The following is a 144,179-nucleotide window of genomic DNA, read 5'->3' as shown; positions in this document are numbered from 1 at the left end:
TATAAAGTTACATAATAAAAATTGCCAAATCCTTCACTTAGGAATTTTGAGAAAAATTATGAAATTTTTTTTTACTCGAATAAATGAAAATAAAATATATATACAATTGAGATCATGTATAAATATTATTTTTTGAAACAAGGATATGGAAATTTAATTGAAAGTAGCAAATAAATATAAAATAGGTAAATTTCGGAACACAACACTATGTTTTTGAGAATTAAAATTTTTATGAATGTTTTAAAAACAAAATGAATACAGCCATATAGAGAGCTTTTATAAGTAGATGTTACCATATCTTCTTTTTTTTTTTTTTTAGAAAAGTACTTATATTGGGTGATTCTCCAAAAAGTCTTAACAATATCATAGCCAAACATAACATCACAAGATTGACTTGATATAAAAAATTATTATTTTTAAAACATTTCCAATGCATATAAAAAAGGTAATTCGTTTACGATTTCCTAAAATTTTTAAATTACCTAAAAGTCACACTCTTGGGCTTAATCTAAACTTTTCCTAAAACACATTTAAAATTTTTACAACAATTCGAAAATTAAAGGTGCATTTGTAAAATAGTAATTTTTTGATTCAATTTAGTTATTTTTCTGACTCAGGAAATGTTTCTATTATTTTAGGGGGGGAAAAAAATTGAGAATTTATTCCCACCACTCTGTTGGGGTATCAGTTTTTGCTGTCATTCTCCTGTACGTATTTGAAAACATTTTTTAAAATCTTATGTATATTATAATGAGTAATAATGCGATCATTCCAATAGAACTTTCTGAAGCTGCCTTGCAAAAATGTCACTCTCCTGGCACTTTCTGAGCTAGAAGATTGACGCAACTGTCAGCATCGTTAAAATGAGTTCCTTTTATTTTTCTCTTGTTAAATGCTTTTTAAAGAGTAAGCATAATCATTTTTTAGAGCACTTTTAGTTTTTAAGAATTTGCTATTTGAAAATGGTAAGTTTTTGGAGAATCACCCAGTTATGACTAAACCTAAAGTGATAAAATTTGATACATAGATGCTTTTCTTGTTTTGTGAAAAGTTAGGAATTTCCATTTTCAAATGGTACAGAACTGTTCTTAATAAGAACATTAGCTATAGTTATAATCTTAATTATTCACCAGATATAACATTTTCCGTTACATACATTTCTCCCTGTAACTGTTACAGAATCATACACTTAGTATTTCTAATTATCTGTTACAAAATACTAAACAATTTCCTAGCTTGCTTTGATTTTGCTTGACATTCAACAAATAATCGATGGTTAGAAAAAGCAATTTACAAAAAAAAAAAGAAACAGACTGAAAAGTAAGGTTTACAGTCTTGTTCTAAGGAAACTCTATATTTTTTGGTCATGAAGATTTAAAATTAAGTTTGTGATGAAAAAACTGGAAAATAATGCTTTCTGAAGCATACCAGACTATTCTAACAAAAACAATTGCACAAGCACTAGTTGATTTTGTCGTCAGACTGTGCCACTTTGCTTGCAATTTGTGGCAATTTTGAAAGAAAAATTGTTCGATAGAATCACCATCTGTTGACGAACTTTCTTACTAATTTTGAAACTTGAGAAGAAAAAAAACTAATTTCCTAAACAGAAAGCAGCATACCATACACTCCTATTTTTTTTTTTTAAATTTTCTTTAATAGATTTGTTAAAACTTCAATCATTTTTGTACAAGCTGTCTTTTAGTAATGTTTAAACAGTTGTGTTTCAGCTTCTATTCTGTACGAAAGTGTAAGTAATTCAACCAATGAAATGTCAATAAAGGGTTAAGAGATACCTAACACAAGAAACCATTCAGCAAAAAATTTTGATGTGTGAAAAGTCAAAGTCTGCATCATGTAACAGTTCCCTTTTGCTTTGTAACAGCTGTAACATATGACTGTTATAACCTATCCCCATTATTCATAGATAAACTTAAAGTTATTCACAGGTGGGACAGAAAATCAACTACAAGATATATTTGCAAGGATGCTGGATAACAGAGGCAAGAATTAAGTAGTGATATATAATGTACAGTACTCCTATATTTTGCATTCCAGCATCCATGTATATGCCACATGAAATTTTTTTCACAAATACATTAATGCAATTTATTTGAACAATCATAGAGATGTCCAATCCAACGTCACTTGACAATATCTCACATTGACTTAACTACACTTGTACATTATTTGATTGCCAATAGCAACAATACAGAGAGTTAAAATTGCATTGTTGCCATTAGCAACCAGAAGACATAAATAGTTGAAGAATCGCTGAGGGACGTTCAGTCTCATAAGTTGGATATCTCTATAGTGCAGATCACATGGTTAAATAAATACTACAAATGATAATCTGACGGTAAAATAATTATTACACAAAATTTATTATTACTCATGCCTACAGTGCAAATATTTAATGACCAGCATTAGAAATTATAAAAAAATCAGTATGCATGATTATGTGTTGGTTCATTAGAAATTTAACTGTATATTTGCACATCACTTAAAACCATTTTCCTGCTTCATAATAACATCACATTTATTAGTTTATTTTGAATCAAAATTGCAGCTATTACCCACATTAAATTCAGAAAAATAAATATTAATTGCAATAACCATGAATTAATATCAAAATACAAAGAACCTAACATAGTAAAAATGATCAAATGCTCTCAAATAAGGTGGTTTGGGACATGTATTTCGATATAGCGATAAAAATTCTGTGCAAAAATAACTTTCCAAACACTAGAAGTGAAAAAGACCTAGAACAAGATGATTAGATAGAGTAGAGAAGTGGTTAAAGGACTTGGAAGTTAATAGATGGAAAAATATTGCATCGAACAGATCTAGATTGGGTAAACTGACTGAGACGGCCTTGGCCGGTAATTGGCTTTAGCGTCTAAGAAGAACATTAATTGAATATATTTTTTAGAAGAAAATTAATTGCATTATATTTTTTAGATGAAGATTAATTGCAATATATTTTGCTGCCTGCATCAAACTCTAGTTTGCAATTTGTCAGCAACTGATTCCGAAATATAAGAGTTCACTTATGTGGGGCATTTTTTTTTCTTTCTTCAATGTATAATAATATTTTTATTTTTTTTGAACATGGTGCCTTCTTTTCTTAAAATCACATTTTGTATATTAAAGTTAAATAAATAATTCTATAATAAACCTCAAATATGAAAAAAAAACTAAGACATGTCGCAGAAGTGCTACACTGAATTATTCCATTACACCCTGACATTTATCATACCATTCCAACTTAATGAATTTGCTGTTGTTCTATTACTGAACAACATGTGTACAATTACACTATTGAATATATCTACTGTGAATGTGTTGGTGGTCCCACGGACCAGTGATTATTATTCCATAGTGGTTCAAGGGAGTTAATATTTAATTACATTGAAATTTTTATATTTCGAAAGAAATATACAACATATAGGACAAAAAATTTATACTCTCCATTGGTGACTGAATATTTAAAGTCGGCAAAGTAAGTTTCATCTTTGAAAAATGTTGCCTAAAATCAAAATATTTATCCTTTCCAAATGTATCCCAATAGTGTTTATGTGAAAAATATCTGGATGCAACTTCTATAAGCCTTTGATGACTCAAAATTTGCTTCAACAATTTACTCAGAATTTCCGCATATGGACCCTACTCTAATATATTTCACCTGAAACATGAACCCCTAACAAATGATATTGTAGTGCCCAAAAGTACTGGTATACAAACAGGAAGGGATAGAAGTATAGGTCTATTTCTGATATTTCACTTATTTGAATGATTTATAATAATATTTGGATTATATTGGAGTCAGTGAAACCTTTTTTAAATACATATTATTTTGCAAATAATATGCAAACAAAATTCTAATTTTTTTTTTTTTTTTTTGGTCATCAAAACCTCTTTGACACTACATAACCAGGAATATCAGGACAAAAAAGCTAAACTCCAGGAGAAAAAATTTAAGAGGAAAACTACAAAACCCTACATTTGTTAACTTTTGAAATGTACTTATATTTTTCATAAAAATAGTGGAGAGCAAAATTTTAGTCTAGCTAGTACCTTTAGAACTGAAATTTCACATCCCATAAATAAGATTTAAAATTTTTTTTTCAAACTCTGTATGAGTTACCTGAATTGGTAAATTTATTTAATCTTGTGATTTGTTAATAATCATTATCAATCAGCTAATGATGTCATTGTGCCCCATTTTAATCACATTAAGCAGTGGCTGCTGAACTTCATTCATGAAATGATGCTAAAACTTACAACAATATGTTAGTATATTCAGAGTCAACTTTGAATTGAATGCATAATTATTACTAAAGAAACATAAATTGAAACAGTAGTGAGGTATAATTAAAAAAATTTTTTTGAAGGCCTTTCAGTAAAAAATGTATCACATCCATTCGTAAAATGGTACAGAGCTGTTCTCAATGGGAACATTAATCATCACAAGTATATTTAATTATTCAAACTCTTGAGACAAATTTATTCATAGCTAGGAAATAGTAGTAATATAATGCATGGTAATCTATGTATTATAAACAGAATACAACTTACAAAAGTGCTTTTTCTGAAGTCATTTATAAGTAATTGTTTTACACATTTCAGGGCAAAAATCTGAAATGAATAACAAAAATCATAAATGAAGAGCTGACAAGATAAACATCTTTAGAGACAGTTTTGAAAAAATTGAAGAAATTTCTCACACAAAGATCTTATTAGTCTTATAATTTGACTTAACAATGTCACGTCACATATTTTGGTACATTTGAAAATAAATAAATGAATGATTTCACCAAGTGTTGAAGTGTATGTTAAAAATAAACTCTAAATAAATTGCAAATATATATACATATCTGAGGCGCAAGTAAAAATAAATCAATAAATTAAATGTTATTAGAAATATAATAGATACAATATTTTTCTTAAATTCATATACTAACTTTTGAAATAAAAAATAATTAATGAATATTGTATTATATTATACAGTAAAATTGTATTATACATCACTTTTAAATACTTATAACCATAAATACAACACATCATGATTCTTATATAAAATTATCAAGAAAATTAAATTTTTATATTATTTTAAATAGGTTAAAATGTAAAACTAAAATTGGGATCTACACAGAATAAGACGTTAAATTAAGAAGAAAGAAAAAAAATAAAATAAAAAAGAGGGAGCTGAAAAGTGAATCAAGTTAAAATTATTTTGTTAAACAGCAAATTTATTAATATTTTTGTATAAATGCTGCTCCATGGGGCAAAAATATCAAATCTAATATATCAAATAATTTGCAGCAAGCATTATAAAATTTTAACAAAAAGATTGATTTATAACCATTACTAATAGATGAGCAGGTTTAAAAAATGCTCAATTTATCTTGGAATAATGGAATGTTAGTAAGTCTGAATTTTATAATTACCTTATAAAGGTGTATAAATAACAAAAAAGTTCACATAAACCTTAACTTAATTGACAGACTACAAAAAACAAAAATTAATTATTGAATGATTCCCAATTAGCCAGGAAGAAAAATCGAAGTTACCATCACCTATCTTCAATCAACCAATGGATTTAAAGTAGATTTAAAAAAAAAAAAAGTGGGCTTTAATCAGAAAATCTACGAAGCATAACAAAAATTTGAAAAAAGGTGGAAAAAAAGATAAAATGATAAATAAAAAGGTGAAAAAAAAAAAAGAAGTAAAATGATAAAAAAAATAACAGAAAATGATGGATACGAGAAAGGAACTCATGTCTGAAACCTTAAAATATTTTGATGGACTTTATATTGGAGTTGGAATAATAAAAATGGACTTAATATTAAAAACAAAATAATTCATAAGTTTATAACACTTGAAATTGACTAATTCACATAGAAAAGTGTATTGTAGGTTTAAGTGTAAAGAAAACAGCTTACCTCGTGTGACAATATATGAGAATTCTTCCTGTTTCATACATTTAAGGAACTTATATATAGGTTCATCACACAGAAAAATATTAAATAAAAATCAAAAAAATGCATAAAGATCTTTCATGTACAAGAAATAAAAGAAAGAGAGAATTAAATTAATAACTTTTATTGAAAAGTGTACAAGAAAGAATTAAAGCGATAAAAAAAAATTAACATACTATATTGGATATAGACGTGTGCACCATTCTGAAAGCTTTTGTTTCACAAACAATTACTTATTATGGATATATTTTCATTTATTAGAAGGTTACTTAATTATCATCATGGGTCTTTATTATACAGGGGTCTGTCTGGGTTTTTCTGAGAGGTAACCATTTTGTGAAAATTTAGACATAATTTGTGAAAAATTAAATTAAGAAATCAGCACAAAAATATGAATTTATAGTTTCTTACATGGAAAAAAAAATTTTTTTAAAGAAAAAGTTTTTTGTGATTTCCTAAAGTTGAATTTTTAAAGGTACGGCTAAACGGTAGTAAATTAGGTGTGGACAGACCCCTGTTATAGGACATCAGGGACTGGGTATTATTCAAACGTACGACACGATGGGAACTGTAGGTGTAGGTTTTTCGGAGGACAGGGAGCAGATATTTTTTAAAAATAGATTAAGTTAGAGGACATAACATGTATCATTTTATTAGTTTTACAAGGTTTGAAATAAAGGAAACTTAATAACTGGTCCAAAGGACAGGTAATTCAAAGGTATGATACAACTGCACACATTTTTGCTAGTCTACTTAGGTGTCTCTATTATTTTTTTTTTTTTTTAAAAAGTTAATAAATTAAACTTGTATGAAAATTTACAATACAGAGAATGTGTAATGTTACAGTTAAGATAAAATATGCTATCATGTGACAAGAACGAGAAACCGAAAATCAAAACACACCATTCCCTTATATCTATTGGTGGCCTGGGGAGCTACTTATAATTATTTTATCAACATACATATCAAATATATATATAAATAAAAAAAAGTTTTAAAAAATTAAAAGAGTAAAGGGAGGTAGGTAGCTCATCACAATGAAAGCTAAGCATTTTAAAAGAAATTTGGATGTCATTCAGTTGTCTTAAGAAATAGTATTTGTAGCAGAAATATCAGTACAAAAATGTGATAAAAATTAGAAAAAAAATAAATTACAAGACTTAAAAAAAATAGTATGCAATATATATGAATAAAAATTGAAATCCAAATAATTTCTCAATAAACTGTTCCTAAGCCAAAGTTACCATCAGTTCCTTATCGAAAAAAATATTCACAATTTATTTTATAACATACCTTCAGTTCATTTATTCTTACCTACATAAAAAAAAAATTGCATACAATATTTTGTGAGACAAGAATAAATGCAAAAATTACTTTGTTCAATGGTGAAAGAAGTTTTTATAATTAAACCCATAACTATATTTATAAACTTTACAACATAAGCATTATTCGAAATTTTTATCACATTAATCAGTTTAAGATTTTAAAACGTCTATTAAAAGTTTTGCAGCATTCGTCACATTTGCCGGTAGATCGACATCTTCTTTACATTTCAACAGAAACTGCTGAACATTTAAAGTCTTAAAAGAAGATAAGGCAATCTTATTGGATACAGACAGAGTTCCGATACCGACTAAGGCTCGATACAAAGCTTCCGAGTCGACTAATATGTACAAAACTTCACTGACATCTCTACAATAATGTTCCACATTAAGAGGCTTTCCATTATATCCTGCAATTGCATAGTTCATTAACAACGATGCACAAGCTTTCTGAATATTCTTGTCATTAGACAGTAGCACTTCTTTAACAGTTGTGCAGATTTTATCTTGAAAATTCATCACAACTTCTTCTCCTTCTTCAGAATCAAACAAATTGCAGAATATTTTGATAACCAGCAGTTTATTAACAGATTTATTTGTGCTTCGTATTATTTGCAGTAGATGATTGATGAACGTCTGACCACTGACGACCTTCAAACGAATGACCTTGCACCTGACGGCAAGACGAAGCAAATCCAAAGCTGGAAAAAGATATTCATCACTCCAAGTCAAGATGACATCTAAAGACTGCAATTGTTCTTTGGAAACATCATCAGGCAATTTGGTCAATAAGGCAAGATTTTCAATGTCTGACGACTGAACAAACTGTTCCTTAGGAACAACAGAACTGAATTCAAGTAACTTCGCTTTTAACCCATTTGCATTTATATTTGTATACAGAAAATACTCCTTTACTGGGAAGTAATCATTTTGAACAGTATTTAGTTCTGAAGCGGTCAGTTTGAATATGTAATCGGCTATTTCACTGGTATGACTTATAGCCAAGGAATGCTCAGCCACAAATTTCTGCGCTACATCCCAAGGGTCTTCTCCTTTGCGGTAAATAACTTTGAAAAACTGACCTTTAACCTCAATTAAAAATTCTATATTGTCATTGTTGCAATCCCCGCCATTATCCAACGGAGGATCTTTATTGAACAATTCGGCCGGAATCTCGTCACCCGGCTTGCCGTCGACGGTCGGAAGAGGCGAATCGGATCGTTTTTCTTCGACGTAGGTAAACTCTGTATAATCTAGAGGTGTTTTACCTATAATATAAACACTTCCATCACTGCAACCGACGGCTAAATCTCCATTCGTTAAGCACGTCACGGACCACAAAGTTTTTGATGTAATTGCAATAGCTTGGACACAGTGTCCCTTTTCCCATATTTTTAAAATCTGATCTTCACCACATGTTGCAAAATCAACTCCATTATTGAAAATAGTAATACTGTAGATATAGTTAGAAGAGCCATTATAAATATTTAAGCACTCTCCATTTAAATTCCACATCCGTATGGAGCCGTCATTGCTACAGGAAAGAAAATTCATGTTTGACATGATAGCAAGTCCACGAACACAATCTTCATGGCCATAGAGAACTTTCTGACAAGTACCTGAATGCCATATACGAATGGTACGATCAGCTGATCCCGTCAATACAATATTTTGACAAGGCAAAACTTCGGTAGCCCAAACTGCTTGGTCATGACCTTCTAATATATTAGTACACTGTTGACCAGTCCACAAGCGAGCTGTTTTGTCCCACGAACCACTGACAAAAAATCCAAAATTCCCCGCTGACAATGAACAAACTGTACTTGAATGCCCAAACAATCGTAATACAGGCTCACTGGAATTAAAAGTAAATCCATATATTTTCGAATCATTACTTCCAGCTAATATCAAACCATCAGGATAATCAGAACTAGAAGGAAGTATACATAAACTAGCAATAAAGTTTGTAGCTCCAACTAAGGTGCACTCTTTCTTGAAAGAATTCTCCCCATCTGAAGTCCAAACTTTAACTAATGAATCACGGGAACCGGTAATAATACCACTATCGGAAAAAGCTGCGGCTTTAACTACTCGTACGTCACAGTCATGCGCTTTATAAGCATATTTAATAGAATATTTATATTGCTGCATCTCTGAAGTATCCATACCTAAGAAAATATTACAACACAATTAGAAGAAAGAGGATATTAAATAAACAACAACAATAAGTACGAATCACAAACTTGACGAAAGATATGATTGACTGATATTCATTCTTCATTCCAAAAATGATTATTCATGAAACTGAACGAAGAGCTTTAACCTAACTCTCTTCAATTAAAAAATTGGCTGAATAGTAAGGTTGGATTAAATCATATTTGAGGTACTTCAATTCTCTTTTTCTTTTTTAAAGAAATTTTTTGCAATTTTCAAAATTTTTTTCCCCTGAGTGGAACACTCAGTCGAATTCAATGACCTATGAAACTAACAGGACAAGGGACCGCTCTCATTGAATAAAATAACGTAGATGCGAGTTCAAAGAAATAAATGTGAAAATGTGAACTAGATAAGGTTCACACGCACCGGTTACACTGGTCTGCCGCACTGACCGTTCCAATATTAAAACTGGTTACACCAGTGCACTGCACTGATCGTTCCAATATTCAAATCAGTGTCACCAGTTACGCACGAAGTGCTCCAGGTTTCTGGTTAGGTTTAGTCAGTTCGTATGACGTCATTACCCTAATTTGTTTACAAACTTCATTATACTGCTGTTGAGGTCGTCATAATTTTGCTGTATTTTTGAATGGATTTTATTATAAATTTGTTATAAAAACTTGTTTTATCATTAAAAATAAATGTTCTTGTAGTAAGTTGAAGTATAATAATTATTATTGGAAATGTATTCTGTAGATGAATCGTCTTGATGCTGTTTATAGCAATGGATATCATTCATAAACGTTTTATTTCTGATATTAGCATGTTTTTGTTTTCAAGACTAAGAATTCATCTGAATTTTGATACGTGTGGTGATTAAATTTACTTGATAGATTCACATCAAAAGAATTTAGACTTGTGATTTTCTATAAACATATCGTTTTGTAAATCAAACAACTATCCAAAGCATCGTTAAATTTGTAATAGTGATAGAACTTTAAAATCAGTAGAAGATTTATTGCTTCATATGCATTCATAAACATTTTCGTCCAACGTATATTGTTTTTAAAATAAACAAATCCAATCAATATTTGATTGTTAAATACATTTCTTTTGCGTTATAAATTTTTCTTATATCCTTTTTATATTCCATAACAGACCTGGAACGATGAATATTATCCTAGCTTAATAACAAATTATGCTTTTAGTTTTTACTGTATTATACATCATATGAGTTTCATTATAGGGGCTGACCTAAGTTGTTAAACTAGGCCTTCAATGTATTATGCTTATAATTTGTATTGTATGTATTTCTTTTTATAATATTAAATCATTTCTGATAAGCACAACGTAGTATACTACGTTGTGCTTATCAGAAATGATTTAGGATAGATTTCCATATCAGGATAGATTTCCATATCATCACTATAGTGATGATATGGAAATCTATCCTGATCTGTACCTCCTTCAGCACACGTGCAAATCAATGTCTTACATTAATAACAGATGATATAGTTTGTGTAAAAGGATCTTAAATAGAGCCCAACGACAAAGGTCGTTCAGTGGCCTGTGTTATTAGAACTAGGCTTTTAATGCCAAAGGTTTTTAACATTTATATTTCTTTCATAATTTTTAACTAAAATAAATTCTGAAAATCACAATATAATTAACATTCTAGCATTATATTATGACATGATAATTTTGAACAATATGAAGATTTTATATGTTATTGGTAAATTTTTAATTTAAGCTTTGATTCTGTTTAAAATTTAAAAAAAAATCAACTTCTATGGATAGGTGGACTAATGTAAACAATAACAAGTGTCCTTAAACCGGAAGAAATTTAGAAAATTTCCGGTGTATCCCTCCGCATATGTTATGACTACGAGGCGATGTGTGAACAAGCCAATTATTCTATGCAGTTTTGTTATTGTAATTTGGTCTCAAATCTAAACATAATTGTACCATTCATAAGAGCTTTCAGAAATGTATTGATTCTCAGAGGTCGTAAGGCCAAAAAAAATTTTGGAAAGTTAATATCTCATTGTGAATAATTCTTAAGGTTTGCCATGTTTTGTATTTTATCCCTTATTTGGCTACATTTGAATAAAATGTCCCCAAAAATATCTTTTTAAGTTAGCCTAATTAGAAAATATTCTAATGATTATAATATTAATATGATAATGCTGAAGTTTAAAGGCTGAAAGAAAGAACTCGGTACATGTGAAATACTGCAAAAGATATGATGCAATAATATGATGGCGCGTTTTCTCAATCTGCGGCGTAAAAATATATCGGAAGCAGTAACCCGGAAGTCTGGAAAGAGCAATTTTACCACTAGCGCCGCCTCCCTTAGCTTTACACGATCACCCATCCATTTACATTTCTTATTAGTTCATTACTTTTTGTTTCAAGATTTCTATTTCTTAATGATAATTATTTTTTAATTCAAGGTATTTATTACGTGATTCTTGATCTATATGTAATATAAATATTTATTTTTTATAACACTAACTTGAAAATTTCTGAAACACTTAGTAATAACTGTAGTTTTATTTACGTTTTTTTTTTTTTTTTAATTATACTACTAAATCTAACTTTTGGCAAAATTTTTTAAAAAAAGACTGAAAAAAGTGAATTATTGACTAGCCTGTGTCATCTTAAACTTTCGGATTAATATTTGAACTTATTTTAAAAGTTTGATTTAAAACATTTCTGACAAATACAACTTAATAGTTATGACAGGGAGATTTAACTTTATGTGAAACATCTTTGTATACACCATTATTTCACACTAATTGCAAATAATAGTTAAGTTTATCTGAAACGCATTTTAAACTTAATGGCAAAGGTTGCTGTCACTATGTGTAATTATATTACTACAAACTTAAATATTTCTGTCCAACATAGAAATTTTTTTATTACAATAATATCTGTAGATTACAATATTAGTGAATTTCTTATTTTTGTATGTAAACAAATAAAAATGCTTTAATCTTTATCATTAGTTCATCTCTTGTTTTGTTGCAGCATTTTTGTTTCTTAATTTTTAAAAAAAATTTAAGTTTTATATATATATTTTACAATAAAATGATATTGTTGTGTAAAACATTTTTTTTTACTTAAATACAATAATTGTATAGTTGTGATGGAATACTAAAGCTCCCACTTGTAGCAAAATTATAATAATATATTTCTCTCTTTTTAACACAAACTCATTTCAGGTAAGTATGTTATCTATTTATAAATATTTCTCCTATGTGGCACCATGAACTAGTGTATTTCTATATATATTAGCAACACTGTTTAGTGTTTCAAAGTAAATTTTAAACAGCATAAGTGCTTCACAGTAGAATTCAAGAAAAGTGGCTTGACAACTATTTTCTTTCTATTGCTAATACTATTAATGCTTAATGCTAAAATAGAATTTCAAATAACTGGTAAAATAAAAAAAAAAATTTGAAAAAAAAAAAAAAAGAATTCAACAAGTAGCTTTTCATACAGAAATGTTAACTATATAAAAACCTGTAGCGCCTACATCGCCAAGATACCACAGCACCACCACATACCAGGCAGTGGATGCTCAGACATTGAACCGAATGTCCTTTTTTTTCTCCTTCTCGTAATTAATCAAATTTTTTTGTCCATGTGCTATTTGTAAATTAATAAAAATATTTGGCACTAAGCTTTACAGTTGTTATGCATTAAGTATTTATTTAGAGTCATCTTGTAATTTTATAGAAATAAACACCATAAATAAAATATGGTTTTATAATATGTAATTAAGTTTGGTAAAGTTTGATAATTTTATCATAATACCTTAGAGCAGAGATCGCCAAAGTGGTCTATATAGACCCCCAAGGGTCTATTTAACAAAAGCAGGGGCCGAATGGGGGTCGATCCGAATCGGAAGGGTCAATTGTGGGTCGAAAAAAGAAACAGTTCTCAATACGCAAATCACACATACCTAATTAAGTATGTAAAATTTGTGATTTTTTTTTATAATTGACTCAATATCAGTTTCTTTATAAAACATAAATTAATAAACGTATATCTATTGGGGTGAAACAAGTATGTACGTACCACCGCACAGTGGCACGAACTCAGCGCAGTTTATAAGTCATATGCATATGTGCGCTTGTCCAAATGTCACGTGTGACGAGCATTGACGTTACAAATGCAAATATCATACGCAGTTTCAACTATCTTTGCAAACTGTGTTGAATATTTGCAGTGTCATTATTAAAACTTTTATAGTTTTGGATAATTAGTTATTGTTTCGATAAAACCATTCGTTTGGTTTAGATATCAATTTTAATTATCAATGCACAAAAAAGAAGGTAAGCATTAATGATATGGATTAGTACAGCCGCGACAAAACTATAGCACACTTTGTATTTTTTTATGAAAATTACAAAATTGACCAATTTTGACGAAAATTAAAATTGACCAATTTTGAACCCAAAGCGAGCCTTACAAAAAAAACACCAGGCCCACCCATCTTATTGATCAAGAAGCAGTAAATCTTTAGTTACTTTACTTATTATATCTACTTATGCATAATTGCTTATTATTTAATAATAAGGTATTTAAATTTCAATATTAATATATTTTTCATAAAACTATTGTTCCATAATGTACTATTACTTTAATAAATGTTTAAAATTATAAAATAAATGTACAAACACAGTATCTAATAGAGTTTTATTTTAATTAACAGAAAATTACTTTTGCGGGGGTCGATGAAGATTTCGAAAAATTATATAGGGGTCGATAATCAAAAGAGTTTGACGACCCCTGCCTTAGAGCATGGCCTAAAATTAATTTATTCACTTAAACTCGCTTTTCAGTTAAGTATTTTTTATTAATTGTGTGTGGGTAATTTTGAAAATCAGAATTTTCAGAAAATCGTTATCTTGTGAATGGGAAAATTGAAGTGAAATATATAAATACTATATATTTTGGTTTTATTATCCAGTATTAGGAGGGATTTTTTTTACCATACAATAATCTAATTTTTCCAGAGTTTTTTCCTCTGTGTTAACTATTTTGTTGCAATTGTGATCAAAGTACTTTCGACTGGGGCAACAGCTAAAAGGTGAAAAAAATTTGGTTAATATATTTTTTAAAACTAATTATGCTGTTAGGATTGGAGGTGGGTTTGAAGTATTAAAATATTTAAATACTGTTGTGCTCTGCATTCGACTTGATTACCATTAAAGTTTATATATTTGTGGTGATATTTATTAACATCTTGTTTTAACTGTAACTGTGCTTGATTTTCAATTGTTTTACTATTTATGTTTATAATTATGTAGTCCTCAGCGGCTAGCCTAATTTTGCTAATTAAAGCTTTATTAAGTTATTATGTCTGCCTAAATTGATTATCACAACAATTTAATTAGCAAAATTATATTCTGATAAATGTGAGTACTGGTATTCATCGTCATGGAAAATTTTCTGAAACCGGAACGTTTCGACTTCGACCCCACGTGTGCTAACGCTGAAAATAAGTGGCTACATTGGAAGAAAACTTTCGAAAACTTTTTGTCAAAGGTGCCTAATCTTGTTGAAGATAATAAACTCCCACTCCTAATTAATTATGTATCTGCAAATGTTTTCCAATCAATAAGTGAAGCCGCCAGCTACTCGGCCGCTATCTATGCTTTGGATGCACTCTACGTAGTAAAGAGGAATGAAATTTTCGCTCGTCATTGCTTGGCCTCAAGAAACCAACTATCTAATGAAACTGTTAACGAATTTCTTCAAGTTTTAAAGCAACTAAGTAAAAACTGTAACTTCACACAAGTCTCGGCTGAAACTTATAAAAATGAGTATATACGTGATGCTTTCATTAGAGGGTTGCGGAATACCCGCATTAGAGAGCGTCTGCTCGAAAATACAACAATCACTTTAGACAATGCAGTCAACCAAGCCCGTGCTCTTGAACTGGCTGAAGCTCATTCTGCTTCATATCTCACTAACTCACAACCTATGCCTTCTGCTGCACTAGACTGTACTGATGATGCTTTTGAAAAAGAAACCCTTGCAGCAATTCCTCGTGGATCATGTTTTTTCTGTGGTAATACTGATAATCATATACGAAGTAACTGTCCGGCTAGAAACAGTGTTTGTCATTCGTGTGGAAAAAAAGGTCACTATCAACGTGTGTGTAGAGCGAAAACTCGGCATAAAATAAATACTACTGCCTCTGCTCATCTAATTGCTTCTGTGTCGCCAGCCCCTGGTTGTCTCCAAAAATCCCTCACATTTGTTACAGTAAATAGTGTAAAATTGGTTGCTCTAATAGACACTGGGAGTTCACTCAGTTTCTTAAACTATAAACATGTTGAGAAATGCAATCTTCAACTGAAGTCATACTCTGGTACTATCACTATGGCCAACTCTGCTGTTACCTCAAGTGTGGTTGGGCGTGCAACTGTAACTCTTGACCTTCTAGATCACAAGTATGAACAGATTGAAGTACTGGTTATGAAGAATTTATGTGCTGACTTTCTGATTGGTCATGACATTCTTAAACTCCATTCCTCCTTAGTCATCAATTTTGATGGCAGCAAGTCGCCCCTCCAAATTTGCTCATTAGCTGTTGCTAAAATTCAACCTGTATCATTGTTTTCTAACCTGACGCCTGATTGCAAACCAGTGCAAACTAAGTCAAGACGTCTCCCTCTAGAAGATCAAGGGTTTATTACCTCAGAGATACAAAAACTCATTGAAGAAGAGGTCATCGAGCCCAGCAACTCTCCTTGGAGAGCACAAGCTTTTGTGGTGAAAGGTGAAAACAAAAAATCTAGGATGGTCATCGATTACTCTCAAACAATCAACAGATTTACAATGTTAGATGCTTATCCTCTACCTAAAATTGAGGAACTCATATCTAAGGTTGCTACCTACCAAGTGTTTAGTAAAATAGACTTAAGAAATGCATATCATCAGCTCCCGATTTTGGATTCTGAAAAACACATGACTGCTTTTGAGGCAGACAGAAAGCTTTTTCAGTTTAAACGTGTCCCTTTTGGAGTTACCAATGGTGTGGCATGCTTTCAAAGAACAATTGATAAAATTGTACAAGAAGAAGGTCTTACAGATACCTACCCTTACTTAGATGATGTGACTGTTTGTGGTACAAACCAACAGGAACATGATGAAAATCTTGCAAGGTTCAAATCTGCTGCAATCAAGTTTAATCTTACACTAAATGAAGAAAAATGTAACTACTCTTCTCAATCTATATCCCTACTTGGTTACATAATTGAGAATAAAAATATTAAACCTGATCCAGAACGTCTGAAGCCACTCTTAAGTCTACCTGTCCCTAAAGATACTGCTTCATTGCAACGTGCTCTGGGAATGTTCGCCCATCATGGAAGGTGGATCCCTTCTTTCTCAAAAAAAATTCGTCCCCTCTTGGCTTGCAACTCTTTCCCTTTATCTCAGGAAGCTACCACAGCCTTCCAGTCAGTAAAAGATGATGTAGCCAATGCATCTCTTGCTGCAATAGAAAATGACATTCCATTTCGTGTAGAAACTGATGCTTCTGACTTTGCCATTGGGGCAACATTGAGCCAAGCTGGTCGCCCTATAGCCTTTTTCTCACGTACCCTAAATCAATCAGAGCAAAGACATTCATCTATTGAAAAAGAAGCATATGCCATAGTGGAATCTCTGAAGTATTGGCGGCATTACCTTATAGGGAGACACTTTGAGGTGTTTACCGACCAACGCTCAGTCTCTTTTATGTTTAATCAACAACACAATAGCAAAATAAAAAATGAGAAGATACTGCGATGGCGTCTTGAGCTTGCCTGCTTCAAATTTGATATTGTCTACCGCCCAGGAAGCAAGAATTCGACTGCTGATGCTTTGTCCAGAGTGTCCGCATCTATTGTCCCTCAGGTTTCTGACCTTAAAGACCTCCACTTTTCTCTTTGTCACCCAGGTGTTACCAGAATGTTCCACTGGATCCGTTCTAAAAATTTACCTTACTCAATCACTGATGTGAGAGCTACTGTCAACAATTGCCACATCTGCAGAGAACTGAAACCAAAATTTATCAAAAACTCTGGAGTCCTCATCAAAGCAACCTCAGCGTTTGAAAGACTCAACTTAGATTTTAAAGGCCCCTTACCATCCTCTTCTAAACATCGATTTCTTTTGACAATTGTTGATGAATACTCCAGATTCCCATTTGCTTTTTCGTGCTCCGATATCTCAACTTCAACTGTCATCTCCTGTTTGCAGACTCTCTTCTATCTTTTTGGAATGCCTGCATATATCCACTCAGACAGGGGCACTTCTTTCATGTCTCACGAACTAAAATCATACCTGACAGCTCAAGGAATTGCTACCAGCCGAACAACAGCCTATAATCCAGCGGGTAATGGCCAGGTCGAGAGATACAATGGCATAATTTGGAAAACTATTGAGCTGGCTCTTAAATCTGAAGGGCTTCCAACAAATCAATGGCAAGCCATGCTACAACCTGCTCTCCACTCGATTAGATCATTACTATGTACTGCCACTAATGAGACCCCTCATGAAAGAATGTTTGCACATCCGAGACGCTCCCACACTGGCTGCTCTCTACCTACATGGCTCACCATTCCTGGCCCAATTCTAATGAAAAACCACAATCGTAGTAATAAGTATCAGCCCATGGTTCAAGAAGTGGAGCTGTTGGAGGCTAATCCGGGATATGCTCATGTCAGGTTACCTGACGGCAGGGAAACTACTGTTAATGTCCGTCACCTGGCTCCTAGAGGGTTACTTCCTGAAAAGGCCCTTGATGCAGATATGCTAGCAACCCCTCTACTAAAAACCCCACTTGCTGACAGCTCCCACGAGGCTACTGATGATCAACTTTTGGAATCCTCACTTGATGAGACCTGTTCTTCGGAAAACACTGACTCATTTTTGAGACCAAAACAGGAAGAGACTTTGCCTCCTACTACATCCAGAATACGAAGACCACCTGCTTATCTTTCAGACTTTGTTACTGACTGATTCAAGTCACTCCCTGAACTCTTAAAATAGCTCGGGGTGAATGTGGTGATATTTATTAACATCTTGTTTTAACTGTAACTGTGCTTGATTTTCAATTGTTTTACTATTTATGTTTATAATTATGTAGTCCTCAGCGGCTAGCCTAATTTTGCTAATTAAAGCTTTATTAAGTTATTATGTCTGCCTAAATTGATTATCACAACAATATTGTACAAGATGATTTTGAAAGGTGACTTAGCTTCTCGCCAAAGGTGGCTAGTATAAAAATATCTTACAATATGTTCACTAATAAAAATTACCTAACTTCTTTTTTTTATTTTTATAAATGCTTAAATTGCAGCTAAGAAAAAAAATCTCACAACTGGATTTTGATCTTTTTAGTCTTATCTAACACATGGTTATTTTCAATTTCTGTTAGAGGAACTGAGGAAGTTTCACTTTAAAATTTCTTCATGTAAACAAATTAGCCTTTGTGAAAAATTTCACTAAAAAAAATATATTTATTACACAGTTGAAGTCAATTTGCTCATAAACATTGCACCATATACCATCTCTATCAAAATAGAAGCTGTGTTAATTTTTCTAAATTCTAGCAATCAAATTTTAAACTTATTTTGACTGTTAGTCATTGACATTTAAGCTTACAATGAGAGACATTTCAAAGATGCCATCTCATGTATTTGAAATGCTATCAAATTTACATTTTAAAAGATCTTATTATATTAAGATAAAGTTGCTCTCTTGAGAAAATTCAGTATAAAAGTAAGTTTATTATATATTTAAAGTCAATTAATTACGCTATTTACATGAAGAATGAAGCTTAAAGCAAGCTAAATATTTTTTTTTTTAAATTTAAAAAATCAAAACTCACTCTGGGCAAAGGGGGAAAAGAATAGTGTATAACGATTAATTTTTCAAAAATATGATTTCCAAAATATTTCGAAGAAAAACAATAAAAATTTTACTAAGCAGATTTTTATTTTTCTCTTTAATTTTGTAAAATATTTAAATATAAAACTTACTGAGATGATGGATGCATTTTAAAATAAACATTTAAATAGGAAAAATATGCAATAAGAAACAGAAACTAATATATACGATAGAAGTTTTACTTTCTATCAACTAAATTTGAAAAATAAATAAGATAAACTGAAACTAATCATGATATTTTGCTTTATTATATAAAACAGCTTTAAAAGTCTAGAAATATATATTCTTTAACAAGTAATGCAAAAATAGAATGGTCAAGAAATAAATATAATAGAACAAAAAATGAATTTGTTATTACTAATATATTTTTCTCAAAGATTCCGAAAGAGGAGAGCGTCTGCTTCTGGTTGCTAATGGCAACCAGAACTGGACCTAACCGCACCGATCGTTCCTAAATTACGGTGCGAACCATAGAGTTGAACTATGGTGCGAACTGAGGTCACGTGACTAGTTCGCTTTCGTGTAACCAGTGTCACCGGTGAGAATATTGGAACGCGACCGTAATTTACCGTGAAAAATTCGAAAATCATGATCTTGTTTTCATTGTTGTTGTTATAAATCGAGCATGCTATCAGCGAGCCTCATGTTATATTTGTTTATCTTGTACAGTTGCACTTTGGTAATTCTTCTGGCAACTTCTATTTCTTGTATATTCTGAGTTTATTTTTTCTAATCGTTCTTTTTATTTTTATTTCTAAGTTCATATTAAATACTATTTAAAATAGCTGTCACCTTTATTTTGCTAATATTTACAACAGGTTATGGGCTGTTAGCAACGTTTTACTGCGTGGATAGCTGTTTTTGATGACGTGTATGAACTTTCGTATGCCAAATCGTGAGTAGTACTTCGTTTTTCATTAACGTTAGTGTTGAAGTGATTGCTCATTTTTGTGGATTAACAGGTTGGCGATGGATGGAAAGAATTTTATATAGTGCACGAAGTTGGAAGGTGCGTCCAACTGGACTGACTGGAAATTAGAAATCAACTCTTTATTCGTCCTAAATGATTGTGTTGGAATTCTGGATGGTTCAGTTGTAGAACCGTCGGTACCTGTGAAAGACGCCAGTGTCGAGACAGTCAACGAATACAACAAAGCGCTCGTATCCTACACAAAGACGAATGCGAAAGCAGCAATAATTATTCGATCAAATGTATCGGCGGATATTTTAAATCTAATTCGTATGCATGGTAACTCTGCACGGGAAATATGGAAGGAGTTGCTGAATAACTTCGGCAAAGTGTCGAGTGTAAAATTGGATACTCTCCTTCAACAATTTTTCACTTTCAAAATAGAGAAGGATGAAGACGTAATGAAATCTCTCGCACGTTTGCGTGCACTATGGGTCGACTTGCAACGGGAACAGGAGGCGAGCGGCGAAGGGAAGTTGCCTCAAAATCTGCTCATGCCGCGCATATTATCGATTCTTCCGGATGACGAATACAGAGAGTTCAAGTCACAATGGGACTCAATACAAAAAGCTGAAAAGTCACCCGAGAGACTCATGGAACAAATAAAGATGCGCCTTCAAAGACAAAGTGTATACATGAAAGAAGACGCTACAACAGCTTCTGTAACAAGCGGTGCAAGGCATGGTTCAAACGGAGAGAAGAAATCTCAAGCTTCAACAGTTACATGCATGAAACTTAGTAAGGCCAATGACGGCGTGAAAAGCTTCCGTGGCAACTGTTTTCGGTGCAATAAGCCAGGGCACATGGGAAAATTTTGTCCTGATTTTCCAGACAAGCCGAAGATGTCAGGTAATAAAACCGAAACTTTTCTTACTCATTGTAGTGCATTTATTTGCCAGGATTATAGTAGCCGAAATGTGTGGCTCAAAGACGATGGAGCTACAGCACACATCACAAATTCAGCCGAATATTTCAAGACGTATCGTCATTTTGACAAGCCAGTGGAAATCGTAGTTGGTAACAAACAGACATTACCAGCTTATGGCTGCGGAGAAATTGACATGTGCGCAACTGTTGGAACCCTGCAAAAGTCTATTGAGCTCAGTGATGTATTATATGCACCAGACATCAGCAAACATTTACTATCAGCGTCAAAGGCTATGAAACGAGGAATCTCAAACTTCGGAGATTCAGATGACATGGTTTGTCGTTTCTTTCGTAAAGAAAACCCGGAAAATATGCTTTTAGAAGCTCCATGTTCATCAGGGGGTCTCTTTGAATTACGTGCAAAACCGGTCAAGCCAGAAGGAGGTTCTGCTGCTTCAGCTTACCTAGTCGACGATGGCGTAACAACATCTTTCCCAGATACAACAATGATGACAACGACAAAGTTGCCACTTTCAGTTTGGCACAGAAGACTCGGGCACCAGGGAGTACAGTATGTGAAACAGTACTTGCGCCAAAATGGTATAGACTTCACTGATGATGGACTATTTTGTGAACCTTGCAGGTACGGTAAACAGTGCCGACGGACCTTCAAATCAAAACGATTTAAAACGAAGGAGTCAGGTGAAATCATACATGCAGATTTACTCGAATCGCCAGTTTTATCAAGAGGTGGAAAGAAGTACATGCTAGTGATCAAAGATGATTATTCCAAGTTTCGGAGTGTAGAATTTCTGAGACATAAATATGAAGCTGTAGATAAGATTAAATCGTTTCTTGCTCGGGCTAATAAGGACGGCATAAATGTGAAAGAAGTGGTTACAGACGGCGGTCGTGAGTTCGACAATGCTAAGATGACAAAACTGACTGATGATGAAGGCATCAAGTTAAGAATCACTATGCCGTACACGCTAGAACAAAATTGTGCAGTTGAAAGAGAAAATCGCACAATAATGGACTCAGTTCGTACTATGCTCAAGGATACAGGCCTACCACAGTTTTTATGGGCAGAAGCAGCATCGACGGCTGTTCACATTCTTAATCGAACTGGACCAAGTAAAATCACTGGAAAATCTCCATTCGAAGTATGGTTCGGACGCAAGCCAAAAATCGACAAGCTTCGAATTTTCGGATCAACTGCTTTTGTACATGTACAGTCCGCAAAAAAAAAAAAAAGATATCACCCTGAATAACTTTTGTTCTAATGATCGGATTTTCACGATCTAAGTGTCAATCTTAATGGTTCCCGGGGGTGACCTCAAATATGCTAATTAATTAGTGCTAACTATTAGTTAAGTTACGAAATCAGACACAAAAACGTACTTTCTCTGAATAAACATGTATTTTTTTTTACATATTTGGAATCCTGACCCTTAAAATAGGGGGGGTAGACAAAATTTCGAAAAAAATGGGTTGTAAATTAGGTCGCAATAGGGATTTATATATCTGGCGATGGTTTAAAAATATGCCAAATTACCTCGCCATAGAAGGGGAAATAATTTATAACAACCATAAAGAAACCGAATGAATGACAAGATGGGAAAAGATAGTGCTTCTCGTTGCTAAGCAACCAACAGAATTTTTCACGTTGCTTTCTGGGCTTTTTTTTTTTTTTTTTTTTTTTAAATCTCCTTTAAAAAGGAAATTTAAATAAATTAAGAAATTATTTTTGATTCTCCAAGATTATAGAATCTTTGAATTTTTATCTGACATTATTTATTTTTGTAAAGCTGTTTTAATGTAATTTGTATGACAGTTTTGAATTAAAACCAAATTTTCATAAGTTATCATAAATTTATGAAGAGTTGTAGGGTTAAATGCTTTTGCCCCGCACTTCGAGTTTCTTAGGAAAAGAAAAAAAAGTGATCAAGCAAAGGTGGACCTGAAAAAAGATAGCTATTCTGATGCATAATCGCAAAATTTTATAGAAATCACGGTATTTATTTTCGATAAAATTGTAAAACTTAATAAATGTTATAAGGCATTTTAAAAGCATTTTGATATATATATATATATATATATATATATATATATATATATATATATATATATATATATATATATATATATATATATAATATATATATATATATATATATATATATATCATAATAAATAAAAACAAAAAAAACACGAAGAAAATTACGAAAAATAATAAGTTTTATTTATTGCGCATAAGCTGCAAGTAAATAGAACTCATAAAATAAGTAAATAAGTTCAAAATGTAGAAAAAACTTGGGAAAAATTACGGAACAATAAAAAAGGGGGGAAGATAAATAATAATAAAAAATAAAACAGCAAGAAACCGGAAAAAAAATTCTAAAAATATCCGGAAAATAAAAGATATAATCTTTTCATCAGCTTACACGATTATATCAGCAAAAAAATAGTACTTTCTATTATTGTATCAATATAGCCAAAGTAAAATATATCAATGCAATAGTTTGAGAAGCACTCAAAAAAATTTTACAAAAAAATTACAAACATAATGGAACACAATAAGTAAAAATATCAAGCGAAATCAGAAAATTAAGTATAAAGAAAAAACAGAATAAAACATGAAACGAAATCTATAAAGCGAGCTGCGAATTCAAATGAACTTATTACATGAACGTGAAATTTTTAAAGAATTATTTAAAATATTTTCGAAAAAGATTGCCACATTACAAAATATGAAACCAAAAGCGGAAATTGAGCTAAAAGCTTAAATAGAGGGGTTTTGTATTAAAGTGCGTTCTTACTGCAGTGTTTTGGTTATACCTATTTTATATAATGTGATTATAATGCTTTTTGAATTTATTATTCTGTTTTTATCGGAGAAAATAGTAACTTCGTTAAATCATGAAAATTCTTGGAATTAGACATGAAAAGTTATGAATTTGAAAATCTAAAATGTAACAGATACCCTGTATTAAGGAAAATAAAATATTTCATTTGAAATCTATTTTTTTATTCAACATTATTTCATTTTATGCTTTACAGAATATTAAAACGGTGCGGAGATCAAGGAGGTATGTAAATAGGAAAATATATTAAAATCCATATCTTAAGTTCAGAACCTTTTTTCATGGCACTTGTTAACCAAAATGCTGTAATGATATTGTCAGCATTTCAATTAAAAGAACTAATTCGTTCTGTTTAAAACTATCTCTATCACACGACTTTTTTTTTCCGAATGTCGCATACCTCCCTTAACTATATCCGTACTTCTTCAACTACGATTAAAATAAAACTTTATTTTAAGGAGCAAGTCAAGAATTTGCACTTCTTAATATTTGCAAATGATATTAAGTAAACTTAGTTTGCAGTAAAAAGATTTGATGTTATTTACACACTCCTTTCGTTAGTTCTTTAAAAAACATGATTGAACGAAAATTAGGTTTATAATACCCTTAATTAAACAAGAGTAACAATTGTTACAGTTTTTACAATAATTTTTCAACTCTGACACTCTTTTCATGAGATAACTTCTTTTGCCAACGATTTTGTCCCTTTATTTGTTAGTTGAAACCAGCTTACGCATTCTTGTAATTTTTACATTTTATCTTTGAAATTTCAATCTCGAAGGACATGCATGAAGTGACGCCTAGTCCAAAGAATCTAAGTTAAATAGTTGTAAGGCCGATTATTACGAAAACAATTAACTACTCTGGTTTAATGAAACAATTACAGTAAAACTTGGGTAAGTTGACCACTTCATGTGCATTGTTTCAGTGGCCAACGTAGACAAGTGGTCAACTTATAGAAGAGGTGGGACATTGTTTACTTTTTCGTTTCCTACATGTTGCTATACATCAAAATTTTTTTTTTTACCTGACTTAAAAATTTGATTTAGCAAATGGCCAAATGAATATCTCAAGAAATGTGTTTAAACCTAAACGAACTTCAATTTGTTACACAGAAATAATTTTAATATTTAACTAACTTTTAAAAAAAAATTATTTTGTTAGTTATGTATGTGAAGTGTTTAATAAAAATAATTTCTTAAAATATCAGAACACGAAAACATTGAAAACTTTAACAAAACAAAATTATTTTAACACTTTAAAATTTATTCTGTTATTACTACGCATACAAGCCTATTTGCTCACTATTGCAACTGGAAGAGCATCTTTTCATCTAACACACCTGTTTTCAATGAATGAATGAAAGAAATGGTCAAAAGCTGACTCCCTACAGTTTCCCCAGATGGTCAACTCACAAAAAGGTTTAGATTAGCTTTTTACACTATTTCACCAAACAAGTGAAATATTAACATACATTGCGAAATGACAGAAAATTTTCTGAATTTTTTTTTCTGGTCAATTTATGAGGGTTTTAGAATAGAATTTCATAATACTCCTAGACAAAATTAACTTATTTCAGTGGTCAACATACAAGATAGACAGGTGGTCAAGTTACAAAGGTTTTGCTTCTTTATTATGTAGGAAAATTTCCGTTCTTGATAATTGAGGTCAACTTATTCAGGTGTAAAACTTACAAGTGTGGTCAACTTGGCAGGTTTCACTGTATAAATAAATCATTAATATTCTTGTTTTTTTATTACGAAATATTAGGAGAAATTTGTATACATAATTTCTTCAAAACGTGTGTTAAAACTATGATTATAAGTTATTTAAGAAGAAAAAAGTCAAATGGAGTAAAAGAACAATTTTTGAGATGATGATTCTAAAAATAGCACATTTTTCAAATCTTTTTGCAATTTTTTATTTTAGTAGTTGTTTAACAAAACAAGGCATATCGAACATTTTCCTGATATAGCAATATTTTTTTGAACTGTGCAAAAGTTGAGAAATTATACAAACAACTTTTAAAGAAAATATTTTCAACTTTTTAAGACAAAAGGGTAACTTAAAAGGGTTAGCGCACAAGATTAACTTTGAATGTTGAATTAAAATTGCATGCCCATAGTTTTTTGTTCATTTAAAAAACAAAACAATCTGTTAAATTTTTCCCCTGTGCGCACATACGTATTTACTTTTCATTACTCGAATAAATAAGAAGTAATAAAAAAAATAAAATTAATAATTTATCTTCATTTTTCGTAAACAATAGTATTTTTAGTAAATAGTCAGCTGTTCTGCTTCGAATGATATTGAGTGTGATCAGTAGAATATTTTTAATTTCTTAACAAGATTTAATTCTCAGATAGCTGGCAATAATTTTAAGTTTTCTTTCAATAAGAACTTAGCAATAATTTAAAAAGTAATTTTATTTTAAAGAAAAACATAAATTAAAGTACTTAAACAATTGATTAGTATATTATTGGAAAAAAATATACATAATAGAATTTAAAAAAAAATTGCATTAAAATTCAATAAAAAAGTTAGAAAAATAATTCTGCGAAACACGCATAGACAGGTAATTTACAAATTTATTTTAAGATTAAGGCGATATATAAGATGTAAAGAAGTTTTAAAAAACTCTACTCTAAACTCAGCTGCACGACAGCCCATGGAGGGCCAAGGCCTACTATGCCCATCTCAGTTTTCTGGACCTAGGGCTCTGGAGTGCAGGAGCAGATGTTCCGGTCAGGTGGTCAGCCGAACGCGGAACCCCCAGTGTTTAGTTCCCAATCATGCTTGGTACTTATTTATCGACCCACTGAAGGGATGAAAGGCTGAGTCAGCCTTGCCCGGCCCGAGGAACGACAGGGCGAAGCGCTACCGCTCAGCCACCGGGGGAAGTTTTAAGATGACTAAAAATGTTGACTACGCATTCGTATTAATAATTATAAAATATATATTCAAGAAATTGATAAATATATTACATCTATGCATACGTGTGTATATTATTGAAATTGTATCAGTTATTGAAAAAGAAAATCAAAAATTAAAAAATAATCACATTAAGTAAGCACAATCTGGTGCATAATCATATTCTATCAGAAGCACGCCTTTATAAAACTAGACATTCGTTGAATAAAGTGTTTTTTATTCAAAATGTTTTATTCATAATTTCTTTACTAAATTACAAATACATTATTAAATGACTAAAAAGAAACATCGTATTTTATAGTTTGAAAGAAATAAAAATAAAAAGATTAGCAAACGATTATTAGCGAAAAAAATATGAATGAAATTTTACACTACGCGCGCGAAGTCAAGTTCCTCGCAAGTTTATCACATTTTAATATTAATCGCTCCATTTAATCATTTTTTTATTGTCGCCAAATTATTTTTTTAAAAATAATTAATTTTAATTTTTTTCAGCTTCTAATAAATAAAAACAGTTGAAACTTTAGATTTTTCTATTGAAAAATATGTTGATTATTATGGTATAAAAAAATTCATACCTTATAATTCAAAATTTTTTCATCCTCAATTTAATTAAATAATAAAAAATAATTAATAATTATTAAAAATTATTTTTTTCATGAAATTATCTTTGGGTAAATGAGTTTTATGAGTGGGTGCAATTTTTTTTGAATTGCTTCATTAGTTTTGAAAATATGACTGAAAACGCAAAAAGCGAAATTAACATTAAGGGGTACGAACTTTGGATCGCTCTCCTGACCAAACTATGGGGACCACATTTCCCAGATTGCGGCTACCCCCTATATTTTGAAAGTTAGGAATCCAAATATGTAAAAAAAAAAATACATGTTTATTCAGAGAAAGTACGTTTTTGTGTCAGATTTCGTAACTTAATTAATAGTTAGCACTAATTAATTAGCATATTTGAGGTCACCCCCGGGAACCATTAAGATTGACACTTAGATCGTGAAAATCCGATCATTATAACAAAAGTTATTCAGGGTGATATTTTTTTTTTTTTGCTAACTGTACCAGATGTCAACAGAAGTAAACTGGACGACAAGGCTGTAAAGGGATATTTGGTTGGATATTGTGATTGTGATGGCTATCGTGTTTTCGTACCATCAAAGAATGACACATTCAAGAGCGCTAATGTAGTGTTCAACGAGCAGCAGATAGGTCCCACTTCCCTGTCTTCAGAAACGACTTCTAGTGCCAGTGCTGGTATGCAGTTTAAAATTTCGGGCAGTTCCGACGGTACTGACATGCAGGAGGAGGAGGATCTTTGCAATGCAGAAGAGGAACCATCACAGATACCGATGCATGGATTGCGTGACCGATCAACTATACGCCGCCCACCCAGATTTAACGACTATGAAGTCTACAGCAGCATCCTGAACTTGACAGAACCCCAATCATATGCAGAAGCTATGAAGTCTTCGATGCATGTCAACTGGAAACGGGCCATGGACGAAGAGATGGCTTCGCAAAACAAGCACGGTGGAAACTTGTTGATCCACCTAAAGGAAGGAAGATTCTCGCAAATCGCTGGGTTTACAAAGTGAAGACTAATCCAGACGGCTCTATCGAAAGATTTAAGGCTCGATTAGTCGCGAAAGGATATACGCACACGAAAGATATCGACTACGGGGAGACTTTTAATCCAGTTTGTCGCTACGACACTATTCGAGCTCTAATTGCAACAGCAGCTAAGGAGAAATTAAAATTATTTCAAATTGACGAGGAGACAGCTTTCCTTTATGGTGATTTGACTGAGGATATATACCTGTATCAACCCGAAGGATATGATGACGGAAGCGGACGTGTATGCAAGATGCTCCTACCTTTGTACGGTCTTAAGCAAGCTGGTCGATGTTGGAATGTCAAGTTTACGGACGTGCTAAAGAAGCATGGTATGACCCAAAGCAAATCTGACCACTGCCTGTTCACTCGTAAAGATTCGGGACACAAGATGCTGATGGCGATTTATGTCGATGATGGTATTGTCGCTGTACAAGACGAAGCATCATTCCTGACCTTTATGAACGAACTCAAGCAACATTTTAACCTTAGAGTGACAACGTTAAATTGTTTTCTTGGTCTACAAGTTGAACAGTTGAAGGATGGCTCAATCTTCTTGCACCAAGAAGCATTTACTAAAAAGATGCTAGAGCGTTTTGGGGATGCTACCAAAACATCACGCATTCCGGTGAAGAAGGCAAATCTGGAGGTTGAATATGAACTTCCGAATGCTGATGGGATGATAAAGATCAAGGAGGCAAATCCTCTTAGCAGTCACATTCCATATAGATCAGCAGTAGGTAGCTTGCTTTATTTAGCGATGGGAACCTGACCTGACATTGCTTATGTAGTGAGTTTAGTATCTCGTCAATTGGACAACCCCACAGAAACTGATTGGGAAATTGTGCAGACAACATTCAGCTACCTTCGTACTACCGTTGCACATGGCATTGTATATAGCAGTACAGATGATAGAAGCCTTATGTTGTTTAGTGATGCAGATAACAACAGTTGCGCGGAAACTCGGAGATCTCGCACAGGTGTGATATCTTTCTACGGTGGAGGTGCAATTACTTGGAAAAGTAAGTTGCAGGAGGCTATATCTAATTCAACAACAGAAGCAGAGTTCATGGCAGCAGCGGATGCGACGAAAGACCTGATATGGTTAAAGCGCCTGTTTACCGAGATAGCCAATGACGTCTCATTACCAATCTTCCAGATTGATAATCAAAGTACCATCAAGTACATCAAAAATCCGATGTTTCACGCTCGCACTAAGCACATCGATCAAAGATACAAGTTTGTCCAAGATGAGTTTTCGAAAGGACATTTTGAACTAGGCTACGTCAGAAGTGATGAGCAGCGAGCTGACATTCTGACGAAGGCACTTCCAGCACCTCAGTTTCATGCTCAAAAGACATTACTTGGTGTGAAAGCAGTTCTTTGAGTGACAATATTGACTACTGACTGTTTTCATACTCGAAGGAGGCTGTTATAAATCGAGCATGCTGTCAGCGAGCCTCACGTTATATTTGTTTATCTTGTAGAGTTGCACTTTGGTAATCTGGCAACTTCTATTTCTTGTATATTCTAAGTTTATTTTTTCTAATCGTTCTTTTTCTTTTTATTTCTAAGTTAAATACTATTTAAAATAGCTGTCACCTTTATTTTGCTAATATTTACAACACATATCTAAGCGAGCATCTGTGAAATTTTAACTTGCCGATTAGCTTCTCCTAATTAGCGATCGAAATGGGCTACAGGTGGCGAAAACAGAACTCTTTACCTATGGCAACAAATCCCATATTTTCACTATTAACGTGTGTAGCGCATTTCCTTATTAGCACCTACTGCGTTGCGATCGCGTATAGGCGACTGAACTTAACTTAATCGTAAGCGCGACAGTTACGATCAGTAACTGTCTCTGTCATTCACCAGAAGAATCCTAACCGCCATTGTAGAATGACGCACTGCTCTTGTTTTCATATTTTCCCTTTTTATACTTAATAAATGTCAAATAAATACTAATTAAATGTAAACTCAATCTATTCATCTCCTGAACACTGTGGCATCAGCCAGATTAACTGTAACTGTGTACTAACTGTTTAGTTTTAGTTTCAGTTTGCTTTTATGTTTAGTTTCAGTTTGTGTTGTAACAAATCTGATACAAATCTGAATAATACATAACAACACAAACACAACCAACCACCACAGTGGTGACAGCCGGACGTTCAAATATTAAGGAGATTATATTTCAAATGGAATAACTAATTTCGCTTTGGATATCGGATGTTTCATAAAAACGGTACTGTGGCTTTTCAATTTTTGTTTCTTAATTTCTGTCGGAATGCATACTGTATATTAATTTAATTTAATTACATATATATATTATTACATTTTAATATGCAGTCAAATAACGCTGAAAATACTCACGTAGATAAGGTTGCACTTAAATTACCCCCCTTTTGGCCTACAAATATTAAACTTTGGTTTTTGCAAGTTGAAAGTGCATTTACTTTATCCAACATAACCAAGGATGAAACTAAATACTCAAGTCTTATTGCACATATCGATGCAGAAACGTTATCTCATGTATCAGATTTGTTATTTTCACCCCCCTGCGACTAATAAATATGATACTTTTAAAGAACGTCTTATCACCGAATTTTCGGATTCTGAAAATAAGCGCATTCGAAAACTACTTTCAGAACTTCAATTAGGTGACCAAAAACCCTCTCTTCTCCTACGACAAATGCGAGAAGTTGCTACCGATTCAGTAACTGAGGATTTTCTTAAAACAATATGGCTACAACGTTTACCCCCCAATGTGCAATCTATTTTATCAATTTTAACTGATCAAACGTTGGTCAAATTGGCTTTACTAGCTGATAAAATACTTGAAACTTCCCCCATCCAGCAAATAAATTCAATTAAACAAAATGAAACTGAAACCGATCAAAAAAATAATTCATTTGTTGCTCTTCAAAAACAAATATCAGAGCTCAGCTTACAAGTAGCGAAAATGTCTATGCAGCAATACCGCCGCCGATCAAATTCTCGTGATCGTTCAAACTAAAAAACAAGAAATAAATCAGCAGAACGTTCACTTTGTTTTTATCATTTTCGTTTTGGAAAAGATGCGGTGAAATGTAAACAGCATTGTTCTTTTAATTCGGGAAACGAATAAGTGCCACGTGTCATCTCTTTTGCCTGCAGATTCCGTGGCTAATAAAATAGGCAACAGATTATTCATTTATGATAAAAATACAAACTTAAATTTTTTTATAGATTCTGGAAGCGCATGTTGCATTCTGCCTATTTCTAACAGTAAAAATAAATATACGCCTAGCAGCATAATGCTATATGCCGCGAATAATTCACCCATTAAAACTTACGGAACAAAACATTTAAAATTATCATTTAACCTCCGTCGCTCATTTGGCTGGGATTTCATTCTCGCGGACGTCACCTCGCCAATAATTGGCGCTGATTTTTTAACGCATTATGCATTACTTGTTGATCTGAAAAATAAACGTCTCATTGATTCTAACACTTCTTTAAAGTCGAGCGGCTATTTTGCTAATTCTTCTCAGTGGTCAGTGAAAACTATATCTAATAATATGCCTTTTCAAAATTTATTACAAGAATTCTCGGATATTACGAACCCCTCACAAGAAAGAAAATCTATTAAACATTCTACCGTTCATCGCATTGAAACAGCAGGTTCACCTGTACATTGTAGGCCACGTCGCTTACATCCGAAAGTTTTCGAAGCAGTTAAGCGCGAATTTTCAACAATGTGCGAAAAAGGTATATGCCGTCCCTCAAAAAGTCCCTGGTCTTCTCCGTTACACGCTGTTATTAAAAATTTGAATATAAGACCAGTCGGAGATTATCGACTCTTAAATTCAAAAACCGTCCCGGATAGATATGGCATTCCATATTTACACGATTTCGCACATGCTCTCTATGGAAAATCAATATTTTCTAAATTAGATATCGTCAGAGCATACTATCATATTCCAGTTAATGACGCTGATATTCCTAAAACCGCGATAGCCACCCCTTTCGGCTTATTCGAGTTTCCTTTTCTAAATTTCGGACTCTGTAATGCTGCCCAGACATTTCAACGTTTTACGGATGAAATATTTCGAGATCTACCTTTCTGCTGTTGGTACTTAGATGATATTTTAGTCTTTAGCAATTCAGAACAAGAACATATTCAACATCTTACTGAAGTTTTTAAAAGGCTCAGAAATTACGGTCTCACATTAAATGTATCAAAATGCATACTTGGGGTACCTGAAATTTCTTTTCTAGGGCATTCAGTAAACGATAAAGGTGTCACTCCTCTTACTGAACGCTTCGAAGTAATCGACCGGTTTCAAAAGCCGACTGCGATCAAAGAACTTAAGCGATTTTTAGGCTTATTAAATTTTTTATCGCAGGCATCTACCTAACGCGGCAGCAATTCAAAAACCTTTACATGATCTATTAAAAGGTAGCCCAGCTCGAAACAAAATCATCAAATGAACCTCAAACGCTACCGAAGCTTTCGATAACTGTAAGGCGTTACTTCGAAATTCAAAGCTTCTTGCCCACCCTTCCCCAGATGCTAACCTCGTCTTGCACGTCGATGCTTCAGATTTTGCCGTTGGTGGGGCATTGCACCAACTGATAGGTGACGATTTGCAACCTCTCGGATTTTTCTCCAAAAAACTTACTCCTAGGGAAATGTGTTACAGCGCTTATGATCGGGAATTGCTCGCGGTATATTTGTCAATTAAACATTTTAGACATATGCTTGAAGCACATTTATTCACTATATACACTGATCATAAACCCTTAACGTATGCCTTCCGACAGAAATGGGACAAATATTCGCCACGTCAACACCGTCACCTTGATTTCATCAGTCAGTTCAGCACCGACATCCGTTATATTAAAGGCGCAGATAATATATCTGCTGATATGTTATCTCGAGTTGAAACAATTCGTACACCTACTGCAGTGGACTATGACGAAATAGCCGATTTGCAACGTGGTGATCCTGAACTAAAACTAATTTTGAATACAAACTCGTCACTAAAACTACAAGAAGTTGTAATTCCTGGCTCCTCCAAGAAACTTTTTTGTGACACAAAATCTCAAATCACTCGTCCATATATTCCACAATCGCATCGTCGTACAATTTTCAGTACTTTTCACAAATTGTCAATCCGTGGAACTCGAGCTACATCAAAACTGATCCGTTCCAAATTTGTGTGGCCTTCCATCAACAAAGACTGTGTGAAGTGGACTCGAGAATGTCTTGCCTGTCAGCTATCTAAAATCAACAAACATGCTCGAAGTCGGGTTGAATCAATACCCATTCCTTCAAAAAGATTCGATCATGTACATTTGGATCTCATTGGACCGCTTCCGCAATCTAGAGGATTCCAATATTGTCTCACGTGCATAGACCGTTATACACGTTGGCCAGAAGTTATTCCTGTCACTGACATGTCAGCAACGACTATAGCATCAGTGTTTTTCACAGGCTGGATTTCCCGTTTTGGCATACCAACCTACATCACGACTGATAGAGGAGCAAATTTTGAATCCTCATTGTTCCACAGCCTGACGAAATTGCTTGGAATTGAGCGTTGCCGAACAACAAGTTTTCACCCGCAAAGCAATGGCCTGATAGAAAATTTTCATCGGCCACTCAAAGCAGCTTTGAAGTGCCATGCAACAACAGATTGGACAGATGTTCTACCAGTGGTTCTCCTCGGTTTGCGATCCACAGTTAAGGAAAGCATCCAAGCAACCCCAGCTGAACTAGTTTATGGTGAGACATTACGCTTACCAGGTGATTTCTTGATTCCCACTACAAAGGATGATCATCCACAAGAATTTGTCTGTAAATTAAGACGTCTATTTCAAGACTTAAGACCTCGACCGACGTCACACCATGAAAATCGTCGAATTTTCATACATCCCGAACTTAGAAATTGTTCACACGTATTCGTCCGAAGGGACTCTGTTCGAAAACCTCTACAACCTCCGTATGACGGACCATTTAAAGTCATACGAAAAAGTGAAAAACATTTCACCATCATGATACGTGAAAAAGAACAGACAATTTCTATTGACCGTCTCCAACCAGCATTTGGACTATTTCAATCCGAACCAAACACGATCCAAACTTTTCCCTCAAAAGAACCGAATCTACCAAAAGATTCTCCGGACAAACCTGCACAACGGACTAGATCAGGCCGCAGAGTTACCTTCCCCGATCGTTACGTATCAGTACCTTAGAGGAATCAGTACCCTGATACTGGCGGGGGAGTATGCGGTGACTGAACTTAACTTAATCGTAACCACGACAGTTACGATCAGTAACTGTCTCTGTCATTCACCAGAAGAATCCTAACCGCCATTGTAGAATGACGCACTGCTCTTGTTTTCATATTTTCCCTTTTTATACTTAATAATTAAATGTAAACTCAATCTAGTCATCTCCTGAACACAACCAACCACCACACTTATCAGTTGTGTACCATATTTTCCCTTTTCTTTATATTTTTCGTTTTCCTCATATTCTTCGTTTTCTTTATATTTTCTTTGTATTTTTCGTTTAATTCTCACAAATATTTTTAAAAATTTCCAGCATAAGGGTAACATAAGCGTTTAAAATTTACAAATTCTTGTTAATTTTTGTTGTTGTCATAATTATAATATAATAAAATAAGGGCGTCACATAAGGAGTGACACTTTAAGAATTTCTTTTGTGAATGTTTGCAGTGCGTAATTGAATAAGAAGTGTTTTCATAGTATAATACGTGCATCACATTTTTCGAAAATATTTTTTCCAAAATATTCAAATTTTACATCACACATACTGATATAAGGAGAATAAGTAGGTACTTCACGTATTTTTTTAAAATTTTTCCACCGCATTTTTCAATTAAAATTTGTTTCTGGTAAAAATACGGTACTATATTTTTCAGAAATGCTTATAAATATCTAGAAGTATTTATAGACAATCGGATTTATTCTGAAATAGACCAATTTCTGATAAGATATATTATTATCATACGGCTGAGAAACTTTTAAAATATTTTACAATTATTTTGTTGCGTGTGATTTATTTGAAATAAGTTTAATGTAAAAAAATATGTGAAATATATTTTTTGGAATTTCGCATAAATGCCTACAAATACTCATTGAAATTTTTTTGCGATACCTTTTTTTTATTTTTTCGTATACTTTTTCCTCTCTCTATCTCTTTCTCATTTTTTAAAATATTTTTATTCTTTTTTTTATTTTTTATTCATTGCACGTGAAGTGTAGATCACTTACATAAAGATAGAAAATTTATATATTTAAGATAGTTACATAAAGATAGTTTTTTAAATAATTGCACCATGTTGTACGTTTAAAAGTAGATTTACATTAAAAGGTGGGTGTCGTATTTTTTTGGAAACACACAACAAGTATGTTAAGAAATATAGTATGAGGATCATTTTCGAAATGAAGAGGTATTTTGAAAACATTTTCTCAAAAAGAGAAGTATTCGAATTAAAAATATTCCCTAAAATTACTTTTTGCTAATTTATGTAGAGAAATAAAGCTATTAGTAGAATGAAATGTTCCTGCGTAGCAAATAACTGAATCATAGAAATACTGAACCATGGATGGAATGTAAACAGCTTCCTACGACCGGAAGAAAAAGTTCCAGTGTATTTATCCGCTTACGAAGCGATGTGTGAACAGGCTTAATATTCTACTAAGTTTTATTATTGTAATTCGTGATTAAATTTACGCTTAATTTTACCATTCATGAGAGATTCCTGTTATTTACAAATTATAACTGCTTGTGAGCCTAAAACAAATTGAAGAAAATTAATATCGCACCATAAATAAAGTTTGCCATGTTTTGATCCCTTACTTGGCAATAGTTGTGCAAAGTTTTATATTTTTTGGGTTGCATCATGGCATGCTTACTAAGTCTTCTGAATTCATTTGTAATTTGTTTCGTTGAAATTTAAATTGAAAAAACGCGTTATATTGCGATCACTATTAGTATGATAATATTATTTGGAGCGTTTTTTTCAAGTTTAGGCATAAAAATCAATCGTAAGTAGTTACCTAAAAGTCTTATGACCATGGGTGCAAGTCATCCGTCCCCAGGACGGATTTCCGTCTTTCGAAAATGTCCGCGGACGGAAGTATGACGGAAACAAGACTGACTCGAAGACGGAAATCGGAATTTTTTTTTTCTGTCCTTAAAAATATTTTTTAGGTCTACGTTATTGGTCTACTTTATTTTGTCCTGTTGTTATTTTATCAAAATACAGATGAATAAATATTTTTTGTACAGTATTTAAACTTGATGTATTATGGTAAAGCTTTCTTAAATAGTTTGCATATGTCGAGGGGGCATTGTGTATGTTTGGTACTTCAGTCAAAAAATTTTCAGTCTTGGCCTTTTTTCCAACTTGCACCCATGCTTATGACGAATTTTAACCCCCGCGCCATTTGTCCTCAGCTTTAAACAGTCAACCATATATATTACTTTTAGTAAACTTAATATTTAATGAAATACCAAATTTTAAGTCGATAAATAAGAGTCAATAAATTAAATGGATATAAATATGGTAACAGAGTGGCAGAAAAGCAGAGGGGAAAAAAGAAATTGGAAGTAAATTTACTTAGACAGGTTCAATTTAAAAAAAAGAAAAAAATGTTTCTATAACAGAATAGTTTAATTTGCTTTTATCAAAAAAAAGAAAAAAAAAACAAAAAAAAAAAAAACAAATCAAATGAACATTGAAACAACAAATTTGAAACAATCATGCTTGTAACAGAGGGGGAAGTCTATAAGACATTTGTACCTTTACAAAGTTTCATTTTTTTTCAGAATGCATCAAATATAACTACAATTGGGTACTTGCATTTGAAGAAGATCACAGATACCCACACACGTGACCTATGATATCAGCGCTAGCTGATCACTTGCTAAATGGTGTGTTAAAATTGAGCTAAGTTTCTCCACATAAGTTAGATTGCTAATTAACGTGAAGTTAATTGAATACAGGAAAGAATCAATCTTTGCGAAAGAATCTTTATGAAAGAATATAGAATGTGCCACTTACAACAATTGATACTTGGCTGCCTTGGTCACAGAAGCATTCTCATTGCGTACGTTGACAGGCCCGCGAAAGATTTGCACCCATCAGATTTGAAAAATTTTTGCGTCTGAAATTTGTTTCTCTATTTAACTAACGTTAAAAGTAGTTTACAGGAATCGCTGCAAACTACTGCTTTTTTATCGCACTACTTAATACACTGCTTATTTTAAAAAGAAGCGCGCTACACTACAAACTACGGAAAAAGTGTAGTGTCTACTGTAGTTTCGCTACGTGAGCACGCTACTTCCGACCACTGGGCTTATTTTTATTTTATTTATTGACTATGGATGGTGTTTTCTATGTCAGGGAGCCCCGCAGGATCTTTACCGCCTATACTTCCGGTTTACTGTTTCTGGTGTATTTTGAAGCCATTTGGCTCAGAACGTGAACATTGTGTTTTAAGATTCTTTTGAATCTTAATTTATTGAGTAGTTCTTGCAAACGTTGTACTTGTTTATTTTTTACTTGTGTTTATAATGAATTCTAAGTCTAAATACGACATGCAATAACTAAGAAAGATAATAAGAAAAGTAGTGAAATGACAGTTCGCTTATATTAATGTTAAAATTATAAGGGGTATAAAAATGAATTGTGAAATAGTAGGTCGAAGTCACACGTAGTTAGATCAATAATAAACCTAACATTTGAAAAAAGAATCGTTATAGAACACTTTTCAGTAATTTATGCCAACTTTCAAGTTTAAACCTGAATTATAAGCTTAATCTCGCTGCTCGAACAATATGTTAACACTAACGTGCACAGCTTGCAACAAGAAACAACTGGAAAGAGGCCAAACCAGGACTGCCAAAAAAGCTTGTTATTCAAAATCTAGCCACCATGTCACCTTTTTTTAAACAATATATCTATAAATAACGGAACAAATTTTCACTTCAAAATCACCAGAATTTCTTAATAACATTATTATCTTATGAAATACGGCAGATTTGAGCTCAGAATTTATATAATTTATTTTTTATTTATTGAAAACAAAAGAATCCGTTTGAAAATATCGCATCACAGAATATGCTATAGTGGGCAGTTGCAAACATTCTAACCGGAACTAGAGCAGGTAAGGAGCTCGAGATTGTTATTGTTTACATTTATATTGAAAGCACCATTCATATTAGGAGTAAAGCATTCTCGCAACTGCCCATTGAGAGTCAGGGGGCTCATGGAATCTAAAACGGCAGAACTTCCCTCTGAAATGTTTTGACTCAGGGGATAGAACGTTCGCCTCCCTATGAGGTGACCTGTGTTCGAATCCCATCGATGGCTGGTCGATTCGAATTCCATACCCGGCTCGCACTGACCATAGTGCTGACGTCAAATAACATGGGTTAGAGTCCCTTTGCAGTCAGGCTAACAGTGGGAGGTTTTCCTCTGTATGTAACGCAAATGCGGGTTAGTCTTAGGCGAAAAGTCCTGGACGGAGGTAAATTTCTCCCATTACTTGATCCAGGAATATCCTTGCCTTCTGGATTAGGTTAAAAATTACAAGGCCTTGGAGTTGACCACGGAGTGTAACAGGGTGAAACTTCCTAGTTCAAACATCAAGAAATCAAATTTATATAAGTCATTGAATTGCACGCGACGGGCAGTTAAGAGCATGGGAAGAGATCTATAGTTGCAGATTTGTCGAAAGATAAAATAGCCAAAAACAAAGCCAGCTCCGTGTAATCAACATTGAAATAATTTGGCTATAGCTTAATTGCTAAAAATACAGCGAGAGAATTCATAAAACCCTGTAACATTTTTGTGGTAAGAGAAATAAAGTAACTTAATAAATAAAGAGAGTTATAAATAGATTTTGATGTTCGATTGAGCCGCCACAGTGAATGAACGAGTCTTACATTTGTTTTAAATTAAAAAGTGCATTGATTGAGCGGAGAATAAAATATTTATATTTGCTTTTAGAAAATGTAATAAAAATTGAATAATTGACTTAATCTAATTAAAATTATATTAAGAACTATGAAAAAAAAAGTATATTTAAGAAATTAAAGAAGTTTTGAAAGCTAGGAACTATGCTATGCCTATTATGGCATCACAAATGCATTTCGAACAATACTCAAATATTGACCCAATACAGGTAAAGTATTATATCGTTACATTAATTGCACCAAGCAATTTTAATACCGATACCGTGGAAATAAGTGTCTCGGAAGGAAAGGAATATGTACATTTCGACTGAGTTGGCCTACGAGCAATAACATCATGCCAAGTGGTGCTGAATGCAGTTCATTTCTATTCTGATGGGATTATTTTTGACTTATGAATTGCGTTTATAGGCTTTTCAGTTTAGTGCAAGATTTTGTAGTGATGTTCAGTGCTGATTTATTGGCTATTTTCTTTTTGTTTTATTCAACAGCAGAACGGATATTCAGCTTGTGATAAATAAAATTTAGAAGATGCGTCTGTTTATGGAATTCGACTGCCTGTTTTGAAGACAAGATTCTTTGCTGACAAATAGTTTCCGAGTTAGAACATTTCAAAAAAACTAATATTTTAAGTTTTCATTTCTCTCAAACCGATTTCGCTCGAATGTTTTTTTTTTGTCAATTAAATTTGTAGTTTAAAACTTTGTGAAGATTTGTATACCTTACTATTAAAAGTTTTCTACCAGTTTAAGTAAAATAATAAATAATTATTAAAACTATTTTTTTGAGAGGAATTATTTTCGGGTAAACGAGTTTTATAACTGAGTGCAAAAATGTCTCTTTACGAAAGAAAGAAAGTACCTCGTAGAAGGTAGCCTCTTACTAAGGGAATTCTTTCAAGTTCTTAGTAGTTTATAGATTTGATGAAATACTCTGAATGCTAACTTAATATGAACGGGCTATTAACATTAAAATGAACCATTATGGTTAAAAAGTATATTAATATTAATTTTTAATCTTTTATCGAACTAAAATACTGGAATTATATTATTCAAATATAAGTTACATGTCACTCTGCGGGTTAAAATTTGAAATACGTGTACAATAAAAAGTACGTTTATACAAAGAACGTTTTTGTGCCTGATTTCATAATTAAAATAGCGTTCATACTTACTAACCCTTAGAAGCAGATCTTTTAAACATATTTTTTATACTTTAGTATTATTTTGTATTAATTTAAGTCAAAATAAATGAAAAATATTATATTTAGCATTTAATTATTTATGGTTATTAAATACAGCATGAAACACTGGTGTCTTTTCCTACGATAGTCCTTTTTAACAATGACTTATAAAATGTGCACTTATTTGCTGTCATTTAGATCTCAGTTATTCATCATTGAAATCTATTTAAGCTACAAAATAAATTACTGATACATTTTTGAACATTAATTAAAAAGTTTTTTTTCACGCTATTTTTTCGGATTTTATATTTAAGTTGAAACATAATTCCGATAACCTAACAGATTTTTTAGAAACTATTATACTGTTTTTTTACAGTTAAAAAATTGTTATTAGAGAGTCAGAAAAAAATATATAAAATGGACACCCGTGTCCCGTCTGCGTCAAAGGGCTAAATAGTCATTTTAAAGTTTTCTCCTCGAATCATTCATAAAAATGGAACTACTCATCAGATATTAATAAGATCGGTAATAAGATCAAAAGTTATTCAGGGTATTACATTTTTTATTTTTCATCTCAGTAGTTGTGAAGGCCAGTGGATTCTCCTATTTTTTTCAGGCTATGAATCTTCTTTTGACGGTACAATAAAAAAAAAAATGTAACGTTTGATAATTAGTTCCAAAATTATTAACTGTTGAGCTTGTTGGAAAAAATACCACACGTGCCGCTTTGCAGGTTGCAGGTGGATAACTACGCAGCTCATTTTTTATGCTTTTATGTTTGTTTACAAAAGTAACTGAAAGTTTTTCTTCTTTTTTTTCTCCGAAGTTCTAATTTTCTTGAATGTTATTGCAATTAGGCGCTTTTATTTGCGAATTTTATCTCACTTTTTTTGTTCTACGTTACATTTTTCTTTTCTATTAAAATCTATAAGAGTGAAAGGAAGGTGAGTAGAAATATGTATAAGAATTTCAATGGACTAAATACATTTATATATATATATATATATATATATATATATATATATATATATATATATATATATATATATATATATATATATATATATATATATATATATATATATATATATATATATATATATATATATATATATATATATATATATATATATATATATATATATATATATATAACAAAATAAATAAATACAAGAAAACGCGAAGAAAGTTGAGAAAAACAATAAGTTTCAGTTATTGCGCATAAGCTGCAAGTAAACAGAACTCATTAGATAAGTTCAAAATGAAGATAAAACAGAGGAAAATTATAGACATATGAAAAAAAGGGGGGGGGGGAATAATAATTAAAAAACAAATAATTAAAAGAAAAAGATTAATTTTTTTAAAAAAACCCGGAAAATAAAAGATATAATCTTTTCATCAGCCCACACGATTATATCCGCAAAAAGGAGTGCTTTCTGATATTGTATCAATATAGTCAAAGCAAAATATATTAATACAATAGTGTGAGGACCACTCAAAAAATTTTTTTAGCAAAATTACAACAAATAAAATAAATTATTCACTTTTTCATATTCACTTTTTCATATTAAAGATAAGCGTACAAATCGAGGTAAACGGGGTTCAAGAAGTAATAGAAACTCTCTTAATAGTGACAAATTAAATATAAATTTTCTTTCTAATAAGGAAAAAGATTTTATTAAACATTATAACATTAAACCAATTACAGATTTTGTCTCCTCCCTTAAGAATTATGATGTATATAAGTTCTACGATCTTATTATTAACTTTTCTTTTATTAATTTACATTTCAAAATTCTTTGTTTCGATCTTTTCAAAGCCAAAATGAGGAAAATTTCGCCAAATAAAAAGAAAAGTTTAGATAATTTATATTTCGCTATTTACTTTCAAAATCCTATTTCGATAAGATCAAATTTCAAAACAATTTTGAAAATTTTAAAGCTTTATTTCCATTAAAAGATTTTAACATAATTAAAAGTTTTAAATATAATAAATCTCTTGGTAGAACTATATTTAAATATAATGATATAAGCAAAAATTTAGGGAGTATCAATATATCCGATTATGAATATCACTGTGAGGAAGAGAAATATTTTGATTTTGTTGATAAACATCATAAACATATTATTACTGGTAATTTAAATATTATAGAAAACTTGGAACTTAGGAATTTAATGATAAAAGGCACAAAATTTAGACCCATTTACCATATATCAATCAATAAAATTCTGAAATATTTTCTTAATGAGCTCAATAGTTTTTGTTTAAAGATATCAAATAGATTCTCTTTACCTTTAGGTATGCTAACAGAATGGAAATGGGGTATTTATTATTACTTTAAAAACTTTGTTTTCAATAATAAGGATAGTTTAAATAAGAGTAACTATCCAACAAATTTATCTAATATTGTTCAATCAATTAAGCAACTTCAAAAAAATTTTGTAATTACTCCCATAGACAAAGCTAGCAATAATTATGTTATATTCTGTAAAAAATTCTATGCTGAACTTTTAAATACGGAACTAAAAAATAGTAAAAATTTTAAACTTAGTAATTTCAATAATAATATTGCCATTAAAAAAATTTCAGCTTTTTATAAGAGATTAAAAATTAAAATTAGCAATGTACAATTTCCTTACTTAATTATCAGTCCTAAATTTCATAAAATTCCTGTAAAATTTAGAACTATCACATGTGGATCTAATACTTATCTAACTAAACCTGGCACCATTTTCTCTAACCACTTAAATAAAATTATTAACAATATTTCTAAAGAAGGCTTCTCTTGGATTATCACTAATAATCAACCGATTTTGATTTCATTAAACATAATAAAATTAATTCTATTGCGACTTTTGATTTCCAGGATCTTTTCAATAGCATTCCCCTTTCTAAACAAAAAGATGTCCTTTTGAATTATTATTATGATTTTAAAAATATCATTTGTTGCGATTTTGATTATTGGGAAATTCTGATTAATTTTTGTCTTTTTAATAATTATCTTTACAATGGAAAGGATATTTTTCTTCAAATTGATGGAATACCACAAGGATTTAATTATTCATCTCTCTTAGCTAACTTATTTTTGCATTATTATGAAAAAAATTATACTCTTAGTATTAAATTTGTTTTTAGATATATTGATGACTTAATTTTCAAGATTTTACTATTTTATTAAATGATATTTATCCTGAGAAATTAATCTTGCTTCGTAATCATGATGATAATATTAATTTCAATTTTTTGGATTTGGGTATTATAAAAGTTGAAAATATATGCTTTGTTGATTTATACGATAAAAGAAATGATTTTAATTTTAATATTAATAGACTAATTACTTGGAATTCTAATGTTTCTAGGAATATCTATTTAAATACCACTTTTAATGAAATGAGCAGAATTAAAAGAATATGTAGTAATATTTATTTATCCAAAAAACAAATCGATAAACTCTTTCAAAATTTGATAAAAAACAATGAATACCCAACTAAAGTTATAAAATTTTATATAAAATTATTGAATTAATCGTATATTTTTGTGGATATACTTACTAATTTTTTTTTTGTTAATTTATATAATTTTCCCATGTGCAAATCCATTTCGGGTAAATCCGTTGCCAAAATTATTTACTAAATAATTCCTTTGTTAAATTGTATAATTTTTCCATGTGCAAATCCATTTCGGGCAAATCCGTAATCAAAATTATTTACTAAAAAATTCCTTTACTAAAAAATTTCCTTTGCTAATTTATATAATTTTTACATGTGCAAATCCATTTAGGGCCAATCCGTGGCTAAAATTATCTACTAAACATTTTTTTCTCTCTTAATTTTTATAATTTTTACATGTGTAAATCCATTTCGGGCAAATCCGTGGGTAAAATTATTTACTAAAAATTTCTTTATAAATTTTTCCACGTGCAAATCCATTTCGGACAAATCCGTGTTAAAATGATCTACTAAAATATTTTTTCTTTGACAATTTATATAATTTTTCCATGTGCAAATCCATTTCAGGCAAATCCGTGGCTAAAATTATTTGCAAAACAGACAATTTATGTTTCTCTTTTCTATTTTCTATTTTTTCTTAAATAAACATTTATTTATTTTTTAAAATTATTTATTTTCAACTTTTTTAAATTATCCAGTATTACCTTGCTCACATTCATTTCGGGCCCATCCTTGGTAACTAAAAAATCAATGCACAGCATAATAAATCACTTCTGTGTTTTTGTGGAAAATATTGACGTTTAAGAAACATATATATATATATACATATATATATATATACATATATATAAGCTAAAATATTGAGAAATATGGAAAATAATAAAAATAATGACCAGAGAAGAAAATTATTAAAAATATTTTTCAAAAGTATTTAAAAAAATATATAATTTTTGATATCTTAAAAAAAAAAAGTATTGAAAATCCGGAAAACAAAAAAAACGGATTATTTATTTCAAATCACGTTATATTCATAATATGTGTGACACCTTTTTTAGGAACCCCAAGATTCCACGGAACACTTTTTGGGAACTGCTGATTTATACCATAAAAATGACGTTACTTTTTTCGTAGTAATGTTTTCTTCCCAACAATATTTAATATTCAGTTCTATTCAAATATTAGAGAAAACGTGTCGTCTGTTTTACCCAAAACTTGCGTTAAGTCGCCAAATAAAGCAACCCATACTCAGTATCCTGATCCTTGTTGTTTACCAGGTTTATCCTTCTCATTCTCATTCTAAACTGCACACACACGCTTTCGATCCGAATTTACAGTTGGAGAGGAAAGCCGGTAGCATCATCTTTACCATCTGAGCTAGTTTAGAAAAAGAAGTAGTTTTCAATCATTCTTTGATTCAAAATAAAAACATGGCTGATGTACCTTACGCTTTCCTAAGAAAATTAAAAATAAAAAATACTGTAGTGCGCGAATTTTTAGGAGAATTTTTAGGAACGTTTATTTTGATCGTAAGTAAACTTTTGTATTTTCTTCAACTGTTATGATTATTGTTTACTCGCTTTTTCCTTTATAAATCGGGTTGAATTTGTGTAATAAATCATTTATATTATTAGAGTGTTTTATGAATTCTTGAAATATTTTTATTGCTTTTTTTTTTTTTAACAAAGTATATTTAAAAATATTTTTATTATTTTACCTTACATAAACACACACGTTTTCACTTCTAAATAGGAAGGAATAAATATGTTATATTTGTAAATAATCGGAAATTTAAAAAGTTCAAGAATAAATAATATAAAAATAATAATATTGTTAGTCGAAATTTTCAACATTAAACTATTATACAACTTGTTGATGGATTACATCAGCTTTAAATCATGCGGAATTCTTGCTTTTTAATTTTTTCATTAAAAAATAATAAGTCAGCATCTTGACTTATAAAACTAATAAATAAGTTTGATTCTAAATTTATTTCTTAATTTTTTTTTTCGTTTTGAATTGAATTGTTGCGCTTCAATTGTTTGTTAATTTTTCCTTTAATTTATTTTCTGCTATTACTGCAATAAGTGACGCATATTAAAATATTTTATATTTATTAACTAAATATTTTTATTAAAATTTTTCAACTAAGTATTTTAATACTTCTAATTGAAAATTGATATGCTTTTTTATATTTGGACAATTGGATGATTCATCGTAGAAATTCTAAGATGTTTTGATTAAGTCATGAAGAGCAATTAAGTGTTTTAGTTGATAAATTCACATTTTCTCTGAGCTGCAGTTTAAAATTTCCGAAAAAGAAGTATTGGATAATTATCGTTGAAGTTTTACGAGAATTTTATTAGAACATGACGAATAATTGAATTTTTTAATTGACAAATCATATTTTCTCATTAAGATTATTAAAGTATACTAATACTAATTATTACGATATACTAATTATTTTGGGTAAATTAGGTAATAATCGTGAAAATTCTACAATAATTTCCTCTTGCATGGGGAAAAAAAATATTGATTTGTGTTGGTAGAGTGTTGCATCACTTTTGCGGTTTCGGAATAAACGATCTTTTAAGTATATTTCGATTTGTACGATGTGAAAAATATAAACTAAATATCATAAAATGAAGTGTTGAAATTGAGATTTATTGACTGAATTTATTTTATTTCCACTCACACAACAACTACGAATGTCTTTTGATTTCATTTCAGAATTATTAACTGATTATTTTTAAAGTATCCCTGGTCATTTAAAGAGTTATTTTTTTAAAAATTTTTAAAATATTTTTTTCTTTAAGGGAAATGAAAAGTTGGAGCAGCGAATAACTTTTGATCTAATGCTCGTGTTTTCACTTATTCAGGGGCAAACGTCACGGATCATAGAAGCTGGGAAATGCAAAAATGATAAAATAATAACATTAAAATATTAACTATTTTTAGTATTCATATTTTTTTGAAACTTACAATAAAAAAGTTATTTAAAAATTGTATTGCAGTTTGAAAATATTCAAATTACCACTAAATAATTTTTTTCAAATAAAAATAAAATTTTTAGAATATTTTATAAAAATATTTTTTCGAAATTGATTTATATTATAGTTGTTCCGTTCAAATATTACGTAAGCATCTAAAGGCGGGAAAAGAATTTTTTTTTATTTACTTATTTTTGGTGAAAAGGGGAGGACAGTGCTTACTTAAGACCCTAAAATCCAATTTTCAGTTTTATTAATGCAAGAAAAATTGTTTAAAAAAACTACCTGGGGGGGGGGAGCCAAAATTCCTAAAATCATGCTTAAGTAATATTTGAAAAGCTCCCAGTAATTTGTTTTAACTAAAATTTTGGGCAAGTTTATTTATTTTTAAAAATGTTACACTCATACAACAGTGTTTGGTTTGTTTTCTTAAAATAAAAATGACGTTATTTTTTAAATTGGAAAGAAAAAATGTTATGTAATGATACGTTAATACAACATCGTAATAATATCGTGTGGCAGCGGAACTCGTGATCCGTTTAACATTAACGATATTTTACGTCAGCACTGTAGTTGGTGCTAGCCGGAAGCAGATTCGTATCAACTAGCCACAGCGGCTGCTATCAGTTGATTTGTGAAACCTAAATGAAGCATATTTAGAGAAAGAGCCTTTACATGTTAATTCATCAATTTTTACAACAGATAGCTCAAAAATATGAAAATATAAAAATTGATGCATTGCCAAATTCGTGAAAATGGTGCTTTTACTCACGTATTTTCGTTTGATTGTTCATCTTATTTAGAGGAATACGGGTTAAAGTAATTTTAGAGGTCTCATGTGATCTTTCCCCCCTCTTAAACACATTAAGTCTGTAACACTAAAGGAGTGTAGAGGGCAAAATTAAAGGTTACCACCGGCCATAGGGCGACTAAATATGACAAGTAGCGATTAAAAAATTGTCAGTCAGTCGCCTTCTGATCGCTATTTTTTTTAGACAAAAATGCACCATTTCTGCATTTCATTATTATTTTTAATAAATATTGAATGCAATATTTTATAATATTCTAAAAATTACTTTAGTTTTACGCTTGTTTCTTAAATAATTAAATAATGCATATTTCTAAGATAAAATCGCCCGTTATGCTAATATTAAAAGTTTGGGTCACTGTTAAGGTTTCGCAATTTATTCTTGACTTGTAATACTACTTTTATAAAAACTTTTCTTTTTAATTTTTAAAGAAATGCATTTAAATTAAAATTCTTTTCAAATTTCTAAAATTTATAATTTTAATAGAATTTTTTTTTCTAGATAACCAACACTTTTTTAAGAGAAGGCAAAATAAATTAAACTTTTTTAAGGAAAGGCAAACTAAATCCATCCTATTAATTTTATGATTTGCATTATGCTACTTTATAAAAATGACTAGAACTTTTTTTTTTGCGTTTTAACCATCATTAACGATATTATTTCAAGATTATAGATTCAGATTATTTCAGCCTTGTAAGGCACCTCGTAAGGTTTAAGATATTATTTTGAGAAATGCTTACAAAATTGCTTAAAAAAATTTTTTTTTTTAGTCATTTCAATTTTTTAAAAAGTGACTACATTTGAAAATGTTACCAACCCAATGGCCAGTAGTAAAATTTCCTAATTTTGCAATATAATAAAGTAGCGCGTAAAACAAAAAATGGACCACCCTGAATAACTTTTGATCTACTGCTCGGATCTTCCCGTTCTAGGCCTCCATCTGAATGGTTTAAGGGGGGTGAGCTCAATATTGCTCATTAATTGATGATGCAAACGATATTCTAATTTACGAAATAAGGTACAAAAATGTACCTTCTCTGAATAAACACAACTGTTTTTTTTGTGTGGATGGATTTTTGACCCTCAAAATATAGGGGTTTGCTGCCATCTGGGAAATACGGTTCCTATAATTTGGTCAGAAGAGCGATCCAGAGTTTGGACTCCCTAATGTTTAATTTTGTATTTCGCGTATTTCGCCATACCTCGAAAACTTTTTAAGCGAAATCAAAAATCTTTGCACACAATTATAAAATTTGCTTAATCAAAGATAAATTCATGAAAAAAAAAAAACCTTTTGGTAAATATTTATTATTTTTCATTATTTTATTTAGCAATAGTCTAAAAAATTTTTTAATTATAAGGTATAAAATTTTTTACATCATTTGAAACTATCTAAATTTATACGAAATTTGAAAAATTCAAACTTTGAGCAAAAATGGTTCAATACTTCCTTAGAAATCGAGTTTTAAAAAATTCGTGTGTATAAAATTTGATTTCTAAGGAACTATTCGACCGATTTTGCTCAAATTTTGTATTTTGGCATGTAAAATTACATTCGTTAAAAGAATGCAAAAAATTGTATACCTTACAATTCAAAATCTTTTCAACCATTCTTAAATAAAATAATAAAAAATAATAAATATTTACTGAAATTTATTTTTTTGCACGGAATTATCTATGACTAAACGAATTTTACAGTTGAGAGCAAATTTTTTTTATTTCGTTTAAAAAAAGATTCTTGAGATAGCGTAGATGGTGAAACACGGAAAAAGTGAAATTAACATTAAGGGGTCCAAACTTTAGATCACCCTATTTCCCACATTGAGGCTACTCCCTTACATTTTGGAAGTTTAGAGATCTGAAAAAATGTATGTTTTATCAGAGAAAGTGCGTTTTTGTGTCTCATTCCGTAATTTAAAATATCGTCTGCACTTATTAGTTAGCATATTTGAGGCCACCCCTTTGAACCATTAAGATGGAGTCCTAGAGCGGGAAGATCCGATCATTAGATCAAAAATTATTCAGGGTGTTTTTTCTTTCTTTCTCCACACTGTACATTATAACATTTGCCTCTCTTACTTCTCATATGCAACGAAGAAAATGGAATTGAGTTGTGTTTGTTAGAAGCTACAGTAAGTGATAAAGGTTTAAAGTTCAGGGTGTATGGAAAAATATCTTTCCGTGCGAAAGTTAAACGCATTATTTTGTTGTTTAGCGGAACGGGTCAATGATCTTTAAAAACACCACGTTTAAGGTTAACGTTGTATTTGGAAATGAACGCAACACCTGGCTAATATCCTTTATTCTAAATGCACTCTTGTGTAAAAACAAGCTGCGAAAAGCGGAAAAAGCAATTAGTGGATTATATAATTACAAGGTACATACAAAATAAAAAAAGGAAGCGAGAGCTTTCTCTTATATAACACTAAGAACAAAATATCAAACAGGACAAATTTCTATATCGTCCGTTTTTTAAAACAGATAAAATTTTAGAGACGATTTCCTTCTTCAATCGCCATTTTGGAATTTGAGTTCAAACTTGCAAAACTTTTGATACCATTTGCCAACGTAATTTCTGAGCCAAAAATAAAATAAAGGATGTGAAATAGGAGTTTCGTATAAAACAGGAAGACATAGTTCGTTATTAATTTTAGAACTTAACGGTTTTTTTTCTTCTTTAAGTCTTAAAACAATAAAATTATGCAGCTCATGATTTTGTGGATGTTTTTTTTATTTTAAAAAAAAGCCTTTTGGTTATAGAATATCCTTTTAAAAGCTAAATATTTTTTAAAAGAAGGATAATATATATATATATATATATAAATACATATATATATATATATATATATATATATATATATATATATATATATATATATATATATATATATATATATATATATATATATATATATATATATATATATATATATATATATATATATATATATATATATATATATATATATATATATATATATATATATATATATATATATAATATAAATATTTTATTTTTAATATTTTTTTTAAAAAGGATGGAAGTACTTTATTAAACTGGATGAAATAGCTCTTGATAAATTTTTGAATGTAACGGTTTTGTCTAAAAGGTTTTTTTCTGTCTAAAGGTAGAAGAGCTAAAGGGATTCTTTGAGTTAGCACTTTATTTATAATCAGTGATAAGTTTTGAAACTTCTGATTATATTTAGAACCAACCTAAAATTCATAATTTGCAGTTTCCTTTATAAAAAATTTTCAAGTACAATGTCAATGAAATAGAGATGGCATTTTTTAAAGAAAAATATAATATTTCTAATAACAGTAAATTGAGTAAATTATGAAAAAAATAAGCATTTATAAAATATTCCTTTTTTTTTCCTATCGCGCTTTTCAAATCAAAATAACCAAATACTTTAATAAAGAAATACGTTTCCATAAAAACCATATTCAATGCTTATGCACAATTAAATCTTTTAAGTTTTCATTTCGAAGTAAACCGTAATTCAACTTATTTTAATCATTTTCAACTTATGTATACGTCACGGCGAAAGACCGAAATCGGTGGTTGTTGACTTTCACCGGTGAATGTCGACAAACACCAAATACGTCGGTGAAAGATCGAATATTTCTTTACATTCTGGTACGTTCAGACCCTCACCGGTGTATGTCGACAATCACAGATATGCTTTGGTGAATGTCCGAAATATTTATTACATTCGATTTGATATGAATTTATTCGTGGATATAATTACATTTATTCGATATTTTAACCCTACACTGATGTTTTTTTAAGGTTAAGTGACACTGTCCGGTATGCATTTGCCCGGTATACCCTACAATGATGTTTTTTTAAGGTCAAGTGCCATTGCCCGGTATATATTTGCCCGATACTCCAAACACTGATGTTTCTTCTAATCTATCGTCAGTAAAGTCATTAATATATAGAATAAATATAAATATATCAAATAAATATAATAATATTAACGAATAAGTTAATATAAAATTGGATATAACAAATATTTCGGACATTCACCAAAGCGACTACGTGAATGTTGACATTCACCGGTGAATGTCGACATTCTCCAGATTTCGGTGTTTCACCGTAACATATAAATGTTACTGTGAATGATCGTAATGGGGGTTTGTTGACTTCCACCGGTGAATGTTGATAATCACATAGTCGCTTTGATAAATGTCCCTAATATGTACTAGTTTAGTGCCACATCCTGGTATACATTTGCCCGGTGTGCTCTACTCTGATGTTTTTTAAGGTTCAGTGCCACTGCCCGGTATGCCCTACATCAATATTTTATTAAGGTCAAGTGCCACTGTATGCATTTAACCGGTACTTCGAACGCTGATGTTTCTTCTAATCCATACTCATCAGATGTTAAAATATCAAATAAATACAATAATATCAAGGAATAAATTAATATTAAATCGGATATTACAAATATTTCGGATATTCGCCAAAGCGACTTTGTGACTGTTTAAATTCACAGTCGACATTTTCTTGATTTAGTCATTCACGCTAGCATCTACACCAGAAACAAACTCATTACTAGACTAGACTTTATTTTAAAATGGGGGTTCCGCCGAGAAATAATGGATCATTTATCGTTCCGTAGCCCAGAAAAAGGAAAAAAAAAAATTGGGAACCCTGCTGTAGATCAGGGGTTTCCAACTGGCAGCCCGGGGGCCGCATCCGGCCTGCGAAGCCTTTTCTTGTGGCCCACGAACTAAAATATATTAGTTGTCATTTTTTGACAGACAATTTTCATAAAAAATCTATATGGGCTTAAAATACTTTTCTCGTTAATAAAAACCTAATTTCTTCGTTTCTGTGAAATTTGAAATAACAACGGTGCAAAGAAATTTGTTTTTCTCGTTTTGCACCCAAGAAAATATTAATTCAAATGCCAAAATAATCGTGTATGTTGCTCTTTCTTATTTCATTTTTTTTTTTGTATTTTGTGAATATAACTTAGCATGTGCGTGTCAGAAATTTTCTCGAAGAAATTCTCCGATTTAACTTTTTGAAAACACTCATTTTGGACGAAAATATTTTCACACACATTTGTAAATTTTAAATTTAAAATTTAAATATCTATTCTCTGGTGGTTGCAACAGACAAACTTCAATTTTCTCATTGACTATTTTGTGTGCTACTATGTAAGTTTTAATACCTTAACATTTAGATATCTGTTGCACATTAATTATTTAATACATAGGTGCACATTAAGTTATTGTAGTCCGAATTTTTATTATTTAATATTTTTAAAAATATTATTAATAACAATTAAATATTTTTAAAAATCTACTTATTTTAATTTGTAATTCAATACTTTTGTTTTGTACAACTTGGTAAAACTCTGACAGTAATATATAATGTTCTTTCAAACATAAAAGCGTCCTACTAAAAATTTTGATAAAGTTGCGGCCCGCCATTTGATTCGTGTTTTTAATTGTGGCCCCCGGCCTCATGCAAGTTGGAAACCCCTGCTCTAGATAGTCAGAAAGCGGTTGAAACTTAGATTAAAAAAATATATGTTAAAGTCTTTTCTAAACCTAATACAATGCGACCTATCTTGCATAATTTCCGGATTATGCTCTACTATTAGATGTCTTCTCCTGATACTCATTCGCGTTCTGTAATTAATTTCATTCAAAACCTTGAGCATTTTATTTCTTTTTCCAGGTGCGATCACAACAAAATCAGTATTCATTCCGACTATTGAGCAATATAAGGATTATTATTTCAAGGTTTTAAATTTAAGTATCCAACAGCGTTTCAAGGTCTTTTTTATTATTGCCAGACAAATCTTCTTCAGTTTTTTTTTTAATAATCTTACACCAATTGTTTTCCAAGAATTCAAATTGTAATTTTTTCACGTTTAACCAGCAACTTATTATCGGTGCTTTGTTTTTTTGAATTTCAATACATCATTTGGAAATAGTGTAGTTATCTTCCTTAAATAGAGTCTTTTGTTTTTTGAAATGGGGTAATGACAAAAGATGGCATTGCTGTTTTAGGAAGAAAAAAAATTAATTCTAACTATTTGCAACAAAGTTTAGATTAAACAATGGAGAAGTTTAGAGAAAAATCGTGCTGAAAGTCAGATTAGTGAATTTTCGAAAAAAACCGACTTTTTGAATGTCTGGAAACAGAAAGCTGGTTAAATTAACTTTTTATTGAAAAATAAATTTTTTTTTTTTAAAGACGTTAGAATAAGTTTTGTACTTACAGTCATGTAAAATGTCCCCTGTTTACGGAAAGTTATAATATTCCATACAACCTTGATTGAAACTAATCAAGCAATCGTAAGCCAAAACTGCAATTCATTAATTACCTTTCATTGAAGATGATTAAATTATATATTTAATGACGTTTTTATTTTGTTTCCATTTCATTCAATATATGTTGCCATGGTGGTTCAGGGAATAGAGCGTTCGACTTTCAATGGGATGAACTAGGTTCCAATCCCAGCGATGGCTGGTCCATACGAATTCCGCACCCGGCTCGCACCGACCACAGTGCTGACGTACAATATCCTCAGTGGTAGACGTTATGGGTCAGAGTCTTCTTGCCATCAGCCTAACCGGGGGAAGTTTTCGTGGTTTCCCTCTCCATGTAATGCAATTGCGGGTTAGTTTCATCAAAAAGTCTCAATGAGGGAAAATTTAGCCTAATACTTGATTTAAAAGTTTCCTTGCTTTCTGGATCGGGTTCAAAATTGCGAGGCTACGGAGTTGAACATTTGTAGTCGTAAATCCAAAATTGTGCAGCTGTTCGACGACGGTTATAAAATAAAATGTACAACATAAAATGAGTGCCGTAACTCAGCGTACTAAATTGCTATAAGTACATTTCCTGGATAGATTGCGACCGGGTAACTGAATTCAATTAAAAAAAAAAAAATGTGAATTTAGTGAACTACGATCTTATCCGCGTCCGGTAACTGACGCAACTCATTAAATTCACAAAAACGCAATTTTATGTCTAAATAAACATTTTTCTTTCTACGGAAATGTTAGCATTTTAAATCGTGCAGACTATCATTGTTGTAATCGTGGCCTACAATTACATAGTGCACGTAATCAAAAATTAAACGCAATCGTGTTTGTCTGTAATCATGGATTCTATGATTGCTTACAATTGCTGTTTTTGACTACTTGTAAAATAGTAATTGCATATAATAATTATTTGCAGCTATGATAAAAGTGTCATTTTTATCTGTGATCACTTATAGTTGTAATTTGCACTTAAATATAGTCACCTGTAATTTAATTTTTCAAGCTACTGGACAAGTCAAAAAAAATTTTCTCACCAAATATTTGTGTTATTTAATACAAAATCTGGAAATTTGGATACGTGTGAGCTTTGAAAAAAAAAAAAAAAGATTTTTGAATATGTAATATTGGGTGTTTTTATACAATGACTCAGCGAATTTTCCCTCAATATTATTCTACGGATTCCTTAGAGACCTAGTAGAATACGATCCATAATTCAATAAAAATTTATAATAATAAGATCTTTAATGCAAATGATCACCGATTCACAGGGTGAGCGAAATTAGACCGATATTGTAAAATTATTACAGGAAAACATGTAAAGGTGAAAATCAACTTTTGAAGGAAATTTATGAAACAGAGCATAATTCCTGTTTTTAGTTCAGATTCAGTTATGAAATTTTGAAAACCATGAGTCTGATTTAGAAAACCTTTTATCTTTTCAGTAAAAACATATATTGATACCTAATTTAAAACAGAATTGTTGTACATTAAACTAAATCTCAGTCAAAGTTTTATCAGCCATACCTATATATTATGGTTGAAACTTTAGTGATGTTTAATAGCTTTCAAATACAAAAATGTAATCGTGATTCAATCAGATAAATTGCTGCTCGTAGCAGAATAGCCATTAAAGAGTCTAAAATTGTATCCAGAGCTCCTGCTAAGCATTCGCCACCACGCCAAATGCGATAAAATCGTAGATTTGGTGAATAAAATAGTGCTTTGGCGTATGATTTTCTTCACAGGAAAAAAAAATATTTATCTCGGTCCCCAAAATTACGTCAAAATGATTTTTTCTAAAGAAATCAGTATTTTTTATTCGATTACAGTAATTTTCGATAGATGAGTTACAGTCCCCTTGTAGTCAGGCTAACCGTGGAAGGCTTTCGCGGTTTTCTTTTCCATGTAACGCAGCTGCTGGTTTGTTGCATCAAAAAGTCCTCCACAAAGGAAAATTTCTCCAAATACTTGATCCAGGAGTTCCCTTGTCTTCTGGATTAGGTTCAAAATCATCACAGGGCCTATGGAGTTGAACATTAGTAGCCGTAAACCCTAAATTGGGTCGGCTATTCAACGACGGCTGAAAAATTAAAAGAATACTCGCTTAAAAATGAAACAGTTTAATTCAAAATATTATTCAACATATATTGTGTCCATGTCATTACGTACGGTTATGATAAAATAAATAAGTATTTAAATTTGTTTGAGGTAAATTTCATATAATGTAAATATATATTTCCTATAATGTATATTTCTGCTGGAAATGCGTCAAAATTCTTGTTTCATAAATTATTTTTAAAAAAAATATAATTAATTACTTTTAGTTTATCAAACAAGTATAATAGCGTGAAAAAAATTGAGACCACAGTTATAGTAAATGAATGATCAACAAATGACTAATATTGGTCTATGTAGGGTCTCATGACTATGGTGTACGTGTGTATTCTATGATTACAGAGTAAAAAAAAAAGGGCGTAATATTTAGAGCAAACGATTTTTTAAATTCTTTATTTTCTAAATAAAATTAGTTTTTAATTTAAATTTTTGTTTTCATGTAGAATATCATTGAATATCACTGTAGTTGACATATTTAATAATAAGTATTTATCACATTATTATCACATTTGCACATTGTAATTTACCATCAGTGCATTAATATTTTGTATGTTTGTGTAAACTAAGGAAGCGAATTCTAATAAATTTCGAATAAGAAATAAAAGTTTTCAACAAACACCTCATTGTATTCTACTCATTAAAAATTTACTTTGATATTTACGTTAGACTAAGGACAAACACCTTAATGTTTGATACCAGACGTGAACAATATTCAAAAAGTGCTTTTTTCGCTTATGTAATAGAACGTCATTAATATGCAAATAATTTACCTCAAATGTATCAAATAACAGATATAAATACAATACTGAATGTGCGTCTAGCAACCTTGAAAATCATGCAAGGTCATTACCATATTCCTTCCTCAAACACCTCTCCATGTTCTCAAATCAAGCAGGTAGAAAAAAAAAAAAAAAACGAAGCTGAAATCTAGTTCAGTAGGGCTATTTTTCAATCATTTTTCTTTATTTTGAGTTCGTCTGACAACAAGTTGAACATGATTAGGTTGTCTCCAAGAATTGAAGTTTCATTTCCCGATGGAATTCAATTACCGATTCTTACTCGATTGATTTGATATTGAATTGAAGATTGGAGAAGGAAAATTGTAATTCCTTATAGAAGTTTTTGAATACTTTTTTTCGTTATTTAAAAAACATAAGCGAAATTAAGGAAGAACAAGCTACTTTATAAGCTACCGGTAAAAAATAAGAGATCAATAAATAATAAAAGTTCAAGGCAGAAAAAAAGCTTAAAAAAAATTAGAAGTAGTAAAAATTTAAATACAATTTAGTAGTATTTTCAAATACTTAAAGCAATACTTATATTTTTAATTAATTTATTACTTGATTTATTAAAATGATTAATTAATTAAATGCTTATTCATTAAAAAGGTAGACAGATAATAACAGTTACAAGTATCATTTTTTATGTAATATTTATATAAATTTTTATTATTATATAATTTATGCAATTTTTGTATAATTGTTTTTATGTTACTAATATTTTTTTTAGATTTTTAATAATACATTTCTTTTAAAAATACCAAGAATCATCTCTATGATTTATAAACTTTTACAGAACATAAATGAAATATTGCTCTAAAACTATTTCTCATCCCTGTCGGTGCATTCTTATTGGCTTCAAAAATCTCATTATATCATTTTTTAATTAATAAAGATGATCCAGATGTCCTTGTTTATCATCAGCATGGAATTAATAAAGTTATAAAGTATTTTTAAATAAAAGTTAAAGTATTTTTACCTTTAAAATATTTCTTTATCCTTAATTGTACTATATTTTTCTGTAATATTTATTAAAGATAACTCTGAGCTATTATTACGTTTTTGAATATGATTATTAATCAAAAAAAATTGTTTAAAACAAAAAGTGATTTTCCTTTATTATTAAGTAAACCTGTATATTACCTTTCTGGCAAAACATACATAAAATGGTATCTTATTTATTGAACGTTTTACAGTAAGTTATATTTACTTTTATATTAAGCCTTATCTAAATCTGGGTCCATTCAGTATACAGTGATTAAAATAATGAATACAGAACCTGAAAATCATTAGAAATTAAATTTTTGCACTATCACTGAATAACCTCTTGACGAAAACCATTTGACGAGTTTTTATATTAACCGAAATCTAAATATGAGTTTAAAAAAATTCTTGTCGAAATTGGAATGGTAACTGAGTAACATGATAAGATTAGAATTTTATAACCATAAAATCGGAAACTGAATACGTTAAACAAAATCTGTGTTAATACAATAAAAAAATTCTTTTATCATCTTTTTTATTGTATTTTTACTAATTTTTTGTGAGTATATTTGCTTTAAAATTCGAAGAAACAAAAGCAATGAAAAATCATGGGTGTTTTCAATCGAATATTTTTTTAATTCAAAACGCAAGAATCTGTTTACTGTGTTTATTGTCAAAAGAAAAATATTATCCTGAAATTTTCGCGTATATTTGCCTTAAAATTGAAGAAAAAAAAATTAAGGAATGTTTTCAATTGAGTATTTATTAATTCACGGTCAAAAATCTGTTTATTGTAAAAAATATTATCTTGCTATCTTGGGGGTTTGAGAACGAAGCGAACTGGGGGCAAAAACTTTTAGAGTTTATTATAGACTGAATAACTTGTTAAATAACAAAGACAAACTGGAGTTTTAAATATTCATAATAAAATTAATGATTACAAATTTGATTTTTAGGATCATAACCTCAAATCATACGATCATAAAACGATGAGTTAGATTTTTTTCTTCATCGAACGTACGTGAACGCCGATAGCGAGACTTATTAACCTGATATAATATTCTTAACTGATCGTCGAATGAATTACATATTTTATCATCCATTGAATTTCTTGCATAAAGGGAATTCATTGGAACAAGTGGGAAATTCTATTTCTAAATAGATACTTATTTAGATAAAAATATAAATAATTTTTTTTTTTTGTACGGAATAGATAATTTATAATAGTACTTTTCCAGGTTTTAAAAATAAAGGATTGATAATTATAGTATTTTGATTGAAGTATTTGTGGAGTAATAGTTTTTCAACTATCTCTTAAATTAATTTCCTGATCACTTCAAAATTTGAAAGTCAGTTTCAACATCTTATTGAAAATGAGGAAAAAATGTTTTCAACAAAATATAATTTTTTTGTTCAATACTTTTATAAGGCTTTCTCCGTGTTAAATTAAAAATATATACTGCAAAATAACAAATAGTGCAATATTTTAAAATAATGAATGTCTTAAATTATTTTAAAATACTATTTATAAATATTTTAAAATAATGAATAAATATTACAGTATTTTGATTCAAATATGTGACGAGTAAAAGTTTTTCAACTATTTCAAAAATTAATTTCCCGCTCAGCTCAAAATTTGAAAGATAGTTTCGACATCGAAAATGAGGAAAAAATGCTTTCAATAAATTTTTTTCATCGTTCAATACTTTTATTAGGTTCTTTTCGAGTTAAAATAAGAAGAGTTAATTTTAAGTTATTTGCTTAAATTTTTAAATTATCGCAAATGATCTTTTGAACTTAGTGGATTTATTTACAGGGTGGGCATGATTTAAAGCACGGTTGAAATCAATTGTTTTTTTTCCTAAAAAATCATTGATTTAATTCAATAGATTTTTTAATCCAGATTTTCAATAAATTTGAGTGGGGCCGGGATAGGCACTGGGCCTGTGTCCCAGAGGTCGTGGATTCGATCCCCGCCGGCTGAAGACTCTTCGTGTAGTAAATGGTGACTGAGGCACGTTAAATCTGTCGGGTCACAAAGTACTCCATGTTCCCATAACAAATCATAACTCTAGGGGTACTGATCCAGGAGTTTCCGTGTATTCTGCATTAGTTCTAAATTACAAGGCTACGGAGTTGAAAATTAGTAGTCGTAAACCCAAAATTGGGTCGGCTGTTCAACGATGGTTATAAAATAAAATAAAAATAACTTTGAGTGTCGCCATTGAAACCTTAAATTTAAGTGGCAGCATTTAAAAATTAAAATTGAGTGTCATTATTGAAACATTAATTTTGAGTTATGTAAATGAAGATTCATTTTGATCTAATCACATATTTATTTAAAAAGAAAGTGAGGATGTGCGTTATAAAAATTATGATAGTATAGATTATGGAATATTATATAAAGTACTAACATTTGGGGATATGAAGATTAAAATAATTTTAAATTCGCAATGCTTAAAAATTAGCCAATTATCATTTTTTAACACGTGAAGACCACATTTTTTAAAAGAAATATTTATTAAAATTTTTTTAAAAAACTTCTTTTCATGAATACAATTATTCTGACAAATTAATTAAATTAATAATCTATGGTATTTGAACTTCTTAATGGTTTGTTAAGTAGCTTAATTATAGATAAAGTTAACTCTACAATTGTTCGAGAAATCTGGCGTCTAATTTCTTGAACGAAAGGTCGCCAACCTTAAAACGAGGGAAAACTTTCGATCGATAATTCCCATTCTGTTTTCGATATTCTGAAAGGGGTCAAAGTTCATAACAAAAACGATTCCTAACTGTGGGTAGAAATTTGTACTTGATGGCTGGTGGTATAAGGGGTCGTAATTTTATGGAGGGTTGGGCTTAAAGGATTTAAGTCAACGGGAAAAAGATTAGTTTTTCGAGGAGCGTAGAAGATCTAGTTTTTTTATTTGCTTTTTAAGTAAGGAGATAATATTCTCTCCCCCCCCCCATAATCAGTTATCAATTTGTCAGAGGTTATTAATTTTACCATGAGTGTTTAACAAAATCACTTTGTTCAACTAAATTGCATTTTTTGAGCATAAGGAGCAAATTTACTTGTTAATTAATGTTATATATGATCATTAATTAGCAATCGACACATATGTAAGTAACGCACGTTTACAAATGTGTTTTCTTTATTTTTCATAAATAAATTGCTTTTCCTTTGGATTCGAATTTTCGCATCGATTTGGATTTGAGTTTCGCAAATTTTTCTTTTATAAAGAATATCATTTTTTCATAATTTAATAAAATAAAAACTGTATATAAAACTGCATTTTTTGAATCAAGCTAAGAAGGATGAAATAAAAGTTTTATCCGATTTAAAACAAAAAACGTTAGGGAGCTTCAGTTTTGCTATTATTACGGTCGAAAGTTTTGAAATTGATACTCACTTCATCTTTTCTTTTAAGTTAGACAAAAATTTAATTTTCATCTTTTTAGTTCATTAAAGAAAATTAGTTTTTAAGTCTTTTATTTATTATCTATTTTGTTTTGCTTTGTTGTGTGTTAATTTGTTAATTTACTTCAAAGCATGATTGAAATAGATAAATTGTTAATAAGTATAATAAATAATTAAAATGTTAATAGTATTGATTGCGCTAGTTAGAAAACAATAATTTGTACGGGCAATCAAATGCAGAGATCCAGGCTGACTCTATAGCTAGTCAGAGAGCAGTCGAAATTTCGATCTATCATTAAGTCGATTCGTCGATAAAATTGCCATATAAAGTTTTTCTGTTAGTGGTCAAAAGCTATTGAAACAGATTATAATGCATCACAGATTTACCTATTTAAATTTAGGCACTCCAACTGGTCGGACAGTATTGCGAAATTCATTTGACAATTAATTCCCAGGGGCATCAGTATGGCAATATATTTTACACGTTAAGCAATTTTTCGGTCAAAAAACAATTGTCATCAAACACAAGCAAATAGAGCAACGTTTCAGCTATTTTGAAAGTGGTCGAAATGCCGAGTTAGTAAAAACGTACTAAAACTATAACCTTCTTTTTCCCTCTTCTGAAGTTTTACAAAAACATTTCCGCAAACTCGGTTTTTCCTGAATTTCCTTAAAAATTGAAATTTTAGCATGAAACAAAAGAACTCTTCGCAGTTACAAAAAACTACTCTTTTTATGAAATACTGAATAATTATTAACCTATCTTACTCACTGAGTACATAAAAATGAAATCCTTTACTAAAACGTTATTAAGATTGGTTCGTATTTGCTGAATATTTGTTTCACTGAATCCCATATTACTGCCACAAACAGCTAGTCTGAGTTTCTTTTAGTTTTTTTTACAGCTCAGATGCTTCAAGAAGTCTACATTTCACTATCTTTTTTGTATATTCTTAAAAAAATATTGTTCCATGCACTTCAACACAATGAGCCTTTTTAAGTATCACGTTGTAATAAAGCAGTTCGTAAAGTGCTTCGACTTTCTTATTGACTTAACCAGGACTGTAATAAAGGAGGCGTTGATTTTGTGGATTTAGTTTCATTTATTTAGTGAAAGAAAACAGATATTGTCTGCTGAACATCAATCCAAACGAAGGATCGACAAAAACAAAATTGAAAAGTGAGAATATTTATCTTAACAACAAAGACTTGAATCAACGATTGTAAACGGATAGCTGTTTGCCTGGACCAAAATTTTTTGAATAGAATTAAAATATTAACCGTACTCTCTCACAAACAAAAATAATCTAATTAGCTCGAAGTTGTTTACAAAACTCATTAAAAGTATGCCTACGCATTGAGATTTTACAGGCTCATTTCAAACATTCGGCGATAAAACTAAGCAAAACAGTGTCATCGAGAAACTGGAAGCAAAATTTCTAAATGATCATTCGTAAATTACTTCTTTACCTTTACAATTTAATATCTTAAAATAGAATCTTCTTTGCAGAGATCCTCTAACACAGGGGTCGGCAAACTTTTTTGATCATCGACCCCTATATAATTTTTCGAAATGTCCATCGACCCCCACAAGAGTAATTTTCTGTTAATTAAAATAAAACTCTATTAGATACTGTGTTTGTACATTTATTTTATGATTTTAAACATTTATTAAAGTAATAGTATATTGTGTAACAATAGTTTTATGAAAAATATATTAATATTGAAATTTAAATACCTTATTATTAAATAATAAGTAATTATGCATAAGTAGATATAATAAGTAAAGTAACTAAAGATTTACTGCTTCTTGATCAATGAGATGGGTGTGCATGGTGTTTTTTTGCAAGATTCGCTATATTGGGTTCAAAATTGGTCAATTTTAATTTTCGTCAAAATTGGTCAATTTTGAAATTTTCGTAAAAAAAAATACTAAGTGTGCTATAGTTTTGTCGCGGGCTGTACTAATCAATATTATTAATGCTTGCCTTCTTTTTTGTGCATTGATAATTAAAATTGATATCTAAACTAAACGAATGGTTTTATCGAAACAATAACTAATTATCCAAAACTATAAAAGTTTTAATAATGGCACTGCAAATATTCAGCACAGTTTGCAAAGATAGCTGAAACTGCGTATGATATTTGCATTTGTAACGTCAATGTTTGTCACACGTGACACTTGGACAAGCGCACACATGCATATGACTTATAAACTGCGCTGAGTTCGTGCCAGTGCGCGGTGGTACGTAAATACTTGTTTCACCCCAATAAATATAAGTTTATTAATTTATGTTTTATAAAGAAACTGATATTGAGTCAATTATAAAAAAAATTCACAAATTTTACATACTTAATTAGGTATGTGTGATTTGCGTATTGAGAACTGTTTTTTTCTTCGACCCACAATCGACCCTTCCGATTCAGATCGACCCCCATTCGCCCCCCTGTCTCAGATCGACCCCCGCTTTTGTTGAATAGACCCCTGGGGGTCTATATAGACCACTTTGGCGACATCTGCTCTAACAGAATAATTTTTCAAAAAATAATTGGGAAGTTTAAGAGGTGAGCTTTCGAAAGTTTATTTAGATATTTTTCTGCGGTGTTTTAGATTGGAGTGGGCGCTGGTCAGCTTTTTAAAATTTGACCGGATGTATCGTTAGGCATGGATACTATTTAGACATCACGGTAACGATATTTTAAAAATTATTCTTTCAATATAGCACAAATGCCATGTCTTACGATAAAAATCAAAAATACGTATTTAAAAATGAATGTTTCAAAATATGGCGTTTTTGAAATTTTATTATTCAGAAATGTTTCGACCGTTTTTGTTTAAATTTTGTATTTTGCTCTCTAAAATTAATATTTAAAATAGTGCAAAAATTTTATACCTAACAATTAAAGAATTTTTGGTTATTATCAAGATAATAAAAATTTATAAATAATTTTAAACTTAATTTTTAGGTAGACCCATTTCATAATTACGTATAAAATTTTTTCGATTCGCTTAAAAGCATAAATATGCGAAAAGAGAGATTAACATTAATAAGGTGACCCAAATTTCGACCACTCAATTAGTTTCTAACTTGCCACTACTCTTAAATTTTAAAGGCCAGAAATTAAAATCCGTCGATTGTTTATTCAGAGAAAGTACGTTTTTTTTTTGGTCTGATTTCGTAACTTAAAATATTATCTGCATTTAGCACAGCGGTCCCCAATTTTTTCCAGCAACGGAGCCCTTAACGATCAAACTTCTTTTAGTGGAACCCTGAATTTAAAAACAAAAAGTTCATTAGGAGGTGTAAATATGTTAAAAAAATTCAGAAACAATTAATGTGATGTGTTTCATCAATAAATCTTAAAATTAGGTTTCATGTTAGGTAGTTAAGTTCGGTTTAGTTACAGTTTAGTTACAGTTAGGTAGTTTACAGTTTAAGTGTAAATTGAATAAAATAAACTGAATTATAATTTTTGAAAACGAACTGTAATTAATCGTGAGGAAGGTAATAAGAGAATTCTTTAGTTTTGAATTTTATTTTGAATTTCAAAGTTTGATGAGAAATACTGAAGTATAAATGCATATCGTTTAGAAATTTATTCAATGTATTTTTATAGGAAAAAAATGTATTTTCTTAAAAAAATTTCTTTAACTTTATTGCAATTTCACATAAATAATTTCATAACCTTAATAACATAACCTTAATCTATATATATATATTTCTCTTACACGGCGTCAAAAAAAAGCCTCATTACAACTCCCCGAATGGCAACGATAGAAAATTGACCAATGATTGCCGCTAAAAATGTCACATGTCAAATCTAGCTGAGGTGGCTCAACATATAGCGCTTTTAAAAACGGAAACTGAAATAACCTGAGAGAGCATCAGCTGCGGCAATCTCATACTATTAAGCTAGGCAGAAGTGAATAGTCTTTGTCGATAGATCTCTATTTTAGTATTTTGTCGAAAGCGCTTTTTTTCACGAATTTATATATTACGAATTTATTTGACGATTTTTGATTTATATCACGAATTTATTTGCTTCATTATTGTTATTAGTTATTCATTGAAAAATGAGTCTCAGTCGTGCTGTTACGCTTTAAGATTTTATACTATAGTACATTTCTAATAGGTTTAACGAATTACATGTCATTTATTTGAATTCAAATTTATTTCAATGACTTAGTATTTACTAAAAAGATGTAATTTTTCTTTTTTTTTAAAAAGTTGTTATATGGATTTGAATGATTGTTTTGAATTCTTAGAATTTTGTGTATTTGTAATGTACCTAAGTTGGTAGCGAGCGAAGCGAGTTCGGTTTGCGAAGCAAAACATATAAGATTGCGTAGCAATTTTCGAGGGTTGGCGAGCGTCAGCGAGCAGGGGGCGCAGCCCACTAGTATTAAATAAATAATGGATTATTGGTTGGGTACAAACTTATAACTAGTTTCAAAAAATCCTTACTGGCTGAAAAAAATCCTAACTCACGGAACCTTTGTTTTTAAACCCAGCGTTCCACGGAACACCAGAATGATTTTATTTTTTTAAACTAACTTGCACCTAAGTGATTTTCTCCTTTTTTTCTTTTCTTTTTCTCCTCGTTTCCTCATCTTTCTTTCTCCCTTAGTTTTTGCATCAGATATAATTTCTATTCCTATTTGAATGTGTTACATGGTGGATGTTTTTTCTTTTCTTTTCTTTTTTTGCATTGATCTTAGTTTAGCTGTTTTTCCTCTAAGTGATATTCTATCCGTTCTTTGGAATTTGAGCATAGATAGTATTCTCTTATAGAAGTTGGAGCCTATATCTTATTGCATAACTATTCACTGACAATATTGACGTTGGCTGTTCTTACATAGGGCTCCCAAAAAATAATATCGAAAACGTGTCCCCGGAGTGAGATTAATAATTTCCTAATATCGATATTTAAACTTTTTTCGATGAATTGAAGCATTTTAACGTACCAAACAAGTTTGCAGAGAGAGTACAATCGTTTAAATCAGAGTTTTTCATTCATGGAGCATCTTTGAAATTGAAAATTCGGCGCGAAGCATTAAATTTTGTCTTGTAGACATATTCTAGTGAGAAAAAAGTTTAAATAATAGCAGAAAATAAGATATTTCTCTGTATATGTAGCTTAGAAGTGATATTTTTTTAAAAAAAAATTAAGTTTATGAAACTTTTTAATTATTACATCAAAAATGATACATTTTGAAATTAATATTCATGCTATACATAAAAAATGACACATTTTGATCAATATACGTCAATATACAGGTTATACACCAAAAAGATGTCTTTTGAAGGATGTTTTTAGAGTGTATTTCTTCTCATTTTCAATCATGAAATCAATCATCATCAGTCATGAATCTCATTTTCAATCATCCACTAGATTTATCTGCCATAAAATTGTCAAAAATGTAACTTGAATCAAGTTTCAAATTTTTCTAAAAATTTTTCATTGTAATTCCCTTGATATTTTTATGTAGACAATCGCTTTGTAAAGTCATAGAAAAAAAGTAGTCTTGAAATATTTTTTAGCTAGTATAAGTGTGCCAAATGTCGTCCAAAACATAGGGCTCTTAGGTCTCAGGAAAATAGTGAAAGTACCAAATTGAATGACAAAACAAAATTGTTCAAGGTCGTTTATCGAGCAACATATAATATTTTTCTTTTCGTTTTACGCAAAAATATTTATAATATTAAAATATGTTTCAAGTATGTCTTGTTCTTTAATTGTTAATGAGTGGTGATTTTTTAGATTTCGTAATCATCATCATAGACACACACAAAAAGTATTTATTAATGAAGGAAGGAAAACGCAATAAAACAAATAATGTAAACATAACAGGCATTCCATATAATTCCGTATAACATCATATTTTTCTTGAGTGCGCACTGCTAATTTAATCAAACTCATTCTGCGCAGAAATGTGTTGCCATGGAAACATGACAATATTGTTAAATTTTTAAAAAAAAAAACAAACATGTTCTACTTTTCTGCAAAACACTGGGACATGTTTTTAGGAGCCCTAAATGGAAATCAGTTTGAGAGTTTCTGATTAAAAAGACAAATTTAACGTTTTTTTTCCTCGTGCCTAATAGAATGTTTGCCTAAGACTAACCTTATAACATTTTTACGCGAATATTTGTTAATAGCTGTGAAAATACCATTTCGAGTAGTCTGTTGAATCTTTATTAATATTTCTAAGGTCATTTTAAGTCTATTTAATTTATAGCAGCTGTTTAGTTCTATGAATATTTTATAACACTGACGTAAATATACCGGAAGATATGCGCGCATAAATTCGCGTACTAAAGTAGAGCTTTGAATTGTTATCTAATGTGAAGGTAGAAAAACGTAACTGCTGCTAATTTTTTTTTTTTTGCAGGTCTTTATGCGTACAAAATTTTGAACTAGATTATATTTTAAAGTAAAAAAAACGCGAATTAATAAATTTTTGCTTGCCAAACGAACTGATCTATATTTTATATACAATTTTTGCATTCATCACTTCGTGCATGAAGCTGAAAGTTGAGTTCTAAATCATTTGATGAATCTCTTTCACCCTCATTCATAATACAGTAGGGAACCGATTATCCGGAACGATCGGGACCATCGCTATTCCGGATAACTGATTTTTCCGGTTTTCTGAATCGCTACAGAAAGCCGTTTTTTTTATTGTCAAATTCAACTAAAAAAATATATTTGGAAATAATCTTAAAAAGAAGAAAAAACGATGAAGTAATACACTAATTATTGTTTCCAAAATGATGGTAGGGTAAACATCTTTCAAAAAAGAAAGAAAAATCGTGAAATCTTATGAGGAAAAAAAAATTAAAAAAAAAAATGGCGGGAAAATTTATCGAATTTCGTTCCGGTTTTTTGGTTTACCGGTTTTCTGATTTCCGGATAACGGGTTCTGTACTGTAGTACATTAATGTAAGTGATTTGTATATTAATGTAAGTGACGTAGTGTGCTTATCTCGATCCTGATGGGTTGTTGAAACGGGGCATTTCTTGACGTTAGCAAATGTTCCTTCCATTCTATTTCGAGGAAGCCAAGCCCATCAAATTTCAATTCTCGTAAGTGACACGCTCTTAATTCTTTCACTAAGTTCCTTTTTCAAAGATTTCAATTCTTTCGCCATATATTTACACAGATACTTAACTCAAAGACAGGCATGAAACCATGTGAAACATAAACTAATTATGCCAGGTAAGCAAAACAAAAATGTATCAAGGTAACAATAAAACACATAAACAATAATAAATCTAAGTTAAGTAAAAGAAGTACACGAGAAAGAATTATATTTCAACTCATTAGATGCGGCTCTGTATCTAATCAATTTATCTTTAATTAACATTCTAACTTATGCAGAGAAACAAACTTAGATCTACTTTAATTTGCCATTTTGCTGATAAAGTCATAGGTTACTTGTGTGGGTATGGGAGATCTTCTTCTTGAATTACAAGTACCCAATTGAAGCACCTAAAATTCAGTTAAATCTCTATTTGTATAAAATGTATCTAGCGTTAGTTGATGATGTAAAACAAGATTCAAAATAAATTTTGAATTTTCAAGAAAGAAATTATTTATTTGTTAAAATACTTATAAATGAATCTATTTGCTTTCAACAACTTGCTAAGTAAATTCAGCTGAAGGACTTGTGACAATATAGTTGTAAGCAAAGCTCTTTTATAAGGTGACGGGTTTACATCAAGCTATTCTTTAGTGTTACTTCCAGATAGGTATTTTAAAGTTACTTAAGTTTCCACAAGATGGCAGCATAATTCACTGAAACATCATATGGCTTACAAGAAAATCTTGGTGTTTTCTTAAAAGTAAAAATACCTATCCTGGACAATTTAATACTGTGGCTTTTCTTTATATTGACCCGAACTTTTTAATTATAAGTAAGATTTTCTTTTCTTTCTAACTTGTCTTCTTTTTTTTTGCTCTCTAATTTTTCCCACTAATTTTGTAGATATTTAGACTTGGTTTGCCTTAATATCTACATCCACTCTATTCAAATAAATCACATTTTCAGACGAGCCTTTTTTATGTTCTAGATTTTAGCCATTTAATGTGTATGCACAAAGTATTATTCAAAAAAATGGCGACTCTAGTAAGAAAAGTGACTGTGACAGTTAGAAAAGAAAGTGCTTCTAATTTTAAATGTTTTGTAGTTTTCGCATTATTTTTTTAAAGTTCAAATTCTTCTTCTAGAAACCTGCTAGATCAGACAGTTCTTCTTTTTAGTGGATGTCATAATTGCGGCGCCTAAAAATACACACCCCCCTTTTGGAGAGCACCACACGACTTACGAAATTCTATTTTTATTATTCGATAACATCTTTCTACAACCGCTTCTGTTTCTCTTCACTTCTATTCAGAATAAAATAAAAGATAATCGTCTTTCATTAGGCTTAATGCTTAATAATGACGTAGGACAACATTAGTGGCATAAGTGTTTTCATAATTAATATGAAAGTTTCGTTTTCTTTTTCAGTATTAAATAAAATGTCTGCTTTTTTTTCTTGACACATTAGCCTAATTTCTAGGTCATTGATAAGGTGGAAATGACATCATTTTAGCTGGGGAGCCTTAAGGAGATCTCCTGTCACGTGACTGAGTTCCTTGAGCTAATCTGTACTTTATAGATTTTTTTTTTTCTCAAATGCAAATAAGTGCTGTATATATTTTGTTAATTATTTATTTTTCCTTACTATTAAGATCTAATAGAACGTGTTTAAATCGAGCATTGTAGTAATTATACCTTCTTACATTCTTTATCAAACTGTTTCCTAATATTGTTTCAAGAAAAGTTCTGAAATTTCTGTTAAAAATCGTGCAAAAATTCCCATTGTTTCTTAGAATTATTGATGTTTTCACAATAAATGTTTTTTTCACTAACTCGAAAATGTGACTCATTATATATTGTTCTAAGCTTTACAGAATAATTTATACACAAAATACACATTGAAAGCTCCGGTCAAACATTCTCATTTTCACAAACCAAAAAAACGCCCATTTCAAATTCAAAAATAAATAAATGCACAGCAATATTCTGTGGACGTGCATATTTTTTTCAAATTAGTGAATTGCATCAAATATTAATATCTGAGTCGTGGTGGATCTGGAGCGTTCGCATTCCAATCATGTGAACCTTGATATGAATGAATGATATGAACTTCCAATGATCGAATCCCAACGACAGCTGGTCGATACGAATTCTGCACCTGGCTTGCACCGACCACCGTGCTGACAAAAATATCCTCAGTGGCAGACGGATCATGGGATAGAGTCCCTTTGGCCTCAGACTAACCGCGGAAAGTTTTTCGTGGTTTTCCTTTCCATGTAACGCAAATGCGGGTTAGTTCCATCAAAAAAGTCCTCCATGAAGGCCAATTTCTCTTAATACTTGATCCAGGAGTTCCCTTGTCTTCTGTATTGTGTTCAAAATTACAAGGCTACGGAGTTGAACATAAGTAATCGTAAACCCAAAATCGGGTCTGCTGTTCAACGACGGTTATAAAATATAAACTATTAATACCTTATTTAATTTTAATATCTTATATATTTCATTGCCCTATAAAATTTGAACCCTGGACCAACTGAAAACTAGTCACCGAAAAATATTTTCATTTTGAGCCAAGATTGCAATTATAAATAACGTATTTTGCATAAAATCTTCTTAGTCTATACAGAACAGTTTAGTAAATACTAATCAGATTATTAAATTGAAAGGTATTCTGTTATTTTTTTTCGTAATGTGAATTGAATAGAATGAGAAGGTTGAAGTCTTGACTTAGACTATTTATGTGCTGGTTCACAAGAATTCGACTTTCTAATTCTATTTCCGGCTCAGTAATATTGTTTTATCAATTATAGTTTTGACCAATCACCGGATGCGTTTCCTAGAAGAAAGAAAAACAGTACCTTTGCTTACGATATATTCCAAAATTATCTATAATTCCTTCCCTATTTATCGCACTGAAACAGAAAGTTTCAATGTCAATTATTAAAATGTCCAAGCAAACAGATACGTACAGTGCGCAAAATGAAAAAAACGCACAATCTTGAATAACTCTGCATCGAATGATCGAATCTTCACATTCTGGCATTTAATCCTAATGGTTCAAAGGGGGGCTTCAAATACGTAAATTGATTAGTGCTAACGCTTTTTTACATAATTTTAACTAAAGCAATCTAACACAACAAAATACGAAATTTGAGCGAAATCAGTCGAATCGTTCCTGAGAAATATTTAAAATTCTACACCACCGATTTCGCTCAAATTTTGAATTTTTGCCATTTAAAATTGCATTCTTTAAAATGATGTAAGAAAAATTGGATACCTCTACAATTAATTTTTTTTTCACTACTATTAGTAAATAGAAAAATTATAAATATTTAATAAAAGTATTTTTTTTTCAGGAAATTATTTTTAGATAAATGAAATTTATAATTGTGAGCAGAAACAATTCCATTTGCTTAAAAAATTCTCCAGGTATGGCGAAAAAAAGCAAAAAATAAAATTAACCATTAAGGGGTGCAAACTTTAAACCGCTCTCCTGACCAAACTATGGGGACTAGATAGCGGAAACCCCCCCTATATTTCGGGGATCAAAAATCCGAATCCATAGGAAAAAAAGTATGTTTATTCAGAGAAAATACGTTAAAATATCGTCTGCACTAATTAATGAGCATATTTGAGGTCAACCCCTTCGAACCTTTAAAATTGAGCCCTAGAACGTGAAGTTATTCGGGGTGGTCCGTTTTTTATTTTGTACATTTTTAATTTCCTTAAAATTGATCCGCTGAGTGACTTTTTCGTTTTGTTGAGATACACGAACATCTGAACTGAATTCGAAGAATTTTTATATTAACATCCTGTGACTGCTGAGTGACATTAGGTGAAAAAATGTGCTCTTTCGTTTTTCCTAATGCGGACGTTTTGCTTAGCTTTCTGTTCGAAGAGTTGCTCGCAGTATTCTTCGTACTCAATTCGTGATCGCAACGCTTTCGTTCTGGAGAGAAGATCGGATCCATGTCTTGACCCTCCCCTCATCTGCTCAGTTGTGTAGGAATGAACTGCACTATTTCCATCTTTCTTAATATTTTTTGCATTGTCAAAAATGTTTTTTAAAATGACGCTTTCTTTTAGAAATATGCTTAAGTTTTTAATCTATTTGAAAATCAAGAGAGAAACTAACGTACATCTTTTGCCTGTGACTCTCTACACAGGTGTGGTAACTGATGAATGGTGAAAACTATGCTGGTTGAGAGTTCTACTTCACGCCACCAGTAGCCCCTTTTTTATCGCCAATGGTACATTTCGTGCTCAGTTTCAACACCGCAGTTTGTCATGCAGATCCGTTGATATTCCTCTGTAATATCAACAGATACTCAATATAAACTTTTTTTTTTTTACAATTTAGATAGTGACGGAAATTTGTTATCACCTGATGCATCATTAATGCGGAATAGAGCATCGTGCCGGAGTGATGCAGGGCAGAGGTGTTCCCAATTTCTTTCGGTTACGGAAGTCTAAATGATGAACCTTCTTTTAGCGGAACACCGAGATCCCGATTTCATTAGCAAATGTGAAAATAATTATTTAATTTAAAATCATTATTTATTTTGAAAATATTTAATAAATTAAAATTTTATTAATTATTTTAAAAATATTAAACGAATGAATGACTAATGAATTTTTTTCATCCTATAGTTTTTAATACTTGTCTTAAAATGGGGTAATGTTAGACAGTTGAATTGGCAAATCTAAAGCGGCATCTGATCTAGTTTATAATTTGATTTTATTGTATGCATAAACCGAAATGTAATTCATGTTTAAAAATGAATATAAATATGAATGAATACATATACATATGAAATAATAGTACAATTAGTAATTGTAATAATAATACTATATTATTATGAATTATAAAATAATTTATATGAATGAAATTAAAATGAATATAAAAATGAAAAAGGAGAAAAATAAACGTTGAGAATTATTATCAGATCAATATTAAATGACAAATGGAAAACTAATTGGATACAAATTTTATATTAAAGAGTTTCGTAACTAATAATGCTGTCCCAACTCTCTGTGACTTTACCACGGGGCCCCAAGGGTACCGCTGGTTCAGGGAATAGAGTTTATCTACTCTAAATGCTCAATCCAGGTTCAAATCTGGTTGGTTTATGCCCTGCTACCACCATCACAAAGTTCATGTAAAATATTCCCAGCGGTGGACGGAAAATAGCTAAGAATCCCATTGCAGTGCTCTAACCGTGAGATGTTTTTCTTCTCCTGCAACACAAATATAGTCCCATCAAAAAGATTCTGATTCAGGAGTTTCCTTATTTTCTGGATTGGATTCAAAACACCAAATCTATGAGGTTAATTACTGGTAGCTTCGTATCTTCTATAGGATTGTTGAGACTATAGGGGATAGAGCGTTCGCATTCCAATGAGGTGAACCGAGTTCGAATCCCAGCGATGGCTGGTCGACCTTAATTCTGCATCCGACTTGCACCGATCACAGTGCTCGCGAAAAATATCGTCAGTGGTAGACGGTTTATGGGTTAGAGTACCCTTGCCATCAGGCTAAGCGGGGGAGGCTTTCGTGGTTTTCCTCCCCATGTAACGCAAATGCGGGATAGTTCTATCAAAAAGTCCTTCAGAAAGGAAAGTTTCTCTCAATACTTGATTCAGGAGTTCCCTAGTCTTCTGGATTAGGTTTAAAATGACAAGGCAACGAAGTTGAACTTAAGTAGTCGTAAGCCCAAACAAATTGTGTCGGCTGTTCAATGACGGTCATAAATTATGTAGGGCAGTTATTCAGCTCACCTGATACAATAAAATTACCAGATGCAACATATGCACTCGCTAGAAATCACATAACGTAAATAATTACTTATAAAAATGTCATAAATAAAAAAAGGCCGATTACCCTATACTTTTAAGGTATTCTAAAAATTGATTTAAGTAAAATATTCAATTTACATTTTTTTCAGACAAATAAATGAGTTTCAAAAATCTTTAAAATTTTTTTATGTCCGAAAAAAGTAATAAAATCATGACGAGCTTGAAATACACGTTATCACACAAGAACAAAAATTTTCTTGGTTTTCGCCAGTCATGCATTTAAACATTCCGTTTACATACGGTTATTCTTTTTGCGAATGACTCCATCCAATCAATAAAACTATGAAAAACACCCATCAACTCAATAAAACGATATTAAGTATCCCTCAAAACAATAAAACTACCAGGCGATATGATGAAGGAAAATGTTTAAGATTTGTAGTCGCACGAGAAACCTTAAAACGATACATTTTTATTACTTTTAGTGTTGCATTTCACACTTTTTTACATTTTATGTCTCACATAACAATGATTGTGAGATGCAATGCTTTGCGCAATAAATGATGAGAATAGCAAAAGTTGTTTATTAGCTTTTTGCTATTGTTTATTCTTATGTAATACGAAAAGTATGCTCATGGTTCGAATTTTTCTGTTGAATTTAAATTTTTTTGGGGCAATCTCAAAGGCGGCAAATTTTGATTCCTATTTCTTATGAAGTTAAATACTAGTTCCAGGGATATGGCGAAATACTCAAATAGCGAAATTAACTCTTCATTCCCTGTTGTCTTTTTAATAGGACGGTTCCTTTTTTCCAATAAGAAAATAACTGCAACGAAATTGTTTTATTATTAAGATTTATTTTGCAGAAAACAAGATATTTCAATCGTAAACAGTAAAAGTCCGTTGTAACGAAAATTTGCAATATCAGATAGAATTGCGGTTATGTCGAGTTTCATGTTAAAAATTCTCATATTTGATGTTGACGTTAAAATAGAAATAAAAAAGAATGAAATATGTTATGACAACCTTTTATAGATAACAATAAATCACAAGATGCGAGAAAACGAAATTGAATAAATTAAAATAGCTTTTACATCATTGATAATACTGAATATTTATATCAATACTAAGTTGTTAAAAAAGGAAATTAGCAGCCACCATGGGGTCAAAAAAGCTAGCGTATGTGCTACTGGATTCTTAAAAATAGACAAGGAGTTTTTCATTTGTAAGGAGTATAATATAATTTGACCAGCGGTCGCGCACGCATGCTTTCTTTATTTCCTTTCAAATTTTAAGGAAAGAAGAAAAGAAAAGAAAGAAATAAGGTGAAATGATGTTCATTTTTAACTTTTATGCAATAAATTTGCACTTTTGTATAACATTACTAAACAAAAAAATTTATTTCCCATAAAATTTTTTGTGATCATAGCGGAATTTTATTAATTTTCAACTTGTTATTAACATGCAATTTTTTTAAAATTTTATTTTATAACCGTCGTTGAACGATCAATCCAATTCTGGATTTGCAACTACCAGTATTCAACTCCGTAACCTTGTCATTTTGAACCCAATCCAGAAGGCAAGGAAGCTCCTGGAACGAGTATTGGGAGGAATTTGCCTTCGTGGAGATAGAGCTAACCCCCAGTTGTATCACATGGAGTGGAAAACCACGAAAACCAACCACGGTTAGCCAGACGGCAAGGGTACTCTAACCCATGAACCATCTACCACATAGGATGTTTTACGTCAGCACTGTGGTCGGTGCGAGCCGGGTGCGGAATTCGTATCGACCAGCCATCGCTGGGATTCGAACCCGGTTCACCTCATTGGAAGGTGATCGCTCTATCCCTTGAGCCATCACGATTCTAAGAATGTATATTGAAAAAATATTCTAAATTTACTTTTTAATGTTCGAAAATCTAACGGCATGATAGTTGCAATTTGATCAAAATTGCGCACTGACCGTCTTTAACTTCCCAGACAAGCTGATATATCTTTCGATTGTGGGGATTAGTGAGTGAAGTGAGAATGGGGCAGAATCTCTCTAGTGTTACATAAAAGACCTTATCTTAAACTTATCAGTTAATTTTGATGCACGTGTTAATTAACGAAAGTGAGTCTCTTGTTTCTTTTAAAATACTTGTAATAAAATATGTATAATTTTGGTTTGATATTCTTATGAGGTATATTAAAGTGATGGCCTAAATGGGAATTCTATGAATTTAGTCACTATGAAGTTTATAACAAATAAACTTTTTTTTAAATGAAATTTTTTAGAATTTTTCCTTTTTTCATGCCTGTGAAATAACTAAGAATGTAACTATTCTATGAATTAACTAAGAATATACAAAGTAATAATAAATAATAATAATTTAATATATTGACTAGGAACTGCTTTCCAGAAAATGAAAATCTCACTGTCTTACTTCATATATTTTTGTTAAATATTTTAACATACATTCTAAATAAGTTATAGAGTCAGTTTTAGGAAAAAAATAACTTGTTTATGAGAAAAGATTGCTTAAAAAAATTATATAAGCAGCTATTTCGAATGTTCTATGTTAGGTTGATTTTTTTAAAAACCTTATAAACTATTCCATTTTCTTACACGCTTATGTTAAGCTATTTCCATTTTCATCATTGCACATTTTAACGAAGTCCTTTTATCAAAAGGGCTTCTTATCTTAATTATCTCAGGCCTGAGTTAGCTTTGGCTTTAAAAGCATATTTTAACCTCAGATCATCCATTTTTTTTAAACCGCATTTTTAAGAATGAAAATTTTCCAACAATCTATAAAATCTCACAACAAATTTTAAAAATTGAGTTGATGCATTCTGAAAATTGTTATTGTTCCGATGTGTTTGTGAAAGGGCTGAACAAACAAATATTTATATGTCTAATAGTGTTCCGTCTTCTCTCACAATAAATACCATTTCTATAAATAGGAAGAGGGAAAAAGACGCTCATTTGATTATTATAACGCTTTCCATTTCGTCAAGGAGAAAGTTCAGCAAATAGGTCATGCTGGTTTTTCTTTTCTTTTTTCAAAATGTTTGCCGTTGCAATTCTATGCCACACAATTATGACATTCCTCAAAGCTGTCTTTTTGAATATCGCTTCGAATGCGACGATGAATTGATTTACTGTTAAAAGGATTGATAGAATTTTTTTTATTTTTAAAATAACAGTCGTTTTATAGCCGACCCAATTTTAGGTTTACGACTATTAATGTTCAACTTCGTAGCCTTGTAATTTTTAATCCATCCAGAAGACAAGGAAACTTCTGGATCAGTACCCCCAGAGGTATGATTTGTTATGTCAGCATGGAGAACTTTGTGACTCGATAGATTCAACGTGCATCAGTCACCATTTACTACACAGGGAGTCTTCGGCCTGTAGGGATTAAACCCACGACCTCTTGGACACAGGCACAGTCCCCTACTAACCAGGCCATCCCGGCTCTCCGTTTAAGGATTTTTATATTTTATTTTATAACCGTCGTTGAACAGCCGACCCAATTTTTGGGTTTACAGCTACAAATGTTTAACTCCGTAGCCTTGTCATTTTGAACCCAATCCAGGAGACGAGGAACTCCTGGATCAAGTATTGGGAGAAATTTGCCTTCGTGTAGGACTTTTTGATGGAACTAACCCACATTTGCGCTACATGGTGAGGAAGACCCTTGATTCGTCTACCACTGAGGATATTTCACGTCAGCACTGTGGTCTGTGCAAGTCGGATGCGGAATTCGTATCAAACAGCCATCGCTGGGATTCGAACCCGGTTCGCCTCATTGGAAGGAGAACGCTCTATCAACTGAGCCATCATGGCTCCTATTTAAGGATTTTATTTTATAACCATCGTTGAACAGCCGACCCATTTTTGGGCCAACTACTATGAATCTTCTATTACGTAGAACGTAAGTTCAGTTACTGCGTAGCCTTGTAATTTTGAACCAATTCAGAAGACTAGGAAACTCCTGAATCAGTACCCCCAGAGGTATGATTTGTTATGGGAAAATGGAGGACTTTGTGACCCGACAGATTTAACATGCATCTTGATTTGAACTAGTGATCGGAGGTTCATAGAATTCCAGGTTCGGATAAACATCTGAACAATCAGACACACCCATTCTAAATTTTATAATCACATTTTTGTGCTAAGTTAGAAGTTTGTACTTAAAAATAACGTATTTTAAATTCTGAGTTGCAACAAAAATTCTTACTTGAACACGATTTATTTTAGACTCGTCGCAAAAAGAAGAAGAAAAAAAAGAACTAAAGGTGTTAACGTATGAAATATAGCAAGATGCGAATGAATTATTTCGCGTTTCATATGAAAGGAATAAAACTTGATTATAAAATTTGTCTAAGTTTTGCGATAGACTAAATGTATCAAAGGTGGGTTGCAACCTTAATTTTGTTTTTTATTGCGTTTATATGTTTTTTCCAGAGTATGTTCTCGTGTCTTTGTTTTAAGAATGCTAATTTAATGCATCGCGTCCATGTCGTGTCAAATTTCAATGCATAAAAAAATACTAATTCGGTTTAGTTATGGAATGACTAAATATTCTAGGTATTAAAAGTGCGAACTTGTTGGATTGCATCTGGTAACTGTATCGTGAAACTGAGTTTAAGATGTAAGAAACGCGTATGGGTGATTGCTCTCAGCAATGCATGCAACCATTCTGCAATGAAGGTATTCATTTAACATGACGAATGATCAACGTGATTCTGATATTATGTTTCATTATGCGAAACGTTAGGCGTTGTCTTCGCATTTTTAATTGGGGCGCGATATGAGATTGAATAAAATATTAAACTTAGTGGACATGGTCATAATAAAGGACAATCGTTATCTAGGACAGGACAAAATATCCAAGGACACACCGGAAGTAGGGAGATCTTGTGGAAGAGACGACTGATGTAAAATGTATTAAAAGAAGGAAGGGCTACAAATGCCGGTATGCGTTTCCTAATTGAGTTGACACTGGTACCTGTATTTTGTTTTTCTTTTTATGTCACGGTCTTTGTGAGATAGGGGGGGGGGGGTGTCGAATTCGAGCTCTTAAGTCAATGACAAAAGATTAAATGATGTTTATTGTCAGCTGATAATGGAATATCGATTTATTGAGGATGTTTACTGCATTATTACTTAAGAGATTTAATAGATCTTGTGCTCTTTAAGCATTAAAAACTAAATTATTTTTTGATTCCAAATTAGTAAATTCTTTATTGGAAGATTCAAAGAAAAGGCTCAAGGTTCTCAGTCAAAACTGTTATTTTATATATATATATATATATATATATATATATATATATATATATATATATATATATATATATATATATATATATATATATATATATATATATATATATATATATATATATATATATATATATATATATATATATATATATATATATATATATATATATATATATATATATGCCAGGCTAGGCGTAATTATTATTTATTGAAACACATTCATGAAGAGCTAGCATTCAAAAGACGCAAACTAATTGTGCTCCTCAATAAAAGTTAGACGTAAAAATTTTAGGGAAAAGAGAAATCTTAATTATTGGTCTATTAAATAGGTCGAGGGCAGAAGTCTTTCCCACGAGTTAGTTAGAGGGATAAGCGTTAAAATGTTAATCAATGCATACTTAAAACCAAAAATGACAGGATGTGAATTTTAAAGTATGAGAAAGAGCGTTTTGCTTAGAATAATGAATTAAGAAAAAGATATACAGAAAAGGAATAACATAAAAGGATTAGTTGAAGCTTAAAGGTTTTCGTTAAATATTTTTTAGGACTTAACAAATTCAGATTAAAAAAAAATGGGGATTATGGCGTGATTTGTGATGAATCGTGGTTTTTAATTGATATTTGAGGCCCCTGAGAAAATATTGACCCTGATGATTGAGATGCTTTTTCTCAGGAGCACAATTCTTCTCAAAAACTTGCCAACTAGATAAACAATGAATATTTTTTATTCCATTTCGAAGTCTGAAATTTGAATAGTTTACTGCCTGTTTGAAATTGTAAAAGCAACGAATATATTTTCTTTTAAGTCTGTAGGACACCCAAATTAAAAAAGCATTTAGTTAACGATATCAATAAAATCATTACGATGTTGTCTAAGGTCACGCCCTTTGTTTACTGCTTCCTACGTATCACTACAAAAACAAGACAGTATTTTTAGAAGCTTGTCGATTAGAATCTCTATTTTTAGCACTCCGAAAATATAAAGGAAAATTTATTACGTTACTATTTACGTGAAAATCTTGTGAATAACGATTTCTTAATGACTCGATTCCCTTCAAATAATTTATATCTCATTAGAATGTAAATCGATTGGATTTATGGTATTAGTGTTTCATCTCTTAAATGTTCAAATTGTATCCCCCATTCAAGAATGATAGTCAAGTAAAATTAGACTTTTTCTTTGGAAAAATGAATACCCAAATTTTAAAAAAATAAAAGGCATTGTTATGTCAGCGTAAATGATACCTTCAAACTCTCTTACTTTGTTCTGTACGCTTTTTGAGAGAAATCAGGGTGTTTTGAAAAGAAGAACTGAATTTCTTCCAGACACAGGAAAGTGAGTAGCCATTTATTTTTCCGCGTTGAATCAAATTCGACTCATCACAAAACGATCGAACGAATAGTTTATTAGGTTATTTATAGTTTATAAGGGTTTTATGTACTAAAAGTACCTACTTGTACCCATTTACTCTTCTGTTATATCTGTCTAAGAAAGTGAGACATTGTTTCGATTGTATGTTTTTTTAAACTCTGAATAGTTACAAATAGACAACTGACAAATAGAACGAATAGTTAAATAAGTACTATTTTTGCTGTGACATATGTACACTTTGTTATCTAGGGGCTATCTGAGCGTATAAAGTATATTTTCCGATGCAAAGTCTTATACTGAATCGAGTGAAATAAATTTCGAGTTATAAGATAAATGCTTAAGTGAAAAAGATTTTCTTCATAATAACTGCAATTCAAAAAATATTGCAAAAAAAAAAGTATATAATTTTAACTTTAGAAATATTCGCTCTTTTGATTTATGTTTGATCTCAATCGATGAAGAGAGAAAAAATACATAGGAAACAATGCCTCTGTCCAGAAATGTAAGTTGTGTAAATAAGTGCAAGTATAAAATCGTTCTTTTTAGACATGAAACGTTTATAGACTAAATTGGCTTCATTCTATTTAGTGTGAAAAACTACATCAAAAATTGTACCTTACCTATTCAGATCATAGATAGTACCATAGAAAGTTAAGTGTGAACATAAGTACCTGTCAAAAAGAAATACTTTTTAGGTCGAAAAATTCTTGGAACTTCTGAACTATTTATCATAATTCCTCGTAAATAGTCTCATTCGAGTCCGTGTGAAAAAAACTAGAAGAAGCAATGCCTTACATGATACAGCTATGTCAAATGCATGTATGAAATTGTACTTTTTAGTGCATAGAACATTTATGAATTCTAAATTTTTAGTCCACTCTTCTCGCGATTGGTTTCGTTCGATTCAGTGTAAAAAGTATATTCTAAACAATATCTCACTTGATGACCGTATGAATGATATACAGTTCCCCACTATATCACCCCCGTTTTCCCTCTTAAAAAAATGACACAGGAGAGTAGGAGAGTTTTCAGTCACTGTTTGAGGTGACGTAACAAAGTTTTTTGAGTAGAAAAATCTTGGGTATTAATTTTTTTCAAAGAAACCTTCTTTTTTGCTATAATAACTGGACTATAAGTCCTTTAAAAAGGCTCTGACTAACTACGGACTTATCACCCTATCACTGTAACTCCTATCCGTCCTAAGTAAAAAGTTTCCCACATAATAATGATTAAGAGGTTGAGTTTCAGGTGCCACATTCACCTCTTCAAAACAGTAACTTTTCAATTTTAAACCCTACACAGTAAACAAAGGATATTCATTTAAAGCATAAGCGCAAATGGAACATTATTTTTCCATGGTGGGTGCTTGGGTCTATTTTCCATCGGCCTTAGAAATGCCAGAATTGCTACTTTTTTATCGTTACCCAATGGGCACCTGTTGCTAAGTCACGGCGGTGGAATAGCGTCACCCACGTCCTACAACCACAAACCCATTTATGGGGCAGGTTGTATTCACGCAGAAGAAGGGACAAAGAAAGAAAGTGACATCCAAGCCTACGATGGGATTCGAACCGACAACGACTCGCCGTATAGTCCAGTAAAGCAACCTCTAGACCAGCGATCGGCACAAATGGAACATTGTTGGAGAAAGTAACTCCGATATGTGTTGCACGTTGAACAAAACACGTCCAGTTTTCATATTATGAGATTTTAACTCTGACCCATATCAAGAGAATGTTTTTATGCACTGTGTTGTATCTTTCTGCTGACTATCGCTCTGTACTTCTTCAGCAGGACTATGTTTCCATGACAAAAACTTTGTGTCAGGGCTATGACTGTTGGCTATGACAAGACAGGGCTATGACAAGAGAAAGTTGAAGTAATTGCTTCAATATATAAGGAAACGCAATATTTTCAAATCATTAATCTAGTGCCTTTGTAAAATACCATTATTTCCATGTAGGCAATAAAAATTACAAAAATACCTATCAGGAGAAATACTAAGAAAAAGCTTGAATAAAAATGTCAATTTTAATGAAAAAAAATACGCCTTATCTCTGTTCTGAATCAAGCTTTCTAAGTTGCTCGGAGACGATTCGATACTGCTAAGAGTTCTGCGGATAAGGATTTTTTACCTTTTATTTTTTTAAAAAAAAATGAGTTAATTTTTTATTCTTGTTAATATACAGCTTTTGAAATAAGAATTATAGTTTTTAAAATTCAAATTTCTTGTGATGAATATGTGTTTTTAGAAGCAGTTAACTCGTTAGAATTGAAGTGGGAGTGTTAAAAAACGCAGTCATCTAACATTTAGTGTAAGACACTAACCCATCACTGTCTTTTACTTGGCCGCATCTCAACAGGTGCAACCACATACGTATAACATCACGTGAACGCCTCTTTATTTACCTCTCTAGCATCTCTTCTCGTCTTTGCCGGTGCCAGTCAAGACAACAAGATGGTTGAGAATCTTTTCTCAAAATTTCATCTCTCTCTAACCTTCAGAAGTCCTACGACATTAAGGCAAGGAAAGGACACGATATCGAGCAAGGTCGTCGCGCCCTATCTTCAGTTCTGTTTTGTCTAATTCTTTCTCGCCTTCCTTATTCCCAATTATATTTATTTTTTCTTCTTCTCAAAATAAAGTTTATTCTGGTTGATGTTTATTCTTACGTAATAGGTAAAAGCAGACGAAAACTTTTCAGCGCTACGCGAATATTTTTAACATAATCGTCTGCACAAATGGTTTCGTCAGACCAATTACAGCAAGAGTCAAAAAAGATATGTAAATCATAATAAGTTTTGGGTGTTGAGATGACTAATATTTGAGGAGGCTTACGTGTAAAAAGTGGCCTAAGTCTTCATCCTCCATTGTTAAAGAACGGAAGAAAAAAGAACCTTTAGATTTTATAATTTATATATGTAAAATTAGTTTTTAGAATTTACGCAGCTTTCAAATTATTGTAAATTATTTTTTAACCGAAAAGCGGCTTAATCTTAAATTTATACTTTTATGTAGGGAAAAAGAAATCAAAATTTGGAGCAAACGATTATTTTTAAACTCAGCATTTCTGAAATTGTTTTGTTGTTTTTAACTGAAGAAACTGGGAATACCAAACTGACTTTTTGCGTTAAAAATTGAATTTAGTTTTTCAGAATTTAAAATTAAAAGCTAATTTTAAAACTGTGTCACAAAAACTTTAAACATAAAAATATTTTTTTTATGATATATAGCAAATAACATTTTAAAATTTACTCATGAACGTAACAAAAAAATGTAAAAACTGTTATTTTACGTTCTTAAAGATTAAATTGAACTTAAAACATTTTATATTCAATTGAAAATTATAATAATACTTCTACGTCGGAGAAAAGAACGCAAATTTTGGAGCAAATAATTTTTTTCTTAAAACTTCGTATTTCTGAAATTCTTTTATATCTGTTATCGTTTTATATAGTTTTTAACTGAAAAAAGCTAGGATAAACGGAGCGACTTTTTGCTTTTAAAATTATTTTAAGTTTTACAGAATTTTAAATCAAAAGTTAACTTTAACATTCTATCACAAAAAAATCTAAATGCAGATTTAGTTTTTTATGGTTTAAATAAATAAAATTTTAAAATTTCCTCGTCAACGTAGCAAAAAATAAAATAAAATAAAAGCTGTTCTTTATGTCCTAAAACATTTTATTCAACTTAAAACATTTTATATCTAACTAACTATTAAGATCAATGAAGAATCTGTGATTCTAATAATAGTATAATTTGATAAAGTGTTATTCAAGATTTTCCAAAACTATCAAACACATTTTTGGTCACTTTTAAATCAGTTCTTATAATAATTTAAATAAAGAACTTAAAAGAAATAAAGTATTAAGCCATATTTTTTCCCACTTCCTCAATTTTATCACTATCTGTCCTTGTGCTTATTTAGATATTTTACAAGTTTTCGTAATTCGTAATTTCCCCTAGAAAACTCAGAAGTTTCCATTTACTTTGTGGAAGTAGTAACATTTAGCCAAAAATGTTCAACAGAATCGATGTTAAAACGTGGTTTATCATTATATAACTTTATGCTCTTCAATTATATTTATCAAATATTTCGATGTTTTCATTTGCATCATCATAACCCTAAATAGCATGTGCTCGATGGTGGCATGGATGAACCAGGTTCAAATCTGGGTTATGGCACGTTGATTCGCTCTTGTTTCCCAATAACCATTGCGCAGATATAAAATACTCGCACAGGTAAATGGAGCATAGGTTAAACCCCAATTGTAATTGAGTAAAATTTAGGAGTTTTTCATGGTTTTCCTTCAGATTTCTTACTATATATAAAAATCTGATAATGGTGTAGCAGTTTCCCATTCTTGTCCTCGTATTTTTATTGGCCTGAAAAATCACGTGGTGGGATCCTGCTTTTCCTCATTTATTTCCATATTTTTTTGGTTGTCATCAGCATAAAATTAATAGAAGTCATATAAAGGTATTGTTTTTCTATAAACTAGTGGGCTGCGCCCCCTGGTCGCTAACGCTCGCCAACCCCCGAAAATTGCTACGGAATCTTATATGGTTTGCTTCGCTCGCTACTAACATTGCTACGTACATTGCAAATGCACAAAATTCTAAGAATTCAAAACAATCATTCAAATCCATATAAAAACTTTTTTTTTTAAAAAAAAATTACATCTTTAGTAAATACTAAGTCATTAAAATAAATATGAATTCAAATAAATGACATGTAATTCGTTAAACCATTTAGAAATGTGCTATGCTATAGTATAATTCGTGATATAAATCAAAAATCATCAAATAAATTCGTGAAAAAAAGCGCTTTCGACAAAATACTAAAATAGAGATCTATCGACAAAGACGACATTCAAACACAACATTCTGTAGTGATGTAAAAAGTGTCTTAATGAAAAAGGAGACAGGAGGTTCAGACTAATTTGAGATACTAGTGGGCTGCGCTGCCCCTTCCTGCTCGCTAACGCTCGCCAACTCCCGAAAATTGCTACGTAATCTTATATGGTTTGCTTCGGAAACCAAGCTCGCTTCGCTCGCTACTAACTTAGGTACATTGCAAATGCACAAAATTCTATACTAAGTCATTAAAATAAATTTGAATTCAAATAAATGACATGTAATTCGTTAAACCTATTAAAAATGTGCTATAGTATAATTCGTGATGTAAATCAAAAATCGTCAAATAAATTCGTAATACATAATTTCGTGAAAAAAAAAGCGCTTTTGACAAAATACTAAAATAGAGATCTATCGACAAAGACTACTCACTTCTGCCTAGCTTAATAGTATGAGATTGCCTCAGCTGATGCTCTCTGGTTATTTCAGTTTCCGTTTTTAAAAGCGCTATATGTTGAGCCACCTCAGCTAGATTTGGCATGTGACATTTTTAGCGGCAATCATTGGTCGATTTTTTAGCGTTGTCATTCGGGGAGTTGTAATGAGACTTTTTTTGTCGCCGTGTAAGAGAAATAGTAACGTAAACAAAACAAAGCAAACGTTGCCACCGGCGGAAAAGAAATACAGCCAAATTTTGGGAGCCACGTAAGAGAATTATATATATTGGATATTTTTGTACCCCTAATTTAAAGGTATTTTTCTGTACTGCTATTATTACGCTTTTAATTCAAGACTTTAAAACTAAGAGAATTGTTTTTTATTTTTTTATTATAATATAATTCTAAGCTTCATTTTAAGATAAAGTTATTTAGAAAGGTAGTCTAATCTTATTAACCGTTTTACAATTATTATTTTTGTGCAAACAACATTAATATACTGTTATAAATTACAGTTAAAAGAGATCTGTTCAATGATTTAGAACTTGACGATCAGCTTCATGCACAATGAGATGCAAGCAAAAATGGTATTTAATATATCCGCCCGTTTGATAAGCGAAAATAATTACGGTTGTGAACTCATTAAATTTGTTTGAACAATATAATGTTAGATCACTAAATCATTATTTAGAAAAATTACTTCTGTTCACCAATAGATCTAAATATATATAATACTATTTGGACGTTGGAAATGGAGTCACAAGCGTTAAGCAAACAGAATTCCTTTCAGTACATATATGGTTAGTGAATAATTTTAACTTTAGTCAAAAAACTGTTTCTAACAAGAAACAACAATTATTGCGATGCAATCTTCGGGGTTGGTAAGCTGCAGCGGACAGGCTTAGCCTCCCTAGTTTGTTAATAAAAATTTCTCCGACGCAAACAAATTTCCCCCAATGTTGCATTCTATCCTAACTCTATAGTAAATGCATTATATTTATAACCACTTTAAATAAATTAATTCTGTTCTAATGTTCAGGTTAATGTGGAAGATTCATTAAAGTACTAAAACATTTTTATATTTCTCAAACTTCCTTTCTAATCCGCAAATTGGATAAACTGCATATTATCTAATGGGTGCTTTTTAAAGTCAAAATAAGAACAATAGCAACGTTTCTTAAATTAACATAGTTGTTAATTTTTCGCTATCTGTAAAATCAAGTTACTGCCATCAACACATTAATGGATAGAATCAATTTTAGATCAGTTCATACAAAGAATCAAACGGGTTAAAATGTTATTATAATTAAAAAAAAAATTAAAATAAGGTTATTTATTTTCGGTACTTGAAGAATCAAATAAATCAAGCAATCAATAAATTTGTTGATAGAAAGAGAGGAACAAACTTTAACGATACGGAAACAGTGAATATTACTTAGAGGTGAAAACGTTTCAATTGCATTTTAATGGAATACACCCTATACACATTAGCTAGGTAATGTGCATATTAACTGCTTTTGAGCTTTAACGGCAACATACCAGCGGTTCCAAACGGTGTTCCGCGGAACCCTAAGGTTCCAAGAGTTAAGCCTTTTTAAACAGATTTTTAACATTTTTATTATGCATATATATAAGTATGAAAACTGAATTAAACAAAAATGAAGACCAGAATTAAGTAAAATAAGTCAAAATGGAAGAGAGCTATAAGCAGCTAAAACCAAAATTGTCTGAAGTAAGCATTTTAAATAAAAATGTGAGAATTTAAATAAAAATCAAGAAAAGAAAGAGTGGAAAATTCAGGGCAGTGTAATTCTTTTTTATCCGACCAGGTGGCCGAGTGGTTAGCGTGCCTGACTGCGGAGCCGATGGTTGCGGGTTCGAATCCCGCTCAGGGCAAGGATCTTTCTCTCTCTCTCTGTGTTCTATGTCCTTTCTTCTGTGTGATTGTGTGAATGTAACCAGCCCTATAAACGGGTTTGTGCTTTTATGACGTGGGCGACGCTACTCCACCACCGTGGCTTAGCCACAGGTGCTCACTGGGTAACGATAAGAGAGTAGCAATTCTGACATTTCTGAGGCCTATAGGAAATAAACCCAAGTGCCCGGCATTAACCAAAAAAGAAAAAAAAAGTATTTCCTTTTAAAGTACTGTTTGTGCTAACATGCGCATCTTTAAAATTTGCTTGGTTTTTATTTAAATTTTCACATCTCACATCTTTTAAAATAAAATAACTGAATTCTTTAATAAAGAAATATGTTTCCCTAACAATCGTTTTAAGCGTTTTTGACATTCCTTTAGACATTCCTTTCCTTCAAGACTGCAAATTCGATTCTAATTCATAATTAATGATTATTAAAGATAAAACAATGAAAAAATTTCATTCATCTTATCAAATATTAAAAAGTTCAAAAGTCAAAATAAATAGTCTTTTAATCACGTACACAATTGTCTTTAATTACTTTAATTAATTATCTTTCTTTACTTTAAAATGTTCTTCGGAAGAACCTTGATTATTAAGGATTCCATATCCGAAAAAATTGGAAACCGCTTTGTTATACAATAGAATTACTTTTGCGATTATAAAAGTAACTTTATTCTGTAATCTAAGCATAATTTAAGAATACTGATTATATTACGTAATAAAATAACTAATTTTTTTTCTTGAAATTATTCAGAGCTGTTAAATATTAAAATTATATTTTAATTGAACTGACTCGAAATAAAGTTTGATTAACGGTATTTTTTATAAAATGCGAAAAATATCTTTTTGAGTTACAGCGTTGGCTTTGCAATTAAAACATTATAATGAGACTTAATATTACGAGTGTCAATTTGATTTTATACTGGATTAGGTTGCTTTGAAAGTTTGAAATTGTTTTTCTATAAGTTTCATCAAAGTATACAAACGCATTATTGATTAATTATGTATTTTATTATACATAATTATATAATTACTACCAACTAAGTATCCTTTTGAGGAAAATAAGTGGTGTTATTAAGACGAAGTCCTATTTCCTTTCCCTATCAAAAAATAATTCTGTTTCTTGATTGCATATTATTATATAATTAAAGCTATAAATATTTCGAAACATAGTAGACAAAAAATCAAGACAATGTAGATATTTCAGTTGTTTCAAAGAAGAAAGTTACAGTGGGGAAATGAATCATTTAAAATTAGTTTTCATTCTAAAATGTTTAATGAGTCTTTTATTATCGGCTCAAATCATTTAAATAATTTTGAAACAGATTATTTTATTCGGAATTATTATAATTTTTTGTTGGCCGCCTGTTCGATGACGCTCTCCAACCCCGATGAATGCTTCGCAATAATTGCTGTTTCTTGGAATAAGACATTTGAAATAATTCAACTAAAACTAGATGTACTAAAAAGAAAACTCGTGCCTCCACATCCAAACATTTCCCTTATGATACTACTAACATCAATAAGCGAACACAAATCATTTTAAGCAATTATTTTCTGAAATAAAGGTCTGGTTTCTTAGGACAAGCGCCCGTGAGCAGTCGGTCCAACGCAGACATTATCTCTCATTGCGCATGCGTTAATAACGTAAACAAATATTTATTTTGAATTTGTATTGATGTTGTTATTGTCGACCAGTGTTTTAGAGAACAAATAATGACTTTGTCCAAGAAAAAACACATTATAGCTGAGCTAAATGAAGAGTGCTATGTTTAATGAAGAAGCTATGTTTAATGTCGAAATCAAAATCTTGGCTGATTTCAATGTGCTGTTGGATGTTGTCCGCCATTGCTTCTGTGGTTAACGTCGCGTTGTAATCCAACTGCAGTTGAGTTGGACGGCAATTGTAGTTCAAGATGAGCGTTCGATGACGTATACTATCAAACTCACAAATGGACCAATCAGAGGTTAGCGCTGATTTCCAGCTGACGGCGTCCTGTCCTAAGAAACCAGGCCTTAACATTTAAAATTAAAAGGATATAGTTATAACAAATTTTTGGTGAGGTCACAGCTTTAATGTTTTTTCTTACCAAAGAGGCGAATGTATTTTACATACAATTTTTTTCATTCATCACTTAGCGCATGAAGCTGAAAATTCTAAATCATTAAACGCATCTCTTAATTCATAATAGTCAATTAACGTAATTTGCTCCAAAAAATAATAATTGTAAAACGGCTCATTAGATCAGACTCCAATTTATAATACTTCATCTTAAAATGTAAAGTAGAATTACATTAATCTAATAACAATAATAATAGAAACAATCCTTCTAAACTCTTAATTTCGAAATCAAATAGATGCATAATGCATTATTGAGAAGTAGAAGAAAATCACTTGTAAACACATGTATTGGAAATGCTCATCCACATCATTTAAAGATTTAATAGCGTCACAATATTTTCTTTTTTCGCATTGACAACAAAAAGTTGAAATAAACTGAGTGATAATTAAAGGTTACAAACGAACAATTCATATAAACAAACTATTTTACATTTTTATTATGCTTATTAATTAAAGCAGGTAATATTATAATTTGAAACTGTATTTAATTTTTAATGGTGCTTCATAACGCATGAAACGTAATCAACTAAAATTGGTAAAAAATACGTTGTTCATTGATTCAATTGTTTTGTTTCTTAACTCTGGTAAACTACTTTTTTTATTTGCTTTGATACTATGCTTTTTTTTTCATTACCTAACCTTTTACTTTGGTTTTTAGCGTTCACCTACTTTATGTCCATGCTTTGATTTTTAGTCTTCCCCTTTCTTTGTTTTCATACATTTTACTAGTTTATGGGGTTAAGGACACTAAGACATTACCAAACATCGAAATTTGTAACTGTGTATACAGGAAAATTCTACGGTTCTTTTGTTGAAATGTATATAAATCAAATCGTAATGTTTATTAATTGAATGAAATGTTTATAAATCAAGAATTTAACAGGACGTACAGTGCGTAAAAAAGAAAAAAGGGAACATCTTGAATAACTTTTGATCTAAAGAACGAATCTTCACGTTCCAGGACTCGAACTTAATGGTTCGAGGGGTGACCTCAAATACGCTTATAAGCATATATGGCAGTACTTTTACTTTCGTTACTTGTACCGCCGGTACAAGTAAAAAGTACGTACTTTTACTTGTACTTCGTTACTTTTTAAATTTAGTACTTTTACTTGTACTTTCGTTACTTTTTTAGGGAAAAAGTACAAGTATTTGTAACGGAAATATCGAATGAAATCGTTACTTTTTTCTAAAACTCGGTAAGCTTTCTTAAAAAAAGAAAAGAAATTAAATTTAAAAATAAATGCTTATGTTTTTTTTTTATTTATAAAATTAATGTGCAATATATATGCATTCACAGCTAACTTCGTGTTTAAATACCTTCTGTTTCAATTTACTGCACATTCAGTTATTTTTTACTAGCTCAAAGATCACAACGCTATCTGAAACCCCGTGTTTGCTTTGCTTATGTTTGTGCTTTTAAAATGCGTTTCTAAAGAGTAAAATAATTTTAAATCAATGGTAATTTAAGTAAATAAAAATAATAAATTAAAATTAAAATCAATAGATAAAATTCTTTTTCGTGCAAATCCATAAAATGTTTGATATTAAAATTATATTTTATTTTAAAGTTATATTATACGATTATATTATAAAATTATATTATAATATTCTTCCAAATTTAAAAATAAATTAATGTCCATAACTTTCAAAATTAAAAATAATTAAATAAATAGCAACAATTTTGCAAAAACATTAAAGAACATAAGAATATTATTCAATAAAATTTTAGGTTACTTTGAATTTTCGATTTCCTAGAAATGTACTTTTAAATCGTTACTTTTTTTGTTTAGTACTTGTACTTTTACTTGTACTTTTTACTCGTTACTTTTTAAAATAAGAACTTTTTACTTTTTACTCGTTACTTTTTTTAAAAATACTTGTACTTTTACTCGTTACTTTTTAAAAGTAACGTTGCCATGTATGCTTATAAGTGCTGACGATATTTTAAGGTACGAAATCAGACATCTAAACATGCTTTCTCTGAACGGATCAGATTTTTCGACGGATTTGGATTTCTGACCCCCAAAATGTAGAGGGTAGCCGCAATTTGGGAAATAGGGTCCTAATAATTTAGTCAGGAGAACGATCCAAAGTTTGGACCAATTTATGTTAATTTAATTTTTTGCGTATTTCGCCATATCTCGGGAACTTTTTAAGCTAACTCAGAGTTATTTTTTTCCCGAAGAACTTTCTTTTATACAATTATAAAATTCGTTTATCCATAGGTAATTTCATGCAAAAAATAAATTTAAGTCTATATCTACTATTTTATTTAATAATAATTGCAAAAATTTGGAATTGTGAAATATACAATTGTAAGATATACAATTTTTCAATACTTTTAAAGTACATGTAAAATTAAAGCACTTTTAATTTTACATGTCAAATATATAATTTGAGTGAATCGAATTTTAAAAAAGTTGTATAGTTAAGATTTGATTTTCCAGGAACTATTCAACAGATTTTGCACAAATTTTGGTATTTTGCCATGTAAAAATACTTTCTTTAAAATGATGTAAAAAATTGTATACCATACAATTCAAAATTTTTTAGACTATTTTCAAATTTAATAAAAAATATTAAATATTAATTAAAATTTATTTTTTGGCATGGAATTATCTTCAAAAAAAGTTCGCTTAAAAAGTTCTCGAGATATACAAAAATACGCAAAAAATAAAATTAACATTATATGAGGTCCAAAATCTTGGATCGTTCTCTTGACCAAATTATGGGGACCCTGTCATTTGGAGATCAAAAATCCAAATATAAAAAAAAAAAAAAAAAAAAAAACTGTTTGTTTATTCAGAGAAATTGCGCTTTTGTGCCTGATTTCATAACTTGAAATATCATCTGCACCAATTAATTAGCATATTTGATGTCAACCCCTCAAACGTTTAAGATTGAGTCTTAGAACGTAAAGATCCGATCATTAGGTCGAAAGTAATTTAGGGTAGTCCATTATTTTATTATTATTATTTTTTTTAGCTCATTGTACATTATTTTCATCCCACTTAACAAACAAGTCATGTAAACCGATTTACAAGAGTAGCTATTTCATTTTACTATTCGAACAACTTACGAACTTCGACTTAAAATTATGGATATGGTTAATTCGGTTGAAAATCACAGATTCGTTCGTTTTTTGATGCTGAGTCTCTTTTTTTTGTATCGTTTTTTGATGCTGTGTAAATCGGCTATTTCAACTTACTATTTAAACAACTATGATTAATTTGGTTAAAAATTATGATCACTTCGGTTGCAAATCACAGATTTATTGTTTTAATTCAGTGTCTCTTCTTTCCTAAATTAGTTATTCCTTAATTAACTTTCACCGAAGATTGCTACGTCACAAAGAACCACGCTTCATCCACATAATTTTGACATAACATTTAAAACGAAAACGACTTGTAGTTTCTATTCAAAGAATACCCAGATTTATAGAGTTTCACGTCTTCTTTTATCTCTTTTGACCGAGTTTTTTTTATACTGAGGGAGCGGTAAGCTAAATATAAGCGTCTTAAAGAATAGAAAAACTATGTCTCCATAATCAACAAGTTTCTTCACCCTTGTATGCAAGTGACTGTCACCAGTAAAAAATAAAAAAATTACGCAAAAAAGTGAACAAGGAAGTAAAAGTGACGTGAAATGGAATTCTTTTCAGCTATCGTTTAAACTTTAGGCCCACCCCCAATTTCCAAGCAGCTTAGTGTTCTCAAAAGCTTAAAAATGATCACCGGTTTAAAAATAAATATCGGTGTTTTATGCGTTTCTCTATTTTAAAATAGAAGATTTGCGCCAGCTTTTCAGAAGAGATATATTTGAGCGGCTGAATTTAATGCAAAAAAAATAATTGCAGATTAAATTTTAAAATTATGTTTGTATATTTCAATATTTGTATTATTTTAGTAAGGTAACCCAGGGTTTTATCCTTCATTTTATCTGGTTTCTTTCTTGCATGACAAGCTGCTTTCTTTCAATCCTTTTAAGCGGAAGCATAAATGATTATAAGTAATCAATTACCTAAAATCGTTATTTGCTGCATGATTCAATTTAACATTTTATTAATGATCCAGCAAATTTGTTTTGTATTATAGAAAAAAAAGGAACATTTTGTGTTCAATTCATTATTGCATTATTTAAAAGAAATGAAGTCCAGTAATGCATTACATGCTTCATTTAAACTTGAAGCGCGTTTTCCTCAAAATATGCTAATTATAATTGGTCATAAGTGTACTTTTAATGAAATTTATTGAAATGTACCTAAGATATCGAAAAGTTTGATATATATTTTTTGTTAAGTATATAAAGGACTAAAAGATTATATACTTATCATTAATGATTTATTTCACTTAACAATTTTATATATAAATATTTTTTTTTAACTTTGTTTTACTAATATTTTTTATTTGCTACATATTTATTAATTAGTTTTCGTGTCTGTGAAGATGAAATATTGCTATTGAAATTGAAACCACTTTCTGACTAGCTAAAGCATTCGAATCTCTACTGAAGCCCCATGCCCTGATAAAATAAATTTCAAGCATTTTCTCATCGATGAAAACAGAATTTATCGGGAAAAAATTATTGTCCATTGAATTCAGACAAGCGAAAATATTAAAAGCTCAACTGGAACTATGATTTCATTGAAAGTTTCGCTACATTATGGCAAATCGGACTTAATCGTCAGTCGAATGTTTGACCACTTTTCGACTAGTTAGAATGCTTACATTAAGGGAGTTCTATTTTGGATGACAATAAAAATTTAAACATTTCCTGATTGCTAAAAAGCAAACTTATATCGCCATTCTATCACCAAATAAAATTTTTCGTCAATCGAAATTAAATTTTTTTCTAGATTGGCTAGAAAATTCAAATTTAAACTGGTGCCTTGATCTTAATGTCAATACAATTTTCTGTTGTTTTCTAAATAATGTCACCAAATTTTATCACCAATCAAAATTTCTACGATATTGCGATATAAAAGAAACTTGCAAACACCAAACTAAACACAAGAAAATTATAAAACGAAACAAAAATTTTAAGACATTTTTCAAGTGGATTAAAAAATAGGAATTAATTTTATGTGTTAAACTTAAAACGAAAAAAATAATTAGCGTTAAATTTGCATAACTACCAGCAGACATTATTTTCCTTAAAGGTATTTCATAGTGGTTATTTAAAAGCAGAAAAAAATAATAAAAGTTAAAAATTATCTTTCATAAAAAATCTTAAAGGTTGGCAGCTATTTATTTTTAAAATTATTTTTCATCACCCCTTAAAATCTATCCGTCTTCCAAATGTGATGAGCCTTACGTTTTCGTTTTTGGTATGACAAAAATTAAATTCTTTTCTCCCCTTTAATCCATTTGAAAAAATTAGTTTTTAAAGTTCTTGTTTTATCTTATTTAAATCAATTAATTTAAACAATATATTATTTTTACCAATTATTTAATTAACTATTTTCTCTTAATGTGCTCATTTATCTTTTGACCTTTTGTCCCTTAACGTCGAACAGTTATTTGTTTTAACCTTCAAAATATAACTTTGTTAGAATATAATTACATAAATTGGCAGCATTGAATTTAATATTAAATCTAATTATTTTTTTAAAAATTTATCTACAAAATATTTTCACCAGAACTATAATTCTTGCTCACTTCTCCGTAAAAGGAATGAGTCAAACAATCATTTTCTATGAATTTAAATGAAGGCAGAATTTTATGTCGTGAAACTTATTGTTTGAAGCAGACATCAAATATGATATGGTCTGTAGAGGGAAATTCTCATCCAATTAGTGTAAGAGGAAGAATAATAAATTTAACCTAACTCTATTTAAATTTCGGTATAAAATAATTGTTCTACAACGTTTCAAAATGGTGAGGCTGTTATTCGAAAACTCATTTACATAAAATAACACCTTCAGACCAATAAAGTGTTACTTTTACACTTATTGTGATTTTGTAACAATTATTCATAAGTGTTAGATTATTTTTCTTCCATTTTCATCCTACGGTCTTCATTTTTCATTGATCTCGTCATTCTTTATGCTTCATTGATATAATTTTTTAAAAAGTGGGAAAATCTCGGCAAATTATTAATTTTTTTTTACGTATTTCAAATCTTATCTGTTCTAATATTAATTCATTCTTTTATTAAAATAATGGTGCAAAAACATCATTATTTATTTACTTTCTGTTTTAACTACTGCGACTAAAAATCTAATGGTTAACGTAATCTAATGATTTTATCTTTTTACGCTACATTTTAAGAAAAACTTGTTTAATTTGGTGTCTTAACTTATTTTCCGTTTCACAATTTGTATCATTTTTTGATGCAAATTGCATTAATATACTATTATAAGAGAGATTCGTTAAGTGATTAAGATTAGCTTCATGCACAATGCGATGTCTGTATAAATTGCATTTAATATATCAACTTGTAGGGTAGACGAAAATATTAAACAACGGTTGTTTGTGAATTTGTCAAATTTTTTATAACAATATACCTTATATATGTTTTCCACGATTTTAATCTAAATGATTGCTGCATAATAGCATTCGCGGATGATTTATTGCTTTTACTGAGACACCCAATTTTATATCGCTTCGATCAGGTGGCCACCTACTGCCTTGCTGAACTCTCAGCCTGGGCAGAGAGTAATAATCTTAAATTTAGCGATACCAAAACGAAATGCATAACTTTTCCAAAAAATAGAAAAAGAATTGGCAGACAACCAATTATTAAAATGAGTCCAAATCATAAATATTCAGTTAAAAAAGTACAAGAACTTAAATATCTCGGTGTTGTACTCGACCCAGGTTTGACCTGGATCTCACATCTAAACCAGGTCAAAGAGAGAGTCAGCAACTTTAATAACTTAATTAAAAGGGTGGCCAGGGCAACTTGGGGCCTAAAACCCTCTATCCTTAAGTTGATCTACCTGCGGGCTACGGAGCGAATCATTTTATACGCCGCCAGTGTCTGGTACCACAATACTGTTAAAATCAACGAAAAACTTAAATCCATACAGAGAATCTCACTCATTAACATCACTAAGGCCTATTCCACAACCAGCACGGAGGCCCTCCAGATACTGGCGGGGGTGAAACCTATCCATCTTAAGATTTTGGAGGTCACTTGCATTAAAAGACTTAAGTGGAATTGGAGACTTAACGATTTTGACTTAGAGATGCAGCAGATTCTCCTCACTGCACATATGGATGATCCACCAACTAGGATTCACCCATCAAAACTTATTTCCGTTCCCTACGGTAGATCACTCCCAACAAACAGTGGCCTTGAAATTTTTACTGATGGATCAAGGATGGAGGTTGCCGACTCCGCTACTGATACCACAGAATATAGAACTGGCTTCGGCATTGTTACTAAAATGCACGGTACTTTAATCGAGGCAACCTCCACCAGGATCTCAAACAATAGTAGTGTTTACATGGCAGAATTGGTGGCAATTAATAATGCTTTTCTCTGGCTCTCTAAAAAAGAATATCCAGACGCCACTATCTATACTGATTCGCTTTCCTCGTTGCAAGCCTTACAAAACCCAGTATCAAGCTCAAAAATTGTTGAAAACACTAAACAATTATGGCGATCCAATATACTCTGCAATTGGGTTAAAGCTCATATAGGTACTCAAGGCAACGAGGAGGCGGATCGAGCAGCTAAGAAAGCCACCGATCTCTGCCGGGTTGCCCTTGAGGTCCCAAGCTCCATCGCCCAAATTAAAACTCAGGTTAAATTATATAGCATGAAGCGCTGGGGGCTGGAATGGCGGAGTTCCGAGAAAGGGAGACAGACATTCAAATTTTTTAAAGACCCGAAATTAAATAGACTACAAGCAAACTTCTATCTCAATCAATTTTTAACAGGCCACGGAGTGTTTGGAGAACACCAATATAAATTATTCCACAAAACTCCAGAATGCAATTACTGTGGTGAATATCAATCTATTGATCACTTGTTAATAAATTGTTCTCATTTCCAGACAATCCGGGGCAATAACTTTAAGAATATTGGCCAACATCAATGCTATGCTAACCTGACTTGTAGAAATATCATAAAAAAGATTATTAAACAAACTTTAGAGGATGTATTGGGGGACGGTCTTTAATGTCTCGGAACTTGTTTCTTCCAGCTTGGGTGTCTCATTTTTTTTACTATGTCTTTTATAAACTATTCTTCTTTTACTTGCTCCAATTTTATTGTTATTTACTTTTGTACTATTTAATTGGTTTTAATGGTAATGCTTTTAATTGTTTTACAATATTGTTCTCTTGTAATTTTTGCACGTTTATCTTTTAAATTGCTCTTTTAAATTATTCTTTTAATTGACACTTTTAATATATTGCTGTTTTAATGTTTAGCACCTTACATGATTTTAGCTGTTCTACGCCCGCCATGTTCATGGGCTGTTGCCATGTCTGATGTGTATTTTATGTAATTTATGTTTCTACTGTTCTCTGGATATTTTTTTTTTTGGATTTTAATAAACATTTACCCGTATGCCCTAAATAAGGGCGGGTCGGGGTAAATTCTTCCATAACAATATACCTTTGTTTTTAAATGTAATTTTTGAAGGAATGATTATTTAGCAAAATTCTGTACATTCAGTTTAATGCTTTACGTTAGATGTTAATGAAATCACGTGTTTGGACAGTGGGGGGGGGGCACAAGCATAAGCAAATAGGATTCTTTTTAGTATATATTTTATGTGAATAATTTCAATCTTGTTTGAAAAAAACTATTTTATGCCAAGAAACAACAATTATTGCAAAACAATCATCGGGGGGTGGTGTGAGGTAACAAACAGGGGATTCAGACCTCCTACTTTGTTTTATACAATACTGTGGCTATAGATTTTCCTACTTGAAAAAACCTGTAACAAACAGCCGTAATGGTGCCGGGGTGGTAGAGCGTCAGCCTCACCCGCACCCGGCTCACGCTTACAGTGCTGACGTAAAATATCCTCAGTGGTAAATGGATCATGCGTTAGAGTTCCATCAGGATAACCGTGTAAGGGTTTCGTGGTCTTCCTCTCCACGTAACGCAAATGCTGGTTAGTCACTTCAAAAAGTTTTCCACGAAGACGAATTTCTCTCAATTCTTGACCCAGGAGTTCACTTGCCTTTTAATTAGATTCAAAATGACAAGGCAATGGAGTTGAACATTAATAGTCGTAAACACCAAATTCGAGCCCGCTATTCAACGGTGGTTATAAAATAAAAATATATAAAAACAGCCTTAATAGGTCTTAAACTTAATTTTTCCCAAATAGACACGTTTTGATTTTATGATGTTTGTTCCAAAAATATTGATCCTGCTAATTCAATGAATGTGTACGATTTATCGGATAAATCGGAGAAATAAAAACATTTTTGTTTAATCTTTCAGATCTTTGGGGATGCGGCTTTTGCTCAAACCATTCTAGAGGGTCGTCGAGTGGACGATGTGTTTGCTGTCGTGTGGGCTTGGGGAGTGGCTGTTATGTTGGGTGTGGCAACATGTGGTAACGTAACAGGTAAAAATAATTCTTTTCTCGTCTTTTATGGTATATTTTTGTGACTAAAAAAAGCAGCTTTACTTGTCTTGTGTGTCAAACTTGAGGATAACATGTTTGTTTTGTTTTTAAAAGATTTTTTTAACGGAACTTTCGTTGCTCTGATTTCAAATCTGCAATCGTTTTTTTTCTCCAAGCTAAAGTTTGCTTTAAAAATTTTTTAAATTACATTTTAGTCTATTTTTTCGTAGAAATACACAAGTTTAAAGTCGTTACATATGGCAGGGAGTGGTATAAATATTGCGGAAAACTTCTAGGGGAGTGACGGCTCATGATCAGTATTAACATGACATAGGAACTCATCGCCGAAAATCTCATCCAACGCCGCTAGTGGCGCTTCCCTGTTATGAACTATTCCTCCGTGTGTTTCTCTTTAGGTCGTAATAGAGAAGCACCCCTGGTTGCGCATAACGATATATCATGGGCATTAGTTCCTATGCCATTTTAATATTGATGTTGTAGCCTAACTTCTCTACAAGTTTGTCGCAACATTTACGCTACCCCCTCTTATATAGAACGCTTTTAAATTTGTGCATTCCGACTAAAAATGGAGTAAAAATGTCATTCAAAAAATATGCAGCATTAGAAGGCACTCACATTCTTTAGTCTGGGCTTACTACACAGAGACCGCCATCTGTTTGCCAATTTGGAAGAATATTTGGTTGGAAGGTGATTCAGATCTTTGACGAGATTAAAGAGGAGATTGGGACATAGTTTGAAGCTGGAATCTCATGGGTATACAAACTAAAAAAACTTCCAGAAAACAGCATCAACTGATCTGGGTACTAATATTGAAAGATAGACAAAGATTTAATCTTTACAAGGAAGCAAATATTATATAAAATAAATGCAATTGAGTGTTTCTAAAATTGGTCATATGTTTTGGGATTGCCCTTGCATTTTCAGTTTAACGAATTCGCTTGAATGAGATATCACCGCACGAATTGTAGCAGTAAGTGACACTATTGCAGTAAAACAGTGAAAGAAACTATATAAAGGAATTAAACATGTATGCAGCTAGACTTTCAATATTTTTGCTTCAAAAAACAAGCATTTTAGTAGGTTTTATGAATTTGTAAACGAGCGACTACATTAAGCGGTGCATTCTTTAATTCCGAGTTGCCTCCCTCATGAGGATGATTTTTTGTTACTTGGAGTTAGCTCTAACGCTTCGAAAAGTTTAGAAAATGTGTCAGTGTGAGGTGTATTAGCCCGTTTACCTTAAGAAACATAAGTGTATTACGGAGTACGGGGCAAAGTGCTTAACGGGACATGACCTTTAACATTAAAACACTTCAGTGCAATAAATACTGGGCAAATATGTCTTAGGCAATGAGTCTTAGCCTTAAAAGAAAACATCAGTTTGAGAATAAAAGGAAAGAGTATGCGGAGTAATGGTCCTTTACCTAAAAACACAACAATTCAGAGAATACCGGGCAAGAGTAAACATTTTATTTAATAACCATCCTTGAACAGCTGACACAATTATTGGATCTTACGACTGCTCATGTTCAACTCCGCAGCCTTGTCATTTTGAACTCCATCCAGAAGACAAGGGCACTCCTGGATCAAGTAGTGGGAGAAATTTGCTTTTGAGGAAGACGACTTTCTGATGTGACTAACCCGCATTTGATTCACATGGAGAAGAAAACCACAAAAACCTCCTACGGTTAGCCCGGTGGCAAGGGGACTCTAACGAATGATCCGTCTACCACTGAGGATATTTTATGTCAGCATTGTGATAGATGTGAACCGGGTGTGTATTTCGTATCGACCCGCCATCACAGGGATTTGAACCCTGGTCGCGCCCTCTTGCCTGATTATTAATTCGTTAATCCGGTTACAATTAACTATATCCACTGATTATTAACAATAACCATTTTTTTTTTTTTGATGAATGAGTGAAAAAAAGTTTATAAATCACATTGCCCTGTTTTCCATCCACTGACATTGTCTTACTTTCTATTTTTAAAAAAAAAGTTATTCGGTATTCCCTACACAGATTTCTTAATAATATTAGCTTTCATCGGGAGTTTTTGCTTGGAATGGAAGGGTACACCACTCGATCTAGTCGCTCATAATTTGTTTTAGTTTCGCTTCCGGATGTCGCAACGTTTACCGGTTAGTGAACTAGTCTCAACAAAATAACAATTTTTTTTTTCAGAGCTCGCGAAATTTAAAAGTGTAGTTCTCAACTTTGGGCGAGAATCAAACACTTCCTCAAATAAATTGTGAGTTCCGTGAAAGAAAAAATAAACGTGTTAAGACGTTACACTTTGTCCAAAATAAACACTCTTGAAAAAGACACTAAAATTACGAAGAAAAAGGGTGAAAGGCATTTGAAGAGTCAACGAACGCTAAAATTGCATGAAGCGGGGGGAAAAACAAATAAAGAAAGTGGAAAATTAATAAAAAGAGTGGACTGTAAATTTAGAGGGAAATGAAGAATTAATATAGTGTTCTAATTTAGTTCTAATATATTGCTCTAATAGTTCTAATTTATGGTAACAAAGTCACCATTTTTGAAATATATTTTGTACTTTATTGAATGTCATGAAATTCAATGGATAATTATCAACAAAAAAAATTTAGCTAAAAATTATTTAATTTCAAAGATTTTTCCAAAATTTCTGACGTAATCATCTAAAAAAAAGTATTGTCAATATTAAAAATGACATGAGATTCAAGTAAAAAAAAAACATTATACGGATGGTTAACCGCTTGAAACTAAACGCCGGTGGCGTTAGTGGCGTTATAAAAAAAGTATAAAAAATAAATATTAATAAATAGTAAGATAATGAAAGATATATACCAACTTAATTAATAAAACTAAAATATTTACGCTTTTATTTTATTTATTTACGCTATATTTAAGTGTTTTCTTTGTTTACATTTTCATATTTTGCCCTTCCCGGTTGCTTTACGTTATTAGATGAAGTAAAACACGTTTTTAGTTGTTCATCCCATCAAAATAAATATTAACTGCATTCAGTATCATGTGACGTGATGCTGTTGCTTGACGTCAGCTCAATCAAAATCAATGATAATTAAAATTTACCACATCAAGGGATTTTTTTCTGTACTTATTCCTTTAAAGGGGTCATAAATAACCTCTTTCTACAGTATATTAAAGTTTCCAAGTATAGATGAAATTGTTAATAGGTGTCAAATATACTCATATATTATACCCATTAGTATATTAATTATATCAATTATTATGATACTAGTCAAATTCATTCTAATCAACTCATAAATTGTCGATATATTATCAAAAAAGTCAGATTTTTAAAATTCGATTGCTCATGAACTATTCAACCGATTTTCTACAAATTTCGCATTTTGCTTTGTAAAATTAGATTCTTTAAAATGGCACAATAATTTGCATACTTTACAATTCAACATTTTTCTACCATTATTAAATAAAATAATAAGAAATAATAAATATTTACTGAAAGTTATTTTTAGCATGGAATTATCTTTGGATAAACGAATTTTATAATTGTGTGCTAAAATTTTTGAATTCGCTTAAAAAGTTCTCGAGATATAGTGACATGCGCAAAAAATAAAATTAACATTAATGGCCACCCACTTTGAATCGCTCTTCTGACCAAACTAAGGAAACCCTATTTCTCAGATTACGGCCACCCCTTATATTTTGGGGGTCAAAAATTCGAATCCGTCGGGGGAAAAAAAGGGTATGTTTATTTAGAAGAAGTACGTTTTTGTATCTGATTTCGTAACTTAAAATATCGTCTTCACTAATTAATTAGCATATTTGAGGACACCTCCTCGAACCCATAGGATTGAGTCATGGAACGTGAAGATGCGAAGAAATTATTCAGGGTTATCAAAAGTTATACAGGGTGGTTCATTTTTTTTCTTTTTGGCGCCATCAACACTGTTAATGGATGGTGTTTTCAGTAGAAATGTAAACAATAACAATCTCGAACTGTATGCCTGCTCTAGTTCCGGTTAGAAAGTTTGCAGCTGCTTATTACATGTTATTCTGAGAGGCGATATTTTCTAACGGATTATTTTGTTTTCAATAAAAGAAATAAATTAAATAATTTCTAAGCTCAAATCTGCCGTATTTTGTAAGATATTAATGTTATTATGTTATTATGTATAATGTTATTATGTATGTACTGTGCATCAGGTGGACACATAAACCCAGCAGTAACGGTGGCGTTTGCAACGTTAGGGAAATTTCCGTGGAGGAAAGTGGGTCATTATCTTCTCGCACAGCATTTAGGAGCTTTTGCCGCTTCAGCAGTACTTTTCGCAACATACAAAGGTAAGAATTCATTACAATTTTTAACAAAAAACATCTGCGCAGAAGCCCATATTGAATGAAAAGTGTTTCGTTGTTGAGCTGTTTAATCAAGAATATATTTTGACTCTTTTTATTTAAGCTTTGGCAAGTGAAACAATGAAATCTGGTTTTCCTAATTTAGTCTGTTGGCAAACATCAGAATACAAAGTTGGAATTACTTTTGTTACGAACATGCATGTTTTCAATTTAGTTTTTATTTATATTATTATACTGTGAAACATCTCGGGAGCGACCACTCTCTGTTCCACAGTCAAAGGGTCTTTCTAGAGGGGTGACCTCCATGGGCTTCAAAATGTTATCGGAGCCACGTGATTTTCCGCAAACGATTTCAATTTTACTCTCTGTCTTTTTCTTGGTGCAGAAATTCCACTTTTGTTGGCGTCATGATAAGACGGATCGATGAATAAAATGTATCGCCTATAAAAATGATCCCGATAATTATGTGCAAAAACAAATTTACCAATTATGAATGATAAAGATATTTTAAATAAATAAGCAATTATGTTTTTAAAGTTTGCGTTTAATTTTATATCATCAAAATGAGTTAGCTATAAAAGAAGAGGTTTGCTTGTTTGAGATGCTTATTTTTTTTCAAAAATAATTTTTTCTCTCTCTAATTTAACTTTCAACTCTAAAATTAAATCATGGATAGCATCGTCTTTAGTGCAACATGAGATTTTCGATCTCTTTTTAGAGATGATTAAAAAACAGTTCTCTAAATAGGAGCCACTCACGAATATTTTGAACACATTTGAAACTATTTATTTGCTCTCTTAATATTTTTTGTTTCGATATTTTTTTGTTTTTCCTTATCTAACCTGTTCCGCGTTTGGTGCGGAGGTTTGCCCGGGAGAGTTTTTGATGGTCTCTCCTAACTGTTTTCTTCAACACAAAGTGAATGGAAAAAATCAGTGCCACCCAATAGTGGTCGCAAATAGAGGTTGTCTTTCCTCTCTCACATTCATTCCTCTTATCTCACTTAATGTAGTTAGAAACCAGGCAATAATTATTTTAATTCTATATCTTTGTTGAAGAAAACAAAAAAGTTTTTTTTTAATGAAATAGTTACCCAAAACTACAATAAATAAATAAATAAACCTTTTTCAGAAATCTAATACTTATATTTAACTATTTATCATTAAATGTTAATTGTATTGATTAGTTACAAAAACGTAATAATTTTTTTTTATCCTGCTTCAGATTTTTTTCCGATTATGCCTTTTTCTGGAAGAGGGGATCTGGATGTGCAGGAAAATCATTCTTCTTTTTTAAAATGCTTGTTTCCTCGTCTTTGGGTTGGCTGTTACTTTATTTTGTCACAATCAGAATATCGTTTAACATGGCCACTGCGAACATCCAAATCCCGTTTAAAACTTGTACTCGCAAATAATGCTATCATTATGTACTAACAAAGCATTCCCGCAACAGCCCGTGGTGGGCGAAGAAGGTCATGGAGGATAAGGCTCCACCATTTCGTGACCAACGGCATAATTGCGGCAATGTGGTTGGCACTGCACACAGTGGCTCTTTAGCATCCCAGACAAGCTGGTACTCATCGATCTGAAGCTGGTTGAACTTGAAGCCACCACTGAGGATCGAACTCCAGCCCTTCACAATGACAGCTTTACACCACTGAGTCATCGATGCTCTATTATTATTTATTACTTCATGAGTATGTTACTTGCAATTTACAAAATGCCGGTATTGTATACAATGACTAGAAGTATGAAATATGAGAATTGTTATATACTTTGTTTCAGGCAACAATATAAGTATATAATGACAATCTTTCAATAACAAAGTATGATAGTATTATTCGATAAATGAGGGGACAACAGAGGAGTCTTCGCTTTCTTCTTGAAAAATACGTAGCTGACGACCAAAGTAATGTTACTCAATCTTTTATTCAATGAATAGTTTTTACGTGAAATTTTTTTTTGAAGCAGTTTATTGGGTCATCATTTGTAATATTCGATTTGGAAATATATCCATGTAGGAAATGCCGGACAATTGCCTTTTGTCTTTTAATAGATTCGTGTAAAAATACTATCCTTTAATGCATCAGTGTAGGGAATAACGAACAGTGGCCATTTACCTTTTAATACAGAACCAGAGAAGGATATATCAAACAATGGTCTTTTACCATTTATTACATCAGTGCTGGGAATCCTGGGAAAGAATATACTGGAAAAAGTTCCTTTACCATAAAACGTCAGTGTAAGGAATACCGGCAAATCGTCACGATTTCCCCCTAAAATATTATCCCAGTAAAGAGTGCTATTGTTAATAATGCATGGCAAACACTTGGATAACTTTCCTTAAAGGAAATCAAACAAAATCTAAAACTTACTTGTTGCACAAAACAAAAAAAAAACAAAAACAGAAAAAAAATTCACTAGTAACTAAAAAATAATAATAATACTATTTAAAAGTAGGAATTAATCCTATTTCAACTATAATAGTAAGAGTGAAATAATCACGTTTCATGCTTCGACAATTTGTTAATTGGCATTGCATGGTTCTACCTTTAGGTCGTAATAGCTAGTAGGTACTATGTGAAATATTTCATCACTCCAGGTTATGCCAATAAATTTTCGACATTATGATATCAGTGACTACAATTAGGTAGATAGAATATTTGACATTTTATAAAGTTTTGAATTTCCAACAATGACGGTAAAAAAATTCAACAGAAAAAGAAATATTGATTAAAATAGCTTCAAATTAAACCTTTTTTTAATAATATTTCCAGATTATATTTCTATATATTTACGGAAGCAGCGCTGATAGAAATTCATATCACTTTATTTGTTAGTAGATGGCAGCAGCACAGCTTCACAGCGCAGAAGGAAACTTCTTTTAATTTTAACAAAAAAACTAAACTATAAAGTATTCCAATTTACTTTTTGTGGAAGTTTTATTAAATTTAAGTAAAAATATAATAGTTTCGTAACGTACAATTGATTAAATTTAGGTCTCGATGAAACTTTAAGAAATTAAATCAAGATTTCCAAAATATAAGTAAGAACCATTTTTTATGGTGCTGCAATCTAGTGACAGAATTAGTTAACATCAATTTATATATGCATCCATTACAATAATAAAATACCCATATTATTGTTTCTTTATTATTTTTATTAAAATTTTTTTTAAGAAAGAAAAAAAAGTGGTTTGGTTGAAAATAGAAACCAGTTTTATGTAATGAATCTTAGTTATTTACTTTAAAAATTTCAATCTATAAAAATCGACATTTGCCTATTTTCATATATGCATATAAAATAAAAAGAAATAACAGAGGGTAAACTTTTATTGAAAAGTCATTCTTTAGAAATAAATGGAATTTCTGAGATTAATTTCACAACCTATCTATTCCGATTTTTTGAAAAAAATCTTCATTAAAAAAACATCTTTAGTAAGAAAAACAAAATAAAATAAAGAGTAAACCAAATTCAGGGAAAAGAAACTCACAAAACTTGCTATTTCCATTTATTGACAGTTGGAAATATTGAAAAATATTTCATAAGGGCAATTATGTCTTTAATCGCTAAATTGCCGTGTATTTAAAGAACGAACAATTTCAACAAAGTTTAAAAAGAAAATAATAATAACTAAATTGAAAGTCACTGAACAACAACGTTCATTCTAACATCTTAGAATTTTGTTGCACTTTTGTCAAATTAAAATAAAACAATTTATGTTTTTAGGAAATAATTTAACCAATTTTTTCTCAAATTTCTAGTTAATGTTTTTTTCCCCATTATTATTAAAAAACCTTTTATATATATAGGTGTATTTTTTCCTTTTTTTAAATAGAATTTAAACTCTTCCGAATATGTGTTTCATTGCCAGAAAATCCAATTTTAAATTAATTTTTCAATCTATTTGAGGTTGGTGATGAATTATTTAGTTCATCCTCAAAAAGGGATTAGTTCTCATGCAAATATGCCGTTGATATAAACTCAGTGTTTTCATTGATGTTGACAGAAAAATAATAATTAGCTGATAAATTGTATTTAAAAAAATGTATACCGATTATTATCTTTTTTACAAATAAAGTTTATTTTTTATTTTCTTCTTGAAATATATTCAAATTCAAAAACTCGGGTAGAATAAATCAATCGTTAATAGAATTAATCGTTAGAGACCTCAATATTTTTTTATTGTTTCACAAAATTGGTGGCCCGCGAAATTTAAAAGAATGAGAACCATTATCTCAGATAACAGAGTTTGTGGTCTTTTGTGGATCAGAACCTGAGAACCTGACTTTAGAAATCCAGAGGTCCAAAGCACAGAAATGTTGGTGTCCTTAAACTTACATGTTGTTCATTAGAAAATACATTCAGACTTTTTTCAACATAATTTATAATTAATAGTAGTTTGTAATTATGATACATTAAATATTAATTATCATAATTCTATTAATTATGATGCATGATAATCATACATTAGTAATAAAAATTAATTAATTGTGTAAATTATGATGCATTTAATATTAATGATGCATTTAATATAAAAAATTATTTATTTAAATTATGATACATTAGCAGTAAATTTGTGCTTAAATTTATTTAAATTTTTGCTAACTCATAATTCTAATGGACGATTCTTAGGAAAAAAAAAAAACACACAAGAAAATATTTAAACATTTAAACCTAGGGAATTTAAACCTAGTGACCCTACTTATGTAGGGTCCCTAGGTCCAGGCCTCTCAAGCCTTACGATAAATCAGGCCATGTTGTGGATAATCTCTTTAAATTAGATTCCAGAGACATACAGTACAATATGCGGGAATTTTCTATAAGGAAAGAAAAAAGAACAGTCATTAATGGAAAGTTCTCTTAATTTAGATATGCTGGACCACTTTGATCCAAATCGTACTGTGACTGGCCCAACAGCCACTGCACTCATCTGGGCGACCTATCCAAAACCTCAAGTCTCTCTTCTCACCTGCTTACTTGATCAAGTTAGTTCATTCTTTTTCTTCTTCTAATAGTTAGTTCATCTAATTAGCTTTATTCCTTATTTGCCAGTGGACTGAATGATTGATTTCAAAACTAAAAATATCGGACTCGATAGAAGAATGAAACAAACATTATGTCCAGTGTGATAATCCATTAATCCTGTAAATGTCTCATGGATGGTGTTTTCTACAGTAGGGAAAGCTGCAACCTCGATGCCGCCTAAATTTCCGGGTTACTGTTTCCGTTGTATTTTAAAGCCATTTGGAATCATTGTGTTTTGAGATTCTTGCGAACAATGTATTTGATTACTTCTTACTTGTATTTGCAATGCTAACAATACTTGTGTTTACAATGCTAAAAGTGTTAACACTAACATAAGATGGTGCACAGCTTGCAACAAGAACAAACAGTAATAAACCTATGGAAGGAGACCAAATCAAGACCGCCAAAAAAAGCGAGTTATTCAAAATCTAGCAACCATATCACCTTTTTTAACAATATATCTCTACATAACTAAAACAAATTTTCACTTCAAACTCACCAGAATTACATAATAACATTAATATCTTATGAAATATGGCAGATTTGAGGTCAGAAATTGCCTAATTTATTTCTTTTATTGAAACCAAAATTATCCGTTTGAAAATATCGCCTCTCAGAATAACATGTAGTAAGCAGCTGCAAACTTTTTAACCGGAACTAGAGCAGGCATACAGCTCGAGATTGTTATTGTTTACATTTCTACTGAAAACACCATCCATAAAGAAATTTTGAAAATGAGTCACAAAAGCTACCAATACTAGACTCATTAGGAAGCTCTTGAAAAGAATACGAATGGCGAAAGGATTGTAATCTAACTTGAGATTTTAGATATTTCAGAACCAGAAACTCGCATTGTTCCATGGATGGTGTTTTCCATATCAATGTAAACAACAACAATCTCGAGCTCTTGACATGCTCTAATTCCGGTTAGAAAGTATACAGCTGCTTACTACAGCTTATTCTTCGAGTCGATATTTTCAAACAGATAATTTTGTTTACAATAAAAGATATAAAATAGATAAGTTCAGATCTCAAATCTGTTGTATTTCATAAGATACTAATGATCTGAGTGAGTTTGAAGGGAAAATTTGTTTTAGTTATTTAGAAAAGTATTGTTTGCTAGATTTAGAAAGAACTCGCGTTTTTGGCCGTTTTAATTTAGCCTCTTTTAACTTGTTTGTTACTATTTGTACTTGTTGCAAGCAGTGCACCATCATACGTTAGTGTTAGCATATTGTTCGAGCGGTGGGATTAAGTTCATTTTACAAAATTATCATTGAGGTTTAAATTTCGAAGTTGGTATAGTGTTAAGAAGGTAAGAAATGTTTTAAACGATTCATTTTTCAAATACCGTTTCTAGCACCTTGAAATGACAGGTCTTCAAATAATGCTTTTTCCTTTAAACACAAATAATAAATCAAGTGATAAATACACGTATACAAGAAATATTTCTCAAGAAAGTCTCAAAACACACAATGAAGCCAAATGACTTCAAAACGCACTGAAAACAGTAATCCGGAAGTACAGGCTGTCAAAAGCTGGCAGCGCTCCCTAGTGTAGAAAACACCATCCATAGAATAGAACCTCCTAACTCGGTACGGCAACCTACTTTCAAGTTATAACTAATCGATCTGGGTCATATATGACTCGCAACTTTCGTAAATAAAATTTTCAACGCTTTCACAATAAACATACAATGCCACCCTAGTTATTCCACATTTTTTGCTCTTTAAGAACACCTCTTGATTTTCTAATTTTTAGCACGTAATATTATCTCTGGATAACCATAACAACCCTATAAGATAGAACTGTATTGGTTGGGCTTTAAAATAAGCATCCTTAACGTGTGTGTCACCGTATTTTTAAGGAAATCTCCGTCAAGCCACGGGCGCTCCTTAGGAGTGCTCATTTTGTGGTATAGTTATGCGAAGCGCACAAATAACAGATTGAAATAAATTAAAATTTGATTTGTAATAAATGAAAATTAAGTGCATTTTAAATAAATTTTCCTTCATTACTCAAAACAATGTAAATTAGTTTTATATTATATTTAACCGATGACTGACATTCAAAGTGTTAAAATTATATTTTTAGAATCCTTTTTTCGAAACGAAGAAAAAAATATATACAGTGGGTGTTATAAAAAAATTTCTAAAAGAGAAAAACACGCAGTTAATATCTAATGAATCAATAATGAGGAAGGCGACACTGAAATCATCAAAACTTGTCTGATGGCCCGAGGGTAAAGGAGTTGTCAAGTGATTATTAGATTCATCTCCAAGTTTCAGCAGGCAATAGAACTGATTTTATTGTTTTGAGTCCCGTCTCTTTCTCAATAGTGGTTCATTGGATTTTGCTTTTATTCCTTGATTACATATTAATTTGTTAACTCTAATGTGCATGACTTCACTTTTGACATGCATGCTGAAAATATATATTAAAAGCGGTGGTTACCGAACACCTGATTTATTAATATGTCAGGTGTTCGGTAACTTGAGTTTAAAAAGCAGTTTAGATTTATATCCACCAACATTCATCAAGAAACAATTTCCATTTTTCTTTTTCTTTTAAACGTTTTTAAAGCATTCATTCATCATTTTTTAGTGGTACATTTGAAGGAGATGTTCATTTTTTCGTGGCTCCTTGCTTGATAGCATTTGTGAGATAATGTTAGGCGCAGAGCAGGAGCATAGTTCTGGCCGCATCACACCTAAAACTAAACTAATATAATAAAACCACCAAGTTAATATTTAGAATTAAAATACAGGAAAATTGGTCAAAATTTAAATATGAAGATTTCACCTTAGACGTGTATTTTTAAACTATAGAGAGAGTGTTCTATAAATATTATATTTTTGCTATCCTTGTCGATCTGTTAAGTATACAATTGATATTTAAGTGGAGGAAAAATAAAAACATTATTGAATCGAGTCATGCTATTGAATAGTGAGGAAGTTGGGAAGGAAAATAGTAAAACAAGTTTGATTGCTTGAGGAAATATGAAAGTGTTTTTAATAATCACCTTTCAAATTATGTTATTTTTTTAATATATATCAATGGATATGCTGTTCGTGAAGTGATTATTTCAGTAGCAAAGCTTACTTAGGTACTTTAAAAAGTAAAGTTTTCAGGAAAGTAAATTCATGTAGAGTAAACCATGAGGTTCCAAATGCTAAATCTTTAAAATATCGAAAAATAAATAAATTATGGTAGAAGATTATTCCCCAACTGCGCCATCCTGACATAATTTGTTTGCATTTAGATATTCTGATAATATTCCTTCCGCATTTGAAATTGAATGGTTTACTTTACCTGAATTCACTTTCCACCAAACTTTTAATGACTTCTGTAGCTGAAAGAGTTTCTCTCTTTATGTAGCGTCCGCTGAACTTCTCATTCATAATCAACTATCTAAAACTTTATAGTTCTTTTAAAACAAATTACACAAATTCTACCTTGCCTCAAGTTTTTTTTAACCTGCTGATTATTATTAAGTAATTATTTAAAAGTGGATATAGTAAAACTGTACTTAGTTTAAGATCCGAGATTTAAATTAAAAGATACTGGGTATGTTACCGAGAATGACCGAAATCAAGAGAATGCTGACTTGAATGTCAACAATCCCATAGTCGCTTTGGCGAATGTCCGAAATATTTTTTATATTCGATTTGATATTAATTTATTCGTTGATATTTATTCGATATTTTAATATCTGCTGAGGAAGGTGAAATATCAGTGTTCGGAGTACCGGGCAGTGTAGACCTAGTATATATTTCGGACATTTATCAAAGCGACAATGTGATTGTCAACCATTTCTGTCATTCACAGTAACACAGTTTAAGTATAAGTCATCCAGTAAGGCTGACAAAATAATTCCTATTGCAGGTAGTAGGTACCGGACTGCTGATGTTCACCGCATTGGCTTGCATTGATGAGAAGAATCTCAATTTGCCGAAGTGGATGCACCCCATGATGCTTGGATTCATGATATCTGCACTTGCCATGTGTTTCGGGGCAAATTGTATGGCACCTCTGAATCCTGCAAGAGACTTCGCCACCAGATGTTTCACTGCAGTTGCTGGATACGGAGCTGAAGTTTTCACGTAAGTATAGAGGTGGCGGAAAGATGTTTCTAATTCAATTCTGTCAATCAACTCTGAAGTCTTGTAATTTTGAACCCAGTCCAGAAGACAAGGGGTCTCCTGGGTCAAGCATTGGGACAATAGTGGAGAGGAAAACCACGAAAATCTTCCACGGTCAGCCCAAAGACAAGATAACTAAATTTTATTTATAACCGGCGTTAAACAGCTGATCTAATTATGAGTTTACGACTATTATTGCTCTACTCCGTGGGCTTTTAGTTGTGAACCCAACACAAAAGGCAAGGGGATTTCTGGATCAAGCATTTGAACAATCTAGCCTCCATGGAGGACTTTTCGATGTCACTAATCTGGACTCGCGTTACGTGGAGAAGAAAACCACAAAAACCTCCCACGGTTAGCCAGACAGCAAGAGGACTCTAACTAATGATCCGTCCACCACTGAGGATATTTTACGTCAGCATTGTGGTCGGTGTTAGTCGGTAACATAATTCGCTTCAATCAGCTACCGCTGAGATTTGAACCTGGGTAACCTCATTGGGAGGCAAAAGCTCTATCCCCTAAGCCACCGCGGCTCTAATAATAAAAATTTTAATGTAAGCACAGAGTGGATAATTTTTTGTTGTTGTTTATGTTATTGGTTTTATGAATGTGAAAATGCTCAATTACTCATTTCTCAATTGTTACGAGTTTGGAAAAATATGATTTGAACTACAACATTTATTTTCTAACTTTCATTAGCTCTTATACACGTACGAATCCAGTAAAATAATTAAAACCCCTCCGTACTGTTAATTTTAACTATCGTACGAATCCAGTAAAATAATTAAAACCCCTCCGTACTGTTAATTTTAACTATCTTTAATACGTTTTTATTAATTCGCATCTTAGTTTTCAGCATTTTTCCGGCCAGTTAGAACACTCAAGTCTCTTCTGAAGTTCCGTGAGTGACGACACTACAATTTTTGTTATCTGGTCACTAAAGCAGAATTTATTGTAATCGAAATTTTGTAAACACATACAAACTGACAGCCATTAATAATGACATTAAAAATTTCAAAATCTATATGTTTCAACTTGAATAAAAACAGAAATTAATTATATTTTTGTCAGATCTTAAATGAAAAAAAAAAATTACTTTAGTCATTCATTTCAATCATCACCACTTAAATAACATTTTATTCACCTTTTTAGTCTACTTCAATAATGTAACTTACATTTCTTTATTTTTCTTACAAGACATATGCCAATTGTATAACTTGTTTATTAATCTATTGTAGACATCCAAATTAAAATCTTTTCTTCTGTTAGTTATCGCCATTATTGGTGGGTAGGATTAGTTGGACCTCACCTTGGAGCCATTGTTGGGGGATGGCTGTACTACTTAGGAGTGGAATTGCATTGGCCATCCACAAAAGATGATGACAAACTCGTCGAAAGACACGAGCTTACTGTCGCTCTTAACAGTGCAAATGGTAAGTCCATCATTTATTGCCTTTTTAGACTTTTGCTCTCAATTCCGAAAGAAAAGGGAATTTTTTCCTCAACTAAATTATGTTCAATTGTCATTAGTTTTCAACTCACTTTTACTTTCGCAGTCGTATTAAGTTTGTACGAGGTTACCATACTGTTCGGAATTAATTTTTATTGGATGAACATAGTATGCAGGATAATGAAAAAAATAAATTTGAAAGGAAGAAAAACATTATTATTGTTAAAAAAGACCACATGGTTGCTATATTTAGAAGTGATTCGCTTTTTTCCACAGTCCTGATTTGACTTGTCCATTACAATTTATGTTATGCTTGTTGCAAGCAGTGCACAGTACATATGTTAGTATTCAGTTACAGAGACAACGTTTATTTAGCAAATTATCCTTTAGAACTTAGAACACGCTGAGGCCAAATGATCTCAAAATACGCCAGATAAAGTAGCCTGGAAATATTGGCAGTAAATAGCCTCTAGCGCTCCCTAGTGTAAAAAATATCATCCATGCGTTCGGTGCAGTGACGTCAGCTAAGAATAGTTCTTACGTAAAGTCTGTTCTACTGGTTGAGACAGTACATTTATTAGAACATACTAATGCGGACAAAACGAAAATTTAGAAGAAAAAAAATCTTCTCTTGTCTGTTAGTTTCTCTGTATGTGTGTGTTTTTTTAAAATCATCCTTTTCTTTATCTGTCTCGCGTTGCCATTTTTTTGTACAAAATATATTGTTCCAACTACATTTTAAGTTTTTCACTGTACGGATCACTATTCAATCATAAATAAGAGTAGGTATTGGTTCAAATTTTGTCTCTGTAACTGTAACCGTGAGAGCTGGGCAGTCGTTTATGGCATAATTTTTGAGTGCATATAATATAATGCAAATTTACAAAATTTTATTAACTTCACTGAAACGATAAATTATCCAGAGTATCATATGTCAGCAAAGTTATTTTACAATCACTCCATATTTATCGTTTTAGTGTGACGTAACCTCTGCCGAATTATTTTATCATCCTTATCCTACTGATGAAGGTGCAATTCAAATTGTTTTAATAAAAGAATTTTTACTATTTGTGATTAGGCAAGGATTGCCTGGTTGGTAGGACGTTGAGCTCGTGCTCATGAGTTCGAATCCCGCCGGCCGTAAAATGCCCGCGAATCAAATAGTGATTGGTTCACGTTAAATCAGTCAGGGTTACAAAGTTCTCTAAGTTCCCATAATAAACTAATACCTCCTGGGGTGCTGAATGGGTACTCCCTATAAAACGGGCTGTGACGTGTACACGGTTGAAGTCATGTTCTTGGCCATAGATGGCACCACTAAAAAACAAGAAACGCACCCTTTGCTTTGAATTTGTTTGCTGGTATTGGTAAGTAAGTAAGAACAACTATTTGTGATTTTTAAGCGTTGTTGTTTTTAATGATATTTATTTATTGCAAAAGTTAGCCTGAGTGATGTTTTAAATTTTTTTTTCTTTCTTTACAGACCGAAAATCTGCTATTTAAGAAGTGACTATGTAGAATAAAAACTTAACATGAACTGCACATTCAAGACTAAATCATCATTCTACATGATTTGAAGCATTATATTAACGATTCGAACATGAAGTGGTGGACATGTTGACAACAGTGCAGTGCTGTGCTATAGTACTTAAATTATATTAATATAAATGTTTTGAACATTTAGTACATATTTGCTATATAAATGCAAGTTATTTAAAGCAATATTGAAAGATACTTTTTTTACGATGCAACAATTTCAACTTTCATTTTGTTATTACAAAACATTATCTACTGCATCATGTTACTTTCTTTCAAATTATTATTTACATAATATACGTTTTCTAATCCTTAATTATAATTTTAAAATCCACATCAAAAAGAAAAACATTAGGGGTCAGAAATGAATATTTAAAATAAAACTACTAAAATTAGACAAATTCTTATTGGCGATCGAAATGGGCTACAGGTGGCGTAGAGCAAAACTTCCTACCTATGGCAACAGTTCGCCATTTGCGTCGGGAGAGTCATAGGAGAAGGAAGTACGTTAGTTTCTTTCTTGATATTCAAATAGATTAAAAACTCTTAAGTTAGGAAACTAGATGGAAATAAAAACAAAATTGAACATAGTTTAAAAAGAATATAATTGTTAAATACAAAAACATATAACTCAGAAGAGGGGAGAGCAAAGGAGTGAGGGTCAAGGCATGGAATCAGTCAACTCCCCAGATGGCATATTCGAGATCGAATCGCATTCGAATTAAGAAAGGTAGAACATTAAAACCTTTTTATTCTACTAGAACAAGTTAACAGGACAATAAAAGGTGCTTATTAGAATCTCCTTTAAGTTTGCAACTAGAATTTGATGTTCTAACACTTACCCTCTTCAATAGTGGTTTTCCTATTTTAAATATTAATTTGCAATCCCTAATGTAGAAGACACGTTTTGATGTGGATTCTATAAGTAAGCTGCCATTACAAATCATCCTGCAATATTTTTAATGTATCGGCATTTTTCAAGTAGTCTGATATTACAGCAAGAATTTTACAAAAACACTGAATCATGAGTTGTAGTCATGTCTGTTTAAAATTGAGTCTCTATTGATCTAAATAGTGAATCATAATCAGAAAGATTCATACTATGCGGTTTTGAGAGTTTCTCCAGACTAAAAGTCTGATGCTGTGGTAACAAGTGAAGGGGCAATGGAAGAATGAAGGGGCTGGTTTACTCAGGCTGACTTATTTGAAGATTATGACACGACTATTAACCTCACACCCTTATAGGAGGTCATTTTTCCTCGTTACTATAATACCCGCCACGAAGCGAGACTGATATCTGGAGTTCTCCAGAAAGCCACACAATACTTCAAAGACATTGCAGTTGTGTTTTACCATGCTTTAGAACAAGTTTTTTTGTATTTTCTAAAAAAAAGAATTTAAACTGAATTTACCATATCGATAACTGTGGTCTACAGAGATGATGACTAGAATTTTAAAATGCAGAATTCAAATAAACGTGCGTTTTATGTCTCAGAACTACGGTAGAGAAAATTTAAATCTGAGTATAGAGATCCAAAACAAGAAATTGGAAGAAAAAAAAAGGTTGAATACTTGCAGACATAAATTTTTTTGCTGAGTACGTATCATCAATATTCTATTAAATCCAGGCTCTTGACTTAATATAATATTTTTCATTTTTATTTAATATACTGATACACTACTGACCAGTACATTAAAAGATCAGAGGCAGTTATGACCCATTGTTTTAGGGTTAAGATTACTTTTTTTAGGTCACTCCAGCACATAAAACAAAGCTCTGGGACAACTTGTACTAATAAAGAAAATTTTCTTAAAACTTTAGTATGATAAATGTCAGAGATTTACATTATATTCCACTGAAATTTTGTAATATGAAGCTATTTAATAATATTAAGAAAAAAAAACTTTTAAATCTGTTGATCAGAGTAATTTTTGTAAACATCTTGTAATAAGTAATAAAATTTTAGTTTTATGGATCTTACTCTTGAAAAATTTGTAACTGAACAGTGTGATAATAAATATGCGACTATTTTCTTTTCAATGTAAATGTTTGATGTGAATTATTGATATAAAATGTTCAAAAACAATCTGCTTGTAATTAATTTATTTTCAAATTTTAGCAGGAAATGCTGATTAAATAACTTCAGCTCAATTTATGGCACTAAAACTGCAAGTTATATCTTACGTAACTTGTAGTGTTTTGTATTTGAAAGAAGTAACAAAAGTTGAATTTTATTTCTTTTCTCCTGAAAGTACTCTTTAGTATTAAGAGTTCTTTCGGTTGGTGGTAGGACACTGGACTCCCATTTGTGAGAACAGGAATTTGAATCCAGATGGCCGAAGATTCCCCGTGTAGTAAATGGTGACTGATGCACGTTAAATCTGTCGAGTTTCAAAGTCCTCCATGTTCCCATCACAAATCAATACCTCTGGGGGTACTGATCCAGGAGTTTCCTTGTCTTCTGGATTGGTTCAAAATTACAAGGCTACTGAGTTGAACATTAGTAGTCGTAAGCCCATAATTGGGTAGGCTTTTTAATTATGGTTATAAAGTGACGTAGGATTCTACTTTCTCCACTTATGAAGAACTATATGAACCCAATTTTTTTATTAAGTGATAAAATAAAAATTTGGAATACCTTTGAAGAAAAATGCTTACGTCTATAAAATTTCAGTCAATGTTCTAAATTTTTAATTTGAAATTGGGTACATATAATTCTTTGCAGGTGGTCTGACAGTGATCCTCAAGAGAAGTTAGGGTACCAATCAAAATAAAAATTTCAATAGCCTTAATAGAATTAGTGTAAATTAATAAATTATGATAAGCTCAGGGGTGATTGTGAGCCCAAGTCAAAATTCCGGAAAATTTCTTGAGTTTAAAAAAAAAAAAAGCAGTTTAAATTGAAAGAAAATTTAAACAAGGTTTTTTTTCCTTTTGCTCAATATTTCTTAGTTTACTTAAAATATATTTAAAATTTTACACATATATATATACCATTTACATATACCTATGATGACCTGGAGAAGTAATTAAAATTTACAAATATGTCTTTCCTTCTTGATTTTATGATTATAACAACTATTTACTGATAAAAAATGAATATTAATCATGAATATAAGCTTATATAGTATCTCTCTGACTCTTCTTTATAAACAAATAAAATAAGCAGTGTTTTTAAGTTCCACCTTTGAAAATTTGATTTCCGGAAACTTCTGTGATCAATGATTTTTTGAAACGTCTGGATCTTCGATCTCCGGAAACTTCCGGAAATACGGATTTTTTCCGGAGCACAATCAGCCCTGTAAGCTGTTGATGTTGCAACTTAAAGAAAAAAAAATTTCACTATGTTTTCAATAAAACTCTAAAGTCACAATTATCCAAAAAGTTTTTCCTCCAATATATCAAAATAAATAATAACTGCCACTATTTTATGACTTAAGTTTATTTATAATAGTTTGCTTAGAACAAATAGGTTATTTTAGGGACAGAAATTAGTAAATTGATCTGAAACATTACAGAACTTCTTATATATATATACAGGGTGCGTAGCGTTTGTAAAAAGTACTTAAAAGTGCTTTTTTGGGGATTTCGTTTTTAAAAGCTTTTAAAGGTGCTTTTTTCAGCTAGTGTTTTTAAAAAGTGCTTTTTTTCCACAAATAATTTTTTTTCCTTCAGTGATATCTGGTGGATCCCATGCATTTCACGTAAAATGGGGTGTTTGCTACGTAATCATTCACACGGACTTCATGTCGTACTAACACGTTATGACTTGCGCATGCGCGCACACTTAAAATCGAAACCCGAGTGCTCCAATTCGGATAGAGAATATCAGATCCTTATGAAATGTTTTTCTTTTTAATTTAATTTAATTCTTGTTTATTTTATTCTAACGCTTTTTAGACGTAGGGGATAAGGGTACTTTTGTTCTGAGTTCAGGGTCAAGTTGAATTCACTCGGTGATGTGGGAAAGTACTGATTGTTTTGATTTACGTCCGTTTCTTTTTGAGTTTTTTTTAACGCTAAAACTCTTTATTTTTCAATAATATCATTGATTGAATATGAATTTTTTGAGTGCTTGAAAATTTTTGTAAAGTGCTTGAAAATTTTTTAAAAAGTGCTTATTTTTGATTCAAAGATTTGGCTACGCACCCTGATATATATATATATATATATATATATATATATATATATATATATATATATATATATATATATATATATATATACAATCACTACTTTAGTAAGATAGAAATTGCCCACTATGTGAAACTTGACCCAATTACAAAGCAAAAAGTTAAGTTTTTCATAAATGTTTATTTATGAAACTGGACTTGACTATGGTAAATCTGTGTCCAGAGCTTGAACTTTGATTTAGTACCAACTTTAAAAAATATAGTTTTTTTGTTTTGTTTTTAAAACTTTAAAATAGTTTTTTTTAAAAAAAAAAAAAAGAATTCCTAAATTGTTACATTTAAAAAAAAATCTTTTTTTACAAACTGAAGAGTTTCTAAATTATTGAAATCTATAAAATGGTATAATAGTATTTTTTAAAGCATTGTAGCATTTTAAATATTGATTTTAGAATTTTCATGACATTTTTAAAAAATTCTAGTCCATGGTCATTTCTACAAGAAAAAGACTATTAGATAGAGTTTAGATGTGTTTTATTTTTTTTTAGCTAGAAAATTAGATTTTTGATGTTTAATTCACACTTTTTAATAAAAACATTAAAAAAAAAATCCCAATTACAATCCAATCTGTGCACATTGATGATGACACTATCACCATTGCGTCATTGGCCACAAAATTCTAGAGCATTAACTTCCATGATTTTCTAGATCCACAATGGGCTGTTGTGGGACTCTTTAAAAAAAAAAAAGAAACATATGCTACACATTAGTTACTTTAAAGCTTTTGATTTTACAAATGAAAGACTCTAGGTTTTTGAATAGAACATGTAGCAATTGATAAATAACGTTTTATTCAACACATTCATGGTTTTGTAAATGGGTGAATGTCTTTCCGCATTACAGTATTTCAATATCTAATAACATGAAAAAACTGATATCAGGGGTCTGTCTAGGTTTTTCTGAGAGGTACTTATTTTGTGAAAATTTGGACATAATTTGTGAAAAATTAAAAATTATATTTATAAATCAACACAAAAATATGGTTTTATCGTTGCTCAAGGGATACAAAAATAAAATTTTAAGAAAAAGTATGTTGTGAAACTACCGTTTTTCCTAAAGTTGAATTTGTGAAGGTACCGCTAAACGGTAGTAAATTCAGCCTGGACAGATCCCTGGATATGCAGAGAAGATTGTGAGTTAAAATACGGCTTTTTACGTACAAAACTGTCAGTGGGTTAAATAATGTGCGTTAAAACAACAAATAACAAAAAATAAATTATTTATGAATAACATAGATCTATACAGAGTGGAATTCAAAATATCAAGCAAAACATGAACTAAACTAAACTCAGCGGCGTGACAGCCCAAGAGGGCCAAGGCCTACTGTGCCCATCTCAGTTTTCTTGACCTTGGGCTCTGGGGTGCAGGAGCAGATGTTCCGGTCAGGTGGTCAGCCGAACGCGGAACCCCCAGTGTTTAGTTCCCAAGCATGCTTGGCACTCATTTATTGACCCACTGAAGGGATGAAAGGCTGAGTCAAGCTTGCCCGTCCCGAGGATCGAACCAGAGACCTGTGGCACGACAGCGGGAAGCGCTACCGCTCAGCCACCGGGCGTCAAGTAAAACATGAAAGTGCTTTAATTTACATTCTTAAGTAGAGGTTCCATGTAACTAAAGGTAAGAGACAGTTCCATAATATAGTCTATGTAATGTTGCATTTTATAGTTTTTAATTGAATTCTTTTTTAAGTTAGTTATCAAAGAGCAATCGTGAGAATTTAATAAAATATAGCTTTGGAGATGTTTCAAAAGAGATATGAAAAAATAAATAGAAAACATTCCCGAGTACAGCACATTCAACAAGATCAAATTCGAAATTTCACTAAAATCTAAATAATTCCAAAAGCACTGCCCTATCCAGTAACTAAAAAGAGCAGATGGTAAAACACCAAAAAGTTGAAAAGCAGAAAATACATGTGGCAATGATTTTTTAACAGCTATATCACACATTTCTAATATCACAGAATGAGCTTTGCTGCACATCGTCATGTTTGAAAACAGGGCAGGCCATATAATAAAAGAATTGGGTGTCTTAGAGAAGTTTCTTAAGAATGACCATGATACATTAATATCCTCACAGCACATGAGATAAACAGTGCAGACAAATGTGTCTATTTTATTTGATTTCGTCAAGCACTTAGCAGCTTTCAACAATTGTTCCAATTTTCCGTCTTCGTCAAGGGTCATTCGATTTAGTAGTGATCCGTACCTCTTAATTAAGGACAGTCCAACAAGTTCTTCTTCATTTAATAAATATTCAGCACTTTCTAAGGGAATCGAATTCGGACTGTCTACTTCAATATTCAATATATTTGAGCTGAGATTAAAAACTTGAAAACAAAACTCGTTAGATGGCATACCATTTGTCTTTAAATAATTGAGAAAAGTCTCCTGCAACTGAATTTCTTCATTTGACTCCATTCCCGATTCAAGCGAAATAGTTTCAGGCTCCAACTTTGATTCAGTTGGATTGATAAAAGGTTTATAAAATAATTCAGGAACAGGAAAAGAATCCTTGAGCCACCACTGGTAGTCCTCACAATTGACAAAATCTTCCTCGGGTAGAATTCGTTCGCTCGATCCTCCGAAAGTATACATTTTAACCAAAATGTAATTTCTTAAAATATATTCTAAATCAATTACAGGATTTTCTTCCACAGTTATGTGATGGTGTTGTTGTTCAAGCATAAACTCAGAAAGACAATACTTTGCTTCTAAACAACAAACAGCATGTACACTGGTTGTTAAAAGTGCAAGTACTTTAAGAGCTACGATACCGTACTCTTCAGAAACAAGACATTCCTCTGTAAGTTTTGGTGATAGTAACACACTATGCAAGAGCAGAGTTTCTTTGTTGTCTTCCAAATCTTTAATTCCAAGTAAATCGAAATTAACTACATCACAAAATATGGATGGCATCAGCATTTCTAATATAGATTTCACCATATGGAAATTATCACTTACTTCGATGAGTTGCCATATAATTGAAGACAAACGGAAAACTACTGTTCTGTTTAAAATGCTTTCCACTGTAATACTGCTACTTAAAGCAGTAGACAGAGTAGCTATATCACAAGAACAAACAGATCTCTTAGTTTTGATGTCTTTTAACAGTTTTTCTAGTAAAATATTCAACGTAGATTCAAAATTTGACGAATCTTGAATGCTAACAATACAACAAGGTTTGTTAAGTAGTGCAATATTTACATTTAAGAAATTTCGCTCAATACTTTCAACAATGTCGTTATAGCTCACCTCATTTTCAAAAGGCCTTTTAGATAATATTTTTAATGTATTGCTTTCATTAATCTTTTGCCACCAAATACAAAAGTTTCTGGTGAATTCTCGGTTTAGAAATAAAGAAGAGGGGGTAGACAAAAAGTTCTTTACAAGAGCAAGAAGGTATTTTTGAATGTAGAAATCTGTCCGAACAATGCTAGCTGATTCAGGTGAAGAATTCGAAGAAAAATCAGCACAATAGGTGAATATTTTAACAACTAAATGTTCAAAATTAAGATTGAGCTTAGTCGAAACTGAAGTACCCACAATACCTAGAAAACTGCCAGAAAGACACTGAATGGCAAAACACATAAGATTAGATTCATTTCGTTCCATTTCAGAAAAAGTTGAAACTAGTATTTTTAATAAATTTGCATGACTCACTAAATTAATGTCTTGATTCCAAAAAGCACACCAGGCTGATGAGATCACGCCAAAAACTGGCAAGCAACAGTTGATGCATGCCACCTCACACAAAACATTTGTACTTTTCATTATAATTTCCAATGCTTCTGACCAACAAGAAATAATTCCCCCACATGACTTAGAATCAAATACTTTTCTCCCATCACAGTATTGTAGAAGATAAGAAAGAAAACTTAAAATATGTGTGATTTCAGCAATAAATACAGAATTTTGACAACAAACAAAATCGGGAACACATTTTTCCGAGATTAAATTGGAACAAAATGTAACACAAAACTCCAAAACTGAAGGATCATTTTCAAGAGCGATCAAAAAAGCAGTTCTACTTAAATGACCATAGAGGATATTCTTCAACCATTTCGCTTCAGGGTCACAGAGGGCAAAACATGTCCAAACAGGAAAAGCATTTCTCTTCTCATTATAATCCGAGAATATGCCTAAGCTCTGAGCGCTGATGTTTTCGATCACAGATTGAGGGTAACGTAGCCAGTGGCCAGATATCGTTTGGAGAAACTTGTTTAAAATGGCAACCACTTCAACCGAGGACCTGAAATTATCGATAAAAGTTGCACCCGTCTGATGCTGGCTTAAATGTGGAAGCAGGCTTCTATGCATGTACTTAATAAAGCTGAGATAGCTATCTAAGACAATTTTGGATTCAGATGACGTTAACATTTTCATGAACAATCTCATGGCTGCTGTTCTTAAAAACACTACATTGCTTGACAATGAGTCGTGAAGACCAATTTCTGCATCAGACCAAAAAGATTTGTTGGTCAGATGCTCTAAGGTTGGTAAACGATGCAAAGTTTCCAGAGCTTCTAGTTTCTCAGCATTTGTTCCAGTTTTCAAGCTATATACGGTGCTTTGAAACTGGTCTGGACTTAGAAAATCAATCGACGATGTATTCAGACTTGAGGCTGAACTACACTGAGAAACATTGTCTCGTTTTTCGTCTTTTGGAACATAGGAGTCTTTGTCCTCAAGAAGATTATCTACGTGGTTTAAGAAAGAGGATAAGAAATTGGGAAAGTCTTCAGATTCTAAGATATCTTTTGTAACGTCGTCCACTATGTTTTCAGACGTAGAGTTATTCATCGAAGATGTGCTTTCTTTGATTTTGTTTGATATTACGTGACCAAGTTTTTGCTTAGCTTGGGACTTCAGATGGTGAAGTAGAATTGCTTTAAAACTTTCCTTGTTAACCAGTTCTTTGAAATCCATCTAAAAACAAAAATTGTGCATTTTTAAGATGAAAATAAAAAATGCAGATAAATATTTCTTCTTTTATATGACAACAAATAATCGTTTTTAATCAGAATAAGAAGTTAAATTTAAACCAGATAACACAATTAGTAGTTTTTTAAGGAAAGTAAATATGCAACAAAATATAAAAATATGAATTACTCGTAATATTTCTTATTTAAACATTTTTAAACAAAAATTGCATCTAGAAATGAAGGTGAATAAGTTTAAACATGGAAATGAAAATGCAGAAATGATATAATTTTTACATGACAGCAAACACTTTTTATGAAAACTTTATATTAAAATCTAAAACTGCAAGATAATAGCATTTAAAAAAAAAAAAAAGCTCTGATCTAAAAGTTATGTTTAGAAATGGAAATGATGATGAAATATAAGATAACTAAATAATAATGGAAATAAAAGTTAATTTTACAAGATTAGTTAGATATAATTAATTACAACAAAATAAAAACATCTAGGATGTAGATATAAGGCATATTACGATACAAAACTAGTTAGCTTTTAGTAAACATATATATATATCAGCTTATTTCGATTTTCGTTTCTAATAGGTCTTAAAGGTGCTATTTACATTGGGTGTTTTTAAAAAGTGCTTAATTTTTCCCTTTCCAAAATGAGATTTTTTCTTTACCATACTGATTTCCGCCATGAATTATACAAAAAGAAATTGTTTTATTAAACGGTTTCACAATGAATTCAACTCCAATTTATTTCAGCGTACCGTCGGTGCATAGCATATAAAAATGCCAATAACTTCACATGTTAGATTAAATACTTGGGGGTCCGCATGTGTGTATACTAGCTGGATTCAGTGGATGGGATTTTTGCCTTCTTATGTGTAGCTCTGCTGCATTTTTCAAGAGATTCTAAATTTCAAGTTTACTTTTTCCACCCTCTGAAATTGAACCGAAAAATCCCTCAATTTTTTGGTGATTAAGAGGACCATTGTAAATTCCCCCCCCCCCTAATAGCGAAAGAAAATTTTATTTTTCTTGTTAATTTCATCGCTCGTGACGCACCATCGTCTTCGTCACTGGCAAGCTAACAGCTTTCTCAAGATACTCTATTTATAAATCAGTACCATAATCTTTGAACATGACTTGGGGATCATTCACCAATTACGTATTTTCAAGTGAGTCCCCAGAACCGTCAAGAATCCCAAAGCTTCATCACCTCAAAAACACAATTTTATTCACAAATTTAAGAATGATTGGAGAATTTTAAGCGAAATATTTTTACTTGAGGGGCCATTCACCAATTGCACAAAATTTTTGTAAACTTTTATTGTACTTTACATTACTTTTTTTTGGTTATTACCTTTCATTAATTATTACATTATTACTTTTAAAATCTTCAGTATTCTTCAGTTGTTTTATGAGAACCCAATAGTATTAAAAGCCACTATTTTTAAAAATTATGAAGTAAGGGGCTTTTAATATTTTAAATGCAGCAAAAAATCTTATGTTTAGTTAGGTAAAATAATTCAGATTTGCTGTTCCAAAAAATTAAAATAATAAATTCATTAATCTCAGATTCGTTAAATATTAAGAATGTAGTTGTCCTACAAATGTTTAGTTTCTATGCACATTTCAAAATTATAATTTTTTTTTTTTAACATTTCATTAAAGAAATTTAAATATTCAACCAAGTAACAAATGATAATAAACATTTTTAGGGTCCATTCACTAATTTACATTTGTAATATGAATTTATTAGAGTTTTTTTAGTTTGCTTAATTCTTTACATATAAATTCGGTATGATCAATAATATTAATCTCGTTAATGTTTTGCTTAATATATGTTTTATAAATAGCTTTTATTTAAATCTAAAAAATACATTTGATAACCTTTTTAAATAATAATTAATTATAATTTTGAATTAAATTTTTTTTTACATAATTAAATAAAGTTATTGTTAATTTAAAAATAGAAAGAGCCTCTTATAATAATGAATATCTTTAAAATTGTGCATAAATTGTTTTTATGGAGGCTAATATAATCAAGAAAAGAGTTCTTTGTCAGAAACTAGTTATTTTATCATGATCATGTAAAGTCTTAGAATTTCGTTAATGTATTTGCATTTTCTTAATGTATTTATAAAAAACTTTCAGCAATAGGAAGAAATTTTTTACAGGACAATACAGGAATCCTAATTACAGGAAGGATTGGGATACAGGAATCCTAATGACAGGATAGGGATTTTGATATAAAAAAAACTGGTTTTTGACTCGACCCATCAAAAACCTGTCGAAGAACCATTGTCAGTCTGTTAAAAACTTGGGACAAGTTTCTTTATTAGCATTGAGGACATTTTATTAGACATTAAATCATGCACAATACAGCTAAAGAAAAAGTTGTGGTCTAAAATAATTTTTACAAAATTTTTTATTTTTAAAAAATTTGTCACCTTGCTAAAAATCATTAACTATCAAATACTTGCCAACCCTATCTGGTTATATTTTTTCAAATGCTTAAAAATATTTTTAGAGTGCTTGAAAAGTGCTTATTTTTTGTCGAATAATTTGGATATGCACTCTGTTTAATATTAATAATCGATTCTCATATTTATCCGTGATGTAAAAGTTACGCATTGTGATCTGTATACACACGTTCGAAAAATTATGTGGGTCCCTATCTGGGTTACTTTTCACTAATTGTCGGTCCCTATTTCAAATAATATAAAACATTCTAAATTTTAAAACAATTACAACATTTAATACAGCATTATATAATACAGCATTTTTCTAGCATATTATTGTTGGTTTTTTAAAGTTATCAGAGAAAATTATACACTTTGAAAATGAGAATAAAGACTACAGAATTAGAAATACTTTAAATCCTTTAACAAAAGAAAAATTCAATTTTTTAATCAAAAATAAAATTTGAATGTAAGTTAAGTTTTTTTTAACATTATTACTTTTCAGAATAATCTATAAAAAATCAAGAATTGATGATTATTTCCTACATTTTATTTATTTCTTTTCAAATTACTGTTTCATTTGTTAAAAATATGACATGAAATGCTGCCCACTTTAAAGATAGAAGTAAAAATCTTGGACTTTTGCTACTTTTTCTCACATAAATAAAAAAATAGGTATATTTAACTAAAATTTGTATAGGTTAATATTATATACAGATTAAATAAAGACTAATTAATGAGATCTGATATTCTGGAATCAATTTGTCCCCATTAAAAAAAATAGAAATGAAAAAATAAATAAGTAAATTGATTAAATTTAGAGTAAAAGAAAAATATTCATAATTAAAACCAACATATTTTGGGAGGAAAATTTTAAATTATTCTAAAAGAATTCACAAGAATTTAACAATTACAATTTATAAGAATTCAGAATTTGGACACAGAAAAAATTGAGTTTTAGAATTAAGGTTATAGAAGCTTAACTGTTGTTAACCCGGGCAAACAGAGGAAGCTATAATTTTGATCAACAGCACTTGGGTATTCAATTTAAAACTTAGAATTTTTTAAAAAATTTTATTTCAATTTTAAATTTGTTTACATATTTTTTTTTCTGTTTTTAGTCTTGTTAAAAATACATTTGATAACCTTTTTAAATAATAATTAATTAAAATTTTGAATTAAATTTTTTTTACATAATTAAATAAAGTTATTGTTAATTTAAAAATAGAAAGAGCCTCTTATAATAATGAATATCTTTAAAATTGTGCATAAATTGTTTTTATGGAGGCTAATATAATCAAGAAAAGAGTTCTTTGTCAGAAACTAGTTATTTTATCATGATCATGTAAAGTCTTAGAATTTCGTTAATGTATTTGCATTTTCTTAATGTATTTATAAAAAACTTTCAGCAATAGGAAGAAATTTTTTACAGGACAATACAGGGATCCTAATTACAGGAAGGATTGGGATACAGGAATCCTAATGACAGAATAGGGATTTTGATATAAAAAAAACTGGTTTTTGACTCGACCCATCAAAAACCTGTCGAAGAACCATTGTCAGTCTGTTAAAAACTTGGGACAAGTTTCTTTATTAGCATTGAGGACATTTTATTAGACATTAAATCATGCACAATACAGCTAAAGAAAAAGTTGTGGTCTAAAAAAATTTTTACAAAATTTTTTATTTTTAAAAAATTTGTCACCTTGCTAAAAATCATTAACTGTCAAATACTTGCCAACCCTATCTGGTTATATTTTTTCAAATGCTTAAAAATATTTTTAGAGTGCTTGAAAAGTGCTTATTTTTTGTCGAATAATTTGGATATGCACTCTGTTTAATATTAATAATCGATTCTCATATTTATCCGTGATGTAAAAGTTACGCATTGTGATCTGTATACACACGTTCGAAAAATTATGTGGGTCCCTATCTGGGTTACTTTTCACTAAGTGTCGGTCCCTATTTCAAATAATATAAAACATTCTAAATTTTAAAACAATTACAACATTTAATACAGCATTATATAATACAGCATTTTTCTAGCATATTATTGTTGATTTTTTAAAGTTATCAGAGAAAATTATACACTTTGAAAATGAGAATAAAGACTACAGAATTACAAATACCTTAAATCCTTTAACAAAAGAAAAATTCAATTTTTTAATCAAAAATAAAATTTGAATGTAAGTTAGGTTTTTTTTAACATTATTACTTTTCAGAATAATCTATAAAAAATCAAGAATTGATGATTATTTCCTAAATTTTATTTATTTCTTTTCAAATTACTGTTTCATTTGTTAAAAATATGACATGGAATGCTGCCCACTTTAAAGATAGAAGTAAAAATCTCGGACTTTTGCTACTTTTTCTCACATAAATAAAAAAATAGGTATATTTAACTAAAATTTGTATAGGTTAATATTATATACAGATTAAATAAAGAGTAATTAATGAGATCTGATATTCTGGAATCAATTTGTCCCCATTAAAAAAAATAGAAATGAAAAAATAAATAAGTAAATTGATTAAATTTTGAGTAAAAGAAAAATATTCATAATTAAAACCAACATATTTTGGGAGGAAAATTTTAAATTATTCTAAAAGAATTCACAAGAATTTAACAATTACAATTTATAAGAATTCAGAATTTGGACACAGAAAAAAATTGAGTTTTAGAATTAAGGTTGGTTATAGAAGCTTAACTGTTGTTAACCCGGGCAAACAGAGGAAGCTATAATTTTGATCAACAGCACTTGGGTATTCAATTTGAAACTTAGAATTTTTTTAAAAATTTTATTTCAATTTTAAATTTGTTTACATATTTTTTTTCTGTTTTTAGTCTTGTTAAACACTGAAGATTAGTTATCAAAATTTAGTAGCCATACAGACTCAAAAGACAACAAGGTTGATAAAATATCATGATCTTATACTTTTTAAAAAATAAATGTGTTTGGTTTGATTCAGATTTTATTATTATTTTTTATTTAAATCAGATTTTTTTGATTTTAATTAGCTGAGTGGCAATTTTTAAAATATATATATATATATATATATATATATATATATATATATATATATATATATATATATATATATATATATATATATATATATATATATATATATATATATATTTTACAAACATGATGAAACATGGAATTTAAATTTAAAGCATTAAGTATAAAAGAATACATTTTAAAATGTTAAACATAATTGAAATATTTGATTAAATATAGCCTGAAATCTTTAAAAATATTTTATTGAAATATCTAAGAAATAAAACAATGCTATTTAAATGTATTACGAAATTAACTGTCTGAGGAAGTGAATTTTTGTTTAATTTATGAGAATATATTTATAATTGGTTTAATATTTATAAGTTAAATACACATATTCAGAAAAAAAAATGAATGAAATTTAAAAAATTACACAACTAGAAAAGACACTTTTCTCAACTAAAAATATTTCTACTAAAAACAGTAAGAAAGATGCTTACATATTCTTCTTGTTATAATGATTTAAAGTAATAAAAACTACAAAAAAAAATATATTTTGGGAAATATTATATTATTTAAGATATATTCAAGAAATCTGGAGAGATCATATTTGAGTAATACGCAATATAGTGATCATATTTTGTTGCAATAGTCTAATATAAAACTATTTAAATCCAGTGATCAAACAAATTGGTTAATAATCTGAAAAAAAATATATATATTACTAAATTATTTATAACAAATTACAAAATATGAAGGGAAAAAAAAAAGATTACGTTGAAGTTAATGAGGCATTGAATTAAATTACACTATTTATTCTTTCTAATTATTGAGCTTACTTGCATATAAAAAAGGTTCCTTGCTTATTTAAGCAGAGGCATTAACAAAAATAAATGTTGTCAAACACTGCTAAGGCGCACTTCTTATTTTTTATTTTATTTTACACTGAAAGGTGCCTAGGTTAGCATGTAAGTTTTGCTTGTGATTTGTATTATGAATATTTTGTCAGCAATTGTTTGATGTGACCAACCAATCCAACCATTCGGTCAGGGTTACAAAAAATAAGAGATTAAATCAATTCAATGTTTAGCTAAGCAACATTTTCTGTCAGTTATTGGTAAGACAATCCACAATTTTTAATTGATCTGTTTGCCGTACTTTAGTTCTGCAGCTGAACTAGTTGTGCAATTTATAATAAAATAGGCAAGGGGCCTCACATTGTAACTCTTCAAAGCTTATCCACACGTTATTTTAGAGCGAAAGGGGTTTCTTAAGTGGCCTCTTCCCTCACTATTTTGGATTTCAGGTTAATTTTTTGATTTGCGCTTTCCGATATTTTTTTGAACACAACAAACTTTTAATATTCAACAGCGCAATACCTTTAAAAAAGACTGAAAATAAAGGGATCACTAAAGAGAAACATTACCTGATAATTTTTTAAACTTCTGTGGAATAAAATAATTCCTAAAATAGAAAATATTGTACAAATAGAAATGAAGAATAATGCACCATACATAGATATCTGTTTCTTGAAAAGTCAATCCAATTTTAAAGATAATGTTTAATAATCAAAATTAAGTAATCTCTTTCACTTTTGTTTTCTCCCCCACATTATTTTTGTATATGTGCATGATCTGTTGAAAAATTAAGTAAGAGAATTTTCTTCTACTTTTTTTTTCAACCCACATCTTAAGATTTAGTGCAGTTGAATATTTAAATTGCTTTAATGAGGAAAGTTAAATTAAAGTTCCTCACATCAAATGAAAAAAAAAAACCTTGATTCATAAAAAAGAAAGCCGAAACGAATGAAAAATAAGAGATGTTGTTTTTATAATTTTTTATCATTACATTTCCTTATTCAGAAAAAATTCTTTCTCTTTGAATTTATGTAAGTTTTAACAGTTTCAGAAACAGGAATTTTCATTGCATTATACAAATTATAGATTTTATTCACGGCATACTATTTCTACTGTTATAAAGTAAAATATCAACATTTATTTAAACAAATCTTATCATACCATTTCCCAACAACAGACTATTTGAAGGGGAATTTTTTGACTCTTTCGATCAGCTCTATTCTGAAATATAGTTCATATCTTCAAGACTATAGCTTTGCAACACTGAAAACATTAAAATAAGTTTATTTATTACCATTGACTTATACACAGAAACATTTTAATAATTTCACTGAATAAAAAGATATATAGAACAGATATTACTAAAAATTGATGAAGAAAACCGAATTTTCTCAACGGTCAATATTTATTAAATTAAAAAAAAAAAACACTTCTAAGTGCCTCATTTTATCTTTATAGTTACAATACGCAAAAGATATTAGAACAACTTTTTATTTAATGTAATAAATTATTGAAACATGTTGGTTATGAATTCTGGAAAATTAGGAGGCAAAAGAATTATTTATAAATTGAAAAGTTTAAATTTATGTCCAAGGATTTACTATAATAATCTTTTACAGTTTAACACTTTTAAAACTAGTTTGCAAATAAGTTGCAGAATTTACATGCTTACATCATTTAATTTTGTAAATAATCAAAAGTATACGTATAAGCTAAAAAGTGGTTCTAAAGAAAAAAAAAAAAATGCTTAAAGCTGCTGTTTTTTAATCTAAAATAATCCTACAGTTATCAAAATGTCCATCAATTTGAAGGGTTATCAAACTTTGACAGTGATAATATTTGCAGTAAAGGTTTCATACATTAACTCCCTATGATTCACATCAAAAACTATCCAATAATTTTTATTTAAGTTTTAGAGATTATCTAATCAAATCTTTCCTTTAAGCTATTGTAATAAATTTGTCAAAAGACCAAATGTCACTTTTGTTTCGGATTATTTTAAAAATCACTCTAAACAAAGTGCTTTAAAATGATGATCAGAATTAAAAATTATTTGTATTTTGTCAAAAATGGACATACATAAGGAGAAACAGAGTGCTACCACAGATTTCTCTTTTGGATCTTTTCTCGACACCGATTCCTTTACGAATTCTTACAACTTAAGAGATGAGAGTAAGATAATATGTTCTAATCATATCAGAAATAACTTGATGCAATATTTATTTTGTTCAAGAATTAAAAATGAATAAAATTTAACTCCAGTATAGACAAATAAAAAAATGCTATGAGAAAATTAACAATACAGAACAAATATAACTAAATGAGTTTTAATATTAAATAGAAAGGTTACTTGTACAGCAAATTTAACTTCCAAGCTGCCGCAAAACAAAAATGTAAACAACAAACACTTAAAGTATATTAATACTTTTCTCTGCAAGCTGAGTCATATTCATTATTATTAAAAAAATTCCTGCTTATGCTTACCAATCGTAATCTGTCATTTCGTGTTCTTAGGAGTTGTTTTCACTAGTGCACGCGTGAATGCAACTCATGAAACTCTTACAAGCGCGTGAAGGAAATGCGGATGTGTTTATGACCATTTTCACAGTATTCGACTATTCGCGATCGCAACACTCGAATACGCCATCTGGGGAGAGACCGGTTTCATGCCTTTAGCCCTTCTCCCTTCCCTCTCCTCCTCTTTTCAGTTGCATAGGAATGTACTACGATATTTTCCCTTTTCTTAATATTTTTCCTTTTTATTTAATCAAAATATTTTTTAAAATTTCCATGATACTTTTCTTTAGAACTATGTTTAACGCAGTTTTCAGTTTCATATAATGTTTCAAGTTGAAAGATTTTAATCTATATGAAAATCAAGAGAGAAACTAATGTACTTCCTTCCTCTATGACTTTCCACACGCTAATGGGGAAAGCATGTGAAGTGTTGCCATAGGAAAAGAGTTCTGCTCTACGCCACCTGCAGCCCATTTCGATCGCCAATCTGACATTGTTGATTAATAAACATTAAATTAATGAAATTTAATAACATTACTTGGTTGTTGAAAATATATTATTATAGAAAAACAAAAAAAAAACAGGAAAAAAGAAAAAAATTATGATTCTTTGAAAAGGAGGGAGATTACAACAGAAAAACAAAAACACATTATTAGGCTCCTGATTAAAAACTTTATTCGCTTCAAAAATATATAGTAAATAGGGCATAACAGTCGACATGTTACAAGAGCTCAAAAATAGGCACTCATCTTTAGCACTTAGACTTGAAACATTTCGATTGTTGTTTTGTATTTATATATTTTTGAAGCTAAAAGGAAGTTTTTAATCAGATAGTATTTTACCGCTTCAGTTTCTTGGGATGATTTATATAACATTTTAAGCTGATTCATTTCACTCGTAAGAACATTGAAAAATTGTATTAATATTTGAAATAATAAAACTGTTTTATCTTTGACAATGTTAACAGATGAAAAACATTTCAAAATCTTTTACACACACAAACCCCAAAATTTTTTAAAATTCTAATTGTTTTTCAAGCTGAAAATTTACATAACCTTTAAATTATTATAAAAATTTAGGCAACTGTGGAAAATTGCTAAGTATTTTGAAAGGAATACAGAAAAATGTAATTGAAAGGGAGATAAAAGAAAATTGTAATAAATTATTTTTAAAGTTAAAGTAGTTATAAAATCTGACCTATCATTGGTTAAAAGGGATCTATGATACCAATATTATCCCCGTCTAATTTCGAAAATATTTCCATTTGCAAACAAGGATTGTCCTAAAAAATTCGACCCAAGAATTAAGGAAATAATTTGCAGGAAATTGGTGAGTAATCTTCTATGTTGATTCGCAGATTTTGACCTTGGGTTTTCGAGGCCTTTGAACAACTCATCTAATTTAGGGATAGGAGAAAGAAAATTTACTATTGTTTTACACTAAATTTTGTAAAAATATTTTGACAACATAATTAGTGTGGAAATTCACTTTCTGGTGCTTTTTTTTTTCAAATAAAATTATAAATACACTAATGAAATTAGGCACCTAATAAAATTTTTAGAAACGAAGTAGCTGTTGTTTCCAGTTTTTAAGTCGCGCTGTATTGCTTCGAAAAGTTAATCAGACATTTATTTTTTTATTTTTTTGAAATATGCGTAAAAGTCAGATTACAGGCAACTACTGTTTAACTCCTTAGTCTAGTATTCTTGATCCTACCCAAAAGAAAAATAAATAAATAAATAAAATGAAATAAGGATCTATCTTTGGGACAAACTCACTTTACGTTATGAGAGAAACCAATCAGCATTTAAGTTACAAAAGAAAAACCACAAAAAAACAATGTCGTCAGTAAAAATCATATATGAATTTTTCAGCCATTGTTTGATTTCATGTTGAGATCCATTAAAATTTCATGGCAAGGTGGATTTTAGCGGAGAAAACAAGACTTTGCGAAAAGAAACCTTATAATTACCTAGATTTAAGATTATTTTCACCTTGCGACTTGCTTTATGAAAGGATTTTTTTCACGCTTGCAAACCCTAAGTCAACCTCGATTTAAGGTTTCTATACAGAAGGTTGTTTTCCAAGGTTTTGGATGAGGGTAATGTGCGTAGATTGTCACAGATCTCGTTTTAAGGTTAGAAGGTTTAGACGTAAACCGTGTTGCAAACCTTTTTAGGTTTACATCAAAAAGTTTTTGTCGAGTGAAAATAAAACCTTCTTTTGCTATCTGGATGATGATGACTGCATCCACTGTGTCCATGCTGATAAAATAGAATAAATCAAGGCATCAAAGAACAATCTTGAAGTGAAGACTTTCATGATATGATGATAACTTCATTGAATCTCAATCAAGAAATTGTTCGGAGCATCTTAAGTTACATATTTAAGGAATTGAACTTCATGAAAATTTCTTAGAAGCGTTCTAAAACTCAAGCTTTATGTTCCACGATTTTTCGGTGTCAAAGAATTAAGTTGATGCTGTCTTAAAGTCAGCATCTTGATGAAAAACTGTCTTGGATGTCAATATGGATGGTTGATAGTGTAAAGTTAAGCGCAAATGGCGCTGGGGGGTCAAAATTCTCCGTAAGACTTCCGGGTTACTACTTCCGACAGATTTTAAAGCTCAAAAAACGCGCCATCCAATATTATTAGACTTGTAGTGTTTTCAGGATAAGGCGTTCCTTCGATTTAACTTTCAACGAAACAAACAACAAATGAATTTGGAAGACTCCGCAAGCTTGCCATGATGCAAACCCAAAAAATAACAAACTGCACTATTTTACACAAATATAGCCAAATAAGGGATAACACCCCAAGGATGGCAAACATTACACTTTATTTATTCTGTGATATTAATTTTGTTAAATTTGTTCTAGGCTCACGACCTTTAGAATTTATAAATTGCAGCAAATTCTTATAAATGGTAAAATAACGCGTAAATTTAAACACAAATTACATTAACAAAACTTCCTAGAATATTAAAGAGGAAGAAGTTTACATCTGAGGCGTGACTATCCCAATTCCGGGAATCTTAAAGTCCCGTTAGAAGCGGTTTTTCACACCACGTGCAAGACTAAGGTTAAATTAAAGATATCGGAAATAGTTTGAAAAGGGGCAAAAAGGCTTGAGACAGAGGGGAAAAATGGCCTTGGACAAGGACAGTGGGGTCAATCGACCTTGAATTCGCAAAGAGGTGACAAAGATGCAACAAAATTGTTGCTATCGAGAAAAAAAAGGAAGAAGCATTTACGTGTCTCTTTAAAGAGCTTGGGGTGAAAATTAAAAAATCGAATAAAGATAAAAATTTGGAAAAGGAAAACAAATAAAACTTTAAATTAAAACAAATAAGAAAATTTCGTCACACAATATTGTGACATGGGTCAAACAGCAAGGCAGTCCAAAATTGCTTAAAGAGAGTTCAATATGATCTCCCTGTCGTCTCTGCAGGTGCAATAACAATGTGTATTATGGCAGTTGTGGGGAGAGTAGAAACCGACAATGTCAACCTTCATCTATGAAAAGATACCCCAACATAGAATCGATTTAACACGTCTTATATACTAGAGAATTGGAATTGTATTTCTGTGGTGGTAGATACCCTACAGCAGGGGTCGCCAAACTTTTTTGATCATCGACCCCTATATAATTTTTCGAAATCTCCATCGACCCCCACAAAAGTAATTTTCTGTTAATTAAAGTAAAACTCTATTAGATACTGTGTTTGTACACTTATTTTATGATTTTAAACATTTATTAAAGTAATAGTACATTGTGTAACAATAGTTTCATGAAAAATATATTAATATTGAAATTTAAATACCTTATTATTAAATAATAAGTAATTATGCATAAGTAAATATAATAAGTAAAGTAACTAAAGATTTACTGCTTCTTGATCAATGAGATGGGTGTGCCTGGTGGTTTTTTGCAAGGTTCGCTATATTGGGTTCAAAATTGGTCAATTTTAATTTTCGTCAAAATTGGTCAATTTTGAAATTTTCGTAAAAAAATACAAAGTGTGCTATAGTTTTGTCGCGGGCTGTACTAATCCATATTATTAATGCTTACCTTCTTTTTTGTGCATTGATAATTAAAATTGATATCTAAACAAAACGAATGTTTTTTTTTTGAAACAATAACTAAATATCTAAAACTATAAAAGTTTTAATAATGACACTGCAAATATTCAACACAGTATGCAAAGAAAGCTGAAACTGCGTATGATATTTTCATTTGTAACGTCAATGCTCGTCACACGTGATATTTGGACAAGCGCACATATGCATATGACTTATAAACTGCGCTGAGTTCGTGCCACTGCGCGGTGGTACGTAAATACTTGTTTCACCCCAATAAATATACGTTTATTAATTTATGTTTAATAAAGAAACTGATAATGAGTCAATTATAAAAAAAATTCACAAATTTTACATACATAATTAGGTTTGTGTGATTTGCGCATTGAGAACTGTTTTTTTTTTCGACCCACAATCGACCCTTCCGATTCGGATCGACCCCCATTCGCCCCCCTGTCTCAGATCGACCCCCGCTTTTGTTAAATAGACCCCTGGGGGTCTATATAGACCACTTTGGCGACCTCTGCCCTACAGTATCACCCCCAACAGAATTTGAACAGAACACCCGTGATACCACTAGTTGATTCATTGATGCTTTGTGAGAAGCTGGGAGAGCTGTATTAAGATCACCGTACTTTTTGAGTGCTGATCGTGAGAGCTGTACTGAGTTCACCGTGTGGTCGCTCCTGTGTTACCTTTAGCAGTCGAGTGTATACATTGTACGTTGTATGTGATCGAGACTGAGAAGCAACAGAGCGAGGAAGTGGAGAATGTCGCAATCAAAAGTAGCAAGTCAGCTGTTCAATGTGGACCATCCATCGAAGTGGGCGTTTCTGTCAAGGTAGGCGTGTTCAGATCACGTCCGGGTCACCCATGTGGGGCTAGTAGTTTCCGACCATGTCAACCTTCACCCATGAAAAGGTACCCCAGTATAGAATCGAGTTAACATGTCTTATATACTAGGGCAGGGGTGGCGAACCTTTATACACCAACGTGCCATTTTTTCTAAAAAATTGTTTAATGAGGTCATAAATGTGCCGTCAAATAATTTTGACTTCGTGGTTATTTGGAAAATAATAATACTAAATACTATCAACTCAAAATTCTTTATTTATATTTAAAAAAAAAAAAAAAACATTTTACAATGTCTCAGTTATGCGCGTAATTCAACTTAAAGTAACATCAGTGTGACTTCTGTAGATGCAGATTAGATGACAAATAACTTGTATTTGGTTGTAAGATGTTAGTTTAAGCAGGACTGTTAAGTTTTTTTGCTAGTTATTTATTGTAAGCTTGTTTTTTATGGTTATTAATTGTATTTTTAGTATTAATTGTTAATTTTTTTATTAATAATTGTTTATTATTTTGCGTTTTTTTTTAATGAATTTTAATTTAATTGGTACTTATGCTTCATAGTGTAATAACATTTGTGTAATAACAATTCATAGTGTAATAAAAAATGCGATCGGTGGCGTGCCCAAAATATTGCGTCGGGTGCCATAAATGGCACGCGTGCCATTGGTTCGCCATCCCTGTACTAGGGAATTGTATTTGTGTTGTGGTAGACGCACTACACCATCTACCAAAGAGTATCTCAAGACTTAGCATGTCTTATATGCTAATGAATTGATGTTTAACAATAGTAGTGGTAGTTACTCCATACCAGTTAGTGAGAGTGACATTTCAAGAAGATCAAAATTGTGAAATAAAAATGAGAGATTAGCATCTTCTGTGACTTGTGGATGAGTCTGAATAAGAAATAAAAGAAACTTTATAACGTTACAGCATCGGTTTAAAAATAAGTACTAATCTATTTTAACTGTGACTTATCTGATATTTGGGAGCGACTGTAATATTTCAGTCATTATAATTAATTGGAAAGGGAGATATTTTGTACGAAAAATATATAAACTGAATTGGAAAACCAATCGATAGTATAATAGCAAAAGAGGATTTAATGACATTTAATTTCAATGATATTGATTTTCGCAATTGAATTTGCAAAAAATTATCTGAGAATGTTATATAAACCATTATCAGACTAAAGATTTTAAATAAAATGTTGGTTGTAACCATATGCTACTTTTATATTTCATACCTGTGATTCTTATATTACTAAATGAATCCGATACGAATCCATAAACCTTAAATTAAGTTTATGGATTAGTATTAAATTGATTTAAGGACCCTACCTCTCTTAAAACGAGATTTCAAGAAATTATAAAAAAATGATGATATTATAAATTGTAATTAATTCAAAGATTTCTGCAATGAAACTGTTATTCAACTTAAAAAGACCCAATAGAACAACAGAATTATTTTTATTGAAGCGTTTGAATGTGGAATGTGTGAATGAGAGAGTCCAGCAACTTTCGTCAGAAAATCTTTATTTTGCCACATCTATAACTTCCTGAATGTGTAGGATTTCATTACCAATTTTGCCAAAAGCATTAAAGAAACTTATTAATTGGCACGATACGACGGTCAAACTTATTGAATACGTCTCGTATTGGTAAGTAGTATTACAATAATTTAAAAGTAAATTCAAGAAGAAACAAATGAACATAAGCCAATATCCAATCCAACATACGATTTAAGTTGCAAGAAAGTTCTTTTTGTAATTCTTTTGCTGCTTTGCGGAATTCTTGCTGTTTGAATTGCTTAATATAGTTCTTGCTGCTTCCTGGATTTCTTAGTATAATTCTAGCTGTTTTATTGTAAAACTTGCTTTACATGTAGCGTTTAGTGTAATTTTTATGTTATTAAGTCAATTAGGTTTGCTGTTCTTCTTAGCTCTTAAAAAATTTCAAAAGAATAATATTATACGTTGTAATTAATCCGGAATGAAACTTTTATTCAATTTAAAAAGACCCAATGGAGTAGCAGAAACATTATTTCTAAAACTCTCGAATTTTGAATGCGTAAAATGAGAGTCCAGCAACTTTCGTAAGAAAATCTTTATTTAGCCTCAATTCATGATCTATAACTTCCCGAATGTTTAGGATTTCATTAACAATTTTGTCACAAGAGCTTTCTCTGAGCTTTCATGAAATTGTAAAAGAATGATATTATATGTCATAATTAATCCAAAGAATCCAGGAATGAAACTGTTGTTCAATTTGAAAAGACCCAATGGGGTAACAGAAACATTTTTTTTGAAACGTCTAAACGATGAATCCGTAAATGAAAGCCCAGCAACTTTCGTCAGATAATCTTCATTTTGTTCCATTTTAAAATCAATAACTGCTCGCATGTTCAGGATTTCATTCTCAATTTTTTCACAAACCCGAACGAAACTTATTAATTGGCATGATACAACAGCCAGACTGATTGTATACGTCACGTACTGGAAAGTAGCAGTACAAAAATTTAAAAGTAAATAAAGGTAGAAACAAATAGACATAAACCAATATCCAACCAAGCACACAATCAAAGTTGCAAGCAAATCATTGACTTGCTTCACAGCATTTGTTATTCGCTCATATTTATTGACAACTGCTGTTAGATTTTTAGATGTTATTCTATTTCTAACAACTACCTCAGTTGTGTTGTTGTAAGATTGAATGAGTTTTAAGTTCTCCAACTGTGCTAAGTAGCAGATGAGACCAGCTGTGAATGGTAATATATGAAAAAAGCCATAAGCTGACCAAACAAAAATATTTCTCACAATTTTAATGCAAGTCTCGTTTAAAACGTATGAAGCTCTCAGATGACCGAAAAAAAATTCCAGTGGCACCAAAACATCAATTTTGTCCGTCATGTCTCGTGTCAGTTGCGCAATGTAATGAATGAAAAGCAAAATGAATAAAACAAACCCTAATCTATTCGATTTCCTGCCATCATGCTTCGGATGCCGGTCGTCTCTAATTTGGTTGAAAACTTTCACTTTCTTTCGCACATTTTTCAAAATGAAACGAAGAATTATTGTTAAAATGATATCAATGATTATCTCAATGATGTTCATGACACCAAAAATGAAGTTTATTTTGAAAAATACGAGTGACATAGAAATTGCAACGTATGTAGAGGACACTATCCAGAATAAAAAAAGAACTGCAGAAAATGAATTGCATACTTTCTGTGAAACATTATATTTCAAAGTCACGTCGTCGAAGGCTACAATTCCAAAAATTTTCAAAACGTTTATGAAAAATGTCCAATTGTTCGAATGAAGAACTAGTTTGTTAATCATTGCAATTTTGGTTTTTAGAATAGTTTGATGAATGCTAGCGTTCTTCAGTAATGTATTAGGAATTCTTCAGGGGGAAAAAAACATTCAATTCTCGAAAAAATAAATTTTGATTTTCTATGACCGAAACTAGAATTATCTAAGTATTCATTATTTAAAGAAAATTCACGTTTCATGAACTATCATGTAGGTCTAAGAATTTTGTGCATAATTCAGACTATTGTTTAGCAACTATATTGCTGAGCGGGACAAAAGCTGATACCAATAATTTTCAAGGAGTCGTGTTGCTTTTAATACGACAGAATTCGCCATAAAATTAAAATCTTTAAAGGTTTTCTTTTCATAAGCATTGTATAATAATTAAAATTTAAAAAATGTCTTTGGTCTTTATTATTAGATGTATCCTAAATAGTAAATTGAAAATTGCGTGATAGTTAAAATGGTTCTTATACTTGAAATTTAATATTGTAAGTGCTATTTAATAGCTATTGATCAGTACTCTGTACTATTAGTGCCTTTCTCAATTATTAACAGATGTATTACATTCGCTTCATATTATTGATGAATTTAATGATAAATTTGCAAACATAATGGTAATTCCAATTGACATTATGAAATAAAGTCTTGTTGTTAGTCTCAAATCAAACGAAATTTGGTTTTTTACTGTTTCGGAACTATAGTATAGGTAGTATAAGGCAGAGTAAATGTTTTAATTTTAAAAAGAAAGGGGTAAAAAGAAAATACTGTGAAAATGAAGCAAAAATAATTCTATGAACAACTAACTAGAATGTTCAGTTTCTTGTAAACGAAGTTTTTTTTCCGTTACATTTACAAAGATTAAGAACTTTTCAAGGAAAATCAGAAATGTTTTTATGTAAGCCTTGAAACAAAATTCTTTGACCGAAATTACAGCTTTTCTGAAATTTTTTTCACAAATGTTGGAAATATGATTCAATTATATTTAATTCTCATGACATAGAGAGTATAGCACTCTTAGTCTGGATATCAATTAATTTAAAGAACGATAAGAAATTTTTCGATATTTTTTTTCTTCTTATTTTATGTTAAGTAAAAGAAAGATTAAAGAAGAAAAACTGCACATGGTTTTGGTATTTCGAAGGAAACATCCTTACCTTATTTTCTGTAAATAGTACCAAAATGCCATGTTTCCAAGATATATGTGAATTCCGCAATATACATGGCCTCCTAAACTAGGCGGAACGTTTTAAAAATTTTTATCTGCCGGATGGTAACGAATAGAAAAAAGACCCATTCTTACAGCAATTTATGCAACAGGTCATAAATATTTTCTTCCAGAAATTTAGCTTTTAATTTAAAAATCTTCCGTCAGATGGCGCAAA

General features: G+C 30.8%; 4 protein-coding genes across 7 annotated transcripts in view; 2 read left to right on the top strand and 2 right to left on the bottom strand.

Annotated features, from left to right (window-relative positions):
- Nucleotides 1-9,858, bottom strand: part of Plap (phospholipase A2 activator protein) — a 10,059-nt gene extending 201 nt beyond the window's left edge. The window contains exon 1 of the mRNA XM_016071743.4: nt 1-9,858. This exon is cut by the window's left edge and continues 201 nt beyond it. Coding sequence (XP_015927229.2) covers nt 7,457-9,469 — 2,013 coding nt within the window. The 5' untranslated portion in view covers nt 9,470-9,858 and the 3' untranslated portion in view covers nt 1-7,456.
- A 5,050-nt stretch (nt 9,859-14,908) lies between these two features.
- On the top strand, nt 14,909-16,253 carry LOC147805171 (uncharacterized). The gene is made up of 2 exons (XM_087151551.1): nt 14,909-16,084; nt 16,155-16,253. The coding sequence occupies exons 1-2, from the start codon at nt 14,909-14,911 to the stop codon at nt 16,251-16,253; spliced, it is 1,275 nt and encodes a 424-aa protein (XP_087007677.1).
- Nucleotides 16,254-45,569: 29,316 nt separating this feature from the next.
- LOC107444570 (aquaporin-9) lies at nt 45,570-118,681 on the top strand. Its single transcript, XM_087152511.1, has 7 exons — nt 45,570-45,817; nt 99,965-100,091; nt 104,287-104,424; nt 109,311-109,426; nt 113,352-113,569; nt 114,878-115,041; nt 116,542-118,681. The coding sequence occupies exons 1-7, from the start codon at nt 45,719-45,721 to the stop codon at nt 116,559-116,561; spliced, it is 882 nt and encodes a 293-aa protein (XP_087008637.1). The 5' UTR covers nt 45,570-45,718; the 3' UTR covers nt 116,562-118,681.
- A 2,878-nt stretch (nt 118,682-121,559) lies between these two features.
- LOC107444579 (protein broad-minded) lies at nt 121,560-134,817 on the bottom strand. 4 transcript variants are annotated; one of them, XM_043043778.3, is made up of 3 exons: nt 134,518-134,817; nt 133,195-133,296; nt 121,560-125,713 (listed from the first exon to the last, which is right to left on the bottom strand). In XM_043043778.3, exons 2-3 carry the CDS (start codon nt 133,195-133,197, stop codon nt 122,363-122,365), a joined length of 3,354 nt encoding a protein of 1,117 aa, XP_042899712.2. In that variant the 5' UTR covers nt 133,198-133,296; nt 134,518-134,817; the 3' UTR covers nt 121,560-122,362. The 4 variants fall into 4 exon arrangements, with proteins under 4 accessions (XP_042899712.2, XP_015914236.3, XP_015914245.3 ...); XM_016058750.4 differs by lacking the exon at nt 134,518-134,817 and adding an exon at nt 134,390-134,514; XM_016058759.4 differs by lacking the exon at nt 134,518-134,817 and adding an exon at nt 134,384-134,491.
- Nucleotides 134,818-144,179: the final 9,362 nt, after the last annotated feature.

Source organism: Parasteatoda tepidariorum, chromosome 9, assembly GCF_982258835.1.
Source record: "Parasteatoda tepidariorum strain Cologne lab strain chromosome 9, Ptep-v5.0, whole genome shotgun sequence".
In the NCBI taxonomy this organism is placed as follows: domain Eukaryota; kingdom Metazoa; phylum Arthropoda; class Arachnida; order Araneae; family Theridiidae; genus Parasteatoda; species Parasteatoda tepidariorum.
The sequence above is the reverse complement of the archived record's forward strand: the minus strand, read 5'-3'. Positions and strand labels throughout refer to the sequence as shown.

Coding starts and splice junctions, on each gene's coding strand:
- LOC147805171 (XM_087151551.1), top strand. CDS start 14,909: ATGGAAAATTTTCTGAAACCGGAACGTTTCGACTTCGACCCCACGTGT. Junction 16,085..16,154: donor CTGTTGCTAAAATTCAACCT/GTATCATTGTTT, acceptor GTCTCCCTCTAG/AAGATCAAGGGTTTATTACC.
- LOC107444570 (XM_087152511.1), top strand. CDS start 45,719: ATGGCTGATGTACCTTACGCTTTCCTAAGAAAATTAAAAATAAAAAAT. Junction 100,092..104,286: donor AACATGTGGTAACGTAACAG/GTAAAAATAATT, acceptor ACTGTGCATCAG/GTGGACACATAAACCCAGCA. Junction 113,570..114,877: donor TACGGAGCTGAAGTTTTCAC/GTAAGTATAGAG, acceptor TTCTTCTGTTAG/TTATCGCCATTATTGGTGGG.